Genomic DNA, 143294 nt, shown 5'->3' with positions numbered 1-143294 from the left:
GGCTCCCAGCCCCGACCCCATGGATTCACCCGCAGGCTCATGGTTTCAAGAGGGAAGCAGATGTTCAGGGCTGTTCCCAGTGTCGGCAGAGTCAGACCCTGGCTGGGCTGTGCTCACAAGGCGAGGCCATGCCAGGGCCCCAGGGGATGCACCCGAACTCGGGCAGCATAGCCTCTGCAGAGGTCTGACTCGCATGCACTTGACCTTTCAGGCGCATTTGAGCAGGAAGTAGTCCCAGCAGCAGTAGCATCCTTGAATGTGAGGAATGGCAGTCCCGGCTTTGCTGGCAGGGTTAAAGGGTGAGCTGCTCTGAAACTTAGCCTTTTAAGCTGTAACATTTTGAACAGTGTCTTGACCTCACAGAGCCATCATTGTGAAAAAAGCACAAATGTGAGCTCCCCCTTAGAGGCAAGAGCATCTAATTCAGATGCCAGTCGCAGAACCAGCTGCATCAAATAATCCGGCGAACTTGCTAAGAATACAGATTCCCACCTCCCACACTGAATCCGAACACGGCAGCTCTGGGTTGGGCCTTGGAGCCTGCATTTAAACAAGGTGCTGTACAGCCAGATCTGGGGACACTGGCCTGGTCTAACTCCCCACAGAGAATCATAGAAATCCCCTCCCACAATATTCTTGAGCCAAAGAGTCTTAACAGCGTTGCTTCTCTTACCGAACTAAAATCTGCCACAGAGGAATGTTCATCCATCTGCCCTGGTTTGTCCCTTGGCACAATACATCAAAGCCTTCTGTATTTGAGGGGTTGGGAGAATAGCCTAAGGCAGGGGAGTCGGTGGGTTGTGAACAGGCATGTGTCTGTGCGCAGGTGTGTGCATGGACACAGGAATGCATGTTTGCATGTGTTGGGGTCCTGGCTGGAGCAGACATGAGGCAGAAGGGAATCTGACATTTAGAGATCAGACTTGATCAGGCTTGGTACATCCAGGTCCTGCAGGCATGGAGATCGGGGAGCAAGGAGGGGACAGGTGGGGAGGGAGGAAGCAGCAGTGCCAGCACAAGACCAGCTTATTCGAGAGGCTCCATCAGCGATGTGGCTGGTGGGGGAGGAGCCTGAACCTCAGAAACAGGGCTGGAAGAGAGGGACAGACAGCCAGCATCAGGCAGCAGCTGAAGTTAAGGAAACAGGTACAGGAGACCTCAGGATACGCAGACCTGAGCAGAAGGAAGTCAGCCGCTCCTCCTCATAAGCAAAGAAAAGGAGCTGCTGGCTTACAGTGTCAGAGCAGTATCAGAATGGCTTCTAGCACAGAGCTGTACAAACTATTTCTCGATCCAATTAATTTGTGGGGCAAGGGCGGTCATCAGCATGGGCCCCGTCGTTCTAAGGGGCGAGGGACTATGCAGAGAGTTGGGTCTTATGTGGCGCTTCTGTGCAGCCAGGACCGGGCAGGCCCCAGATCATCAGGGCTCCAGCTGCTTCTCAGTTTTGTTTTGTTTTTTTAAATGGAGGTGCTGGGGATTGAACCCAGGACCTCGTGCATGCTAAGCACATGCTCTACCACTGAGCTATACCCTCCCTCTACATTCCTATAAGTTTTTTAAAAGAGTTTGGACAACATATAAATCTTTGTGCTGAAGTGGTATAGAGACCTCCCCCCACCTTGATGTTGAATAACTAATGTCCTTCAACCAGCTACAAAGTCACCTGCCTTTCTGCCGCACACGGCACTTTGGAATGACTCAATGGCAGCATTTATCAAAGTGTATCATAATTACTTCTTTACATAGCCGTCTCACTCACCAGGCTGAGCTTCGCCAAGGTGAGGACCACGTTTTATTCATTTTCCTGATTTCGGAGTCTTGCACAGCACAGGAGGTGAGGATGTATGTGGTGTGGACGACTCGTCTGGCCAGCGTTTCCCCAGCTTGTCTACAGAGATCAGTACACAGGAGACGCCTAAATCATCTTGCTGAAATGAAGACGCTCTTTTATTCTGAGTTTCAATCTATCAAGAAAACTAATAAGGTATGAGGTTAACTGGACACAAGTTAACGCCCTAGAATCATTCATTCTTCTCCTTAGTGTACGGGCAACATCAGCTTAATAACACGCCATCGGTTAATCTCACCTGGACAGATGTTAGTGTTCAAGGTCACACTGGTCTGTGGTTTTGGTATCTACTTTGTTCTTACCCCACTCCCATCCCAATATCCTTGCCTCTCACCTTTCCTGAGATTTCTCAAAGATTTCTAACGGTCTGTGTGCCTCCAGTGAGCCTCCCCCTGGCCTCCTGGAGGGTCCTCGCTTGGACCTGCCTGTCCGACTTGATGGACAGACTTCAGTGCCAACTGCCTACTTCCTTTCCTTCCTTGGACCACACGGCCCTACTCACCAGGACTAGACTCGGGTCTCTGTGGCCAGATCTGGAAGAGAGGGTGAGACTATTGCCCAGGGGGCTCGCACCATCTCTTGCCCAGCCTGGGGCAGGGCCAGGAGACAATGAGAGAGGCTTGCAGGGCACTTCTAAACACCCCTTTCCTAGGGACTCTTGAATAACCCTGCGGGAAGAAGCCTTCACGAAATCTTGGAGACTGGGTTTCCTGCTCAACCGGGAAAGGGGTAGGAGGACGCTGGAGGTGACTGAGAAACACTGAAGAGAGTGACTTGTCTCCCCTCCGAGCTCTGAGAGCTAATTTACACCATCACATAAGCCTTTCTTCCCTTCCGGTTTTAAGGTCATTTTCACTGAAAGCGCAGACGAAGGGAGAAAAGCAGGGCCGAGTATTTCTGTCTTCTCTAAGCTGTTGTCTGCCATCCAGCCACCTGCCAAGCACAGCCTCAAAGCTTCCAGGCTTTATGCCTCCTGAGCCTCGTCTCACGATTTGCAGTACTCTGTCCCGGGTGTCCATGCTTAACTGTATGCTTCCATCTTATATATTCCCTTAACAAAGAAAGATTTATCCAGTGCCTGCTGTGTACCCGGCGTGGGGCTAACCGGGGAGACAGCCCTGAACGAAATGGGGAAAAACAACCATAAACCTGATCGCACAGAGCTTACGCTCCACCAGGAGAGAGACAGTGAGCCAGGAAAACAAGTAAATAGTTGGGATGTTCAGGGGTGAAAGCTACTTGTCGGGAACCCAGGAAAGGGGCCTGGGGGCCGAAGTGCCAGGCCTGGGGGAGTGGAGACTGGAGCCAGCCCTGTCTGGGAAGGCCTCACAGATGGGGCTGGGGAGGCCGTGCAGATGCCTGGGGGGAACCCTGGGCCTGGGGTACAGCCCGCGTGCTGGTTCAAGGAGGCTGGGGTGACCGGAGCAGAGACTGAAACATGTCCCGTGGAAACTGGAGCTTCCCAGAGCCCCTGCTGGGGGCTCCTGGTCCGTGTGGGAGAGGCTGTCCTGGGCTCTGGTGCAGGGGTGCCTTCGGACCATGCGAGTAAGTGGCCAGAGCTCTTTGTCCTGCTCTGGGCGGCCCCAGACGGCTTTCTGGGTTCTTGACAGCACTTCGTTCGCTTATTTCACACTTAACTACTGAGCCCTCATACAGCCGTGAGCGAAACAGCCGACCCTGCCCTCATGTGCTTGAGGATGCCCAGGATACAGACCTCGTTCTGATAGAGGATGGGGGCAGGGGGCACACAGAGGTGGCTTCTGGTGGCAAATGAAGCCCAATTTCTGCTGGTGGTAAGCTGCCCAGTCTGTGGCTGGTTCTGCAAACAGGAGATGTACCAGAACAGAGCAGGCAGCCGGGACTGAGGGCCGGATGCACTTGCTAACCGGGAGTTTTAAATGCTGGTTTTGAAACCTCAATTCCTACTTCTGATTTTCGTGCTTCTCCTCCAGTTCTCGGGTGTGTCCGGTGTGGTCCATTTTGCTGAAGATGGGAGTTCTGGGTAAACGAGCTGTAATTGGGTCCCCAACAGATTGTCCTGATATTAGGGTACCAGGAGTCGGGGCCCCTGTGGCTCAGGTGCCCAGAGGGCGCCCTTCATGCCTTGGTCTGCGGGGACAGAGCCCCCAGGGGTGGGATGGCGGGACCCGCGCAGCCCGGTTGGGGCAGGGAGGGTCCCCACTCGGCAGGCAGAGCGCGGCCTTGGTCCGGCTGGAGGGAGGGGGCGGGCGTGGCGGAGGCGGCACTGGGCCCGGCCGGCTGCCCCGTGGCAGCGGCCGCCCCTCCCCCGCATGGTGCGTGACTGTGACCTTGCCCTCAGCTGGGCCGTGGCTCTGTCACTGCGTTGTTGGGCCGTGGCCAGGTTGCCGTGGGAACAAACCCCGGAGCCCGCGGAGCCACATCTGCAGGGCGGGACCCTGCGCTGTGCCTGCGGCGGGGACAGGCCCCCTCCCTCCCCGGCCGGCTCGGCGGGGGCTGGAGTGGAGCGGCTGTTGGGGGGGGGGGGGCAGCATCCCCGCCTGGGTCATCGCCGGGCCGGGCCGGGGTCCCGAACCCGAAAGCACACCCCTCCCCGCAGCCCGGGGTATGCGGTTCCCGGTGTCCTCCTGGCACTCGGTGAACACCGGGGCTCGGCGTCTCCCCGGAATGCCTCAGCCCTTGAGGTTCCGTCCAATCTCCCCCTTCTCAGTTCGTCTGTGACCCCGCGGCACAGCTCAGTCTGGCAAACACCCTTCATCCTGGTGGCCGGGTTCTTCGTGGCCCCTTTTCATGTGCCAAAATGGGAGATTAAAAAAAAAAAAGAAAGAAAAGTAAAGAAAGAAAGAAAAAACCGTTATCCATAATCCTTGTAGAAAAATTAGATAATACAGGTAGGCAACAACCAGAGATATGATTAAAATAATCCAAATCTTTCCACCCAGAGACAGGAATATTGATTCCTGACGTTGAATGTAAGTATGTATGTCCTTTTTAGACAAATGCCATTCATACTACACAGCTGTTTAAACTGCTTTTCCAACACATGCATGCCGAACATCCTTCCCAATAAGTAAAAGTGGAACTATAATCCGCAGTATCTTCATTGTTGTTGTTAATGGAGGTACCGGGGACTGAACCCAGGACGCACGCGCACCCTGGGCACGTGCTGAGCACACACTCCACCACTCAGCCCTGCCTACCTGCACAGTATTTTTTCTTTTAATGAGTGTATAGTCCTCTCTTACTACCACAGACAGATTAAATGTGTTTTACCAGTTGTTTAGGAGGTTTGGATTATTTTTGCTATCCTGGGCAACACAGCAGTGAACTATCCCAGGCATGTATCTTCATATGCCTGTTTGCTTATTTCCTAAGAACAGACGCCTGGAAAGAGTGTGCTGTCCTGCAAAGGCTTTTGATACACCTTGCTGGATTGTTGCTTAAATGTACAGGTTTACGGTCTCTCCAATCGGAGAACGTGGGTCATTTTCCTCACACCCAAGCCAACACTGGTTATTATTCTTTTAATTTATTTCCAAACCAATCTGTGAAAAATGCATTTTTGTAATGTTTTCCTCCATTTGTTTGATTACACATGATGTTCATCACTTTTGACACTGATCGGCCATTGGTAGTTCTTATTTCACTCAGTGCCTCTTCATGACTACCGTTGGCTGTTTTCCCGTCAGGATGTTACTCATTCTTTGTTGATCTGTGCAAGCTTTCTGTAATAAACTCTTACACACACTTCCACCCAGGGGATACTCTGCTTTGTGCGTGTGGGAAATTACAACATGAGTGCTCTGGTAGATGTGATGTCGAGGTTGGATTCCCTAAAAAAGAGCGGTTGGTCCTTGAATGCAGGAGGCGGGGTAGTGGGGGCTTCTTGTGTTTACTGTTGAAACTGGTGCTAACCCAGAGGGCAGAGCTTGGGGGAGCAGCAGACACAACGCTGGTCCTTAGCGGGACACTGGATCCAGGTGCTTTGCGGGGGTGGGGAGCTCGATGGTGCTGGACTGACTTGTGTCAGCTGCGCTGGAGGCCCGCGGACAGGCAGCATCAGCCCCCTCGGAAGCCTCGCTGGCCGTGCAGATGCGCAGGCCCTAGCCAGGGAGACACGGAAGCACTTACAAGATGTGGTAAAATATACAGACATAAAAACTGACCATCTTAACCATTTTTAAGTGCACAGTGCAATGGCATTAAGTACATTCACACTGTTGTGCAGTCATCAGCACCATCCATCCAGGGAACCCCTCACCTTCCCAAACTGAAATCCAGTCCCCAGTAAACACAAATTCCCCATTCTCCCTGCCCCTCAGCCCCTGGCCCCCACCATCCTACTTTCTGTTTCTATGAATTTGCCTACTCTGGTGCCTCATGTAAGTGGAATCATGTAATATTTGTTCTTTTGTGTCTGGCTTATTTAACTTAGCACAATGTCTTCAAGGTTCATCCGTGTTGTAGCTTGTATCAGAATCTCCTGCCTTTTCAAGGCTGAAAAATATTCCACTGTATGGATGGACCACATTTTCTCTCTCCATTCATCCGCTAATGGAGCGGACTGCATTTTGAAGAGTGACAGGCACAGGGTTCTCTGGGGACGGGGACAAATTTTAATCTGTATTTCTGGGATGAGCCTCTGCAGTAAGTTTCTGGACCACTTGCCCTATAAGCTGGGCCAATTTGTCATCCATAGTGTCCCATCACACTTGTAAAAATAACCCACTGCACCAAGGGCTGGTCTCCATGAGCGAGTCCCACAAATATATAATAGTGATCCAATAGAAAACCACAAATTCTCCATTCTGTTCTTTCCAGCCGGAAACCCACCACCACCAGCTGGCAGCGGGACTGAGTAGGTCTGAGAGCCTCTTGGCCGGGACCTGGCCGCCCCAGCTGGTCGAGTTCCCAGCCCCCTGCAGCTCTCTCATGCTCCGCTCCCCCACCCCCGCACTGTTATAAATTTTTGTCTGTTATAAATATTTGACTTCTCTCGTTTGGAGTGAGAATCCTGAGGCTAAAAGCCTGTATTCTATCTTCACTCATTCAGCAAATATTTATTGAGTGTTACTGTGTGCAAAGCACTGTTCTTTCTGGGTACAGAGGACACTGCCGAGAACAAAAGAGACAAAACCCCTCTGTTAGCAGCTTTCTTGCCGGTGGGGACGTGGGTCATAAACAGGATAAACGAGCACGATTTTGGCTAGAGATACACATTAAGCATGAAAAATAAAGGAGGGGAGAGAGACAGGAATTTGGGAGGTGATGCTGACCTTTTAGAGAGGGAGGCCAGGGCAGCCCTCACTTGGGAGGTGACCATGGGGTAGGGATGGGAGGGAAGAGAGAGAGCCAGCCACATGGGTGGGTATCTGAGAAGACTGTTCCAGGTAGAAAGAGCAGCAAGTGCAAAGGTCCTGAGGCAGGAGCCTGCTGAGTGCACTCAAGAATCATCAAGGAGAGTGGGGAGGGTATAGCTCAGTGGTAGAGTGTGTGCTTAGCATGCATGCAGAAGGTCCTGGGTTTAATCCCCAGTTCCTCCATTAAAAAAAAAACCCTAATAATAAGTAAATAAATAAACCTAATTATCTCCCCTCTAAAACAAACAAAAGAAACTTTAAAAAAATTAAATAAAATTCTAAAAATAGAAAAAGAAGCCTCAAGGAGGCCAGTGTGATGGGGACAGAATATGAGGCCAGAAAGGCAGCGGGGTCAGATCACGTGGGGCCCCGTAGAGCAGGGCTGTCCCCTAGAAATATGCCAGCCATGTGTGCTTTTCCATTTTCTAGTAGCCGTACTGAAAAAGCAAAAAGAAACAGGTGAAATGAACTTTAATATGTTTTATTTAACACAATATGTTTGAAATATTATCATTGCAACATGTGGTCAAATTAATGATGAGACATTGTGCTTTTTTTGGTGCTGTCTTTGAAACCCAGTGTGTGCTTTATGCCTGTGGTACCTATCCTGACCAGCCACATTTCAGGTGCCCAAGAGCCACAGGTAGCTGGTGGCTACCATCGTGGGCAGCAGAGTCTAGACCATGTGAAGACCTTGACTTTTCCTCTGAGAGTGTTTTAAAATGTAGATTTTATTATTATTCAGGCATGGCAAGGCCAGTGGATGGGAGAAACCTGGCACTGAGGGGTAGTTTGGGGCGGGGCACAGCTCAGGGGTAGCGCGGGGGTAGCGCGTGCTTAGCGTGCACCAGGTCCTGGGTTTAACTCCCAGTACCTCCATTAAAAAAAAAGTCTCAATAAAAACAGAAATAAAGTTAGTCGGTCATGCTGACAGTTAACAAGAGAAGGGGACACCCCGCTCAACAGAGGGCCACTCGGAGGTCAGTCAGGAGGCAGATGGGGAGGGGAAACGTGGCTGAGAGCCTTCACTGTGGTTTCTGAGGGAAGGGGCAGGGGAGGCCGGACAAGCCGGCTTAGGGTGGGCGAGCGTGCGTGAGGGGGTCTGGGGCACGGGGCTGCCCCTGGCTGTCGGGGACCTGGCTCTGTGTGTGATGAGGACAGGGGAGTGGGGGTCCTGAGCAGGGCAGCTCCACAGAAGGGGTGGGGGTGTTGATTGACATACGAAAGCACCCACAGGCCAGCGGCTCGCCATCTCTCTGAAATGGCCAGTCCTGGGAGGGGCCATGTCTCCAGGGTCAGCAAGTCCCCGAGATGTCAAAGCATCAGAAATACAAGGTTAATACAGAAGGAGAAGGGAGCACTGCAGGGGTGGGGCCAAGGATGGGCGTGGCTCCCCGGACTCTGGCTTCCAGTGCAGGAGAGATGCTCCGGGGAAGAGGGGGCAAGGGTGGACTGGGGGTAGGAGGCTGTTGCAACACTCCAGGGGAGGAGGCTTGGCAAGGATGGTGGCTCCTGGTCAGGGGAAGCGGCTGCATGCTAGGTAGAGACAGACAGACAGATCACCGAAATGATTCCTCCACTAAGCACCTGGATGCTGAGCGGAATGAAAACAGGCACACTGGGCTTTGGGGGAAGAGAGGCTAGCACATTTGTTGAAATACTTACGTATTCAGTCAAATTCCGGGGGAGTTTAGACAGTGAAGTAATCCTGAAAGAGACAGAGTTATTCTCCGTTGGCTACTCACCACCCTCGGCCAGGCCTGGGTGGGTCCTTACATCGCCAGGTGGGAGCTCCGGGTTAGAAGCAGGGTCTGTCCCCAGAGTGGGTTAGAGCCCGGAGAGGGCGCCCCAGCAGGGGGAGCCAGGCCCCTCTTACTCCAGTTGGGCTTTGTCTACACAGGCTGTCCCAGGCCTTTGCTGCAGGGAAGACGTTGTCAAAGGGGCCAGTTGTCGTTCAGTGCTCCCTGCTGCCTGGCCCAGGGTCCGAGTCTCAGGTGTCAGCGGGGCTCGTTCTGACCAACAGCTCCCCACCACACATCAGATTCATCCAGCCTCCAGGCGGGAGACCCCAGAATGACTTGTTCATATTTTCTTGATCATCTCAACAGAAGGCTTTTGTTTTTCCCAGGGTCTGTCCTCATTCATGCATTGTCGCTGTCCCAGCCCAGCTCAGGAAGCACAGCCAGCGGGGACGTCTCCCCTCTGCATCCAAAAACAAAGGTGGACGGGGGAGGGGAGAGCTCAGCGGTGGAGTGTGTGCCTAGCATGCACAGGGTCCTGGGTTCAGCCCCCAGTACTTCCACTAAAAATAAATAAACAACAGTCTAACTACTCCCCCACACCCCCCAGAATTAAAATAAAATAAACAAAACCTAATTGTCTTCCCCTCCAAAAAAAACCCAACAGCGAGGGTGAGTGCAGCCGTTCCGAGAGTTTAGAGCGGCGTAAACTGGGAGAGGAGTGTCAGGTCTTTCCTGGGGGGCAGGGGCACGGGCCGGAGACTCTTTCTTTACCACGTGTGCCTGTAAGCAACACGGCTGGCCTGTTAGCGCACGTGCCCCACATCACTGACTTCAAGGAGGCTCTGCTCAGAGAAGCTCCCTGAGAAGTTATACCTTAATCTGAAGTTTTCCCACCCGGAGCACACCTAGACGCCTTTCTCCTTGGCAGTGGCCTCAGAGTCCACTGAAGCCACATTGGAGACCTCATCTCATTTTTTAGAACAAAAGATCACGATGTTACCCATCTTGATCCTATATGTTATCCACCAGATTTGATTCTGGGTTATTTTTCTGGTACTTTCTGAGCCCATTTCAAAATAAAACAAAAGGCCCCTGGCCTGAAAGCGACGACAGTCAAAGGCTACCAACGCATGCAATTCGTTATTTCATCACTGAAGCAAGGAGATCATTCCAGTTGAACATGTATTTAATCTTTTCTTTAAAAATTGGTTTTAAAAGATTGTTCTGAATTTATATTTAGAAAAGTTTACAAGTCATACATGCACAGGGTGGTGAATTTTCAGGAACCCAACACTCAATGCAACCAGCACCCGGACGGACACACAGACATTCACAGCAGCCGGAAGGCTGGACGTGCTCCTTCTGCGGGAGCATCCTCCCAGGGGATGATGGCTCAGGGGAGGCAAGTTTTGCCCCTGGGATGCAAAACTCAGAAGTCTGCTTGTGAGCCTCCTTACATTTTGCCCAGGGCACCCTGCTTCCCTCGCCCCAGCACTGACCTTGATCTGGACTTGTAAGAGCACAGATGAGCCCTACCGGCTTTTGAGCTCCGTGGAAATGAAATCATCCACTACGTACCCTTTTGTGTCTGCCATCTTTTGCCCGACGTTATGCTGTGAGAGTCACCCAGAGTTCTGCATGGAGTTGTAGTCTGATCTCACTGCTGTTGAGCGGTGATTCTCAAACTTGAGCAGACACCTGGGGGCTTGTTAAAAACACAGATTTGCTGGGCCCTGTCCCAGAGTTTCAGAATCAGTAGGTCTGGGGCAGGACCTCAGGGTTTGCTTTTCTAAACAGTTTTCCCGTGATGCGATGCTTCTGGCCTGAGGACTGCGCCTGGAGAACCACCGCTGACCAGTGCTCCCTGTGGGGCTGTCCCACCTCCGATTTGTCCATTCTAACGCTGATGGGCGGCTGGGTGTCTGATTTTGGACTATTTGCAAATAGAGCTTCTCCAAGCAAACTTGTGCGTCTCCTTCAGAGAACTACATGTGCCTTTCTGTTGGGTGAACCCCTAGGAGTGAATCACCAAGTCTTAGGGTGTGCGTGGGGCCAGTTTTAGATAGATACAGGTTCCAGAGCGGCCACATCCGCGTCCAGTCTCAGCAGTACTTTACGAGGGTTCTTGTCGCTCCACATCCTCACCGACACTTGACGTCGGCCACCATTCTTCCTTCAGGCAGTCTGGTGGGTGAGCACTAGAACCTCGCTGTGGTCTTGTGCTTTGCCCTGATGATGAATAAAACAGAAGACCTTTTCCTTTTTATTGGCCATTTGGGTATCTTCTCTTATGAGGTATCTGTTCAGGTCTTTGACCCATGTTTCTGCTGGTTTTCTGTCTTTTCTGGTTGGTTAGCAGGCGTCCTCTATCAGTCCTTTGTCAGATGTGCACACCGCCAATGCCTCCTCCCACTCCGTGTGTGGCCTTTCCACCCCCTTAGTGTGTCTTAATGAACGGAAGTTCTTAATTTTAATATAGTCCCATCTGCCAGCTTTTTTTCTTTTTGGATAGCATGTTTGTGTTTTCTAGAGAGATCTTTGTCTGCTCCAAGTTTCCACGTGACTGTTCTGAAGTGGGCATCCAACACTCACTCAGAAATGAAAGTCTGAGCAGTCTCCCCAGCCTTTCGGATCCAGGGCTGTCAACCACGGCATGTGCGCTTTCGTCTTATCACGTGTGGTCCCAGGTTTTCCCATGTGTGCTCCCTCCACGTCGTCTGTGCTCCGCCCCCGCCCCGCCCCCCAGGAGTCTTGGTTCATTTCTGACACAGGGAGCATCACCCTCCGAAGGGGTAACAACGTGGGAGGTGAGGAGATGGCCTGAGTCTATGCCCATGACAGGTAATGCTAGATTCCCCATGTGCACCAGCAACCAAAGGTCTAACACAGAATATTCGAATTTATTTAGGTTTTTACTTTGGAAACCATTACATGAATTTTCTTCCCTCTGCAGATCTGCCTCTGTCCTGTGTTCCGCCAAGTCGAGCGCTGCACACCTCTGTAACAGGCCAGTGGGCAGGGCTGTGGGGAAAGGGGGGGACCCAGCTGGCGTGAGAGCAGGTGCTGCCACGGGGGCTCCATGAGGGACCTGCCCTCTTCCCAGGACACCTGGCAAGGGTTTCACCTGAGTCCGACGGCAGTCTGCCCTGCAAGCGGCCCCTCAGGAGGTAGGACACCCGTGTATAGAATAGATGCCCAGTGGTACCCAAATGTGTAACCTCCTCACTGGTGGGGAAGCTTGTTCCCAGGTGGTAGTTGTGTGAGTCAGCGAGGGCCACCGTAACAAATATCACATTCTCGTCTCACGGTTCTGGAGGCTGAAAGTCCAAAATCAAGGTGTCGGCAGGGTTGGCCTCTCCTGAGGCCTCTCTCCTTGTTGGCAGACCCTGTGTCCTCACTGGGCTTCCTGCTGTGCTCCACGTCCTGGCGTCTCTTTGTGAGTCCAGGTGTCCACTTGTTATAAAAACACCGCAGGTTGGATGAGGGACCCCCGAAGGCCTCATTGTAACTGAATCCCCTCTGTAAACGCCTCTCCCCAGTTACAGTCACGTTCTGAGGGCCTGGGGCGGGAGGGGCTTCAGCACGTGCAGGTGGGGGACACAATTCAGCCCACGACAGCGGCTCTCCTGTTTTCTTAGCGGAAACGAGCTCAGGTAAGCACGGGGGGCAAAGTCGGACTCAGGGAGTACGGCCTGGCGTTCTCTTAACATTGTGTGCATTTTTACCTCTGTCCACTAGAGGGCAAACTTTTAAAGTGCTTATTTTGAAACATGAACCTTAATTTTCAACCCTTTATTCCACAAATAGTTTCTCTTTAAATTTTAAAAAAAAAATTGTCAGAAACAGATAAGATCTGCACTGTTTATTAACCTCACTTATTAGCAGCTCAAATCTCAAAAGGCCTTTCTTCCTTTTCTGTAAAAGTTCAGGATCACAGCCTAAGATAATTTTCCACTCCCAGGTGAGAGTGCCTTGAGAATTCAAAAATCAATTCAAAAAAAGCAACTCTTTGCTCACATCACCTTTTATTAAACTTTGTATAATTTTAGTTCCATTATTTCATCTTCTAAAACCTTACCAGATAATGAAAGGGTTATCATGCAATAGTAAAAAGATGACGCATTTTGAAGTTAGTACTGAATTTATCTGTTGGTTTATTCAGTTGCTCACTCGGTCAACAAGCATTTGTTATCGTATGCAGGGCAATGAGCTGGGTTCCGGGTTCAAGTCCTAATTTTGCCATGTGGTGGCTTTTGGGACCACGGGCAAGCCAAACTTCCTGTATTCCCACTTTCTCATTTGTGGAAGGGGCATGATGGCTTCAAGGACTGTTTTAGGACTCCATGTGGTCAGGTACTTGAAAAGTCTGGAAAACTTCAGGATGCAAAGCCTTGTTCCACACTGGCCAAGTCTAATCTCCACCTCATAGAGCAGTCTTGGACCCCCTGCTTCTGTATCTCAAATTGCCCTTGGTGGCAGGTCCGCTGAGTTGGAAGAATGGAATTAGTGACACTGACATCAAACGGAGCCACCCAGCTCCTCTCTGGGTGCAGCTCCCTCTGCCCCAGCGTGGCGTCCAGTCCACACTGTCCACACGTCATTTCTGATCTACCTGTGAGCATGGCCACCCTTCATCAGATGACCATGTGCCAGGACTGCTCTGCAGAAATGAGCTCCATGAACACTCACAACCCCCTGGAGGGGCATTATTATGAGTCCTGGTTCATAAGTGAGGAGCCCGGGGTCACAGGTGAGGCCAGATCTGCCTCTGAACTCACTGCTTTCAGCATCTCTGCAGCCACTGGCAATTAATCACACCCGCCTTGTATCCCTCGCCTCACCCAAAGCGGACAGGAGACGTGCTCCTGGAACGTGCTCCTGCCTGCGGCCGTGGGCGTCTTCATCCGCCAGGAGCCCGGCCACAAGGGGCCCCCGGGGAGCTCTCTTATTGTTTAGTGGGCTAATGGAGGTCGGAACTGGCTGCAGGCCAGGATCGGCAGGCTGAAAAGTGAATAAACACAGCTCCAATGGGGGGACAGGGGTGAGGACGGATAACTGGGGAGTTCGGAATTTGCAGATACACACTATTATATACAAAACAGATAAACAACAAGGTCCTACTGTACAGCACAGGGAACTATATTCAATACCTTGTAATAACCTACAGTGAAAAAGAATCTGAAAAAGAATATATGTGTGTATAACTGAATCACTATGCTGTACACCAGAAACTCACACAACATTGTAAATCAACTATACTTCAATAAAAAAAATACATAAAAAGCAGAAATTATCCCCAAACTAAGACATTCAAAGGAACAGCAACAACAACAAATAGAGATTCAGACGGACAGAAGTGGAGGGTCTACCACCCGTGCCGCCTGTATGCGGAGCCTGCAGTGAACCCCATGGCGCTGCGCCCAGGAAGTGCGTCTGCAGCCGGTGCCAGGCCGGGGCCCCATGGGCTCCTGGAGAGGCTCCTGGAGAGGCTGGGGAGGAGGCGAGGAGATAGGCTGGGGAGGGGCTGGAATGATCCAGTGTGCACCGGTGACAGCAGCCCGCTGGGAACTGCGTGGGCAGACCCCATCCTCGCAGGGCCCGGGAGGATGGACCTGACTGGGAGGCTCCACCTGAGACGGGGTGCAGGGCCTCTGGAGGGACTCGAGAAGGAAGCCTGTGCTGAGTCTTCTGGGAGGACTCTGCGGAAGGAGGGCATCGCAATGGTGCAGAGGCAGGACTGGAGAGTTTCCCACAGACCCGCTGTGACTGCCGTTCTGCCTCCTGTCCCCCCCGTGTGGGGCCATTAGAGGGCCCTAGGGGCAGGGGTCTTTCCCACTCTTGCCCTTTTTTGGGCGAGGGGGATGGGCTGGGAGAAACCAACTGGGGCCAGAACTAACCCAGCTCCACCATCCACGTAGGCAGAGACCAGAACTGTCTCCAGCCTCTCTGGATCCCCGGGAGCCTTGGAGGTGGGGGCTTCTGCTGCGTCTTCAGACATAGTGTCACCTCTTCTGAAACAGCATCGCATTTGCCACGTGACACCACAGTCGTCTCTTTGCAGTCGGGTCCTGTCACATCCACACTGAGCTCGACTGAATTCCACCGCAGGTGCTAAAAGAAAACTCTCAATAAAAAATAATGTCAGTAACGTGTGGGGCTCCGCCAGCCAGCCCCACCATGAGCATATGCCCTGGGTATGAATCTGTGAACATTCGCATCCAGTTCTGATCCTCTCATGCTGGGAGCATCCCACATGCCCATGTTTAAAGCTACAATGCATATTTTTCATACAACATGACCTCAAAAGGCAAGCCAAGCCAAGTGCTTCCCCCGTGCTCAGCCTCGAAGCCGCCATCTGCTCAGCGCTGCGAGGACACCGTCAGTATTGTGTCCACTGCGAGGCGGGGTTTTGGAGCCAGCGCCCCTCTTCCTGGAGGGAGGCACTTCCCCACAGGAGTTTCGATAGCGCTTGACTTTCTCCTCGATGTCAAGAGTCTGTCTATCCGCTGCTTGAGATGTGGCTCCAGGCTGGCTCTCCTCCTGCTCAGCCGGGAGCTCCTGGAAGGTGGGCCATGTCTAATCCATGATTGTAGCCCCAGTGCACACCTGGCACAGGGGAGACCTGCTGCCATGAATGGGCGGGAGGCCAGAGGGTGGTTAAGGATGGCTTCCTGGATGGCCTTGTTCATCTCCCTGAGGGAGGGCTGGCTGAGGTCTTGGGACAACCTGGTTAATGCTTCAGACCTGGGGGAGAGCGCGCAGCTCTGTGTTCGCTGGATTCACCCACAGTGTCTTGTACTCTTTCCTTGGAGGGTCTGTCTTCTCCTGAACACAGACTTCACTGTAAGCTGCACCCCCTGCCAATGGACACAGGGCAGTGCTTTTGGCTCCTGGATTCCACTCTCTCATTTCTCACTTGCCTACTTTGCTGGACCCTCCTTCTCCTGACCTCCAGACACTGCGAGCCCTAGACTGTCTCCTCTTCCCATCCACATATGCATTGTAAGTCATTCTGCCCGGCCCCGCAGATTTCACTGCTGCCCAGCACCGAGCTGCGCAACATGGTAGCCGGCAGGAGCCTCCATTTCAGGGCTTTGTCTTTGGGGAGCAAAGCGATAATCCTTGCCAAGTGCCGGCACGTGCTAAACATCCCGCAGTGCTGGCAGGATGTGGCTGATCGTGTTAGTCAAACTGACAGATAAGGAACCAGGAGCCGTGTGACCGGACAGTGCAGGCTACGACCCAGGCTCATGACAGCCTGTACCAGCTCACCCAAAATAAGAGGCTCCGGGGAGGCGTTATCTGCAGGGAGACTGGGGAGGACATCACCGAGTATTTAAGAGAGAATCAAGCCCCACAGGGACCACAGGAGGTGGGTCAGCGCTTCTCACCCTCCGCTGTGTCAGCTCTGTCGCGTTGGAATCGCCACCACCTCCAGTCCTCCTCGCTTCCAACCCAGTGCGTTTGACCTTATGGTCCCAGCAAGTGACATGCTGATTTTAATGTGACATCTGTGGTCCTGGCAAGTTACAAGCATGTCGGGGAAATGAGGCTCTGAGATAGGCACACAGCACGGGGACTGCAGCCCCCGATCCGTGACGAGGTGGGAGGAAGCAGCCGCTGCTCTCAGTGAGGTGGGTCTCCAGGTGTGGAGGGGCCGCACCTGTGACGTTGATGGGTCCTCAGGTGTCGTCCCAGAGCCACCACCTCAGTCTTGGAGAAGCACACCACGGGAGGGTGAGAGGAGCATGGAGGGGCTGGACACAGATCCCGTCGTGGGAATTTCCAAAATGTGGGAACAAGAAGGAAACGTTGAACATGAGACCAAAGACCAAACAGTACGCGATCTTTGATGATCTGGAGGACACTGATCTAGAACCGTGCGTTGCTTCAGGGTCATTTCCCTAAAGGAAACTTCCCGTGTGCTGTAAACAGACAGATGCTCACGTAAACACGTTCACTGTCAACGGTGACAGCTTCCTGCGCAATGGGGTTGATTTGCCCGTAATCTCTTCCATTTACCGGCCCCCCCACCTCCGTGCCCAGAGTGATGCTAAGTGCTTTCCTTACACTTTCTTGCTTAATCCTTCCGGCCACCCTGAGAGGTGCGTGAGAGGAGGAAATGGAAGCTTGGAGACGACGTTGCTCGTACCCAGCCAATCAGGTAAAATGACAATAGCTGAGACTCCGACACAAATGCCTCTAATTTAAAGGCAGATACAAAGTACTACATACAGGATAGAGAAACAACAGGGTCCTACTGTAGAGCACAGGGAACCACATTCAGTACCTTGTAATAACCGACAATGAAAAAGACCATGAAAAAGAGTGTGTGTGTGCATAGCTGAATCACTATGCTGCACACCAGAAACTAACCCGACATTGCAAATCAGCCCTACTAAATAAAAGCAATTGCTCTTAACCGCTACTCTGTGCCGCCTAGAAGAACCCAGATGGTTTTGATGAGCGGAGAGGCTGCAGAGAAGTGGACGAAGGGGCAGAAATAAGCCCTGGCGAGGAGAGCAGGCCCGCGAGGCTCCTGTAAAATGCCCCCTCGCTTCCCGCGTGCTCGAAAACAGCGATACTCACACGGGGCGAACGCCGTTCTGCACAGACGGCGTCAGCTGCTTTCCACCCAGGGCTCAGGCTCACATCAGGTGAGGCGGACTTGACTGGATAGAGAGGAATCTAGAAACCCACCCTGTTTCTGTTGTTCTTACGGTTTCCCATCCACCCTGCTGAGACCAACCTCTGAGACCAAGACGGGATCTCTATTCTGTTCACAAACACAACCCCCAACCTTGCCCCGGTCTACTTGGAATGACTTTTTGTCAGTCGTGGGCCCTGGCAAGAAGCAAATGGGACCTGCAAACTGGATAATTGAGGAGAGTTTGATGAAGGGGGCCGTTCACAAAGACTGGGGCAGGGATGAGGGAAACCACCAAGGTTCTGGTGAAGGTGTGAAGGCTCCTTAGCTCACCTGCCCTAGAAGGATGGTGGGGGGCAGGGAACCAACTCCAGGCTGGAGAGGGTGCTGCAGGCAAGGCTGGCCAACCTGAACCCCTCCTGGTCAGCCCAGGGGGAGGGAGGGGAGGCCTGGGTGGGGGGCATATTCTAACTTCCTTCCTCCCCTGAACCCTGCCAGGTTCACCAGGCGAGAGAGCCAGTCCTGGCTCCCAGGACCCAGGGTGCGGTGGAGAAAGATGGATATAAATGGATTTGGGTGGGGTTAATAGAAAACACTCAACACCATCCTCTCCTTCCAAAGAGTAAAAATGAAATTAAAATAATTAAAACCAGAGCAAAAAGACAAACAGGATACATTTTTAAAAAATCGAAACAAAAACCACAGATTAAGAGGTTACAAACAGACCTCTGAGCAGAAAACATCCCCAAGACTGTTTGATTGGGCCTGGCACATGCCTTCCACACATTTTATCTCATTGCCAATGATTAAACATTGGGAGATTTGACACAGAAACCTGGATTTCCTGTTTTTCTTGAACAATCCCCAAATCCTACGCAATGGCCCCACGGCGGGAGCTGAGGCGCTGCTGCCCCTTGGAGGTGAGACGGAGACGTGCCACGTCTGGTTCCGAGGTCCCCACCCTCCACCTGCGGCGCGCAGGTGGGCAACTTGGACTCGCATCAGTGAAGACAGACTGATGGAACTGAGTGGAAAGACGAGTCCAAGCTTTCTGACCATCAAGGCCGAGAGGGAAACTGTTCAGGCTTGGTAAGTGTACCAAAAACAGGAGAGTTTTTTCTTGTTCCATTTTCCGAGAAAAGGCATGCTAACTCCTTTTTCTCCTAACTCTTCATGCTCACAAGAAGCTCAACCCAACGAGGCAAGGAAGTCGGGGAGCAAGGACAGAGGAAATGGCAGTGCAACTCACCCTGCAGACTCTCCTGCTAGCAGGGCCTTGGAGCAGCTCAAAACCCTTCCTGGGCTCCCTGTTGCCCCCGGAACAAAGGTTCTCAACAGGGGGTCATCCTGCCGCCCACCCCCAGCCAGGGGGCGCATTTGGCAACATCTGGAGACACTTTTGATGGTCATGACTGGGGAGATGCTGCTGAGGATCCTGTGGGTGTGAACATCCCACCGTGTACAGGACAGCCTCCTGCCCTGCCCCACGACAAAGGCTTATCCAGACCCAATGTCAGGCACTGCCAAAGCCGAGAAGCCCTGCTTGGGAGTAAAATCCAGATTCTTCTGTCACACCTTCAGGATCTCCAGTGCCTGCCCTGCCCGTATCAGCCACCTCCGCCCTCACCCCTGCCTCCCCCGACTCACACTCCGTGCTTTTTGCTCACTCCTTCCATGATCTCATCTGCATTTGGGCCTATGCAACAGCCTTGCACAGAGGCCATTCCCTTTGCCTGGAGCACAGACACACTGGCCTTCAGCTGCCCAGGGACAGTCTACAACCGCAGGTGTCCCCTTAGAGATCCCATTACTATGTGACGTGGCATCCCCCATCTTCATCTTCATCGCTGGACTAAATCTAACCTATCGTATCCGCAGTACCTGTGCCCCATGGCCACACCCTAATCTCTGGTCGTCTTAAAGAAGTCAAGTTCAAGTCTGTGCGGTGCAAGTTTTGTCTCCAACATAACGAATAGGAAAAAAGCGGCTCTTAGGAGAAAGTGAATGAGTTTGGGACATTCACTAGCTCACTTCCGTAAAGAGTGGGGCTCCGGCAAGCCCTTGAAATTCCCCCTCTCATGAGAAAACATTTGGTTTGTAAGTTATTCTGACTTGGCTTTGAAAACCCAAGAACACACGCAAGTTAATTACCATTCCTTGTTACTCAGCGTGGATTCGCAGAAGTCCTCACTTTACATATTTATTAAGAAATCCATCGACCTGCATTTTTCTAGACAGGGCAATTTCAGACACTTCCTGTCTCCAAGAAGTCATGGCTAATATCGAATTCCAATGGTATGTGAGACTGTGGCTGGCAGCCAGTAAAAGACGCTTAAACCCCAGTCCTCCCTGGACAGCCCAGCCATTTGTGAGCAACGGAACAGGCAGTGGATTCACTGAGCTCTGAAGACTAAGCCTTCTTCTTCAGGGAACAAGAGCTGAGTGTGGATAGACAGCCCCAGAGGAGCCACTTTTGGAATTGAAGGTGCATATGTTCATTCTCCCTGTGTTCACAGTGGATTATTATTTTTCCAGAAGGACCTGAAAATGTACCTGAAGTGACCATGGGAACTGCTCAAAGGCACTTGCTTTCTCCAGCTGAGGTCATTCTAGACCTGAGCCCCGCAGGGCTGGCAGGGCAGGTGGCAGCCCCCTTGAGCCCTGCCTGGTGCTGGACCATAGATCCTCAGAGATGAGAGAGCCCGTCTGCTCGACCAGGGCGGTCTCGCTGTCATGTGGGCCCCTTGTACTTCCTCTCTGCTGGGATTTACTGTGATGTCTGTTTAATACAACTAGAATCTCAAAAGCAGGGAGCCTTGGGGGAGGAAGCGCCTCAAGCTGGAAATAGCAGCAGAATGCAGTCACATCTCTTGTCGATGGGCAGTCCCTGAGGAAGGCACTCTCCCAGGAGGAGCCCCTCGACAGTCCTTTAGCACCTCTGACACAGGGCAGGGCCGTCCACGAAGAGCTGTGCAAATGACTGCTTTGTCACTGCAGTGCGATGGACTGGGGCTCACTGTCAGGGGCAGGAAGAGCTGCGGCGATCTGAGCTGCAGGGCTGTGCAGTGTCCCTAGATTTGAGTCCATCGTGCAGTCAACAGCTGCATTCACAGAATCGCAGGCAGGACCAGGTCCAGCTCCAAAGCAGCTTTGGCCACAAAATCCAGCGCCCTTCGCCATGTGTTTCATAGGTGAGCATCCCAAACCCCAAGGGTCCAGGTGATTTTTGCACGACCACCCAGGCTGTTAGACGCAGAGAAGGGGCTAGTCCAGCCTGTGACCCTCCATAGCACACCACCTCCCAGCACTGCCCTGAGGACACAGCCCTGCACCCCTGGGGCTTAGGCAGCAAGCACTGGTTTTAAGTGTCTGTCTTAGTCTATCTGGGCTGCTATAACAAAAAAAACCATTCACTGGGTGGCTGAAACCACAGACATTTATTTCCCGGAGTCTGGAGTCTGGGGAGACTGAGATCAACGCGCCAGCAGATCCGGTGTCTGGTGAGTGCCTGCTTCCTGGTTCACAGATAGGTGGCCGCCTCCTCCCTGCATCCCCGCCTCTCTGGGGTCCCTTTTGCAAGGACATCAATCCCATTCACCCGGACTCTCTCCCCACGACCTAATCACCTCCAAAGGCCCCACCTCCTAATAACCACCACCATCTAGTGTCATCACCCTGGGAGTTAGGATTCAGGAGAACAGCTTTGCAGGGACAGAACGACCAGGCTCAGCACAGGTGCGGGAAGAGCCTCAGCCACATGGTGGCTTCCAGGGCTGGCTCCGCCTCCTCCCTGCTTCCTGCCAGTCCTTCTTTTCTCCTGAATCAAAGGCAAAAAAGCAAAGGGCAGGCAGGCTTCCCACATGGAGACCACGCTGAAATGGGTCTGTAAGTCACCAGGCCGACCGCAGTTTTCTGGTGCCTGCGGGTTCCGCGTCCAGCCCTCCCCGCCCGCCTCTTTAAGACAGTGACCCCGGCTGACGGGGGCTCAGCCATTTCCTCTTGTCAAAATAGATGCCTGGGAGGGGGCCCGTGTCAAGGGGCCGAGGAGGGTTTTCTGTGGGGGGAGGGGGGTCAGACACCCCTAGATGAAGAGGCAGACTGGGCAGGAAGAACAGAGCCAGTGGGTTTCCATTCCTAGACACACAAACTGCATGACAGCTGGTCCTCAGCCTCCACGTCCCTTCTTATTTCCACGGCTGGTTAGTGAAGGGTCCCTGGTATTGGGGCCGGGGCGGGCGGGGGTGAGCTTTCCCACAGCCTAGTTTTTCTACCATGTGCTTGGGGACGAGGCGGGAGGGAATGAGCGCCCACTCCTCAGCCTCGTGGCAGATCTGGGAGGAGTGCTCCGAGCAGGGGAAGGGTGATGCGGTCCCAGGTCCTGTACCTGGAGGCAAAACTCCAGCACCCACAGCCATCGATTACCCTGACGCTCATTAAAACGGGCTTTCGGTAATAAAGAGGGGGAAGGCGAAACAGGGAGACGGGCCCCCAGGATTATCACTCCACCTGCTCTGCAACTTGACGTGAAATACAGATGTGGACCTCAGATCGTCCGCGTTCATCCTCACTCCACCTACTAGCCAGACAGCCTCCTCCAACTGGGAGCCCAAACGCGTGGTCCTCACACTCGCCGAGTTCTGCCTCATCGTTCGCCTCCCTAAGAATATTTGCTTTAAAAAATTTTTTTTGAAAATAATAATGGCTATTTTAGGGTGTAGTTAGAAATGGATAACTTGATTTTCTCGCGAAGCAGTTTAGTCTGTTTGGTCCCTGGTAAAAAAACTCAGTCTCTTCCTCAATCCAGTGTGTGAGTAAGTCTGCCTCAGAGAATTTGCCAAAGTAAATCATCCTAAATCCTGGAAAACCTACATTCACGGCTCTGCTTATTATTGCAGTATTTATTAGCATGAAGGAACAGTAAGCACTTTAAATACATAATGATAGGGTCGTGGTTATGTAAACCCTGTAAATCCCCCATAAGGAATATTATTCAGCCATTGCAAATGATGAGAAGATGCTAAATTCATGAGGGAATAATTAGGAAATAAAGTTAAAATAGCATTCATGAACTTGATGGAGACATGGAAAAAACCCACCACCCAATTTGCTGAAACAGTAACAGCAGTGGCATTAGAGTGGCAAGATCATGGGTGGCCTCTTTCTTTTCTAAATTTTCAGTTACGTAATGACTTCAAGGTGGAGTGCTACTTGGAAATTGATTCCCTGTAAACAACTTTCTGACTTGTGTTATCATATGGCTCATCCTCAGGCTTCCCTGGGCCAGCTCATCAGAACATCAGTTACATTTTTTAGGAGTACATGAAATTAAAGGATTTCTTTTCGAGTAAAATAGTTTCTCATATGCACCATAGTTTGGGAAATCTTGTCAGCAAATGGTGAACACATGCCTTTCCAAATGACTTTTCTGGTATGTGAATGTAACTCTCACAAAAGGCATAAAAATCAGTTCACAAGTTGACACCCAGGGTTCACCGTGGTGCTGTGCATTCTGTGGGTCTGGACACGTGTGTAATGGCACGTACTCATCACTATGGTATCGTGCAGAACATGTCCACTGCCCTAACGACCCCCGTGTTCTGCCTGGCCATCTCTCTCCTCCCCCAGCTTCTAGCAACCACGGACCTTTTTGCTTCTGCATAGTTTTCCATTTTTCCAGAATGTCATGTACTTGGAATCATTATTAATATTTAAAAAATAATTTTTATTCCTTACTATCATCTTGGCAGGGTTTGGAAGAAAAAGAAGATTAACAGTTGGTGTTTAATCTGTCACGTTTAAATGGAAGGTAAGTGAGCCCTATTTTTCTACTAACTTTTAATGTTGAAGATGGATTCCCTAGGATGAAAAAAATCTGTAGGTTGAATTCAAAACCTGTGGGAGCGGGTTCGACGTGGACAGACCAGGGCCTCTGACGCTGTCAGCGCTGGGGGCCCTGGCAGTGGCCCAGGAGGCGTGCGGGGTCCACCCTCAGGGCGCTGCTGGCGCAGGGCACCTGATCACAGCCTCCAGTGGGTGCAGGTCAGGCCACGGTATCACACACCCCCACCCACGTTCTTACCAAAGACCCCGTTATGGGTTGAATTGCATCCCCTGAAAAAGAGACGTTGAAGTCCTAACCCCTCAGTACCTCAGAACGTGACCTTGTTCGGAGACAAGGCCTTGACGGAGGTGATCGAGTTAAAAGGAGGCCATGAGGGTGGCCGCTAATCCAACCTGTCTGCATCCTCCTGAAAACGGGAAATCTGGACACAGACACACACAGAGGGAACGAGGTGAAGACACGTTGAGGGGACGGGCACCCAGCAGCCAAGGAGCCCGAGACAGCCAGGAGCCCGGGGGGCGGCCGGGACAGACCGGCCACGCAGGCTTTGGCGGCGTGGGGCCTGGCTGGCACCTGGGCTTTAGGCTTCGAGCCTCCAGAATGTGAGTCGGCACATTTCTGTTGTTCTGAGTCACCCAGTTGGTGGCACTTCCTTACGTCAGCCCTGGGAATCTCAAGAAACCCCTGCGGTTAGAAATTCCACACGATGAATTTCCTAAAATGAAGTTTGTTCGTTTCTGTTTTGATGACCCGATTAAGGAGGTTTTTGTTTTGTTTTGTTTAAATGACATTGGATTTTCTTTAAATTGAAGTCTAGCTGATTTACTATATTGTGTTAGTTCCAAGTGTACAGCAAAGTGATTCAGTCACACAGATACCTATTCTTTTTCAGATTCTTTTCCCTTATAAATTATCACAAGACATGGACTATAGTTTCTGGGCTGTACAGTAGGACTTTATTGTTTGATGGCACCAAATAAAATAGAAACATTGAACTGGACACCAGCGCCCCCACCGGTCTGGAGGACTCCTCACCATTTTGGCTAAAGCAGGGTGTCTTCCTTCTTTGGGAAAAGAGGGGGAAAGAAATGACAGTCAGTTAGACACCAAGGCGCACTTTCTCCTGGGCTTTGAGCATGAAGACAAGCAGCCTAACTGGCTCTGGCCTGTCCTGGGGGGGATTTGACATTCTTTAAAAAAAAATAGGTAGCAAGGAAAAGCGTCTCGTATTGAAATGCGTCTCCCTCAGCCTCTAGTTTTCACGGTGCTGTCACAGGCCCCCCGCTTCCTGAGGGTCCCCTGGCCCACCCATCCCCTCTCCAGGGCCAGCTGGAGCCTGGGCTTGGCTTCCCCTCTGCTCCTCTCTGCCAGAGTCTCCTCCATTTCCTCATCATTTTTAGGATTTTCCCCTTTCACGATCTCTCGGCCTCCTGAGGAAGTTTGGAGGGGGAAAATGCACCAGCCCGTCTTAGCCACGCTGTCCCTAAGCCCTCTCTCAGTCTCCGCCGCTGTGGCTGGAGGGAACCGGGCGCTCTTCCGCCCCCATATCCTCCCAGCAGTGGGCAAATCTCATCTGTGAGGCTCGCTCCCAGCACTCCACTTTGATGCGGGAACGGCCGCAGCCCAGCATGGTCCACATCATCAGCATCCCGTCGCCCCCGCTTCGCAATTCCAGGCATTTATTCCAAACCGTCTCCGGGGCTTTAGTGGAGCATGACCCTGAAATACGAGGAGGAGGGGAATATTCTGAAACTTCAGTAGCTGTTGGCATCTTCTCTATTAAAAACTCTAGGCCATAAAATTGCCTCATTTGGGTAGTTTTTAAATGCCAAGTTCTTCTGTGCCCTGATAGATTTCAGGCCACTGCTCTGCATACACAATTGAATTGTCCTCTGATGAAACATAGGAATGATTTTATGACCAGATTTATTGATAACAAAAGCCCACCAAAGACATCTCCCTTTTGCCTCAGCTTAATTTCCGAAGCTTCTGATGAGAGGGTCTGCCTGCTGTGCTGAGGCCTTTGACCCAAAAGGCGAGACTGAGGGCCTGGGGGTAAATTTAAAATTCTTCTTTGGTTCTTTCAATGGAGGTGCTAATACTTCAAAACTTGGCATCCTTTGTAGAGATTTGGGTTAAAGAGAAAGGTGATACATAAGGAAGAGTTAGAGTAACACTACTGTCATCATGAAGTACAGACCTCTTTGGAACTGTGTTTGATGTGAAATTATGGTCTGTCTCCAGCTTCCTTTTTGCAGCTGTGTTGTTTACTACTTAACTATGCAACCTCACATTACAGAGAAGATGGGGGAAATCCCTGTCCGGGGCATAGTCTACACACATCTTTGCAAATATCTTGAATTGAACATAACATCATATTCCTACCAGTTATTACACAGGTTGATTCTAACCACTATCCTGGCTTGGATAGTTCCAAAAGTGGTACATTCATATATAAGAAAAACCTGGAAACTGGAAAAACTTGAAAGCTGAAATAAAATGGCAGTGATCTGGAAACTGAAATCAAGGTTTTAACCTCAAAAAAAAAAAATCAACATCATTGTTAATCTCCCTTCAGACTTTTCCCAGGATCTGGCAAAGGAAAGTGGCAGCCAGTTCAGCCAGATTGCAGCTGAACAGAAAATCTTATTTAGACTATATTATCGCAACCAACTAGCACTATTTGGAAATCAGACATAAGGAATGCCAAGGCGTCAGGGAGGAGGGAAGGCCCTGGCGATCTCACATTGCCGCCCCGGACCCTGGCTGCTGGGGTGCCCGGGGGCAGAGCTGATGTGGTGGTGGTGGAGGTCTAGTGCCACTTCTGTCACCCACCAGGACCTCTGGAAAAGCATCTTAATTTTGGAAGCTTCAGTTCCCTCATCTGTAAAGAGGGTTCAAAGAGACGATCTCTAAGATTCCTTCCAGTTCAAAACATAGTTCTGATTCTAGGCCACTTTCTGAATCATTAGCCTGGTAGGAAGTCTTCAAGGAAGAAATGGAATTTGAGCAGCGTAATGAACATTTCCTTCAAGAGTTCTGGGCTAGGCGAGGAGGGTAGAGCGCAGTGATAGAGCACGTAGTTAGCACGCACGAGGCTCTGGGTTCAATCCCCAGTACTGCCGTTAAATAAATATATAAACAAACAAACCTAATCACCTCCCCCCACCAAAAAAAAAAAAAGGTGTGGTGACAACAGGCATCTTTGTTACTGGGTCAACTTTGCAGCCACATCACACATGTCGCATCATCGTGAAGAAGCCTGGGTGGCTGATCACAGCCAGTTCAGAGATGGAGAAACCAAAGCTCGGAAAGCTTCAGTGATTTTTCCCAATCTCGTGACAATAAACTCAGGGTTTGAGTATTCAGTCTGTAACTCCAAATTCTATGTTCTTTACAACACCAAGTTTTCTTCCTAAAATCATCCCCCAGACCCCTTAATATGAGGAAAGAGGGCCGGCCTTTTCCCCCTGCTGAGTGGTGTGCTCGGCCAGCCAAGGGCGCGGTTTTCCAACTAAAGTCAAACGTCTCCCAGTCTTCGGTTTACACTTTGGTATTTGGCAAGTTCAAAGTTGCCTGGAAACAGGCAGCAGAAGAAATGAAAAACCAATATCATGTCTTTTTTTTTTTAAATCCGAACATGTAATTGAATTTGTGACTCAGATGGGAATTCTGATTTTCAAAGTCCATTTTTGTATGGCCTTGGGAAAGGTGGCTTCCCTCTCCTTTAATAAAACTTGTTTGAAATGACGTTGTAGGTTCACAGGCACCTCCGAACCCTCACTCGTGGCAGTGAAGCCGGCTAGTAACCAGACAAGGCCAGGTCACTGGGGGAGGGGTGTATCGTCATCACACATCCCTGGAAGCACGAGGGAAAGGGCGGGGCAGGGGAGGCCGGCCCTTGGAACTCCGGCCCGGCCAGGTGTTCGGGAGCATCCCTGTGGGCTGCCCCTGCCGGCCGGCGCCTGAGGCTCAGCGTCTCCCGCCCAGCCCTGCCTTCCGGAGCCACCTTCCAGAGTCAGAATCGGCTGGGCTATGACTTCTTGCCTTCCACCTCCTTAATCCTTGGCCAGCGATGGCTCACTCCAAGCTACCACCCGCTTTGGACCTTGGCCCCTGGATTACACTGTTTTCCAGCCACTGGGATCAATCTGGGGTGACCTTGGGATGACGGCGGGAATGGCTCTGGGGTAAATCAGGGAGAGGCCTTTGCTGTTTCCTGTGCGTGGTTTTGAGCCCTGATCACCGCCCCCACAGCTCTGCATGCGGCCTTTCAGTTTCCTGTTAACTAGGGGAGGGATCACTTACCCTCCCTGTGAACAGCAGCAAGGCCTCCTTTGCCCTTGTCTGCACTCAGGCAGCACCAGATAGGACGTGAAATGGGAAGGCGGTGGAGACCCCCACCTGGGGCTGTTAACTTCCACAAACACCCCGAGTCTCCAGACAAATTCCGGGCGTCACCAGAGAATTTCTCAATGAAGAGATGGAATCCTGGATTTATTAGGAAGTGTCCTCCTCCTCACGGGGTGGAAGGCACCTTCTTCTTGACACAAAATATGCCACTTCAGAAGAAAGCCAATGCTTTTTTCTGTGATGACATTTGTCAGGAACAGGTAAGCCTCAGAAGAGGCGCCCCTTCCCTGCCAGAGTTAGGGTGATTTCTGTCTTTTCTGTCTACGGTAAATCGATTCAAATCTCTCACACATTTTGAGAGCAGCAGTGGAGGACAATTCTTCTGAAGAGAGATTTTTCAAATGGCATTTTAAACCCTCAAGGCCGACTTCCAAGGCTAACTGGACCCTACCTTGGGTTACGGCCGGGACGGCATTCTTTTGGAAGAATGCGTTAAAATAAATAAAATAAAGCATGATTATTCTCCATCCTGACCCCTTGAAGCTTATGAGACAGGCCCATTTATAGAGCCATATGGCAAAGAGAAATTTGAGTAAACACATTTGTATTTCAATAAGATTTAACAGCCTCATAAGATGCAGCGATGAGCATGTCGATGGCTGTAGGTGGCTTGTTTAGCACTGGCTTTGTAGTTGAGCAGCCGCTAGCTGCAGGTGACTTGCGTTCCACCAGCAGAGGTTTTTAGGCAGGCAATCTTTTCAATAGTCTCTTCTGTCTGTTTTCCTTTTTGGCAACATTTCTCTTTTTTTTTTTCAGTTGAAGTGCAGTCAGTTTACACTGTTGTGCCAGTTTCTGGTGTACAGCATCATGTCAGACATCCGTATACACACACATATATGTGTTTCCATATTCTTGGCAATATGTCTGATTCGTTGTCACCCCCTCAGATCGGCTTTATTTTGCAGAATTTCTTTGGCATGAATCTAGCCATTCAGCGTATTGAAGGACTTCTTGTTGTTTTTAAAATACTTTCTTGTTTATTTATGCAAGTCTCTTGTCCAGGCGTGAAGGAAGAAACAAGAGTGCTTTCCCCACTTAATTCCCATCTCTGCTGGGAATGGCAGATGCTGAGAGCGGCTTTGCTGTGTGGAAGGCGTTCATCCAGGGCGGTTAGAGTTAAGTTAAAGCAACAGGAGCTGTTTTTCAGCTGCAGGGATGAACCAGGGGAGGGAGAAGTAGGCAGATTTTCCTCTTCTCCATGCACCCCATCCCCTATCTGCTCTTTCTGCCTCATTTCTCAGCCTGTCCTCTCTCCCCTGGACCAAAACTTTGGGGTCGGAAGTGGGAGGAAAGGGTTGGGAAAGGATGAAGACAGGAGGCGAGGTTCCCGAGCGAATTCTCTCCTGCCTGGACCAGAGGTGCTGAAACATGGGGACCACTTGGGAGTAAAGGGACACCTCGCTCAGAGCCTCCCTCAGTCATGTGACCATCATCTTCACTCTGGCCCCACCCCCAGCAGCCCGCAGCCTCCCTAGCAGTCCTTTTCTCAAAGTAGTTCTCCCCGGAGGGGGATGGCAGATCTAGGTTCCAATTAAGGTCGCCTCTGATTGCAGCAGACAAGCCCCTGCTGTGTAGAAAACAGGCTGAGAAATCCCAGATTAAGGCGGTCGTGGAGGGAAGCGCAGATCAGGACAGGGCTTACAGAAGCCCTCTTCCTGCGGGAATATAGGAGACGGGAGCTCCAGAGGTCATCAAATAAGAATTCAATGACACCACCCCTTCCTAACCAGGAGTTAAGATACAGCACAGGGCAAATGGTGGCTTCCAAATGTCAGCTTTATCTGACAAATGCTCGATATTGAACGACTGGGGGCCGTGGAGATGAGGGTGGGGGTCCCCTTAAACCAGCCCTGTTAAATGGTTCTACCATGCAAGGGACAAAGGAAAACGAGGCCAGTGTTCCTCCGGCTGAGGAGGGAGGGCTGGGGTTTCCTTTCCCATCTGTGGCACAGGCAGCGTCTGGAACAATCTGAGGGCTTCCCCCAGGGGCCACGCTGCCGGCCCGAGTTAGGGCATGGCACTCGCAGTTTGAGTAAGAACTTTACGCGTGACAGTATTCTGGCTAATGTAAGGGAGGCAAGCCGGGCTGGCGACCAGAGAAGTCATCCAGTAACTGCTGGATTAAATGAATGAATGTGTGAATGAATGAATGCCGTATTGCCAGCAGCCAGGTCCCTGTGCCACTGGGGCTTAACATCCAACAGAGGAGCCAGGACAAACATACAGAAAACACAACACTCACAACTGCCTCCCAACCCCAGTCCACCTGTGGGGAGGGTGCCAGCTTCTACACCGGGTCACCGAGGGCTTGGCCACATGTAGGGGCTTCCTTCTCGTTGGTGGAAACCCAGAAGCCCAGCAAGGCTGACTGGCTTCTCGGGGCCACAGCCATCCATGAATAAACACTGTGTTGTTGTAACTGTGCATTTACAGGGATAAATATGTCCATATTAGGTTTTACTTTTAGTAACTTTTAATTTGAAATCATGCAATTTCAGATATACAGGAAAGTTGCAAGGATGAGAACAGTGCACAGAGTGCCTGTCATCTCCCAGGTTCCCTCTTGGGAATATGTGGCTCCATTTGCTTTGTGATTTGCACATTATCTAGTACACGTATATATTACATTACATTGTATCATATATATTATGGGAACAAGAGATCATCTTTTCTGAAGTATTTGAGAGTCAGTTACACATATTTGGCCCCTCGATGTCTAAATACTTCAGCATCTATTTGCCATGAACAAGGCCAGATTCAGCCTCTCCGCATGGCCTCTCCTCTGGGTGGCTGATTTGGGCTCCCACACGGCATGGCCGACTCCGGGAAGTGGTGCTACTGTCGTGGCTTTTAAGAGGGAGACCTTCACACAGCAGAGGCAGAAGGTGCAGAGCTCCTGAGGGCCGGCTCAGAAGTCACGTGGTTTCCCTGCCACTCATTCTATTGGTCCAGACAAGTCACAGGGCCTGATAGATTCAAGGGCAGGAGAACGCAACACCCACTTTCTCTGTCCAACAAAACTCTCATCACTGGATTTCTCTGTCATTTGGTGCCTGCACTTTTGAGTAAAAATCGTGCCTTGAATGGTCAGTTGGCTTTTCTGGGCCATAATGTATGCATAAAATAAACTGGAAACATAGCTTTCTCTATATCTGCTGACAGAGTAAGGATGTCAGATTGAAAATGACACGGGAGAGACGTGGAGAGCAGAAGAATGTGTGGTTTTGGAAGGAGCAGTGGACATGGCTGAAAGGATGCTCCGTCCACTTCATCATCCCAGCTCCCCCAGCCCTGGTCCACTTTGACTGTGCTTAGGAGTCCATACAATGATCTTGGCCAACAAATAGGCCAGAGGTTAGCAAGTACTCAGGGTCCCTAATGCAGCTCTGTTCAGAGTTAACAAGAAGGATCAATATTTCATTTAAACTAAAGCACAGAGGGTTCAACATTTTTCCCTCAGGTACCAGCACGACCCCCACCCCTGTGGGAACCACAACCAAACCAGAACCAGTGCTGGTAGCTTCTGTCTCTTGGGCCAATGTGTTCAACTTCAATTTTGGCCCTCAAGATTTTTGTTTTGATGTTTTAAAAATTGCCTTGCCAGTCTATAGGCTCTGATTTTTGCGATGGTTCTGAATGAATTCTGACAAATTAGTGTATCCCTCTGGATCTTTATAGAGACAGAAGAAGATACAGTGCATCTGTCTCCCATGAGAGTCACAAATTCAGCAGAACTGTCAGGCTGGGAAGGCAGGAAGCGAGGCATTCCTGCCAGCAGCTCTGTGGAACAGCCAGCACGTGCTGAAAGACGCAGGCTCTTCAACCAGGCAGACAGAACACGGCTGAAAGGCATGCGTGAACCTCCCCCTTGGACCCCTGGACAGCTATTCACATCTATAGCAGACTCGCCATCACCTTGGTTGAAAAGCAACGTCTCACTCATCTGGTGGGCACTGAGGTGGCCATCTCGATATCTGCAGGGTGAATGGCTGGGCAGAAGAGACCTCATCTCATTTGGCTTCCTGAGAAACTGGAGCTGCTGGTACTGTTGGAGGCTCAAAGGAGAGAAACAAGTTCTATGAAAAACATATTCAGGAGCACAGCTTCATCCCATAAAATGTGAGCAATATAGATGACACGGTGTCACCAGAGCGAAATGACAGCTTCCCATTAGTTCCAGAGGACTTCTGTCAGATTCCAGATGTAAATTCTGTTACTCTTTGCCTTGACTATTGTGCTGTAACAGACCTGCCTCTCCCCCCAGCCACCCCTGCCCACCACGCACGTACATACCTCGCGGATCTTCTGCCAAGAATGCCTCTCCCCACTTCACTCTGGTAACTCTTATGCACCTCATAAGACTTTGCCCGGATTCCATCTCCTCTAGGAATTCATCTCCCTTGACTGATTCAGACCAGATCAAACACTCCTTCTATATGCTGGGTTTACACCCCGCGAGTATGGCGATCTTATCATTTACCACGGGACGTCACAGTTACCCATTCCTGTCTCTTCCATTTTGAAAAACCATTATCCTTGGTGCCTGGCACAACGCCTGGTGAATAAGTCACATAACGCAGGAGAGCTGTTACCATTTTAAATGCAACAGCAGTGAACCATGGGAAGGGGGGTTGGATATTACACGAGTCAGTATGAGTTACTTATAAACAAGATTTTTCCTCTTCAGTTTCACTTCTGCTGCTGCTGCTTTGTTTCTAACACAACCTGTTTTCAAACTGCTGATCTCAAAGACAGGTGAGAAAGTATAGGAGAAAGAGAAGAGAATAAAAGTTAAAGAGAGCAAGGGAAGACATACTTAGACACACACACTTGGAGTATAAGGGCTTTACATGCTTACAGAGCCACATTCCATCACTAATTCCCTTAGTGCTTTGAAGTGTACAGAGACCTGAGTCTCTAAAAGTAGGGACACAAAGCACACCTCTTTCAACAAGGGGCTGAATGCATTAACTAATGCTCACAGAGTGCTTGAAGGATGAAAATTCACACGCAAATCCTGATCAGCATTAGATATGCTCTGTATAATAAGCCTTAGATGTGAAATGTGTGCAACAAATTGAGTTGCATGGCTCAAAAGTAGAAGAGCACGTGCAGACGACATGTTCTGCATCCACATTGATCATATAATCAAAGCCTCCGAGACCCTTGTTCCACACTGAGCTGCCGATAATCTGAACTTAATTCTCCGTGTGCATTCTGATGTGATTGTTGGCACAGGGCTATGTGGTGTATCTTTTAAATTACTTCTATAAAGGTTCCTCTTTTTGTGTTAAAAAGACCCCATTCTGCTGTTTTTTCCAGTGAAAGAAAAAGTTGACAGCACTCAGAAAATTCACATATTTTCATGTTATGAGATTTGAAATGCTGGGGTTTGCCATTATGCACCTATAGTGGAGGTAACAACTGGGCTATTATCATGATAATGACTTCTGTCACTTTTTTTTTCAGTTTGGATGAAGGTCCTTTATAAGAAAGAGCTACTTTTCACTTCTCTGAAACAGAGAGCTACTTACAGATGATAACACTGCTACTTTATGGTAATTTCTTATTTAATATCTGTCTTTTACCTCAGATGGTGACTTCATGAAGCCAGGAGGTGTGCCTGCCTTTTCACATGGTGCTTGGCACACAGCAGGTGCTCAGCAAACATCCCACACAGAGTGGAGGAGGCAGGTGGGGAGAAAGAACAGATATTAGTGATATTAACACTATCTATGAGAGAGGGAGAGACTGATGGAGAGCACACAGTCCGGAAGGCTACAGAAGAGGTTTTAAACAGAAGGTCCCAGTCTGCTAAGGTTATAAATCTAGGTTCAGACCACTCAGTGATGTACATATGTGTTTGCTAATACTTAAACCTATGGCCTGAGAGAGAAAAGAAGATAGTGTGGCTATCGTTGAAACTCCTTGCCCTAAAGGATGAGTGTATGACTTGGAGTAATTCAGGTAGTTCTGGGCTCTCAGGAACCCAGCCTCACTCATTTTGGGGCGCCGGCCACACCTCGGATGGTGTCTTGCACTTGCTTGTTCCTCAGTGTGGTGTGTGGGTCGCACTGATTTGGGCCCAGGTAATTGTTTATGGAGGCCTTCTGCTTTGTCAGGTTGAACTCAGCATTTCACATGCTTCACCTCTGATCCTCACTGCTATGCGTGGAAGGCATCCTTGTACCCACTTTACAGAATGAGGAAACCGAGGCCCAATTCCACACAGCTGTGGAGGCAGAATGTGGACTTAAACCCACTTACTCTAAGTGATCCTTTCCCTACGTGATGCTATGTCAGGGGAGAGATGCTTTTTTTGGATTTAAACATGTGACTTGAACATGTCATTTAACTTTTATGAGCATCCGCGTCCTCATCTGTACAGTGGAGGTGTGAAAATAGTTAATCCTTCAGGTTTATTTCCCTCTAAAATTTTCCAGTGGAAGAATGGAGGCGGGGAAGGCACTCCCTGCTGCGACGGAGCTGTCCATGGTCCTGACAGGACTGGTACCAATAAAGCAATAATCAGCTTATCAAAGGAAGAAGCACAAGAAGCCAGAAACGCCTCCATTAATAAAGATCTTGCTGTTATTGTCTGGGTCTCTTAAGTAATTAAGCATGCCTGCTCCTACTGCTGGGTGCCTGGATATGCCAGGAACCAAGCCTCTGCAAATTAAAGAGGCAGGTAGATGTGCACATGCTCCCTTCCCCCAACACCTGAAACAGCCCGTGTGTTCCAGCCAAGTGAGCGATAGTACATTTTGTCTCCATTTTTCATTCTTTTGCCTTGAATTACAGATTCTTTTTCTTGGAAAAAACATTCTTGAGCCTGATTTTCCAAGCTTAGCTACCCTAAGAACCAAGTGAGATTAATTTAATGAGTTCTCTAAGAAATCAATTAAGTTCCTTTGTTTCAGTATATTTTCATCCTTTCTTCCATTTATGCACATAGATATGTTTGTATCAAGGGGCATATATTTACTGTATACACAGTAGTATCAATGTCATTTCAAAAAAAGATGTAGTGGATACAGCAATGTTGAAAACATAAGATGAACACCCACCCACACGTTTCTCTGTAAGTCATGGCTAGCTATGGAACTTTGTCCCATCATTTCTTATCATTTACCTTATACATAGCCCTGATGTATAATTTAACTTGTAAAACAGCATTAATAATAAGCCTCTGGTATTTTGAAATCTTTTTACTCCATGACGACATTTGCAAGTTTTTTTTTAAATAGCAATATTTGAAGGCCTAAGGAGATCTTTCCAAACATATTGAGAATTAATTATAAGTTAGGACTACATTAATAAGGATGTACTGGACTGCAGTAAAAGTAAAATTCCAAAAACAACAAGTGGTAAGATTATGAGCTAGACACTGCTCTCAGTGGTTGCCTGAGTCCCTATGTAAATTTGTGTGTTCACTCTCATATCTGCATATGTATATAAATATGATTTTACACTCTCAAATACGCACATATATATTTTCCTATTTGCATGTATAAGTAAACAGAGATGACTGAATCTAAGCTATTTGCATACGGGGGCAGGGAGGATTCATTTTTTTTCCCCAAATTATCTTCCTGAAAGATTTGCAAGGGAAAGAGAATCTTTAAAGGGAAAATTTTGAAGGTCTTTGGAGTAAACAGTGAATGAGGTGAATTCCCAAATCAAGCCAAGGAAAAGAAGCAGAGAGCCTGGTATCTGATGCTCATCCCAGCCCTAAGGTCTAAGATGGACCTTAGGAAGAGGAGTATTTTCCCCAGTTCATGCACAAAAAGACAGGCCCTGGGGCTGGGGGCTCTGAAGGGAACAGTAGGCTACTTAGGGCCCCAGAGAGTTTACAGGGAAGCCCTCTAGGAATGCTGGGAGCAGCCCTCCAGGAAGGGCCAGCATCACCACACAAGATTGTGGCAGCAACAACTACCAGAATTGGAGGTGCCCAGCGTTCAGGGTGCCGTCCACAGGCCTGGGCAGGCAGCAGCAAGGAGCAGCTTGTGCAGTCGGAATAAATTCCTCAGAAGCCAGCAAGGACCTAGGGACGGCATTATTTTAGCTGTGTTGGGGGAAGCAATGTCAATCTCTAAATCAGCTACGATACTTTTTTGCCACATTATGGTTTATACTTATGTAAATTTTAATTGGTAGGTATGTTAGTAGTACATGGATATATGCTTCTCTAGAAAACATTCAACAGTTAGAGAAAGACTAAAATCCCATTTGCCATCAACCCCAGACCTGTTTCCCTCTTCCTTTCTCCAGAAATAACCACAATTTATTCCTGCCATATTAAGTTACATTTTTCCAGAAGAAAAATTATTGATTGAAAGTTAGTGAGAATGCAAGTTTTAATATTGCCTTTTTAATGAACTTATTTACAAAAGAGAGACAGACTCACAGACATAAAAAAACAAACTTATGGTTACTAAGGGGGAAACGTGAGGAGAAGGGATAAATTAGGAGTTTGGGATTAGCAGATACAAACTACTATATGTAAAATAGGTAAACAACAATGTCCTACTGTACAGCACAGGGAACTATATTCAATGTCTTGTAATAGCCTATACTGAAAAGGAATATATATAATGTATAACTGAATCACTATGCTGTACACCAGAAATTAACACAACATGGTAAATCAACTATATGTCAATAAAAAAATCTTGCCTTAAAAAGAAAAGAAACACTTGAAGCATCTAGCGTATAGGCAATACAAGATGGTAAAAAAGGCAATACGATATGGTAAGTCCAGCCTCATAAATGCAACATGTCTCAACAGAAGGGAAATGGAGTGAAAGCTCTGGGCCTCAATGACTAATTGATGTACGCTCCGAAGTGTTTCCCTGAAGAAGGAAAGAAAGAAAAATCACAGCCCTGAGGCAGTATCTCCACAAGGAAGCCTCTGCCGATGTTGAATACCTTTCTCCCCAAGGCTGTTGAAGTCTTCTATACTGATGATTCAAGGTAGGCTGGAGGCAAACAGCTGGTGCCAATCATGGGCGACCTGTTAACAGTTCACCAGGAGAATGGTATGTGAAGACGTTCATAAAATATGATAAACTCCCCTGGTCTGAAGTGTTTCAGAAAGCAGACGTGATTCCTCGGACACAATGAACGGCCCCCGTGGGCTGGGTAATTCCTTCTTCACACGTTTTAGTGGAGCCTCTGGGTTATTGTTCTGTAATTCAGTGAGTCAGGTGCTCTGACTGTTCCGAAACAGGAATCTGGTCAACGGAAGCTTCATGGCCTCACAGAGTTCCTGCAGCTTCCCTCTGGCTACTGTTCAGGGCAGAGTCCTCGGCACTGGGCGTTTCGTTCTTTCGACCAGATCGACAAGGTGCATGGCTGGGATGGGCTGACTAGGCAGTTCTCCCAAGAGTCAGGAGGAGAGGGGGATTCCTTCCCGACCGAGGGAGTAAGTTAGGGATGAACGAGCTGATAAACCCCTCGGGCACGATTCCCCTGCTCTTACAGCCAGCACCCTGGTGCCCCTGGCAGGACTCGTGGACAAACCAACCACCACGCGTCCTGGGCTTTTCTTCCTCAGGAAAACATGCTCGGAGGAGAGAGAGCACCCTGGCTTTCTCTCTCGGTCACCGATGCTCAGGCAATTGGCTCATGACAACTTTGAGCAGAATGTTTCTTAGAAGTTATTTGGCAGCCAGATTGTTTTTGGACTGATACGGTTTTCAAAGGATTTATGAAAAGAAACAATCAGTTGGGGATTATGATGACTGCACACCTGGTAGGGAGTGGGGGACAGGTCCCTGACCAGCTGCCCTGAGCCTAATTCTGGACTGCCCCGTCGTGTTTGTGCGTCACGAAGGATTTGGGGAGAAGGAGAACCATCACCCCCACCCTGGGTAAACTTACGAAGCCGCGGAGAGGGCCCCTCGGTAAGTAAACCTCCTAACTCTTAGCCTCCAGGCTGAGAATCAGGTCTGTCGATGCAACAACCGAGGGACTGTGTAAAGTGAGGCCTACTAACAGAGCACAGCCAGTCCCTGCCCTCGAGGGAGCGGCAGTTATGTACTAAACACACGGGACGGCTGTTCATCTCGCTGTCATGTGCACCACCAGGCCTGGCCCACGGCAGGTGCTCAACACATACATGTTACTTCAAGTTGTGAGTACGGGAGGGGCCGCAGTGCCCGGAGGGTAAGTCAGGGAACGTGCCTGCAGGGGGCGGGCAGGTGTCTTCACAACAAGGTGAGTCTCTGCGTGCGAGGCTTTGCTGGCTGCAGAGTGCGGTGGCGCGCACAGGGAGCCGGCCCGGGGTGGGGGTAGGGGGGCTTGCAGCGGGCTGTCGTTTCGCTGCGCTCCTCTGCTCACTCTGCGTCTCCCACCTGCTCTCAAGATCTCTGAAGATGCAGTTTCTACTCCCAAGTTTTCTGTAATCTTCTGAGGTGAATAAAGAAGATGTGGGGAATACAAATACTGATCTTAGGGCAAAAAACCAAAACCAAAAACCTCTCCAAAACAGGAGTTCACCACATGCCAGCTCTTTGATCCTGGAGGAGTTACCGAACCTCGGTTTCTCCATCTGCACAATAAGGGTAGTGGTTCCTACCTCACAAGGGCTGCTGTGAGGTCGCAGGAGAGAAGCTGCCCAGCGCGCGGAGGCACCCAGGACTTGGGAACTGAACCCACTGCCGTGGCTCCTGAGCTTGACAGTGACGGGGACACAGAGCCTACCGCCACCCAGCGAGGATGCGGAGACGGGAGCGCTAGACAGAAAAGCAGTAACCACAGCACATCACCCCCTTCTGCCTCTTAAAAAAGAGAACAAAAACAAAGATAAAAACAAGCGTTCTTTCAGGGCTTGCTCTGTGCAAAATCCCAAAATAGGTAAAATTTATTTTTGACTTTCACTACCTTTACCTTTTCTGTTGTTCTAGTTTTATTTATTTTTGATTGAAGCAGAGTTGATTTACAGTGTTGTATGAGTTTCTGGGGTACAGCTAGTGATTCAGAATATATATATTCTTTTTCATATTGTTTTCATATAGGTTATTACAAGATATTGACTATAGTTCCCTGTGCTGTACAGGAGGACCTGGTTGTTTATCTGTCTTATGTATAGTAGTTTGTATCTGCTAACTCCATACCCCCAATTTTTCCTTCCTCCCTCCTTTCCTTTTTGGTAACCATAAGTTTGTTTTCTACGTCTGTGAGTCTCTTTCTGTTTTGTAAATAACTTCACTTGTATCATTTTTTAGATTCTGCACATAAGTGGTACTATATGATACTTGTCTTTGTCTGACTTCATTGCGTATAATCACCTCTAGGCCATCCATGTTACTGCAAATGGCATTATTTCACTACCCTTTTCAAAAAAATTGTGATAAAATACCCATAACATAAAACTTACCTTCTTAGCCATTTTCAAGTGTACAGTTCAGTGGTGTTAAGTACTTCACATTGTAGTGGACCCAGTCTCCAGAAGTTTCCCCATCTTGCAGAAATGAAACTCCATATCCACTAAACACTGACTCCCCATAAGCCCTACCCAGCCCCTGGCAATTCTGCGTCTCTACGAATTTGACTCCTCTCAGTACCTCATGTAAGTGGAATCAAACAGTATTTGTCTTTTGTGATTGGCTTATTTAGCACAGTATCGTGTCCTCAAGGTTCATCCATGTTGTAGCAGGTGTCAGGATTTCCTTCCTTTTTGGGACTGAATAATATTCCACTGAATGGATGGGCCACATTTTGTTTACCATGCATCTGTTGGTGGAAGCTTGGGTTGCTTCCACCTTTTGGCTGCTGTGAATTACATTGCTCTGAACATAGGCTTACAGATAACTCTCTTCTCTCTCTCCCCCCCACCTTCTTTCTGATTTGTAATCCAAGTTTCTGGTGATTTCACCTTTTACTCAACATTCTGTCATCAGGAAAGGGGAAATCATTAACACCTGGGTGCAAATGTGTTGAATGTGTCATCCCTAAATGAGGGAGTCTGAATTTTTAAAAGAGGATTAAAGGGAAAGCAACACAAGGCAGTGAACATCGCACTGTTGCGTTTTGGGCTGAGGGCCCTGGGCGGGGGCGCTGTGTGGGCCTGTGTTCTGGGGAGAACATCTCTGAGCGTCCCCGCCAGTGAAAGCACGACTCCGTTCCCATCAGGCCAGAACTTCCTTGTCTTAGTGCCAATTCCACCCAAACCGACTCCACCACTGAACTCACACAGGAAATCTGAAAGTTAAGCATACACTCATCTTAAACTGTAATCATTTCGTTTTATACCGGGAGGGAAAACCCTTATGACTTGCTGGAGGAAGCTCATTCCACTCAAGTCATGGCTCAAGTCAAACCCCAGAACCTTCCGTCCCCCTGAGCTTGGCCTCGCTCCGGCCCGTCGGGAGCCGGCCCTCCTGCGCGGTTCTGGCCCTCCCCACCGCGGGTTCACTGATCTGTAGTCTTTTCCTTACGACGGGCCGCAGCTCTGCGCCTCCACACCCGACAGGCCGCTCCGCTCCCGTGGTGAAGCGCCGCGATCCCGCTGCAGCCAAACACGTGCAGCCTGGGAGGTGCTTTCCCTCCTCCAGACTCCACACTCTGTGTTCTCAGAAAACGGTAATGAGCTGCAGGAGTTCACGGTTGCTCAGTGAAATCTCGCTCTTCGCTCTTCAGTTGTAGCCTGTCACGTTCAGGCACCTGCCAAGACCTGCGCGGTTCCTTTTGCGATGCCTTTCAGATCCTTCGCTGGCAGCCGCTCCCTGGTCTGGGGGTGGGGGTGGGGGCTCGCTGGGAAACAGCAATGAGCATCCAGTCAACCCTGGAAGCACCGCCGAGGCTAACCCCGAGGGCTGGGGGGCTGGCCAACTGAGCGTCGGGGGAGTAAGTAGGGGTGAAGGTGGCAGGCGGTGAGGGTGGGTGCCGGACTCGGGAACTAAAGCAGCATCTAGAGCAGGAACCAGAGACCGAGGGAGGAAATGGAGTGATAAGTTTAATCCAGGAAATAGCGTTCTGTTGACTGACTGCTTTTATTTATTTAAATTTAAAGATTAAAAAATTTTTTTTAATTAAAATTTTTTACTTACTTATTTTTTTGATTTACAACGCTGTATTCGTTTCTGGTGTATGGCACAGTGACTCAGTTAGACGTACTGCCGACTGCTTTTAAAAGAATGAGTAGACCAGTCGGCTGCGTTTTGGGGCTATGTCCTGTCTTTAGGACTCCTTATTCCCAGTTAAAACTCTCAATGGTATTTAAAAAGTATCTTTCTCAGACATGACAGTCTCTAAGGTATGTCTCCCGGGCATTCTATGAAAACCAGCAACTTCCCAGGAGATTTCAGAGAAGCCAGAATCAACCCCTACTTGAGCCCCTCCCTCTAGACATCCGTCCTCCAGACCACCTCTGGGCAAGCCTTTCAATGTCTGGTGCCTAAGAACCCATCCCTGACTCTCCATTTACTTCTGAGTTGACGGGGTCCTGGCCCAGCCCACCTCCACCTTAGTGCCTGCGGCTTCCTGCCCTCCTCTCATAGCCCGTCTTGCTGTTTTTCCTGCAATGTTCTTAGACGTCGTTGGGCGGCACCTGCTTCACTCCTGCAGTGCAGAGGAGGGTCCGGCCGTACAGGTGCAGGTGTGGAAAGGACAGCCCACCTGGCAGGCAGAGCAGTATCTGAGGCCCTGGGAGCGAACACAGTGAAGCCAGAGCAGGGGTTAGAGGGGAGCTGTAAGGGGGTGTGGGTGGACATGTTTGGGTTCCAACAGACAGGAAGACCACCGACCAGAGTGGGCTCCCAGCCATGGATCCGCTGTCCTCCAGCCCTAGAAGGAGTCCATAGCAAGCCTAGCTGGACAGCGAGAACAAGGTTCAATGTGCGGCTTGGCTCCAGTGCAGCTCCACCCCAGTGTTTCATTATAAGTGCTTGGAAGTCTGCCCTCCACACCCCTTCTCCATGCAGCAGCCTCTGCCCAGGGAGGAGAGCTGCCGCCCTGGCCCTGTGATGGGCAGGACTGGCACAGTCCTTGGCTGCAGACCTGGGAGGCCTGGAACCCCAAAGGCCGGGCAGGAAGGCCGGGCCACCTTTGGTGGGGCTCAGCCTCCTCCTCCCAGCAGGCGACCTCTCTTCCAGGGGCTGGCTTGCCTCCTGCTTTTCTGCATGCCCCTCCTCACTTTTTGGATCCCTTGGCCGATCCGGTTCTGCATCCCCCACCTCTGGCCACTCTGCTCTTCTGCAGTCTCGTCGGGGAGCCAGGCCCTGACACGACAGCTCTGAGCTCCTACACCAGCTCTAAGTGGGGTTGGGTTTGCCGCCCCTGCTGCCCCGTCTGGACTAGGTTCATAATCGTGAGCCCCTTTCCAAGGCCATCACCGCTCCTCCCACTTCAGCCTGTGTTTGGTCAGCTCCAGGACCTTCTGCCCGGCTCAGACCCCAAGTGACCCCTCCCCCACCTGTGTGTGCACCTAACTCCCTATCAGGAGACCACATTGGAGGGAATGAGTTAAAAGCAGGCTGTAGGTAGATGCGTACTAATGCAGACGGCTGTATGTGCTGAAGCTAAGCGGTGAGAGCCGATGGCAGGGTACTTGTGTGCGCTCAGCCCAGGTGTGCAGCGTATGCACGGAAATGGTCTTGAAGGAAACTCGGCCCTGTGTTAAGAGTGGCTGTCTCTGGGGTAAGGATTATGGAATCTTTTAATTTTCTTCTTTTTATTTATCTCTATCATCTAATCATTCTACAGCAAATAAGTATTGTGTTTTTAATAAGGAAAACAATAAAAAATACACTATTTTTTATTAATTAAAAATGTAAGGCAACTCCAGGGGTCCTGGTTCTCAGAAACAAGGCAAACGGTCCCAGGGTAAGAACCCTGGCCCCAAAGCAGAATCAAATAAAGAACTAGAGGTTGCAGCCAAGTCCCAAAGAAGTGTGGGGCCCAAGCTCCCTAGGGCAGGGTAAGGGGTGCTTAAGATGATAATTTTTAGCAGTTTGCCTGGGTTTGAATCCAGCCTATCATCTGATAGCTGTGCAGCCCTGGGCAAGCTGCTAAACCTCTCTGTATCTCATTTTTCTGCTAAGAAAAGTGAAATAAGACTATGTTATGGATAATTTCATAGGAATACTTTGAGGATTAAACGGATCACATTATGTGACAAGGACTTCAAATGGTGTCTGGTACACAATTAACGCTGGCTTTTAGGGGAAGGCAGGCAAGACTGGGTTGAGAGCCCCCCGGACCCCCTAACACCCTTTGAATTCCTTCTTTTTATATCCCTGAAGTCCCACCTAACCTTTCAACTCCATCTCCATGCCACATCCTTTACTCAAGACTTTCTCTCTTGAGCCTCCATCCAGGGGTGGCCTCACTGTCCCCTGCATCTGTCTGTCACTCTGCAGCAAGTACCCTGAACGGAGCTGCCTTCCGCCAGTTTACTGTGTACCTGTTTTATGCCTCTTTGGACCTAACACCAGGACAGCCTGTCACGCCTTCCACGCCACAGCCCACATGAAGTATTGGAGTTGAACTGCATGTTTTGAAGACCATCAATTTGCCCTACAAAAAATGCTAACTGGCATCGCCCACCTGTGATGGGGTGAGATTTACTGCTTCAAGGCGACTGTACTTCATTTGTGGCTTCACACACGTAAGGAAAATTAATTGCACGTTTAAAATATGATCCTTGGTCAAATGTAAAGGCTAAATGTTTCAAAGAGTTCCACCATGAACATCTTTACTATTTGCAAAGTCAGTAATAAATAAGATTTCAGGCGGTCTGAGTAAACCAGTATCTGGCCACAAACTTGCAAACATCTTTGCTGGCTTCTCAGTGCTGAGCAGTGACGGCATCTCCCCAGCCCATTTTAGCAAGAGGAAGTGTGCTTTTGGTGAAGGCTGTGCTGTTGGCCTACAGTCAGCAGCATTATATTTGGAGAAGGAAAATGCTAAGCTTGCTAGAGTTTTGTTTTATACTTACCTCCTACACGTCTTGGCAAACAAACTATAAATCGTTTATTTTCCATCTAGACCATCCTTCCTCCTCAAATGTTTTTGTATTACATTGGCCAGGGAGCTGAAGAGTCTTAATTGTAGGACTTCATCAAAACCCGTCAGGGAGAAGGGGCTGGAGAGGAGGGCAGCTGTTTGCGCGAGGCTGTGTGTTAGCCACACCCACCGACGTGAGGACGAGCTCGGTGCCACACACCGGTCCCTTTCTGTCCGGGTTAACGGGCGCCCCACACCACCGCCTGCTCAGAGCCCACTGGACACTGATCAGCGCGGGCTGCTGCTGCCCTGCGCAGAGAACAGGTGCTCCACAAACGCTTCTTGTTCGGTCCCCTCGAGACATTTATTTAATGTCACTTCTCGGAAGGTGTGGAATGGAGCGTACAGACATGGTGTCTGCGTATGAGGGACTACAGGTTAATGAGACAAAGACTTTCTGAATTTGGCTAGAGAGCTGGGAGCCTGTAAAGGCGATAAAGAAAATGACAACGTGAAGTGAGGGCAGCCCAGGGCTTCGGGACACCATGGCCTGTGGGCTCCTGTGCTGAGAGCTGAGTCCCGCTTCTCGGAGTCACGCCTGGGCAGCAGGGCACTGGGGCGATGTGGAGGTGGCAGGAAGGTGTCTGCCTCGGCTTTGGTCCAGGGCTCTGTCTTTCTGGAAGCATTCCTGCCTTTTCCTTGGCTGTGGGAGCTCCTCTGTGTGTGTGCAGGGGAGTTAAGCATGGATGGATGGATGGATGGAGATCTGCTTAGTTTGAAAACAAACCTGGGAAACTGGGGAAATACACGGGTCAAATGGCAAAGTTGTTGGGAATGAAGATGTATTATTTATTGATTCAGAAAGCCTTCAGCCTCCAGTTATAATTTCAAAAATACAATAGGGACCATTAAAAGAGACAGTGACTGTTCTGAGTCATGTGAGGAGGGTTCTCTCTCTTAAAAAAAAAACTGGAATTATGGAAGGATTGTGGGCACTGTTGGTTTCCCCAGCCTGGCCGAGCTTGACCCCCTCTCCTGGTTCCACTGGCAATCGAGTGGGAAACGGCTTCGACAGGGCTCCGCCGCAATAATCTATAAGTCATTAACTGTGGCTATATTTAAACCCGCCAGAATCAGTCTCTAAGAGACCAGCAACTGTTATTGACATAAAGGCCAGATCCGCAACAAATCCTTAAAAAACGATTCTTGGTCAGGGGGTGGGGATTTGCATGGCCCCCACCCTCCAATTCTGACTCGTCCCCTGGGCTGGGGCACACCCCACCCCCACCACACCCTTCTTACGACATCTGTCGCTGGAGGGTCTTACAAGCAGGACTGGGATGCATTTTTCATCTGTATTGGGGCGGATACAAGATTGGAAACGACTGTACAAATGTAGTAGAAGTTGAAGCCAGTGTTTTCTGGTTAGACTTTATTAATGACACTGTTACGTGCTGAACTGTGTCCCCTGCCCCAGTTTCATGTGTTGAAGTCCCAAACCCCAGGACCTCAAAATGTATTTATATTGGGAGATGCGGACTTTAAAGAGGTGGGCGATTAAGTCAAAATGAGCTCGTTAGGCTGGTGGCCACACAGGGACGGAGCTGGTGGGGGAGAAGTAGGCTGTCCCCTCTCTCCTCTTGCCCCCTTCACTTGGGCTGGTCACTCCAGCGTCGGGCTGTGTGATGAGCAGGACCGGCCGCGTGGAGGCCAGAGAGACTCGGGACATCGTGAAGTGCCCTGCCCTGTGTGCTCGCTGCTGGTTTTCCTTCTTCCTCTGCCATTTCAGTAGAGAAGCTAGAGCTTCTCTGTATCTTGAGACGATTTTAGGGGACATCATGGCTTTGACTTCTGGGATTTTCATTGTCCTTTTAAAGTACTTTCTATATTCCTTCTTTTCCTCTAATTTTCAGAATGCTTAGATTTATTTCCTTTAAAATTGTTTTCCCTTCTATTACTTTTCAATTTTGTTTTTACTTGTGATTTGTTAGTCTCTGTAATTCCTTCTAGCTTTATATTTTTAACTCTGAGCACAGTCATTTTTCCCTTTCATATCCTTATTCTGAATCTTACCCTTTCTACTTGTGTGTTTTAATTTTTTTACTCTTCTAGATTTTTATCTCTTTTATCCTAAATTATATTTATCCTCTATTTGTTTATTTAAACATGTCTTTTTTTTTTTAGTTTTTTGGAGGGGTTGTGGAGGTAATTAGGTTTATTTATTTGATTTTTTTTAATGGAGGTACAGGGGATTGAACCCAGGACCTCGTACATGCCAAGCATGTGCTCACCCACTGAGCTACACCCTCCCTCTGCTGTGTATTTTACTTTCAATCTTGATGTGGTTGAATATATTCTTACTTAAAGTGCATATGTACTGTCTCAAAATGCCATGAATTAATCTTAACTTACTAGATTTGTTTCCTCTTGAATGACTGCCTTCCCTGTTGTCCTTTCTTTTCTCTGGTATTTTAGTTACTTTGTGGCTTCATTTTAGGGCTCACACATAGTTTAGGATTTTATTCAGGGATCTCAAGGACCAAGTAGGAAACACAAATGTGTGATTTGGGCCAGATGTAAGGCCGGTGGCACGGGCGCCTAGAGGTGGCACGTCCTGCTGGGAAGACCCAGATAAAGAAAAAGCCACCGGAGCAAATGTCTAGGATAAAAGGCGGGTGTGAATAGTGCTAATTTCTGACCAGGATTGTAGTTGGGGTTTTTTTTCTATATTTTATATAGAAAATACATTTCTATATTTTAAAATCTTACAAATATATTGCTTTTGTAACATCAGTTGAAGAGCCAAACCAAAAGTATCAGACAACAATAATGAAAACAGGACGCCAGCCGGACAGGACAGCTCTGCTGGCTGCGTGTGGCCCGCAGGCTCCGGTGTGCGGCCTTGGTTTATCCTCGTGATGGCAGGAGACAGGCCCATGTGGCGAAGACGGGGCACTGGAGGCCTCGCGCCTGCCGGCAGCCCCCTCTCAGCCTCCCACCAGGCTTCATGCCTTTCAAGGACGGCTCTCCCCAAACGTTTACTTGTCTGGTCTCCGTGCTCCTATCAGCTCAGAACCAAATCAGTGATCCACCTTTAACAAAGATTCGTGATTTCAGCATCATCTGACAAATGTCCAGCCCTCAGATGTTTGTTCTTTGATTTCCTCATTCGTCTTCTTTAATTGATTGTATAGTTGATTGACAATGTGTCGATTTCTCGTGTATAGCATAGTGATTCATTTGTACATATATATGTTCCTTTTCATAGCCTTTTTCATTATAGGCCTTTACAAGATATTGAATACAGTTCTCTGTGCCCCACAGTAGGACCTTGTCATTCACCTATTTTATGTATATAGCAGTGTGTATCTGCAAATCACGATCTCCCAGTTTTACCCCTCCCCTCCCTCTTCCCCCACTGGTAACCATAAGTTTGTTTTCTGTATCTGTCCGTCTGTCTCTGTTCTTGTAAATAAGCTCACTTGTGTCCTTTTTTTTTCAGATTCCACATGTAAGCGATGTGGCGTGGTGTTTCTTCTCTTTCTGGCTTACTTCACTTGGTATGATGCTCTCCAGGTCCCTCCTCATTAGTTTTTAATCCTGTTTTGTTAAATACGTGATATGAGACACCTTCAGTCTTCTTTGTAATAATATAACGTGGAAGCAAATCAATTGACTAAATGAATATGACCTGCCTCAGTTTGCCTCCTGTCTCATTTCTGTGTAACCTGTTCCACACCTCTCTCCTACTCTTACCAACACTGTACACACACACACACACACACACACACACACACACACACACACGCGCATAGAGTTTCCTGGGCCGGTCCAGAGTGAACAGTGATATTTACCTGAATTCACCACACATCCTCATGCCTTTGCGTTTAGTACAACTTTGGCCTAGAAGTGGCTCTTTGCTTGAACTTAACGGACTCCCCCTCCTTGGGGATTTGAGAAGCCTTCTTCAGCGAGATTCCCTGTCTCGGCCTTTCTGCTTGCGATGCTTCTCCCTGCCCTCACAGAACCCTCTAGAAGAGTGTGCCTCATAAGTGCAATAGTCTGTTTGCTTCTCTTGATCTTCTCCACTAAACTGTGAATTCCTCGGCCATCTGAGACTTTTAATTTTTTGAGCATCTCTGTTAAGTGCAAGTGAAATGCTCTCCGGACTCTCGCCCACATTGAAATGAGTGACAAAACGTCAAACAGAAAACCAGCGGGAATGCCTGTAGAATGCAGCCCTCTGAGTGAATTATTACAGTCCATGTGGAGTTAATGTAGTCATTTACTCACGTGTCAGTGCCAACCAGTGACGTTACCTAAAATTGTTTGATTTCCCCCAGAAAGCAAGGTTTCACTCTATTAATAGCTGTAAGGATAGGTCATTTGCTTTGATACATATTGACCTCATATTCAGTTTTGCAGAGAGATGGTTCAGGTTTCCAGAGTCTAATAAGTCAACATCTGTACTGATTTATTTTTGACTGTCTCTTTCGATCTTTTCATTTATGCAGGGCCCAGTGACTTTCCTTAGCATTCACTGTAAATCTCCAGATGTGTTCCTTCAAGCTTGCCCTTTCTCCAGCCTCCCCTGTCTATAGTAACATCTTCCTGCTCCTCCCCAGAAGCTTGAAACCTTCACCTGCACTCTGACATTTTAATGTCCTCCTCTTCTTTCAAGTCCAGAGCCACGTGGACAGGGGGTGTCCCCCTACCCCATGCCCCACACCTGCCTTTCCTGTGTTATTTCTGCTGCTTTCCTGGTTTGGGTCCTTGCTACCTGTCACTAACTGTGAGAATGTAATAACCCATCTCCTCGCCGCCGATCCCTCCTCTCCACTTCTTCTCCACCCTCACCCCCAGGACGGAAGTCCTTCCAAAGCACGAGTGCCCTCCTCTGAACTCCTCCGCAGCGCTGGGCGCAGCCTGCATGCTCACACACGTGATTGGATGGATGACCTGCCGCAGGGGTCCTCACAGTGTATGCAACAATGTCTGAATTTCCTAGCAAGATGTTCATGACCCTACAGAGTTGAGACCTAATCTCTTCCTCCAGCTTCTTCACAACTTTCTCCAGTCTCTCCCCAACTCTGCCATTTCACACACCTGGGTGCCCTTCTCCGGTGTGTCGCTGGTCAGGATGACATCTACCCTGTAAGTTCAACCAAAACGCTCCCTCTCCCACGCTTCCACTCGGCTGGATCTACGTCACCTTCTGTGATGTTCCAGGGGAATTTAATTTAAATTTACATCTCTCCTAGAACCTATGACCTTTCTTTCTTGACTTACAATTTTTGCATTTGATAACATGCGTGGGTTTCCCCTTCCAGGCAGGAGGGAGTCTCCTTGGTGGCAGGGAGAAATGTCATACTCTGCTTGGCATCCTCCTTGCAACCTGCATCTCCTTACAGAAATGTTTATTGAACATAATTAGTGCTTTGTAGTAACTAAGAAAACTTGATTATCCCTTATGGGCAGTGAGGGCCAGTGAATGGGACATGGGAATCACAGAGAGGAATAAAACAGCCCTTTCCACCAAGAATGACCCAGACTGGGAGCTAAGACAATTGGGAAATCTTCTGGGATTTGTTAAAATGAGTGCTTTGCGAGGGGGAGGGTATAGCTTAGTTGTCGAGCTTGTGCTTGGCATGCAGGAGGTTCTGGGTTCAATCGCCAGTACCTTCATTAAACAAACAAACCTAATTACCTCCCCCACCAAAATAAAGTAAGTTTAAAAAGAAAGTTGCCCTGAGACCCTGGGTGAGTTATTGACCTTCCTTGTGTTTAGATGCCTCATCTGTCAAGTAGCCTATCTTTAAGGGTTTTTCTAAGGAAACATACATTCTTTTAAAACACCCAAATCTGTTAAGGTCTTTAAATTTTATGGGAAAAGCCATTGCATACTAACCCACATATGCATAGGTTGGAATGGTTAACCGGCAAAGCCCCCAGGCCTGATGGTCAGGGGGAATGTCCGATCCTGAAGGCATGTTTCTCAGGGAGCATCAGAATCTGGGAGCCGTTTCCTTCCCATCAAAGCCCGGCTGGCTTATGTAATTAGACCTCACCAAGCACAGACATGAAAGCCGTCTCGGTGGCTGCTGCAGGTCATTCCGCAGTCTGCACCAACAGAGAGGTGTGTATCTGTTTCAGGAGCAAATTAGGAACAGTAAAAACCTAAGCAGTACAGTGAAGACTCCGTAGTTTAATAACTGAATTTAGAGCAAGTGCACTTCAGTTTTGGTGATACAAGGAAATAAGGTACATGTGGATCCCAAATCAGTGTGGGTCCCAGACAGAGATGACCTTTCCCTGGGGGGGTCTATATAGGGCCAGCAGGGGTCATTGTCCTCAGCAACATCAGGTTAGTGTTTGATTTTTTAAAAAAATTTCTTATTGCAATAACTAGACCCATCTTATACCCTACTTACTGTGTGTTTAACTAAGTACAGCGAACTTGGGTCTGTTTCATAGCTTTGCGTCAGTCATTTCCAGGTAACCCTTCTGCAGTGTTTGTAAACTACTGACTTAAAACAGGTCTCCTTCAGGTGGAGAAGGGAATAGATCTGATAAATCAAAGAGGGCAGTCTGGACCAGGAGAGGGTGGAGAAGGGGAATGATAAACGTTCCCTGAACACCGGACCACCGTTAAGCTCCTTTTATATGAGCCAAATGGGGCTCAGAGGCACTAAGTTACTCTCCTAGGTAAACGGGGTGGGTGTGGTATGTAAATCCGGAGTGGTTAATTCAAGAGCTCATGCTCTTCCCAGCCCATCCCCCGGCCTCCCCAGGTCCTGGGGTCCAGAGTGTGTGGACGACAGATGGCGTGGAATCGTGGTCTGTGCTGACCTTGTAGCGCAATTGGCAGCCAGGTAACTTCTGACCCAGGTGCTTTCCCGCCCCTCTCCCCGCAGCGAGGTCAGACCACGGGGCTATTGGGTGAGGGTCAGGAGAGGCCGGCCAGCGTCGTGGGGCTGGGGCAGTGGGGCAGCGGGCAGCCCACATCGGCCACACGCTGCGGGGCAAAGCCACCTGCACACCTGCCGCACCTGCCCTCCTCCTGACGCTGCTGCCATCAGCGTCATGGCCTCAGGGGGATGGAAGCCTGTCTCCCACATGCTCACAGTGGAAATGTCTCAGCTGATGCCTCGGAGCCCTCTACCTTTAAGTGCTAATGATACAGGAAAATGTGGGGCAAGAGGGTGGCCGTGCATGTCCCAGGTCTCAGCTGAGTCTCTGGGACATGCCCTGCCAAGTGTGAGTGTTTGGCTTCACGCAGGAAAGAATTCAAGAGAAGCCACAGTTGAGTAAAAGTAGATTTATTCAGAGAGATGCAGACTCCATGGACAGAGTGCAGCCTGTCTCAGAAGCCAAGAGGAAGGCCACGAGGTGCAGGGTTGGGAGCTTAGTTTCAGGTAAAAGTCGACACATGCTCCACAGAGTGTGGGCCGTCTCTCAGAAGGGAGAGCAGCCCTTCAGGACCCAGAACCCGGTTCACGCTGAGCACAGGCTCGGCCACTGAGCCAGGGAGGCAGGTGTGGGGTGTTAGCTTTTATGGCCTCGGCTATTTCATATGCTCTCAAGTGGGAGGACTATTCCAACTACTTTGGGGAAGGGCGGGGATTCCCAGGTATTTGGACCACGCCCACTTTTGACCTTTTAAGGTCCGCCTCCGAACTGTCGTGATGCCTGTGGGGGTGCCATTTACCATGTTAGTATATTAACTATGAGCATATAATGAAGCTCAAGGCCTCCTGGGAGTTGAGTCTCCTGCCATCTTGGTGTAAATTGCTGTGTCATTCCTCGAATGGCTGTTCTCTGCCCCCTTTCCTCCTGTCTCACTATTTGGATTGCTTGGATATTAATTATTCCTATGATGTCATGAAATCCATTCAACAAATATTAGCTGCCATGTCTAGCATGTGGTAGGGGCTGGGGAGTCAAGAGGATAAGAAACAGCCGCTGCCCTCTCGGGACGCCTTGTCTGGTGGGCGCAGTGAAATCTCCGTGGTGGGAAAGGCAGTGAAGGGCTACAAGGTGAGCACAGAGGTGGGTGTGAGTAACTGCAGGCAGGCTCCAGACAGCGTGACATCTGAGCTGCCTTGTGAAGGGTGAGCGTCCCAGGTGCAGAAGGGAAGGGCCTGGAGGCACGTGGGGAGCCTGCTAGTGGTGCAGGATGTTTTAAGAAAACTGTTTAGAGCCGGATCATGATTAAGGGCTGTACGTGACTTATCTTGTAGATGGTAGGAGCCTCTGAAGGTTTTTCAGCAGCAGAGAGATGCGATCAGATCAATACGAGTTTTAAAAAATCACCCATAAAATAGTGTGAAGACAGACGGAAGGGGGATGAAGCCAAGGGACCCGTGTTAGAAATACTGTCACAGCATAGCAAGGGGTGGCAGCGACCTCAGCTTGGGTAGGCGGGCCGGGCACAGAGAGGTACTGGTGTCAGAGTGCATGTACACATCACTCCGCTGCCTCCTTGGCCACCTTCATGCCCGTCCCGGCTCATTGGAAAAACAGCTTTGCCACCAAAATATCCCCGACGCTTGAGTGCCCTGGGTAAATAGCATAATTTCTCTGTGCCCTGCCTGTGAAGTGTGCACCACGTATCCAATAGATGCTACGAACGTTAAGTATAACAAGCACGTCAGGCTGCAAATTCGAGCTGTCAGCACGGGCTGTTTTCACCTTCCCTTAATTGTCCTCCCTTGAGAACAAGGTTAACACCAGTACCCTGCCCTGCTCTCGGGGGAGCATCGGGCTAATATTCCAGTTGAAGACAAAGCCCCTCGTCTGGCTGGGGTAGGTTGTATTCTTGGGAGATGTGGGTGTGGAGATGTGCGCATTTATTTCACTCTAGTGTCAAGACAAAAATAGATACTCCCCTTCAAAAGCGAGCTGGAGTAAGTGAAGCGTGTTTATAAAGATTTATGTATGGAGCTAAATTAATTCTTGAGAACTGAGGTATTTGTAGTCATTACCTCACTCCATTCTGAGAACAAGTACAAATGAACATGTCAAAAATGCTGACAATTATTATGCTTTTATAATTTGATTTCTTACTTATTCTAATTATGTTCTTTTAATTAGTAACCACTTGTTCTCTTGCTTCCCCAAAGTGAGACTGAACTCACTTCCTGATGCAAAACAGTTTGTAATTTTCATGTAAGATGACATGCTATTAAGTAAAAAAGAATGACAATTGTTTTTTCCACTAAAGACTTAGTGATGATAAAAGAGAACTTAAGCAAATCACTGAGCAGAGATCTAATTTATAAAGCGTCTCGCAAAAGTCTCTGTGTCATCACTCTCAGATTCATTGGATTCAAAGTAAAGAAGACGCTAAAACTGCCTACACTTTAGCTTTGGGAATTTATCCAAGCTTTTGACCAGGCAAGGGTAAAGAGAGGCAAAGATGGCACATTCCAAAAGGTTTTTAAAAATACAGTTGTGAGGATCTCATGAGAAATATGCCTGAGAGCTTGCTCGGTTGTCATAATAGTACCGAACAGCGTGCCTTCAGCTCACCGGCGGGTCCAGGACCCGCTGCACACACATCACTTTCCGGAACACAAATGATTGATCACCTCACATTACCAGATTCTCATTAGTTATGATGCCCTATCGTCACCTCCCTTGCTCCCAAATTTAATTTTACTGCTTCAGCATGACACCAGTTCATGGGGATATGACCACTATATATCAGGTTGGACAAATGTTCACAGAATAAAAAAAGGGAGTGATGAAGTCTTGAGTGGCTGGAGGTACCTGGTCTCCTGATCCCATTTTGAGGCTCTGCTAGTGTCTCACACACCGGAACAATCAGGACAGCTTTGCCCTTGAAGACACATGTCGAAGTATTTAGAGTAGGGTGTCTTGGTGTCTACAATTTGCCTCCAGGGGTTGAGTGAAAAAAAGTCCTGTGCACAGAGACAGAGAGACAGAGAGAGAGAGAGAGAGATTAATGAAGAGTGAAGAAGAAAATGTGGCTGTATAGACAGTTAGTGAATCTTTCACCCAGAACTAAAACTTCAAAAAAGTATATGTGATGAAGAACTTTGTTAGATTTAGCAATACTTGAAGAGCAATAGAATGAGTCTGTGAATGCATTAAAGGTCCATAAATAAAGCAAAGGTGACTCTTCCAAAGCAATTTTTTCTTCTTTATTATGGTGATTTCACTATGTAGATATCATTATATTAACTACAGTTCCTATTTTTTTAAACGAATAGACTTTATTTTTAGTACAGTTTTAGACTGACAGAATTGAGCAGACAGTACACAGAGTTCCGTACACCTCCCACACCCTGGACAGTTAACATCTTGTATCAGTGTGTGGTTACAACGAATGAACCAAAATGGAAACATTTTTATTAATTACAGTCCAGAGTTTACATGACGTTCGCTTTTGTGTTGTACAGTTTGCGGATTTTGACACACATATCATGATGTGCCAACCACTATGATATCAAAGAGAGCAGTTCCACTGCCCTAAAAATCCTGCGTGTTCTGCCTACTCATTCCTCCTGCCCTTTAACCCCTGGCAACCACTGGCCTTCTCTACTGTCTCCACAGTTTTGTCTTTTCCAGAATGCCAAATAGTTGGAGTCACACAGTCTGTAGCCTTTTTGGACCGGTTTCTCTCATTTAGCAATACCCGTTTCAGGTTTCTCTCTGTCTTTTCGTGGCTTGATAGCTCATTTCTTTTTGTCACTGGATAACATCCCATTGCCTGGATGTACCAGTTTGTTTATTCATTCACCTACTGAAGAACATCTTGGTTGCTTCCAGCGTTTGGGTGATTATAAATAAACACTTGGGTGCAGGTTTTGTGTGGACCTAAGCTGTCAACTCATTGGGGTAAATACGAAGGAGCGCGAGTGCTAGATTGAATGGGAAGACTATGCTTAGCTTTGTGAAAACCGCCCTGCTGTCTTCCAGAGCGGCTGTACCCTTTTGCACCCCCACCTGCGGTGAATGCGCGTTCCTGTTGCTCCACATCCTCGCCAGCATCTGGTGTTATTAGTTTCTTGGACCTTAGCCACTCTAAAAGGTACGCTGTGGCGTTTCACTGTTGCTTTAATTTGCAGTTCTCTCACATAGCACACTTATCTGCCCCCTGAACATCGCCATCTCTCTTCTGGTGAGGTGTCTCTTCAGATCTTTAGCTCATTATAAAACTGGGTTGTTTGTTTTCTTACTGAGATTTAAATGGCTTTTTTCTTTTTAAGTGTGCCATCTCATTAATAAATAGAATGAGGGACTAGAGAGTATGTGATTTACTCGGCTGCTAGTGCATTCCCCTTCTCCCTTCCTGACAGAACCCACTGGCACAGACAAGGTCCCCGGTTTAAATTACTCGGTGTTTCAGAATCTTGGTTTTAGGGGTGGTCAGTGTGACACGGGCCTGGCCAAGAAGAAGCAAGCAGAAGGTGCAGATTGTTAAGGGGAAGACTCAGTTGGCAGGCATCTCTTTGCTCTTTTGTCCTTGACCCATCCCCCACCATTCTCCAGATTGTGATACAATGCCCAGAAGGGGAGCAGCCATCTTGTGAGAGGGAGACAAAGTCACGTGTCAAGGACAGCCAAGCCCATGGGCAGAAGGAGCCTGAGATGCACCGACACCCTGGAGATACTGCAGAAGCTCTGGGCTGTCTGCAGACTTCCAGTCATGTGGTAAGAAGCACCCAGTTTGGTATGCACTTTACTCAAGTTTCTGTTACACGCAACCAATTCATTCCCTGATTTGGCAACATTTTTCAAGCTCTATTAAGGAAGAGGCACTAGCTCCTTTATGAAACTACTCTGAGCAATTTTATTTTAAAGGACTGGATCACAGAAGGACCATAAGTGAAGAAAATTCCCTGTATTACGGACACAGTACTGAGGGTAGGGCTATATTTACCACACGTTCAGCTGGAAATTACAGAGGGAGGAAACAGGAGTATAAAATAAGTTCCTTACCCTCATGGAACTTACCATCTAATTAGAGATAAGACCGACCTATATGAAACAATTCTGAACACTTCAGGACAGTGTGATTAAGGGCTCATAAAGGGTGTAAACTAACTGTAGCAGCAGTTCGTTTAAGGTGGAGGTCACTGAAGACAGGAGGAGCAAGGGAAATGTGATTGGCATGCCTGAAAACACACTCCGGCTATCCCATCTCTTTATATTTTTGCATTCTACAGCAATGACCTAAATATAGACATGGAAGGTATTCCCCTGGGTAAGTGAAGACAAAATTAAGGAAAGCTATTTTAATTTGAATGCCAATTCAGCTTTGAATTCAGCAGAAAGTAATCACTCTAGCATCAACATTTCAAATACAGAGCAATGTAATAAAACCATGAAAATCCTGTTTACCTTAATAATTACCAGTATGTTTCATGTGTACGTGATACGGAAACTAAGAGTATGTCATCTTAAAACAGACTTTGAAAAACTCTTCCATTGGAAGTAATGTAGGTTAATAGATTACACACGAAGAGGAGTACATGGTTTTTCTTCTGCACTGCTGGTGCTGCAAACTTTGCTAAAACTGTTATCAATGGCCATTCATTTTTTCTGAGCATTTAGTTGCTGTTACTCGCTGGAGCAGATGTGGGTAGTTGTCACAGGTCTGTAAAGACAACCTGAATTCATTTTTTTCTAGCTCTCTTTATTGGGTTTTGAACTTATTTCCTAAACGTTTTTCAACTTAGTGATCTTATTGGTAAGTCAAAAAGAATAAAGGCATGCAAGTAAAATATAGATAACATTTCTATTTGATGTTTATGAACATCCCCTTTCCTCCAGGACCTAGAAAACACTTGGCTCCCCCCCCCCCCCTTCTCTTCCATTCCCTCCTTTTCCTCTTCCCTTCATTTCCCCCCTGAAGTTTACATCTGAGTCTAGTTCCATTGCCAAGGGGCCTGGCTTGGTAGTTTCAGAGATGCCCCGTGTTTAACAGGTATTGTGGATATTCTCACATCTGAGTGGAGGGAGACTGGAATTGGGGGGAATAAGGAAAGAATCTGTGCAGGGAGGTGAGACGATTCTGCAGGCAGGATGGTAACAGATTCGAGAAGGGCGTCCAATGAACCGAGGTCACGGCTATAACCTCTCCGGGTTGGTAACCTTCCACCCTGCAGCATACAGGTAGCTGGTTCTCTGTCTCCAGGAGCCCTCAAACCCAGGTAAGGTTAGGGTATGGGGGGAACTCAAAGGGCTGCAGTGGGTATATCGTAAGCAGAGGCGACCCAGGGCCCCTAGGATAAACCTGGCCCAAAGTGTCCCTACCTGTCCACTTGGGAAGGGACTCCGGCCAAAGCCTCATCCTGAGGCGGGGGCGGGGGACCAAGACTGAGAGCCGCCTCCTCCGCAATCCCCCGCCCCGCGGCCCCGACGTTTCGCGCCCCTGCCGTCCCCCATTGGCCGAGGCGCTCGCCAATCCTGGAGCAGCGGCCGGCGAGCGGGCCCTGGTTGGTGGAGCCGGCGCTGGGCCCCCCTCTCGCTCCGGCCAGGCCCCCAGCCGGGAGGGGGCGTGGCCGCGGCCGTGGCCGGGCCGGAGGCGGCGTCGCTGGCGCCGCTGCGTGCGGGGCGGTGCGGGGCGGGGGTGCCGGGCGGCCGCGGCGCGGTGGGACCATGGAGCTCGGAGCGCGGCGCCGGCGCCGGCGGCGGAACCGCGGACCGGTGAGTGCGGGCTGCGGCCGGCCGGCTCCCTGGCCTTGACCCCTGCCCTGCTTGGCTCCGGGCCGGGCGGCTGCCCCGCGGGAGAGGCGGGCGCGGACCGGGCCCCGCAGCCCCGCGGCCAAGTGAACTTGCTGCATCGCCCTGGCGCTCGGGCGTGCGGCGGGCCCACTGCGGCCGCGCCGCCGCCCGCGCCTGCCCTGCAGCCCGGCGCATCCTCTCTGCCGGCTCCCGCGCGGGCCGGGGCTTCTCGCCGTCTCCGCGCGGCCCGGCGCCGTTCTCGCCCGCGCCTGCCCCCCAGCCCTCGGCCCCGGCGCTGCCCGGTGCGCGCCGCCCGGCTGCGGGACAGGCGCCCGCTCTCCGGGCCGCAGGTGGCGCCCCGGCCTCGGCCCGCGCCCCATGCACAAGCCCGGGGCTGCCCGGCGTCTGGGACCCTCGCGTCCCTCCGGGCTGCGCGCGCCCTCGCCGCATCTGGCCCAGTCCCCGCGTGCCCGCTGCCCGGGTCCGGCCCTCTCTCCTTGGCTTCGCCCTCTCCGGCGCCCGGTGCCCCCTCCCTCGGGGCTGCGGGCGCGCGTAGTCTGGGCCTCGGCAGCCCGAGTGCTGGGAAAGGGTCGGTAGCCCGCGAGTGGCGCGCTGCGGGGACGGGGCGCACGCCGGGGCCACCTCGCGGGGATGCATCCTCCCCCGGAGGCTTTCCCCGCGCGGCCGGCGGGGCCGCGGGGCCCGGCTCTCGCTCCTCCTCCGCGCCGGAGCCTGGGCGAGCGGAAAGCCTTTGCCTCTCCGTGTGGTGCTTACAGGCAATGGCGATTTCTCCTTGGTTCAGCCTCTCTGCCGGGATAGTTCCCTGGAGGAGAGCAGAGTTCTTAATTATTAAGAAACGAAGCCCCGGGTTTAGGGATGAATGGAGCATCTCAGTTCTCAGCTGCTATTGGGCGGATTAGGAATTCCTTCTCATTTGGGGATTAATTTAAAATTTGCAGTTACGACCAGCAATAATTTTTGAGTTGTTAAAACCTGAAAATTAGAAAGGCCCGTTTTCGCTTTGAAGCTGTTCAAATCAAATGCATCATGGGGCAGGAAATAGTAACTCGAGAATTGGAATCCACATTTTTTAAGGGAAGGAGCTAGCCATTAGACATTCTTTGCATCTTAAAAATTAGGTTTGCCTAAAACTTAAAATGTCTGCTTCTCTATCAAAACTAGGTTCAAAGTATTACCATTGACTATTCTGTCGCCTCTAGGGCGAATTCTGTTGAACGCCGGATACTTCTTTTTGTATATGCTTTACCTAACTTTGCTTTTCTAGCAGTGAAACAATGTGATGATTCTTTAAAGCTGGTTCTTTTATCTGCTTGAGAGGTTAAACAAAAGAAAGCTGGATTTGGCTTTTCCCATAGGCAGCCCTCATTGTGTGTCTGGTCTCCTTTATAAGAGCGTCCACATAGTCCTCATTTTTCTTCATTTTTAAAGACCTTCTTAGTTTATATTCATGAGAGTTGTGCCTTTTCAGATGTTTCAAGCTCATTAGGTTGGAAAGTTCAGTTAGCTTTATAAATTTACTGTCTGACCTGTCATCACTGTGTTCTTAAAACAGTGGAAAGAAGCTTGTTCTAGAACTATCTACATATAAAAATTATCCTTCCACTTCTGGTTACTGACATGAAGTTGCTTTATAGCACTGCTTTATCTGTTTGCCTAAAATTTGTGGCCTAGCAGTCAGTGATCCGCTACAGCATTTTTACAGAGCCTGACCGTAAGTGTGCAGCAACGCACTTGTCTGAGTGGTCCTGCCAACGTCGTGACCTCCCGTCTCTTCTTAGTGTGTCCTTCTAGGTAGACCTGCTCTACCCTTCCTGTAGAAACCTTTCGGTTATTGGAACGTTTCCGTTAAAACAATTGCCTGTTCTGAGTATTCAGAGAATTGTCTAAGCCGGTGAGCCAGTGCTAGTGGTCTTTGAGAGTTGCTAGAACTTTCTCTGAGGAATACGTGAGGTTGTGTTTTCCGCCCATAACGCTGTCACCACGTGTTCTCGGGAGCGCGTCCGGGGCGCTGACCTCACATGCTCACTTGTGTCTTCAGTCCTTTTCTCTCAGGGGCCGGTTTTCCTCTTCAAGGTCGGGTCTTCGTGGGACCTGCTCTTGCCGTTGGACACATGCACCCCGCTTCAGGGCTGGTTCCTTTCCCTGACTTGATGTAGGCTGGTAATCCAGGACGATTGTATACCAGCAATGCACGAGTAGTGTGCACTGTGAAATAAAGGGTCGCTCTAGAGACAGGCGGGTAAGGCGTCTCGGTTCCCCCTTCCTCGCCCGTGGCCGCCCTAGTCCCGTTTCTTTCTCCAGAGGCGACCGCACTTCATACTGTGGGGTGTGTGTAGCCTCCCAGATTTTTTCTAATATATTTTTTAAAATTTAAAAACCATTTAGTGAATGCCTGTGAAGCCTCAGGCACTGTTTTAATACCGGGGTTGCAGAAATAAGAGGTGAGAGCTTTCAGGATGTTCATGGTGTTGCGATGCAGTTTCCGTGTGGTGTGGTCAGCGAGGGGACAGGGTCAGCAGTGAGGGACATGGGAGCATCACACAAGTGGCCGGATTGACTCCTTCACGGGCTTTGCTCATTCAGTGTACCCCAGAGTTTATAATGCTTTCTGGGGACACAAGGGTCACAAGGCAGACACCTCTGTTCAGCGCAGTCTCAGCTGCTGTTAGCCGTCGGTTATAAGTGCAGCATGCGGTGAGTGCCCGGAACCAGCCGCTCCAGGAGCTCGTAGGATGATGACCAACCCGAGCTTAGGGGCTGTTCAGGGAGATGAGAAAATCCTCCCCAAGAAGTCCAAAAGGGGACTTAGAGACTGGGCTGAGAAGAGAGAGTATAGAGAGAGGCTGGTCGGGGAGATGGTGCATTGGAGCAACTAATTCGCATCCTGGTTAGAATGTTGGTGTGGCGGAGGGCAGGGCAGTGGGAGAAAGAGATAGGAGGGGTGACTGGGGCCACGGAAAGGCTTGTGAGTCCCGTTATGTGGAGTTTGGCCTCCTCTGTGAGTTCTGGGAAGCAGTGGAAGAATTCTGAGCCAAAGATGGACACAATCAGATGTGCCCTTGGAGGACGGATGGATGGGCAAGGCTGGAAGGAGGGGGACTTGGAGAGGTAGGATGTGGTTTTTGGTTGGGGGGAGGCATTGGGAGAGGGTGGGGTGGGGGACAGGGCCAGTCCTGGCTGGGCGGTTGGTGGGTGGCGGTGCTGACTTTGGGCAGCAGTCATCCCAGGGGGAAGATGGTGGCACTGTCAAGTTCATGGTGCCAGTGGGATGTGGTACTGAGTGGGCAGCATTGGGATCTGCATATCGGGAGGTGCCTGGACTGGAGACACATGCGTGAGACTTCTTAGCACCAGCTGCCAAACTCCCTGCCACATGAACTTGCAGGGAGACTGTGGCATATTGACTTGTGGCAGGAGACGCAGAAGCCAGTAACACCTGTCAACCTTGTGGGAACCACCTGCTCGGAGTGGTCACCAGTTTCTGCAGTTGTTTGCACCAGGTTCCTTTTGATGACATCATCTTTGCAAGGCTGGGTTTGCACTGGTTGCTGTTCCTTGTGCGAATCAGTGTGGAATAGGAGTGAAGGAGGTTGTATCCAGTCTGACTCCAAGATTTGAGAAACTGTAAGGTGCTCCACACGTGCACCCAGGCCATCAGTGGTTTATTTAAGAGTGAAGTAAATATACCATCTTCTGTCCGTTGAAGTGTGCTTTTTCAAACGGGTGCTAAGTTGCTGGGAGATAAACGCTTGTTATTTGACCACGTCTGAGGATTCTGCTACTCAGGAGGCACCTCTCATATTCAGCGGTGCAGTGAGCAGAGCGTTCCGGAACCTCGACTTCTGCCTGCGTTTGCTGGTGGAGGCTGTGGAGTAGGTTGGGTTATTCAGGAAGCATGTGTTTGAGTGAGAAAAGGGGTCAGGTAGGATGGGTTCTGAGCGATTTGTGTTTAAAAGGTAAGCGCCCGTGCTGAGACTGAAAGGATGGGGCCGGGGGCATGAATGGTGTCTGGGAAGCCACGGTCCAGGCAAACCTCAGCAAAGAGGGATGATAACATAGGTGACAGCAGTGGTGACTCAGTGATGGGGACAGGAGCGAGGCGGCCAGTTTGTAAGAGGTTTTCCTTGTGCACAGGGGCCAGGAAGTGGGGGGAGTGTGGTGGTGAAAGGGGACGGAGGGGTTTGAGCACGTTAAAGGCCCGAGAGAGACAGTGCTCGAGAGAGACCCATTAGGTGGTGGCTTCAAAGTCTCCACTGGGATTAGCCCTGGGACGCAGGGGCTGATTCTGACAGGAGGCGTCTCGGGGAAGCCTTACCGCTGGGGGAGAAAGGGTGACGGCGCTGCAGGGGGAGCCAGCCGAGGGAGGCTGGGTTTGGCGGGCCTGGTGCGGGGCAACTTTATTTTCTCTTATTGAGACAATTCTAAGGTGCTGTTTTCCTTTAAGGCATGCGTTTCCCAAGGGTGTGTTTGCCTTCACACGGCCTTGTCCTTTTCTAGGTTCTGGTGTCCTGGAGGGCACGCGGGCGGTGACTGTCCTCTCTGGGGCCGTCCTGTCCTGGCAGGACTTTCTCTGCTCCTCACCTGAAGGCCCGTCTTGTTTGTTTTGTGTTGGAGCCTGTCTCCCTGACTTAATAGATGTCCCTAGATAAGAATATTTTTCTACACTCAGAAGTCGCTCCTCGTCTTTGGAGCCAGCCTGTTCCATTTCTCCTTCTCCGGACCTGGGCCTCTTCTCTTTGACGTTAGCTCTTGGCTTCTCTTGACTTTTGACTCTTTTTTTTTTTTTTAATTTGGAACATCCTGAACATCCCAGGGTATTTTCTCATCTTTCGGGTCTCCTTCAGAACTCTGGGCCTTGACTCAAGAGCTCAGCATCCGGGATGATTCCTCAGCTTTTTAACAGTGAGAGTTTCCCTTGCATCTGTTCTTAAGTGCCCTCTGACCTCCTGGAGCAGTGGCCTTGAAATTAATCTAGAGGTGTCTTCTGTCGCGTTATATATTCTGGAACTTTTTCAGTGTTTGTTTATTTATTTTCTTTTAGTTTTTGCTTTCTGTTTCTTTCCGAGCGGCCCACAAACGTTTGGTTGCCTGCTTTGTACCATTTTGATTACTAGTGGCAACACTGTTGATGTCGCCAAGAGTCTGTCCTCAAAGAGCTAGGGAGGCCAGAGAGGGTCGATTGTCTTGTTAGCTGTAAACTCCTAGTGGGCAGGAGCCAGACCGCGCGGTGCCTGTCTTGGTAGGCATGTTCTAGCTTTGGGAAATAACCTCCTATAAAGACCGCGTTAGGTCACAGCCTTTGCTCAGAGTGATAACACTGGCTGCCTTCCCCTAGGTATTGTGACCTCTGGTCTTTAAGTGCTTCTGGTTTCTGAAACCCGTATTGGACTTGTAAAAGTTGTGCTCTGGTGCAAGCCGAAGATTTCAGTATCTGCTGCGGCGTTTCCATCTTGGTTCGCCTCCCAGCCTCCTCTCAAGCAGGGCTGGTACCCACTTTGCGCACACGAACAGTGCAGTCCTGTTGCAGCATAAAAGTGTGGACGTGACTGAATGTGAACTGGAGTCCACGTGGCCGTATATTATCAGCTAAATGGATGAAACAGTGTATTCTTTGCACATGGAAGAGCTTCGTCAAATACCTTTTCACTGACTGAATATGTTCCAAATTTGGTTCATGGCTGTAAGCAGAACTCTGTCCCTACTGTGTAATTTTAATAACTTGCTCTGAGTCATTTTGTGCTACTAGTACCACACTTATTGTTTCAGTTCCTTTGTGCACAGTCGTTTTTGGTGTTTGCCTGTTTGGTGATGTAGTCCTGGGCTGGGGGGATTACTAGGCAGAGTTCAGCTTTGAATTGACTTTGTAACTCTTTGCCGCCCAGTATTCTTTCCTCAGTTTAGAATTAACGCTTTCGGAGAGGCTCAGGGATTTAAAGTTGCTCCCTGTGGTGCATGGAAGGAGTAGTGTCTGAACACTTAGGGAGCAAGGTATCTAGTCCTGGGGGAGGAATGACATTAACCAGAGAGGTTGCAAGGAGAGAGGGAGCAGCTCATGTTGGTCTCATCCTGGGAGAGGCTGTCCACAGCCTAGAAAGAGGAGGAACAGACTCGCTTTCCGTCTCTACAAAGTAAGATCTTAATTTGAGGGGAATGATTGCAATTTTTCAATATAGTACATCCATCTATTTCAATGGCAATAGGAAAACAAATGTCTTATAACCATCCTTTTAGATTTAAAACATATCTTGGTTCTTGGTTTTCCATAGTATTTTTGTATTTGCATTTTGTACATCTTTTCATTACCCTGATTATTGATTTAAAGACCAGCAATACACAGAAAGCCCCAAATTCCCCCGTCACCCGCCTTCGTATTTTAACTACACACTGCAGTCAACTTGGATTCCAAAGGCCCTACTGAAGCAGGACTTGCTCTGTGAGATATTCCAGGGAGGAAGACTGTTGAAATGTTACTCCTTTTTAAAGGTTGGCGTGGTGATTTTGAATGGTCACAAGGTTTATCAGCGATGCTGAAGGCCCATCCCCTGCCTGAGCTGTAATTAAAAACGGATAGCTTCTGCACTGGGTGTCCATTGCATCACACAGGCTGACAGAAACCTCTTCCATTTCTCATATGTCCGGTTCCTTGCAGGCCGTCCCTCCAAAAAGAAAATTACAGACACAACAAAATCTCAGGGCGTCATTTAAAAGAATTGTGTACGGATGAGGCATTAAAGGGTTTAGAACAGAATTTTTCTTTTAAGCTGTATTTATGGCTACTTTTTCCTGCTATGCAGTTTAGAAGTTTGTGGTTTTATTTCTGAGGCTGTTTAGTTTCTTAAGATTGGCAGATTTCATCTGAGACAAACAATATTGCCCTGCATTTTAATGTTTATTCAGCATTTTTCTCTTTGTGGACACTGATATAACTTAGATCAACTGTGTAAGTGGAAGTTCCAAGTTTTGTTTAAATGGAATGTGTCCTATATCCAAAATAGTGGGGATTTGTCTCTCTTGGCCTCCATTAAATAAAGATGTGAATTAACTTACAGGAAATCCTCATAATAATAAAGCTGTAAGCTGTGTATAAATAATGAGAATCAAAACTCCGTGAGGATCAGGAATTAAAACAACAAAACCCGTGCTTTCAGTGACAGTCAAGCCTCCCAAGTCAGTGTCGTAGACGTGGCGGCTTTAATAATGCAAGCCGTCAGTGACTCAGCACAGGAAGCATCTCTAGGCTGGCAGTGGTGTGTGGTGGAAGCTCTGTTGAATTCAGTTTATTCCTCTACTTACAGGTAATTTGAAGGCTATTGTATTCTGCCGCCTCTTGATGCTTGAAAGTGTGGGTCATGTGGATTTTTTGCTTTCCTTATAGATGTTTTGGAGGGAGGTTGTACGGAGAGATTTGAAATCACATGGACAAAATCCTCTAAGCCTGGAAGTCCTGCTAGGCCAGCTAATCTTAATATCTAATATTGTCAAAGATGTTGCAAGAAAAAAGAATTACAAGACAGTCTCATTCATGAACATACCTGCAAAAAATCCTTAAAAATAACAGTTAGATCTGTCAGTGTAAAAGGGTAATATATCATGAGCGATTTGTGTTTATTCTAGAATGTGGTGTTGGTTTAACATTCAAAATCCAATGTATCCCACCATATTAATGAAGGAGAAAAAACTATGCAGTCATCATTAGATGCAGAAAACACTAAAATTTAATATGTATTCACGATGAAAAACTTTTAAGCAAACTAGGAAGAGTATCAGAAAACTTATAGCAAATATCTTATTAATGATTGAAATAATGAAAAGTTATCCTCTGAAATCGGGAATGAGATAAGGATGCTTTTATTACCACATTTAGTGAACATCATGCTGTAGGTTCTAGCCAGTGCAGTAGATTAAGAAAGAGAAATAAAAGATACAAGAGTTAGAAGAGAAGAAAAAAAAAACAATATATGCAGGCAATACTATGTGTATGTAGAAACATGCAGAAGAAGTAGTAAGTTATTAGACTTAAGATGTATGTTTAGAATAGTTGCTGGATTCTCATAAGCAATTAGAAAGTGAAGTAAATAAAGCTACTATTTATGATAGCATTAAAAATCCAAATATATAGGAGTAGAGCTAGCAAGAAATTTAACAATAACTTTACATCAGAAACTGTAAAGTATTTAGAGAATTTAAGGAAGAGGTAAGTAAAGGAGGAGTACACCATGTTCATGGATTGAAGAACTAAATACAGAGATGTCAGTTCTCTCTACATTGATCCGTAGATCGTGTTCAGCCCGAGTCCATAGCCTGAAAAATTTGGGGTGGTGGTGGAAATTGACTATTTTTAAAATTTATTTGAATGTAGAGGGCCAAGAATTTTAAGATGCTCTTGAAGAATAACAGGTGGCAGGACTTGTCAGATATCAAGAGTTTATAAAGTCATAATATTTAGGAAGTGTGGTATTGGCATAATTATAGGCAAACAGATTGATGAAACTGAATAGAAAGCCCTGAAACAGACCCACACATGTAGACATTTAATTGTTAAGTGCAAAATAGTTTGGAAAGGACAGTCTTTTTGATAATTGGCGCGTGATCCTGAGATGGATGTCTGTAAGTGACATTTGACCCCTACCTTATACCATGCATAAAAATCAATGCCAGAGAGACTATAAAGGTGAAAGATAAGAAAAGAAAATAATATAGGATAGCTTCATGACCTGGAGTAGGGGAAAATGTCATAAACAGGAAGCCCTGACCATGAGTAAATGCTAAATTCAACTAAATTAAGAACTTCTGTTTGTTAAAATATACCATTAAGACTAAAATGTAATCCATAGGCTGGAAGAGAATATTTGAATCACAGGTAAACTGACATGTCTCCTACCTTGAAAATTGAAAGAACGGCAGAAATCAATAAGAAAACCAGCTAATCCAACAGAAAAAAATGGGTAAGAGATTGGAGTAAGCCCTTTACGGTTATGCAAATATAGACATACACATGGCCAGTGAACATGTGAAAAGAAGCTTAAACTCATTAGGATTTGGGAAGTACAGATTGAAATAATCCTGACCATAGAGTCATCAGATTGGCTAAAATTGGAATGAGCAGCAGTCTGTCGTGTGGACAACACGGAGCACCTGGTGCTTGTATACCTGATTGATGGGTGTGTAAATTGGTACAAACATGCTGGAAAATTGTTGAGCGTGGTTTACTAAAGTTGACAATTCACATACCTTATGAACCAGAATCTCTTCTGGGTATACAAACCCCCACCAGAAATGTGTGACTACCAGGATACATGTGTGGTGCTATTTGTAGCATCATTGTTTGTAATAACTCCATTTGGAAACAACCCAGATGTTCATCAGCAGTAGAATGATTAAGTTGTGGTGTATTCATACACTATTCGGTGACAGAAATGAAGAAAAATTAAGCTACATGCAACAACAATGATAATCTCACAGATTTAATTTTGAGCAAAAGATGCTAGATGTAACAGAATCCATAACTGTGAGATTTTATTTAAATAAAATTAAGAAGAGATGTTAGGAGGAAAGTGGTTACCTTTGGGACAGAGAAAAGATTAATACCTGAGCGGGGCATGGTGGGCACTTCTGAGGGCGTTCACAATGCCCTATTTCATGATCTCAATGGTGGTCACCTGGGTTTGCCCACTGTGTGACAGTTCTCTAGACTGTACATTTTTGAGGCCATGAACTTTTCTGTGTATGTGTAATACTTCCAAGAAAAAAGTTTTAAAGGTTTAAGTAGAAAAAGAAAAGGAGATATTTGAGTATTCTAATTTTTTTTAATGTAATTGAAAAAAAAACAACTCTGTTTTCACCTTGGCAATCTGGAATTTCTTTAATAGCTGGATTTATTTTATAGATTACGTTTATACTCATGTTTGGATATAGCTCTCCTTTTCAGTTCATGTCAAGTTTTAATTTGACTAATTTTTAAGTGATAATCTTGTCAGTGATAATCAGCTTGGTTTTTGAGCCAGCTCCTCCCCTCTTCCCGTCTCTTGGGAACTTTACTGCTACATACTTTGGAATGATGGTACATCATATGGTTATGTAACGTCTGTTCTTGCTGTCTTGAGAAAGATATAAGACAGTGGTTCCCAAATTTGCACAAAAGAATCACCTGAGGATCTTAATTTCATTTTTGATTGTTGCCCTTCTGTAGAAAAACACTTAATTTTTTTAAAAATAACTTTTTATCTTGAGACAGTTGTAGACTCAGGAAGTTGCAAGAGTGGTGCAGAGAGGTCATACGTACCCTTCACCCAGATTCCCCCAGTGGTAACGTCTTGTATAACTATGGCACATTATCAAGACCAGAAAATTGACATTGGTGCAATCCATAGACCCTATTCACTAGTTTGTACTGGTGAATTTTACTAATCTGTACATGCACTCATTTGTGGTCCTATGCACCTTAATCTCATGTAGGGTCATGTAACCACCATTGAGTTGTGGACTGTCATTCCCACAAAGGAACCCCTTCATGCTTCCTCTTTGTGGTCACTGTGGTTGATTGCTGTGTATTGATCTGTATCTTGTGACCTTGTAGAACCTGTCTTTTAGTTCTAGTAGTGTCATCGTGGATTCCCTGGGACTTTCTGCATGTAGGATCATGACATGCAGTAGTCATGAAACTGACTAGCAAGGCAGTTTTAATTCTTTTCTGATCTGGATGGTCTCCTTTTCTTTTCTTTTACTGCACTGGGTGGAAGCTCCGTTACAACACTGAATAGAAGTGGTGAGAATGGAGATTCTTGCCTTGTTCCTGATTTTAAGGGGAAGGCATCAGCCATTCACCACGAAGTATGATGTCAGTTGTAGTTTTCATAGATGACCTTTATCAGGTTGAGGAAGATTTTTTTCAATTCTTAGTTTGCTAGGAGTTTTTAATCACAAATGGGTGTTGGATTTTGTGAAATGCTTTTTCTGTGTCTATTGAGATCGTCCTATGACTTTGTCCTTTATTAATAGGACATACTGTACAAATTGATTTTTTGGAGGTTAAACCAACTTTGCATTCCTGGGATGAATCCCATTTGTTTGTGGTATCTAATTCTTTTTATATGTTTCTAGATTTGGTTTGTTACTATTTTGTTGAGGATTTTTGCAACTAATTCATGAGGGATATCAGTTTGTAGTTTTCTTGTGATGTTTTGGTCTGGCTTTGGCCAAGGGGTAAAACTGGTTTCATAGAATAGTTAGGAAGTATTTCTTCTTCTAGATGAATTTGTGAAGGATTGGTATTTCTTTTTTAGATACTCATCTGTGAAGCCATTTGGGCCTGAGCTTTTCTCTGTGGGAAGATTTTAAATTACTATTTTAGTCTCTTAACTTGCTATATGTTTATTCAGCTTTTCTCTTTCTTTTTTTAGTCAGTTTTATTAATTTATATGTTTCCAGGAATTTCCTTTTTCATCTAAGTTGTCTAGTTTGCTTGCATAAACTTCTTCAGAGTGTTCCCTTAGAGTCCTTGTGAACATTTTTATGGCTGGTAGTGATCAATGTTTTTTCTTTCGTTCCTGATTTTGCCAACTTGTGACTTCTCTTTTTTCACGGCCAGTCTAAAGGTTTGTCAGTTTTGTTGATCTCCTACCATTTAGGTAGGATTTAACCTCAAAATTGTTAAAAATGATTTGTGACTGTTTTGATTATAGAATTTTAGAATGATGATTGTCTGGGACTGTCTGGGACTGTCTTTCTAATGTGAAACTGCAAAACAAGAAGAGAGAAACCAAATTAAAGTACAAAAGTAAGTAAAATATATAAGCTAGAGAAAGGGAAGGATGTGATGATTCATTATAAGCAAATTATTTAAATATAATCATTATTATTTTTTGCTTACCTTTTATTGAGTAATTTTGGATGATAGACATATAAAACTCAAATATTTCAGTGTTCCATAGATTATATAGGTGAGTAGTCTGGTTCCAGACAAAGGTTAAATTGAAATGCCAAGAACAGGAAATAAAGTTGAAAATAATTAAAAAAAAATTGAAAATAATTCTTCCTCTTTACTGAGGAGACATTTGTATTTTGGTTTGTTTTGCAGATGCGCCAAAATCTTATATACGTTATCACTTTGTCTATTTTATCTTTTTTTTTTTTTTTTTTTTTTTTGTCTCTTTGAACTCCTTTGGCGGGGGGAATGAAAAAAAGACAGAAAAACACGAGTCTTTGCACCCTGCTCCCCCGTGCCCCCACCTCATGGTGGATCTTCAGGCATGATGCATAATGCCTTGTGATGCCCCCTTCCCACCCAGAGACGACACTGCGGACGGTTCGTGTGCTCACTGTGCGTGTAGTCTTCAGAAATGAATGAACGAGCCCAGAAAAAATGAAACAGAATTGTGCCAAAAACACATGATTTCTAGACTGACTGCGTTTCTGAAACCTTAGATGTCGAAAATGAGAGATGCCTGCATTTGTAGTCGTTTCTTACTGTGTATTTTTGGCTTTCTAGTATGTAAGATTGCACTTAAAAATAACCGCTTAGGTTTTTCCCTTGAGAAGAGTATTAGGATGGATTCTTATTAATATGAATGTGTCCCAAAGTTGGCTTTCATGTTTGGTTTTTTCCCCTCTGAAGTGCTGTAGCATAATGCAGCTTAAAAATATGTGCAGTTTCTATTTCTATCAGGAATGTCTGAAAGAGCCTCAGTGAATGGTATTCCACTCTCAGTGGGCTTTGTATAAACGCGGCCAAGCATTAGACTCATATGCTTTTGAAGGTCCAGTTAGCATTCAGATATTATTCTGAAGTGTTGGGTTTCATGTAATACATTTTGGAGCTTGTTGACCCCCCCCCCCCCCCGCCAACTCTACTGTCAGCCTCAAATTGTTTCTGGTAATTTTGGAATTTCTCTTCTCTCTCTTTTTTTAAGGTTATGTTTGTTTTGCAGGCAGTGGTTGTTGGTGAAATGGGGGGACACTTCCTTGTCCAGATGGAGAGAATGTGATTTCTGTTCCTAAATTGAGTAGAATTTTATTTATCCCGGTCTTCTCATTGAAGTACTAAAATAAATCAGAAGATTCCACAAATTTCACTTAAATTTAAGTTTCTAGAACGTCTGAAGTGTTAGGGATAAAACAATACTGAGTTAAACCGCATTTGAGGAAAGTTGAATGAATACAAACCAGAGCGGTGTGGGTCGGCCGGAGCTCTTCGGTCTGTTTTGTGCCCCCGCCCCCAGATGCAGAGATGGTAAAGACTGTATCCTAAGGTTATATTCTGATGCTGTCTTGTTGTTCAATCTAGGAGTTTCATAACTTTTTTGTCCCTAATATCTTCTTGCGACCTTATGTAAGTTGTCCAGTTAGCGTCAGTTTTCTCACTTCGCCGAGATTTCCTGTATGCATGTGTATGAATGTAAGTATTTCATGGGCTTCTTACCTTGAGTTTTACTTTTGCTAATAATTGCTCCTTCTGGAAGGAAAATAAGGGCTGAACTTCACAAATGCATATTGTGGTGGGAGGAAGCCGCAGTGGCTGGGTCAGCCAGAGAAGCTGGAGATGGACTAGGAATTGCCACATTTCTGAGAAATTAGGATGGAGAAATCAGTTGGAAGCTTTCACTCTGGTTCCAACCAGCGTCACTCATGACCGGCTGCTGGGCGTTCTGATGAAAATTTTATTTAAAAACAAGGTTACAAAACCACTGCTCTGTGGGCAAGGGCTCCCAAGTTGTGTTATCAGGGAAGACAGTCAAAGCTTCTTGGCTTTTAATTTTTAATTCTCACTCACCAGAGATTCTTTCCTGGACAGCTGTTTGCCGGACTCCATGCCTGCGAGGCTCTGGGATCAGAGCAGAGGGGCTGTATGGAGCACTAAAGAGAGAGGACTGTGCAGAGGTGATCGTTCAGCCTCTGCTCTGGGACAGGACATTAGCAGGTGTGGACTCAAACGTGTTGGCTGCAATTGCCCTTGGGTCTTAGAAGCAGGAGTAAAGGCACCCTCTCTGATTGGTAGGTAGACGCGTGGCTCCTGGAGCCTGAGTTCTGTGATACATCCGATTCCCCTTGCCAAGTTCTCGAACCAGATTTGTGGCTCCCCTGAAGCAGACGTGTAGGGCTTGAGGGATGGCGTCTGTGGGTCCCCTTTCTACCCGTTTAGTGCTTCTCTCCTTATTGTTCTTTTCTCTTTTTCGCCTGCCTCTGACAGATGCTGTCTTGCCTGTTGGAGCACCGTGGGGTGTGCGTAAATGCCGTCCTGTGTGGATGGTTTCAGGCTCAGGGCTGGGTGACTGCTTGCCTCTCAGACCTGATGAGATAGAATTGCAACCCAGTCAAGAGCAGGGAGGAGTTTGCGGCCAGACTGATCTGGGGCCAAATCTTGGCTTTGCCATTTATTAGTCATGTAGTTTTGAGGCCATTTCTTTACTTCTGAAACCCTGGATTTCCTCATCTGAAAAAGCAATGCCTACCCCACAGAGTTGGTGTAAGAGTAAAGGAGGGCACGTGAATAATGAATGAAGGGTTGAGTTCTGTGCTGAGGACGGAAAACCGCCCAGTGATGTGCAGAATAAAGCACAACAGCAACAGCAAGGAAACTTCTCAGAAACCTTCAGACCTGGGTGTGCATCTTGGGGCCACACTTGGAAGAGAGGCGCAGGGCAGTCTCCATGTCCTTTAGCTCTTAACATGTCTCCTAAGAGGATAGGTAACTTGAGGGCATAATTAGTTATTGAGAAAAATGTTGACAGGCACCTTTCTGGATATTTAAAAGTGGGGCAGAAAGAAATTAATACTAAGTTAGTAATTTGCAGCCTGAGGTCTCAGTGCAAAGAGGGCAACAGCCATGGTCCCGCGGTTCTCATGATCTATGGTGTTAGGTGTCTTAGTTACATGATCAAATTTGATGTTTACAGCAGCCCTCTTTCTTTTCTTTTCATTTTTGGAGGGGGTGGTTAATTAGGTTTCTTTCTTTCTTTCTTTATGTCGAATGGAGGTGCTGGGGGTTGAACCCAGATCCTTGTGCATGCTAAGCACGCACTCCACCACTGAGCTATACCCTCCCTTCTTACAGCAACCCTCTAAGGTTGCGTTTTACTCAGATGATCCTGGTTTGCATGAAGGTAAGTTCCAGAGGCAGCGGAGAGAAGCAAGGATCAGAAAAAGCAGGATTCTTAACTACTCAGCCATAAAAAAAAGATAAAATAATGCCATTTGCAGCAACATGGATGGACCTGGAGATCGTCATTCTAAGTGAAGTAAGTCAGAAAGAGAAAGAAAAATACCATATGACATCACTCATATGTGGAATCTAAAAAAAGAAAGACACAAATGAACTTATTTACAAAACAGAAACAGACTCACAGACATATAGAGAACCAACTTATGGTTACCAGGGGGCAAGGGGGTGGGGAGGGATAAATTGGGAGTTTGAGATTTGCAGATATACACTATTATATATAAAATAGGTAAACAGCAAGGTCATACTGTACAGCGCAGGGAACTGTATTCAATATCTTATAGTAATTTATGGCGAAAAGAATACGAAAAGGAAGATATGTGTGTATATGGATGACTGAAGCACCATGCTGTACACCAGAAACTGACACAACATTGGAAACTGACTATACCTCAATTAAAAAAAAAAATACAAACCTGGTTAAGAAAAGAAGAACTAGGATTCTTTTCCGTAATGGGTGACACACAGAAAGGGTCGCCTGGGTTGCAGGTGGCAGGTGAATGCATAAAGCTGGGCGGGGACTCCTGATGGAGCAAGGGCCTTTTTCCCTCCAGCGTGTGCTATTATTTTGTCTGTATATTTCTTATTTTTGTTGTTCCTTGAGCAGTTTTTCCCAACAGTGGCCCTGAACACACTGCACAGTGGGTTTGGGGTTGTCTCTAGAGTCCCCTCCTGTGTTACGGTTACAGAAGGTCCCTGTCCCCCTTCTTAAAGCCTCGACAGTCGTTTGAAGCCACTTTTGCTTTCTCGTTGTTGGTCGGGAGGCTGTGGAGGACCATCTTCATCCCACCCCCCCACCCCCTGCCACAGCATGTGGTGACAGGCGTCGGAGGTGTGGCGTGGTTGCCCCTCGGGAGCCCTGGAGGGCGTGGCGCGCAGAGGCCAAGGGCTCCCCAGAGAAGTGATCTGCCCAGAGGCCCTGAGAGCTCAGTGCTGCCAAGTACATTTTGGGCTCAGTGCACTGAATCTCTGCCCTCCTGGAAGATCCTGCATTTTTGCCTAATGTTTACTGAAACCTCTGAAGTTTAAGTGGTACCCCTGGGGCTCTGCCTACCCACCCCTCCAAGAAAAAGAACAAAAAGACACTTGGTTTTGCCGGATTGTGGAGAGCCAGCTAGCATTACCACAGGGGCACTTCAGCGTTGGTTAGTCACAGGGGACCAGTAAATTAAGAGTGCGGGGCCTTTTCCTATTCCTCTCTTTAAGGGCTGATCGTTTCTGCTGGAATACAAATGAAACGTCTCAGGATTTTAAAGATCTTTGCTATGAAAATCCCTGACTGTGGCAAATGAGAATGTCTTATTATAATTCATGGGAAATAGTTGCCAAGAGTACTTCCCTAGGGCGCTTATTTTTAGAGTTAAAGTGTGCCTTCAATTTCCAGTACTAGGCGGCGAACATCATTTTTCTGAAACAGTAGTCATAGAATCTGGAATTAAGACTCTTTGGCCTCTGTGAACCGAATCTATATTTGGTATCTTCGGTGTAGTATGTTGAGAGTTCTGGTTGTTAACCAAAGAATTATTTATTGCAGAAATTATTAAGGACAGCTTATTGGAATTGACTCATAATTTCATCCATTTCTTCACAATTACCAGGTAAAAGGATGATTTATCTTGAGTTCAGTCATTTCCTTAATTTAAAATAAGGAACTTATCAAATATGTTTCAGTTTTATGTTCAGTTATCTAGGGACATTCGTAGGCAGTGAAGAAACACGCGAGATAATTATTCAGGAATTTTACTTGCTAGTATTTGTGTGTTGAAGGTACATACGGGATAGGAGGCTTTGGAATCTCTTGCAAGGCCAGTGTTGCCCTGTGGACGACCTTCCAGAAAGTTGTAACTGTTTCAGAGCCTTTGTGAATAGAAAAATGGGAACAGACCCTCCTTTGACGGTTGAGATAGTCTGTGCTGTTTGGCTGGGGGGCCGGGGGAGGACCTGCATTCCATCCTCCGGGAAAAGGCGGTGTAGGGGGCAGAGTCCCTCTGAATCCAAGCTCCCGTCATCACATGCGTGCTGTTCTCCCAGGTGACAAAAAGGAAGAAAAACTGAAAACACTGACAGAAGTGAGTGAATATGTACTTGTAACAAGTAATATTTTCATGTTAAAGAGAAAGAATGAATTGGTAACACTTGGAGAAATACCAGACAGGGATAAAGGGGGAAGAGTCCATAGACGTCAGAATTACACGGTTTCGGGACCAAGACGATACTGAATAATGACCTGAGTTTAAATAGCAGCCTTCGCAGGACCCCGCTCGGCTGGTGGACTGCTGCAGTGGTGCCTCCAGGTTGGGGCTGAGTCACTCAAGTGTGGCCTTAAACTAACTTTAAAAAAATCGCGTGGTTAGTTATGACGCGCTTACAGCGGTATGGTAGGTAGGTGTGGTTTTGCTTTGTTGGTCACGTGGGGAGATATGAGGATGAAAACGTGACACGTGTCGCTCATGTTGACAAGGACATCCTTTCCTTACGGTTTGCTTGACTAATAAGTTAGATTGTACGCTTCTGGAAGGCAGAAGACTGGCTCTTCTTCCTCTTAGGGTTTGGCGTACAGCTTGCGTACAGCAGGTGCCTAATAGTCTCTGTGGACGTTACCAGTGAGGTCAGCATTCACGGCTGAGTCTGCGTCGTGACTGTTGGGCCATGTATCGTACGGAATTTGGAGGAGTGCTGGGCTCGGTTGGCAAGAACCTGGTTTGAGTGCTGCTTGGAATTGTGATGCCCTGATGGGTCTTCATTTAATGCATAGTTTTGGTTGTTTATAGAATTTTCAGGAACAAAGTAATTTTTTCTTCAAGTAGTTTGACATTTGGATTCTTTTATTCAATCATGCTTGGAAAGACCTCCATTGCAAGATTATTTTAAAAACTCCTCTGTGTTTCTTCTAGTCCTTTGTTGGCTCCATTTAGGCCTTTGGTGGCAGGGGTAGGGAAGGACTCAGTTTGAGCCCCCCACCCCAACCCCGTAGTGGGTACTCAAATTGTTACCCGTTTATTGAGTGGGTACCTAATTAATGAGTAATCTTCGCTCCAGTGATTGGAAATGCCACATCCGTCTCATTCTGCGTTCCTAGATGTGTATTAGTCATTTTCTGCATTTTCTAACCTGTTCTGTTAGAGGTTTATTTACTCAGAAGTCAGCACCACACTGTTTTAATTTTCATAGATTTCTAGAGTCTAGGTGTCTGCAAGGGACGCAGTCTACTCTTTTGTCTCCTTTTTCAGAATTGTCTCTCTTTGCTTGTTTTCCCATAAGAACTTTAAACTCGGCTTGTGTAGTTCCTAAGAGGATTGTTGGGGATCCTCAGAGGCAGTCGTCCATGTGATGAATGACACTGTGGTTCTTGGGGCCCCATCTGTACCGTTAAGTCTAGAGACTTGGTTTTAGACCTCGTTCTGGTATTAACTGGCTCTGTCATAAAAAATCATATTCATGTTTGACTATTTCGCAGGTGTTTGCAAGTGCTTTTAAAGAATCACTGTGTACTCACCGTTTTCCTTTACCTTCTCAACCTCTGGACGTAACTATTGTTAAGAATTCTTAAAAATTTTTTTAGCATCACAGAGGGGTCCTCGTCATTGCAAAAGTTGGAAGCAACTGAATTAGAATTCTCTAAGCTCTTTTTTGTGCTCAAATTCAGTTCTAAGTAAATGAAAGGTGGTGTATCACCAACCCAATCAAGGACGGAATTTAAATCTTTGTAGCCACTGAAAGGGCTACTCTACCCAGAGATACTGGAGAACTGGTTCTTGGCAAGATCATTTGTCTGTTTCTTTCTTTTGCTCTGTAAGCAGTTGGTGTTTTGAAAGGAAGCATATTGTCTAGATTTTCAAAGTTCTCTAAAAACAGGATGGGGGAGTGCGTTATTTTCGAAGCATGTAAACATGATTGCATCTTCAGCAGAATTAAGTGCTTTGAAAGCTTGCATTCTTTGTGTTGTCATTGTTGGCTACTGTGATTGAAGTAAGTATGTATATATCTTCTTCTCTTTTCTGAGTGTTCATTGTTAGGTTGGGCGAGAGCCCCTGGACAGAATGACTGTGGGAGAAGACAGTCAAGGCTGTGATGATTCTCAGGAGTCAAGCTTTACATTTTGAAGGGAAAATCACATCTGTAGTCTGTATGATTCTGTAACAGATTGGAAAATAACGGAACGAATGATGAGAGGAAATTGGCCTTCATCTGTTGGTGCATGTCAGTCAGCATTAAGTCAAAGTGAGTTTTTAAAATGAGGAGATGACAATTTTTTTTTTTACCCCCTTTGGAAAATTACTTTCAGGATTCATTGATTTTAAAATTGTTATAGGACTTAAAAAAAAACAAAACCCTGAAGCAATCTAGCAGACATCCTATAACCCTATCAGAGTAGTGTTCTGAAGCAGAGGGTGAGGTCTGGGATTTGCTGAGTCTGGTTACACCAGACTCAGTCTGTATGAGACGGAAGTCGTGTCTTCAGCAGGAGCAGATATGATAACCAGATAAACTGAAATTGCCGCTGTGAAATTAGAAAGATTAGAGAAGGGAGTTTAGGAAAGACAAGAATATAAGCAGAAACTAATCCTCCAGTATACGTCTGAAAAATTCGAAGTGGAAGTCAGTTTACTGAATCCAGACGCGGTTCGTGTGCTGAATAGGAGTCGAATGTGCCCGGAACGCGGGGCTTCTTTAGGTGAAGCTCTCCATGTGGGTTTCGTTTCCTTCGTTCAGGAGCTTGTGCAGTGAGAGTCAGCCAGAGTCAGAGTCTCAGATCCCATCCCTGGGAGGGAAGCTGACCGGCTCGTTATGGGTCGTGTCCGCCCCGTCCCATCAGCTGTGGCCAGGGAGTCAGGGGAGGGGGCGGTGTCACAAAGTCCAGGGCTTAGGGAGTCCCCTGCGTGTTTCCACTGAACAGCACCCCGAACTTGCCTTCTGTTCCGGTATGCGATCACAGATTACATACACTTGGGGAAATACGTACTTTCCCCCTTAGAGTCTAATTAGATCTTGGGCACCCTTTGCAATCTGAAACAGCTTGATTTATCGCTTATACTTGCAACAGGGAAGTGTAAGAGTGCCTGTGTACCCCTGTCCCGGCCAGCACTGGGGTTTTCCACGTGGTTTGCTCTTTGCTAATATAAGTGAAAATGGTCTTGAAAGTCACGTGAGGGTGAGCATTTCTTCACGCCTGCTTTCCTGTTAATCCCCGGGTGGATCGTGACCTGGTTCCCATCTGTTTTTGTTCAGCCGAATTGCCGGGCAGCAGGGAGCCTTCTGTTTTGTGAAAAGATGCGTTTGGGAAAAGTTTCAACTTGTTCCATCAGACATCAAATATAGCACGAAAAACGGTTCATCTTGGGGTGGCTGGGGCGGCGCAGAGCAGGCAGGTGGCCACAGAGCACAGAGGGAAGTGATGGCAGAGCCAGGAGCCGTCGTGGTCGGGGCTGGCAAGCTGTGGCTGCAGACCGAGCTCCGCGGGCATCCATGACTGTACAGCTGGGACGATCACTGCACTCGGCTAGTGGCAAAGACCCAGGAAGGCTGGGGATTCCAGGCTGGTACGGCGTTGGCCGTAGATGCTTCTGTCCAAGGGGTCTGGCTGGTTTCCCCTGAGCTGAATGCTCAGAGGGAAACCGGTACCATGATACTACTTTGGGAATGATTTTGCACACGTCTGGTATTTAAATCTCCCCTTCCATTATGTTGTTTCTCCAAAGCACCACAGAGCTGGGCTGGGTTATACCTGTGCCTCTCTCAAAATTAAACTAAAAGCAGTCATGTTGGTGGAGGCTGGGGTGCAGGGAGCCTTCCTCCGCAGAGCACGTGCTGGACCTCCTGCTTTGGATTGTCTTGAACACAAGCGAAACCACACAGCTGGGCTGGATGTTTCCTTGGATCAGAACGTCCGTGCGCATTGCCGTCATGCTTCACACGCTGAATTGCGGCGAGGCGGTGCTGGGAAGGCATCGCCCTGTTCCCTGGGCACCCTTTCCTCGACTGGCCACCCTCCTGTCCTGGGTTTCCGCCAGTGCAGGCAAAGGTGACCTCATTAGCTCAGGTTACAGGAGTGGATGGAACACGTAAACATGCCTTTGTTCTTGTGTGTGTAACTTTCCCTCCCCCTGTGAATGAAGCCAGTTCCTTGGAGAAAATGGACACCGAGGCCCATGTCTGAATAGCACAACAGCAGTTTCTCATTAATATGCTCTGTCTGTCCTCAGCTTGCAAGACGCTGTCAGTATGTTCTGTTTTTAGTTGTTTCTGTGCTAATAAGATTGCTATCTCTTGCTCTCTTTATAAAAATGTAACATGGTATTTACTTTTGCTTCAGTAATTTTTAAAAATTTTGACCTTTTTTATTTAAGAAGAAACTAAAGAGAGGCATAAGGTGGAAAACTGATGATCCTTGTAAAATGTCTTTGTTCCTACAGATGTCATCTCCAAATGCATCTCTTAAGCCATAGATATCCCCTAAAAATCTACTCATAGAAAGTGATCTGGCTAAGATTTAAGGACAAGGCGGATCTAGATGAGATCCCTAGATGAGATCACCAAAGAAAAGTTCCAAGTAAATATATCAAAAATCTGGTGGTCTCATAATTCTCTAGTTACTTCTGCATAAAAAGTAGGAATGAAATGCCACACCAACTTTTGGCCAAAGCTGTTGACTGCGTGTTATGTGCTGTGTACTATTCTGGGCACTGGGGATACATCAGATAGCAAAAAATTTAAAATTCCTTGTCCCGCCCTCACAGCTGCCACCTTAATGGGAGAAACAGTAAATACGGAGATAACTTAGCTAATCACACGCGTGCACACGGGGCGTGTGGGACGATGATAGGTGACGTGGAGGAAGGGGAGTCGCTGAAGGGTAAGGAGAGGGCCAGAGGCAGAGGGGAGTGAGAGAGAGGCGAGGGCGGACTGGTGGAGGGAGGGAGGGAGGGAGACAGGTACGTCTCTTAGGTCATCGTAAGGGTTTGGCTTTTCCCCGAGTGAGGCGAACAGCTGTTGGAGAGTTTCGAATGGAGGGGAGACATGACCAGACTTCCCCCTTGACAGAATTGCTCTGGCTTCTGAGCGGAGAGCAGGCTGTTGGGAGCCAAGGTGGAGACAGGAGAGGATAAGCTTTGCTGTATTATGGTTTTAATGAAGTTTATGATGTCACCTACCTCTGCAAAGCGCTCATATTTAGCCAATCTCTAATAGTATAATATCCTTCTGAAAGTTGACTTTTTAAAAAGCAAGTAATTAACATGCATTTAAATTATATTTACTTGTCAGGAAGTATTCCGGAATCCTTGGAAATACTTTTGTGCTTGTTTTTGCAGAGTGACTCCCAGGAGTTCTCCTCATGGAGTTATATGGTATTTTTACTTTACCATGTCTTCTCCGTCTCTAATATGAGGACTTCCCTGTCATTTATCTGTTGAAGAGTAATTTTCTGAAAGAGAAAGGTCATTCGATTGCGTGTGTGTGTTGAGTACAGGTTATTATCAAAGAGTGTTGCTTAGCTTGTGTTTGGAAGGACCTCTTGCCTTGGGGCATTTCCTGCCTTTCGAGGTACTCAGGAGTTCGTTCGGCCGCCGCCGCCGGGCACAGGCTCCGGGAGGCCTGTTGCTTTGTGTGCTTCCTGAGTTACCTTTGAGGGTAAGAAAGGTGAGAGCTTGTGAATGCTCTGCTTCCTGAAGATGCCGGAGGGTAAACCACAAAGGGCCAGACCCTTTCCTTTTATTTTAATCACTTTATTTTTCTTGACCATTTATGGAGCCACCTGGAACTTGCTTTTAGTTTTTATTTTGCATTATTTTTTACTATTAATCTTGTGGCTTAGTTATGGTAAGTCAATTTCATATTTTTAAATAGTTGATAATATCCTTATGTCACCTGTTATGTTTGCTTTATAAGCATTTATTTCCTCTGAGGTTCTCTTGCAGATTGATTTATTTACCCTTTCTGGGGCACTTACCAGTAAAATCCATGCTCCCCCAAAACAAGGAATTATTTCTTTTACTTTATTTTGTCCCCAGTACCTCGTATATACAACAGTACGTAGTAGGAATTCAACAAGTAATTCTAAAGAAATACCGTAGGTACTATTTTGTATACTTTCCCGCATAGTCTCACGTTGTGAGACTTTTATCGTGATTTAAAAAGTCTTCCAAAATGCAACATAGATGGTTGTTTGACAGTGTATTTTATAGATCTGGCATAATTTGCTTTAAATTAATTCTTTTGTTTGGCATATTTTGTTTCTTCTGAGCTTCAGTGTTATAAATAACACCAAAGGGAACATCTTTATGTATAGATCTTTGCACACATTTGTGTTTATTCCTTTGGGATGTATTACTAAAAGAATTATTCGCTGAAATAATGTAAGTCTCTTATCCTATACTGACAACAAAAGTGTAACAGTTTCTATTCCCACCGACATTCTAAGAGAGACCTCCTTCCTGGAATCTGGCCTCCAGCGCTGTTTCCTTCTCGTCTTGTCTTAATTCCCTTTGGCCTCCCACCTACTGTTCGTCTCTTCCCTTCCCGCAGTCAGGCCAGTGCTGACAGTTGGTGGACGTGTCCCCCCAGGCTCCCCTCTGTATTCACTAGGGATCTGGAGGTTCCCCTGCGCCTCAGCTTCACCATCTCCAAGGGTGTGATTATTACCTTCCCATCCAAGTCTGCTCCCTGCTGCTCTGTTCTCTGTTGAGATGAATGAAGGTTGAAGGTGTAGGTTCTCAGTTCTTCCCTCGTCCTCTGTATTCAAAGGTAATGAGTTACTTTCTAGGCGACTGAGATTTTGCCTTGTCTCTGGGGGGTAGTAATTTCCCGTTTCCGTCTCCTCTCGTGGGCGGTGTCCTTCTCTGCTCGCTCCTGGTGCTGTGCACTCAGCTCCGTCGGGGTGTGACTGGAGGCTGAATTGAATGTAGACGCATCGTAAAAGGTGACAGCCACGTTTATCAGTCTCGTTTGAGCACACGGGTCCCCTGCGGGGGAAGTTTATGGGCCCATTTGTTACAGTGGCGGCTGCTATACTGGATCCTTGGGGAGAAAACTAACTGAAGTTACTTGTTGAATTGCACCTGAAATCTCTGTGTCAGGTTTAGTATCATATAGAAAGCTTTGAGCTAGATTTTGATCCTGGACTATGTAAAAATTGTCATGGTAATTGGGAAAAAAGAAAAAACCCTCTGCAGTGCAGCATTTACATCTGCTGTTTCCATCTGATAATGTGCAGATTTCCTCAGTATTTTTGTGCATTTATGTAATAGGGTTTTTTTGGTCCAAATTCAAGATTCAGCATATTTAATGAAACTAAATGGTAATAATCCTGATTTGGTTGTGATCTCTTTGGTGTCTGACAGTGGCTTGCTGACTGTGTGGTGTTTTAGGAGGCTGTTGCAGTGTTTAGTCTAAGTTTGAAGAGTAAGGATGTTGGGTCATGGGGAGGTAAGAGTAGGTGCCACTGGTACCCAGGGGCACTCGTCCTCTTGGAGGAGCTGCGGGAATGCGGAACTCCAGGTGGGAGCTGGAGATAAAAAAGATGCAGCATCCCTTTTCAGTGGGTTGTGGACGCTCTGCAGGTCCCTGTGAAGGGCCAGCCTTGGCTGACGTGCTGTGGGTGAGTTAGAGAGTCAGGGTTGAGAGGACCAAGCAGGGCTGGAAGTTAAAGGTGTGGGTCCTGGCATGAACAGAAGCCAGGTGGACGTGGGAATCAAGGCAGGTCACATCAGGGAGCTGGAAACCATCCGGATGCCCAGGAGGTCAGGTGCGCAGGTGCCTAGGAACCGGCACACAGTCAGAAACCAGGGACCGTTTCTGGATGTGAGGGGGCAGCCAAGACTCAAGCCAGCTGAAGATGTGAAGCTGCTCAGTCAGCGCAGAGAGCACCTGTTTCATAGTTATTTACTGGCCTGGGACAGACTTCCAGGATTCTCTAACCAAGTTGTAGCTCAGAGTCAGGCCGTGGTTGGGATGCTGAAGTTAGACTTTGGTCTCCTTGGTGATCCTCTGATCGGTGGCATCATAACAATAAGCCAGCGTAGCCCTGTGATGTGCATGGTGTTCTAGACAGTACAGAGTGTGAGCTTCCATTTTTACCCTCAAGGGCTTCTCATTGTGTTGGGAAGACCGAACATGTGCATCGGAAGAGAAACCATAATGGAAAGGAAAGGTGTGGGTCACACCTGGGTTGCACTCACCATGAGTTCTCTGGGAGTTGGAGGAAGGGGTGGTCTGGCCGGGTGGAGGCCGTCCAGGAAGCGTGTGAGTCACAGGAGGGGCTGAGGTTGGAATACAAGGTGGGAGCTCAGGTGAGGAGGGCGTAGGTGCGTGCCTCTGCACCTGTACGTGCTGTTTCAGTCTTGCAGCTGTCTCCTGATTTGTCAGGTAGTGAGAGTAACATCTGCCTTGTTTGTGTCACGGCTGTTGTAGAGGTTAAACGAGATGATTTATGTGGAAGCCCTTTGTAAATGGCACCATATTCAGATGTAAGGTGTTATTAATAATTTGCTGTTTGCAGTGGGAGCCTGTTGGATGACAGCTCTGTTTTAATTCATTCATCGTATGTAAATGAGATTGTATTCTTGCAATCAAAGGTGTTTAATGAAGGTCGTGATTAGGTGTCGAGGGAGAGTCAAGAGACTGCTTTTAGGTAAGGTTCATATATATGTGTCTGCGATTTTACTTGTAAACTTATAAATACAGAATTATTTAGTGAAAGTTAATGTGTGATGTGTATCTGAAGTGTTCTACATTTTTGGCTAATAAAAAGGAGGCACATTTGACGAGTACGTTACTGAGCTGTGAGGAAACAGGAGTCCATTTAGTAGCAAAATTACATGACGCTTCTCGTCCCACATTCTGGAACAGACTATTTTTAGCCTCTCTTTGAATCAGTGACGAATTCCAGTTACAGGATTCAGTAATTAAAGCAGAGAAACATATAGCATCATTCAGGCAGGAAGATGTTTTTACTTGAGTTGGATCGGGCTCAGGGTTTAGACTGTTACCCTCTGGGTCTCCGGAATCACTGGTTTGTCGTCTCTGTGGGTCACAAGCAACAGGAATAGTGCCAGGACTTCGGCCAAGGACACAGTGTCCCCTTTTTAAGGAGGGAAGTCTAGAAAACTCTGGGATTTCTTAACCGGTGAGCTTGTGGTAACTGTGTCAGCAGCAGGATTCTGGAACAAGCGTTCAGGGACCCCTGGGCCTGCCCCGGTCTCCTGTCCTGGAGTCTCTGCCTTGGCCAGCCTTCCCCATCAGGGCCTCCGTCCCTCTGTCCCCCGCATCTGTCCTCCGTCTCCTCCGTTCTCAGGCTGCCTCTGAACATTGTGAAAGAAAACGACGTGAGGCTGCCAGTTGGTCCCACTCCACATTCGTATTTAATGGTTGGGGATTGTTCCATAATGTTGCTCAACAGCTTTTGGAGAACTTGCTCCCAGTCAGCAGTCTCCTCAGGCTGGAAGCTTTATTTTATCTCGTGCGAGTTATGGTTATTCTCTTTGTGCCCGTTCCGCAAAAGCTCATTAACTGTTTGGTGGACCTGCAGCGAGCGTTCTGAGGACCCCACTCTCCTGCCCTTCCCCTGGGGGAGCCCAGCCCTTGGAGCGGTGACCCCGGGGCCGACCCCAGGTCCTGGGACATCTGTTTGAAGTGGGTCAGGAAGACGCATCATGATTTTTTTTTAACCCAGGCACTTGAGAAAATTCACCTGTTTGACAAATTTCTTTTGAGTGTCGCTTGTGTGCTAGGCATTGAGCCAAGTGCTAGGAATTAGAAAAAAGAAAATGAAGAAGCTCTTTGACAGTGAGGAGTGCAGTTTTAGGACTCAGGTGGCTGCCTAGGGCCAGACCTCTGCCATGAGCATTAGAAATGTTATGTATTTAAAAAAAAAAACAAAACAGCTTAACAGTCATGGGTAGGCAGAAGCAACACATAGCGAGATAATCCGTTTTCCCTCCGTCTGCTGTGAGTTTCTGAACTTTTTCAACTTCGGTTCTTTGCGCTCTTAGCAGCCTAGTACTGTGTGTTGCTGTCGTGAACTACTAGGCAGATGTAAGACTGGAGCTCAGTCTGGGCTGCTTGCATCATCTTGGTGTGAGGCCCTGTGTGCTCGTTTACTGATTTGCTGTTTCATTCTGGACACAGCACTGTTCGGGAGGTTTCGTTGGGCTCCTTTCTGTGTGACGCCCTGGGGATACGGGGTCACAGGTGACCCTCTCCCAGCCCAGGGGGATGTCACAGTGCCCAGGGGACGGGCAGGAACGGTGCTGGGGGAGCAGGAGTAGCAATGACGGATGCTCTCAAGGGCTTGTTCATCATGTGCGAGGCCAGACTTGTCCTGGGGACCAGCTCCTTTGATTCTCCTACTCTCACTTTTGTAGTTGGGTGAAGTTAAGCTTAAATAAACTGCCTCAGAGTCTGTACGTGGGGCAGCCAGTTAGAGCTCAAGTGTGGCTCAAGAGCCCACTGCACTGTGGCATCCTGTGCTGCCCGGCTGCTTCGTGGGCACAGAGAAGGGAGTAGACTCTGTCTGCAGCCAAGCGGGGCTTTGCAGTGGAAGTGAACCCTTGCTGGTCAGAAGGGGGACATGGAGGCCCAGAGGCGGGAGGGCAGGTGTGGAGGGCGTGGGCACGATGGCAGCGTGGGGAGAAGTGGCGGGAGTGAAGCCTGGGGACGCTGCTCTGGAATTGGCCTTGGCCGCCCAATGGGACAGGGGAGACGTCTTTCTAACAGGACTGCACCCAGTGGGGACCCCACGGTAAAGCCGTTGGGACAGGCAGACTGGCTGCATTAACAGAAAGGATGTGGCTTCCCCAGCCATTCCTGACACACCTGCATCTGCGAAGGGCAAACTGGAGCACCTGGGACAGGACGGAGGGACCAGACCCCTAACCCTACTGCAGATCCTTGGAGGTTGCAGGGTTAATGGGTTTGGTAGATTCGGTTTGGTTTCAGAGGGCAGGACAGAGCATCGGTTGGAAGTTGTAAAGATGCAGGCTCTCACCAAACATGGAGCTGGCCGTCTTAGTGGGTGGCTACAAATTCCCGTCCCTGCACAGTGTTCATGCAGAAGTGTCCTGGCTGGCGGCGGGGAGCCTGAGCCCTGCCAGCTCCTGCCTGTGCGTTTGCTGTAGCTCCAGACGCAGGGGGGCCGGCAGACTCTTATTTCATGAGACGCTTGGACGGGGGGGTTTTTTGACCTCTCAGGAGCTCTTCCTGTCTGGGTGGTGACACAACTCTTGTCTTCACGTGCACCTTGCATCCTCTGTGCATCCCAGAGGACAGGGGTCAGTCTCTCGGGGTCATTTGTTCAGCACACACATTTTCAGTCTTTTCTTGGTTATTGCAGCCTCTTCCCCAAACGTCCCGCACAGATCGCTCCTGCCACCTGCACCTCCGAGCCTTGACGTGCCGTCTTTCTGTGTATCACCTCTGCCTGACTTGTGGTTGTGTCTCATGTGTGGTAAGAGGATGCTCAGAGTTTGGATCATGAGGGGTTCACGTGGCCCCGATCTCGGTCTGGGTTACTGTTATCTGGCTGAGGACTGTTAGCCCAGAGGTGTGGGCTGGCCACGGTTCTCTGCACAGTCATATCGTATCAGGAATTGATCGTTTTTGTCTTCCTATTTTGTGAGATGGTTATTGTTCATTAAATAAAGGGGAAGGAACTGTTGTTTTATGATCCTAAAATTTAGGTCTGTGATAAATACTTTTTAAATGAACAGATTACTCAAAACTGGGAGACTTTTCCTTCATCAGCACTCTCATAGAATAATTAATGTGGTTTTATTAATTATTAAACGAAGTGTCCCTAGCTGGGAGTGGGGTGCACGTAGGCATTCAGGGAATGTCAGCTCACGTTATTTTTGTGTTATTTATAGCAGCGTCTCTCCTGCTGCTTGCTTTACACACACGCACACACACACACACACACACACACACACTCCCTCACACTCACACTCGTCCTCACCAGATGGAGCTTCCTGGGCTCCGAGTCTTGCCTCGTTCCTCATTCACCCTCTACGTAAGTGCTCACTTACAAACTGGGTTGAACGGTGGGGCCAGCTAAGTGTGTTCCTGACGGCCCTGATTTAAGCGACGTGGGACTTCTGTAGCGGGAATTGAAGTTCAGGTAACCAGCCAACCTGGGAGGCCAGGGATGGATGGACAGAGATGCTGCTTTATCGTGTTGCTAGACACGTGCTTCCAGGTAAAAACATCCCTAGGAGACGTTCTGACGAGTTGTGTTTCTCTGAAGATAATAGAGTCTGCACGTTCTCAGGTGTCAGGTAACAGTCTTGTGGGCAGAGCTTTCTGTGTGCATCGTTAAGAATGCAGGCGACATGGACTCCTGGACGCAGAGGAACGAGGCGCTGAGTCTGGTTCCGAAGGTGGCACCGGGGCCACGTGCAGAAGCCGCCGCCCGGGACCGCGTGTGAGCGTCGCGCTGTACGCCTGCGGCGCCTCGTTTCTGGAAAGCTGGGATTCAGAAGCTTAGGAGAGCTGGTGGGGACCGAAATAGCAAACCAACCCTAATAAATCAGATTAGGGTGGTACTGGCGGATTACCAGCCTTTCTCAGGGTAGGTGTTTTCGGGTCAGTCTCTTACTTCGGTTTGACTTCGAGGTCGTGGGTAACTAGGAAGAGGAGGCACATTACTGGGGAGGACTTTGTTATCACTGACCTTCCAGGACGCTCTGTGGAACAGAGTTAGGCATTCCGTGAGACGGGTTCAGCCCTTCCTCTCACCAGAGTGCCCAGGAGTGTGGGCTGACTGCGGCCTGAGCTGCTCGGAGCTGAATGGCCTGTCACGTGTGTGGCGTGACCTGGGCTTGTCCTGAAGCTGTCCTCCCCCCCCCCTTCTTTCTTTGTTTAAGAAGAAGACATATTTTTACTAGACAGCTATCTATCCTGGCTTGATTATCTTGGGCTGTGAATATCTCCCAAATTATGACTTGCTGTGGTTTCAAAATACAGTTTTTTTCCTTTTTCCCCTTTATCCCCACCCCCCAATTTTTTTTTTTTTTTTTTTTTGCACTGCGTAGCATAAAGAATTTCAAGTCAGTAGTAGTATTTTAAGGGTTAGGCTGAGGTCTGGAGACTGCATGAGTGCATTTTGATGCCTTGAGGGCAGATTCAAAACCCCAACAGCAAGGATGGACACCTCTTGAGGGGCTTTTAAAGGGAGGAGCCCTTAAAGGTCACCCAGTTTGCTCCTCCGTCCGTTGACTTGTTTGTCTATCTGTTCAGCAGATTTTCGCGTGTTCACACACCTTCCTCCTGGTGTCCCTTTTCCAGGTGTGGTGACAACCCTCAGCCCAGCGTCTCGAGCCCATGGCATTGAGAGCTGCACTGTTCAGTCTGGGGCCACTAGCCACACCCCGCTGTTCGAATTAGCACTAATTAAAGAGAAAGAACATGGGAAGCTCAGATCCTCAGTCACACCCACCACATGTCGGGGTCCGTCCAGTGCCCTCTGTGGCTGGAGCGGCCTCGTGGGCTGGTGTCCCCCTGTGGGCCAGTCCATCAGTGCAGGAAGGTGAGCCAGGTGGGGCTGCCTGTGTCCTTGGGATCCATCCTGAGACATCTCAGCACCCACACAGCCCATCACCCGGCGCCTACCTCTCCCAGGTTCGTCCCCATGAAGACATTCTCCCCTGTCTTATTTTAGGTCTCTGTCATCTGAATTAAGCCTGCAGCGTTACCAGGACCGTGAAGCCTTCCCTGCCCGCCCCCCATCCCCATGGCAGCCGCCCCCTCCCGTGTCCTCTCGCAGTACCACGTGCACACCGTCATCACACTGAAGCTAATTCCTTGTTGATATGACTTTTCTTCTGGGGACCGAGAGGTGGTTGGAGTGCAGGGCTGGGCTTTGACTGTCAGAGTAGGGGCACACACAAAGCCTGACACATCACCCCAGGAAATGAGCATTTACTGAGCAGAGGGAGGAAGCAGGGGGTGAAGGAGGCTGCACCGGGTTGCACTGTGAGGACCGGAGCCACTCTGGATGCATGGAAGCTGGAAGAGAGGAGGCGTTTGTGGCCCAGGGAGCATCACGGATGCGAGCCTGTCGGTGGAAAGTCACAGGACAGCTGTGCTCCTAAGATAGCCACAGAGGAGTGTGCTCAGCACCATTCAGGGCTTAACCGAGGGACATAGACAATTTGAATTACGGTGTCGCATGTGAATGTGTTTCTCTGTGCAAATATGACATCTCTTACTAGAGGTGCTGAACTCCACACTTAATAACCTTCACTTGGAACTTCAAAGGTGTTATAGGGACCCTTTCCCTGTCACATCAGGTGGCACAGTCTCAAAGCCTAGTTAATTCTTCAAGACCGTTGTGGCTCCTGATGTCCCTCAATAGGAAAGAAAGATGCGTGTGTGCACGTGCAGAGGAGGCTGTGTGATGCGGACAGTGAGAACGGTGACTTAGCCAGGCAGCCCTGCCCTGACCTGCCTCTTCCAGGCCGTGTCGTCCTGAGCAGGTGGCCGTCTGAGCCTCAGTTTCCTCATTTTTTAATGGAGGTACTACCGTGTTGACTGAAGAAAATCACACAACCTAAAAGTTATGTCACATTTTGTTCGGGGACCTTACTGAAGACTGCAGCTCGGGAGACAGCCTCTCAGAGAGCTCTGAGGAGCTGCTCCACAGAGGCGAGGGAGGGGCCAGGATATATAGGAGCTTTTGCTGAAAAAAATAACAAAATCATAGAGCCAGACATCAGAAGATTACTACTGATCACAAAAAGCAGACATCTCAAGTTAATGATTTTAAGGAGGGTGTAGGTCAGTGGTAGAGTGCATGCTTATTAGCAAGCACGAGGTTCTGGGTTCAATCCCCAGTACCTCCTCTAAAAATAAATTCCCCTCCTCTGCCAAAAAAAAGGGGCATTCTCAAGTTAACGATTTTAGTGCTTTTCTAGGTATAGGAAGACGCAGGGGTCTGGCTCATTGAGATTATTCCTTAGATCTGCACCTTAACTGCCTAGGGCCGGTATCCTGTTTTTGTCCATCCTGAAATCCCCTCTGGGCGCACCATCCGGGCGGCCGCAGTGGCCAATGGCTTCGTGGCCGGCAACATAGGTTGTTTGCTGGAATGGCCAGCAACGTCCTTTGTTTACTGAAAAGGCATTTTTCTGTCCTCAAGTGATAACTGGTAACACAGTCCTAGCCCCATGGCCTTTCACACAGATGGGAAAATTCACAACTGTGTTTCCCACGGGAAGAGTTAACCATGATTGTGAGCACGAACGGTCGTCCGGGAAACACACTCGGACACCTGCCTTGCCCTGTGTGCTCAGTCAGCTGGATGTCACCGTGTCTGACTGGTTACATTCAAAACCATGCAGATAAGGTGATGTGGTTCAGGCGGAGCTGGGCCTGGATGATCTGAAATCCAGGGGTACTTGCCTGCGTCTGGAAACAGGGTGATCACGTATGCAAGTTACTTAAAAAGTCCCTTTTTTTCTTGCACAATCAAGAGCTGTACAGATGCTTCTGAGGAAGAGGATGAAAATCACGTGCTGCTTTCAATTTTGAGGGAGCTAGAAACCAGGAGGAGGTGTGTAAGTTAGCGTGTCATTGAATGATCTGTTTTTTTTTTTCACACTTTGGAAAGGACGGTGACAGCCTTAGCCACGGTGTTCTCATCATCCACTGGCCCGCGTACGATTCACGCACGGCCAGACCGCCTCTTTGAGACTTCAGGTTGCTTTCCTTCCGCACGGAGACCGCACCCTCTCTTTCCTGGGGCTTCGTGCCTTCCTCTGGCCTCCCCCCTCCTCTCCCTCCCTTGACTTCCCTCCCCAGAAGCTCTGTGATGTTCCCCAGCCTACTTCCCGGCTCCCTTACTCTTTCATGCCTCACCTATCAGATTATGATTATCCACATGCATCCGTCACTCTCACGAGACTGAGTTCTTTCACCAGCAGGCATTTTCTTAGACAATTTTGTGTCTGCGGTGTTTAAAGAGGGGCTGACTTACGCAGGATGCTTGGGAAAGTTTTACTGAGTGAATGGATGTTTGTTCACTACGTGTTTCTTAAATGCAGCCTCCCAGGTGAGCCATGACTCTGGGTAGGAAAACTCTACTATATTTTTGGTACCTCTTAGCTTCAGCACGGTGGTAAACAGTATTTATCTTCATATTGCTCTGTGGGCTTGCTGTTCTATCAGCTATCCTGGAAACACTTTCTCGGGTCAGTTCAGCAGGTGTTCAGTCTTCGTTACTATTTTACCCCCATATGTACTATTAAAATATTTATGAAGTGGTCACCAAGATTTTTATTGACTTGAAATAGAGCTCTTGTGTGAATGATCCAAACTCAGGTCATTGTGGATGGTCACAGACCTTCAGTGTATGTGTTGCTGGTGAGTAAGTTCACTGAGTGGAGCAGATCAGTCGACCAGACCTGTGATGTACTTGGCATTTTGTTTTTCCCTTTGGCTGTTATTTACTAGATTCCTTGAAGTTAATTTCAGAGCTGCTTCCAGGATAGGAGGTGGCGAGTGGGACTGTACTGGAATTCTCATTAGCTCCCTGCTTAAACTAATTAAAAAAGAACTAGTTCTGGGACTGGAGCTCCCTCGATGAAATTACGGAAATGTGAAGTATGAATTTAAGACTTCTTGGAGACCTGAATGCTTTTTGCTTGCCGGTATTTAATTTTGTTTTTTTCTGTCTTTCTTTTTAGTTTTAATTTTGATTGCCGTTACCACCGATACCTGAGCCAAAGTGGTGATGCCACCTGAGAGACGTTTCTGCAGCCCATAAGTCAGCAGCCACGCGGTAAGAGTGTGCCTTTTACCCTTAACGCCATTCAGTTTCAGTAACATCACGGTTTAGAATTTTAATTTGAAATAGAATAGGATAAAATATTTTATTAAGTATCAATATATAAATATCAATATATTTTAGTATATAAATATCAACTGCAGATAATATTTGAGAGCTTTAGGTCCTAGTCAACAGTGAGAATTTGAAAAACTATGATTTGTTACATTCATTTCCTGTCCATTTTTATGTGAAGAGCCAATAGAGCTGTGTGGTTTTTTGACTCATTAAACTGGAGTCTCATTTTCTTCGCAATATATTTTGCCCATTTGCTTTCCATTTCCTGGGCTTTATTTTCTGAATCTTGTTAATAACACGTGGGTATGAGATGTCAAGATGATGAAGTTCCACCCACTCGGGTGCCACTGTAAGTCACTCTGAACGGGAGTGGTGATCCCAGCAGTGCTCAGGTGAGGTCTGAGTTATTTGTGGTTTAAATGGTCTGTATGGCTCTATCTTCGAGGAATGTCTCCAGAGTAACACGAATGGCAGACCAGTCAGGCAAGCTCCTCCTCTGAACTTCACTTTCCTTCTGTACAGAAGGCTGTCGTCCGTCTTGCCTGTTTTGCAGAGTTGTGAAAATCACTTGGCGCATGTAGAATTGTCCTTTCTTTCTTTTGAGGGGAGGGGAGGGTAGAGAGAGAAGAACAGATCTTTTGGTTTTGTGAATGTGTTGAGAGAGAACACACTGCTTCTTCATATCTTGAGGGAGGGGATGCTGGAAGGCTCGGTCCCTAAACCTGCCTCACCTTGGCCTTGGGCGTATCGTTACAGTAACTTACTGTCGAAAAGTGGAATCTGATTCCCGTTGTCTCACATTACAAGCAATTTTTCAGGAATACGTCTATATTCTTTGACCACAGTAGAATTAAGCTAGAAGTCAGTATCAGACATCTGGGAGATCTCCAAATACTTTGAAATTAAGTAGCACCCTCTAAAGATCCCATGGGTCCAAGGGGAAGTCACGGGGGAAATCAGAAAACATTTTTAATTGAATGAAAATACAACATATCAGAATTTATGGAATGTTGCTAAAGCTGTACTTGAAGGGGAAATTACAGTGTTAAGGCTCATATTAGAAAAGTTGTGAAACAATAATGTAAACTTTCACTTTAAGAAATTAGAAGGCAAAGAGCAAATTAAACCCAGAACAAGCAGAGGAAGAAAAGAAAGATAAGGCCAGAAATCAATAAAATAAAAAACAAAAAAGAGGAAAAAAAATCAGTGAAACCAAAAACTGATACTTTGATGAGATCAATAAAATTGATAAATCTGTAGTCATACTAATCGGGGGGAAAAAAGAGAGCAAGAAGGCAAATTTCTAATATCAGAAAAGAGAGACCGTCAACCTAGATCCTACAGATATTAGAAGGAAGACAAGGGAATATTATGAGCCACTTAATACACTTGGTAACTTAGATAAATGGACAAATTCCACCAAACCTCACTTGAGATGGAATGGGTAACTTGTATAGCTGTTCATTAAAGAAATTGAATTTGTATTTAAAACTGTCCCAGAACGAAAGCTCAAGTCCACATGGTCTCATTGTCGAATTCTACCAACCTATTAAGAAAGAAATAATACCAATTACACACAAGCTCTTCAGAAAACAGAAGGAAGGGAACACTATTTTATGAGGTCAGTATTACTCTGACACAAAAAATAGACAGATACTTCTCAACAAAATATTTGCAAATTGAATACAGTTTCCATAAAGAAGATAATATGTCATGCCAAAGGGCCACTTGTTCCAGGATTGGTCCATCATTTGAAAGTTAATAAATATAATTCACAGTATCAACAAATTAAACAGCAGAATTTTTAAAACCCCTGTGATCATCTCAATAGATGTAGTAGCAGCATTTACCAGTGTGCATCATCCGGTCATGATAAAAACTCAGAAAGAGAAGAACAGAGGGAAACTCTCAGCAAAGCTGGCGCAGGAGGGAGCTTCCTCAGCTTGATAAAAGGCATCTATAAAACACCTGCAGCTAAAATGGCAGTTCCTGGTGAAAGGCTGAACGCTTTTGCCTAACCGTAGGATCAGGGCAAGGGCGGTCACTCCACATGCCTGTTGACAACTGTCTAGGCCATGCAATAGAGCAAGAAAAAGAAATAAAAGGCATATGGATAGGGAAAGAGCGAAAGCAGACTCAGAACTCCATATATATATATATATATATATGTATAGCACAGGGCCTGAGAAATGTAGATTTTAGCCCGCTGGCCTCTGTGATTCAGGGGAGAGGACAGAGGAGGTGGGGGGAGATGCTGAGGGCAGTACATAATATCTGGTATGTTTGGGTTTCTGTGGTTATGACCTGAAAATCATAAAAGCAAGGCAACATTTATATCACTTTTGGTTTCAAGTTGCTGTTTTCTTTAAAGTTGCAAGTCGGCGAACTCTGTTGGGAGAGTCTTATTTGAGCACTGTCGTCTTTCTGTTAGGATGATGGGGAAGCCGTGTGTAGTACTTAAAAGTTAAGCGTTGATTTAAACCTCACTGAATAGCTTTTATTTTTTAATTTAAAGAAAAAGGCTATCTGAAACAATGTGAAGATGTCCTCTTAAATTCTGTGAGGATGAACAAAATTGTTCATTAAATCTGTTGTTAACTCTCATTTAACTTTGGAGGCGTTAACAATTGTTTTGTATGCTTGCTGCCATGTCTTAGAATGTATTGACATGTTTTGCGTAATACTATAGGACACATGTTTTGCCTACTGACTTCTGCTATGTAATTTCCAAGTACTTGCTTATTTTTACGGTGGCTGGCAGCATGGAGTGGAGGAAACCTGGAGTCCTGGTCCCAGTTGCCTGGGACCCTTGTGTAACAGGACAGCGTCTCTGGGTGGTTTCCCTGGAATCGTTTCTAAGACTCTTGCAATGAAGCAGTTTTTCAGCCTAAGTAGACTAGTTACAAATTTAAACAAATATATAAGTATTAAATTAGTGTGTGTGTTTCATTGCGTATTGCTGGCCCTGTCCGTTGGTGCCGGGTTTAGGGTGGCAAAGTGGTCTAGTAGACGGAATGTAAGTTTAGAAGTTACAGAAAATCTTGGGTTCAGATGTTAAAAACATACTTAATTTGAGGCTTAATTTAAGCTTTTGAGCAAAGTCCACTTAAATCCTTGAGCCTTCATTCCCCTCCTCAGTAAAAGGCGGATAATAATCTGGACGAGCTGCTGAAAACATGAGAGCATCTGGGAGCCCGTGGGCACTCAGCTGGTCACTCTCTTAAAGGGTCTTGGTCGCGGTGACACGGTGAAGACTTCAGCATCCGACAGATCTGGTTTGAACTTAAGTCCTTATACTTACTGGTCAGGACACTTTGGATGAGTTACTTTTTGAGCCCTGATTTCTTAATCTGCTAAGTGAGGCAGTGCCAGCCTATGAAGCTGTAGCGGGGTGTAAATGACATAGTGCACACGAAATGCTTGTATGTATAAAACGCTCCCATTTATCACCTTTAACCAGCTCACCACTGTTAGCTCTATGATTTTGTGGCTTTGGTCGAGTTTCTGTAAAGTTACCTAGAAACCCCGCCTGGTCCTTCTCGGTGGTGATCGCAGTTCACTTGGTGGACTCTGTTCAGGAGAACGGAGCAGGGAGGGTGCCAGACTTGGTGTTGGGAGACCAAGTGCATAGGTTGCAAATTTCGGCTGTTTCACTATCCAGTGTTCCTCTTCCTGCTTTCGCAGTGCAGACAGTTGGGAATAGTTAACTAAATAACTGCTCCATTTATACTAACTTTCTTTCATGAGCACAGCTTCCAGTTGCCAAAAATACTGACCTCGGGGTGCCCTTTGTTTCTGAAAACACAGAGACTCAAGGTCAGTCACGTGTAGGCTAGGGAGCAGTCGGTGGGGCCCACAGCGTTACTGCTATTTTGACCTTACTTTATGCTGTCAGTTCATGTGAATTGCCCGTATTGGGCTGTTTTTGAGCCGCGAAAGTGGTCGTTTCCGACGGCTCAGGTTGGTATTTCAGGGTGTGCCAGTAGTGTTTTCTTTGCATACTTGGCAGATGATCTAATTTTGTATTTTTTCATTTGTTGTTTCCTCTAGGAACTTAAATTTATTTTTAATGCATTTTGGATTTCCTTTGTTAATTTGTGTGGTCAATGTCATGCTCAAATAATTTGATGCCAAAGACTAAGGTAGAGAAAAATAAGTGATAACGTCTTTCTGAATAAAAAATGGAGATGCTGAGCAATCTTTGAGAAGACTTTCCATGTGTGGTTAAGTAATTAGAGACAAAAGCCAGCGCCTTTAGAGAATTAAACCTTGAGGTCATTGGTCATAACAGGCAGAGCCTGAGTGCCTGGAAATTCTTTGAGATGGGTGCTTTTTGGAAAGTCCTATCTCCCTGGCAGGTTGGAAAACACTCTTGACGGTTTTAGCTTCTGAGGGTTTATTCCTGTGTTTTATGTTATAAAACAACGCAGTGTGCACTCAGTTTAATGTTGTGTTTGTAAAGTGTCCATAGGTTGGATGTTTATTGGACTTTGAATAAGAAGCTAACAATTTCAGTTTTGTTTAAAAGGGCATTGGGGAGGGCCATGGTAGAGCACGTGCTTAGCATGCACGAGGTCCTGGCCATTAAAAATCTCCAGTGCTGCCATTCAAAATGAGTAAGTAAATAGGCGTTAATTTAACAGATACTCAGTGTGGATCATAAATAACAATAGTAATATTGTGGTAGTCGGCTTATGAGCTTTTCGCTTTCATCGCAGTGTGATCACAGCCTGATTGCAGTGCTGATAAATGGCCTCTTCCTCTTCCTGTCCAACTAAGGGAAAAGGGAGGCAGGCATGGTGTCAGGTGAGCACTGATTCCCTAACAGCAATCCCGTCTGGTGTATGTGGCCCAGTTTATGGTGTCTGTAGGCTCCTGGCTGCACCACCTCGTCGACAGCCCTGGGGGGGTCGTCAGGACTTGAGTTTAGTGGGATTCAGCTCCTGGAGAACTTGGGAGGCTGCTCGCTGCTCCAGGGCGGGCTGTCCCAGTGCCCGGCCCCTGCAGAACAGAAGCGGCTGTTCAAATCTTTTGCTCATAGTTTTAATTGGGTGGTTTTATTATTGAATTTTGAGAGTTTATATGTTTTGCATATAAGACCCTCATTAGATAAGTGATTTGCACTTTCATCCATTTTGTTAACAATCTTTCCCATTTTACTCCAGAATGAAGCTTTAGGAGTGATGTGGGGGTTATTTTACAGTCTAGATCTCCCGCGTTCTGTTTATCTAAAAAAAGTTAATTTTATTTAAATGGCTGGTTTTGCCTGCTGGTCAAAACAGAGGAGGAAAATCGTTCCTGGTAAAAGTGTCTCTGAGGTTCCTGGATTATAAACTTGCATCAAAATAAATGTTTATACACAACGAAGAATTACAAAACAGGTGGAGACTCGAGTATACAATAGATCCTGTGGTCCCAGGTGTCCCGAGTGTCTAGTCATCTGGGCACCAGGACCCAAATCCAGTTCTGAGGTGCCTGAAAGCCGGCTGGGTCTCTCGCAAAGGGGGGGAGACAGCAGCTCAGGGCTGGAGGGCCCTGTGAGAGCGAATCTGTTTTTCAGAAGAGGAAGCCGAAGCCCACCTTGGTTAGGAATGTGCCCAGGGTCATGGGGTGTTAGTGGCAGGACTGGGCCTGGAACCCAGGTCGTCCGGTTCCTCAGCCGGTGTTGTTTCTCTGGGCCCTTCTGCCCATCGTCGTGCGGGAACTTACAGACTGTGCTCTGACAGCCACACTGGAACGTTTATCCCGGGGAAGCACCGTCACGGAATCTTACAGTCCCGCCACCCCCGCCCCCACCTCATCACGACTTCATCTGAAGCTTCCCTGGAAGAGGTGAGGCCGTGTAGCTCTGGAGGGTGACAGCACAGGCTCTCCCCCGCCCGTGGGAAGGTGACATCTGTGTGGCGTCTCCTGGGTGGTGTTGGCAGGCGAGCAGGATGCCACCAAGTGGGGGAGGCAGACACGGCGCTGGGTCTTCACAGTGAAAGGGGCTCCGTGGGAGGAATGGGGGCAGCACTCAGAGGACTGGCTCTGGGGGGCGGGGCGGGAGCAGGGCCCCTCTTCTGCATCACTTTTATTCTGAGGACAGAACTCGTACGTACAAGTCCACGTGATTAGAAAGCCAGACAAGTGCAGTGCACGTCCGTGGCGCTTAGCGTGTGCGTATCTCTGATGATCAGTTTTCAGTGTTTTTCTTTCCTACACTTTATGCTTTTATTAAGTTTGTTAATGACTTTCCTTGTTTTCTTTATGAGGGTTTCTAATTTATTGTGGTTAGTTACCAACCTCTTGTTCCAACAGATTTTCCTGAAAAGAAATGACAACTCACAGTAAATCCTATTTTTTAGTGTATCTAGAACTTCCATGTTTTAACTTCTTCCTTGGGTGCGTACCCCTTCTTTGACATAATTTTTATGTGCATATTGTTATCTGTTTTCTGTGGCTTAGCCTTATCTTCAACCAGTCAACTGTTCCTTCTTTATTGTTATAAGCAGAGTAATAACTAACATAACAGCATATAAGATACAATAAAGTTAATCGGTCACATTTTAGAGGGAGGTGGTTAGGTTTATTTATTTATTTTGACAGAGGTACTGGGGATTGAACCGGGGACCTTGTGCATGCTAGGCACGCGCTCTACCCCTGAGCTGTAAACCCTCCCCCGGGCCGCTCTGTGAGTGTCTGTGTGCTGGCCCTGTGCTGAGTGACCTGTAGGTGTGATAACACAGTAAGTCCTCCCCTGAGGGAGGTACCTTGTTACCCTGCCTCACAGGGAGGGAGGGAAGGCGCGGGGCAGCGGGGAAGTGGTGAACCGGAGTCGGCACACCTTGGTCGGGATGGAATACTATTCAAGTGTGAAGACACGGTCACTGTGTTCTGCCCCGCCCTCCTGGACGTAAGGCGGAAATAGTCAATAAAAACACAGACGTTGAGCAGCACGTGCCCTCTTCAGCTGTCGCCCGCTTTGGCGCTCCTGCATCCGGCCCGTTCCCTCTCCCAGAGCCCTTGTGCCATCGCTCTCATCCACCTTCTGGCCAGATCAGTGTCACGGCCACAGGGAGGCTGCCCCGGGCTGCTCAGAGGTCCGCACCCGCCCCTCCCCAGGGTTTCATAACCCGAGTCCCCTGACCCGTGTGCTTGGACCAATGTCTTACTTCCCTGGGGGGAGGGACCTCATCTGTTTCCAGCCACCTCGGGACCCCAGTGCCAGGTCAGTGCTCAGGTGGTATTTACTGGGTGGGTGAACAGCGGGACTGAAGAGAGCAGGGAAAGGAAAGAATTCCTCTGGGCCTCACACGTCCCGGCCCTTCAGGGGAGTACAGCATTCAGTGACTGTGCCAGGAGTAAGTTTAACCGCAAGTGACTGAAACCCACCGACGTGGCGTGAACACACAGGATACTGCGGGCTTCACACTGCAGGAGTTCCAGATTGGCACTGCAGGGCTGGTTCGCCTGCTCCGGTGTCACCGAGGTCCTAGCTTTTCTGTTTTTACTCCTGATCATGCATGACAGTGCATCCCAGTCATCGGGTTTCCTGCCATCATGAGCAGGAGGCTTGTTGCATCAGTAGTAGGTTTGCAATTCTGTGTACCTCCTGAAACAAGAAGTTGAGATTTTGCTTGCTTTATGGTGTCCTTTTTGAGGTGAGAGGTGGACTGCTTTCCCAGGATAACGGGGAAAGCTTCCCTGGGTATCTGGCGACCTCCACTACCTTTCCTTACTGAAGTCTGTGGCATTGAAAGCTGATTGGAAGCTGCGTGTCCGGAGAGGTGATTGGCAGGTGTCCCTGCTGGTGGCCTGGCTGGCTGTTTTAATAGGGAGAAGCCTTGTCACAATGCCAGTGTTTGTAGACCTTCTCTCTCCAAACGTTCCTCGGGGAGGCATGTTCCAGTCTTCTTGGGTGGTGTCCTGGGAGCCCCGTGGAGAAGGGAGCTGGGCTGCATGGGGCAGGTCTGCCTCACCACTCAGCATAGGTTGGTTGGATGCTCCTGGTTTCAGTGATTCCCCAGCCCCCTCGCTCTACCTAGTGTTTCCAGTCCAGATCATCGAATTTACCTTTTCCAGAGAGTAAAACACGCTGGGCCAGGGGAGGAGGGGCAGCCCAGGAAGGGAGGAGAAGTTCGTAAATGGATCTTAAGAGCCCTCATGCCTCCATCTCCCCGTTTTAGGTGCCCGGCCCCCCCTGCCCGAGCCTTCGTGGACAGGCAGGCAAGGATCGGTGGTCCAGGTGGGTGGGCACCGTCTTGCACCCTCCTCCGCGTCCAGGGCGGCCTCTCCCATGTTCTGGTCCCTTAGCTCTGCCCACAGCTCGCGGCTGCTGCTTCGCCCCCTCTGGTCGCGTCGCGGTAAGACGCGTGCATTCAGACCCCAGCTTGACTGGGAGTCTCGCACGTGCTGCTTTCCTGTAAGAGCAGGATTGTGCTGTAATCTGCCTTTGGAATCTGTAGTTCCTTCAAGTACTTCAGCCTCTGTTGCGTATTTAGCCGATTCTCTCGCGTAGAAACGATAGGATAATGCAGATTCCCGGGAAAGAGTCCATGTTCCAGGGAGTTAAAACTCTGGGCTTGTTAAAATGCGAATGCAAACTTTGAAGAGACGTCTTGTTAACTTTCAGACCGCGAGCCATGCCTCTGGTGAAGAGGAACATCGAGCCCCGGCACCTGTGCCGTGGAGCCCTGCCCGAAGGCATCACCAGTGAACTTGAGTGTGTCACCAACAGCACCCTGGCCGCCATCATCCGCCAGCTGAGCAGCCTGAGTGAGTCCTGCTTTCTGATTACCAATGACGTATTTATTAATTTGAACACATTTAGCAAATCCAGTTCTGTTGTTACACAGTTGTCCAAAGGAGAGACTGCCGCTTGAGGGAGAGAGCTCCCCCTCTCCCTCCCTCTTGAATTTCCCAGCATGAAGTTAACTGTTGCATCCTCAGTAGTCCGGTGATACCAACTCTGTGAAGTTAGAACGGACCAGTCCACAAATTACTAGACAAGACCAAACGTGTAGATTTAAAGTAGTGTTATTTTTTTTTAAAGCTTGTTAAAAAAAGAGGATAAAGTAACTGGTAGGAAATTTTTTTCAAACGTGGGTTATTTATTAAACTTGGACAAAACTAATTTTTTTTAACGTACCACATTGAAAATAGGTCACACCTGTATTATCCTTGGCTGCTCAATAAATGTTTGTTGATTGACCAACATCCCAAATAAATCAAAGAACAAAGTCCCAGACTAGTAAGATTTGCTGATTTTATCCTACTGAAGGTTAAAATGCAGGTACTGACTTCCACCCTGAGGTCAGCAGGTGAGCTGATGGCCGCACGTGTGCAGTACCCTGTGTGTGTTACACACACGGGTTACACAAACGCGAGTACAACCATCAGGAAGAGAAGGCCTCCTGGTTTTCCTGATGTTGGACATTAATATGAAATACCCAGGAATATTCCGATTCTTACGACTCAGATGTGCACGAAAATGCTCTTCCTTCAAAGCATTCTGAATTGCTGTGTTCCTCCCCGGCTTCCTCGTTTCCGTCAGGATTTTACTTTCTCACTTCTCCCCACTCCTTTCAGTTTAGATGGTTCACACTGCCTCTTGGGTGACAGGTGTTCACAGTGAAGATTTTCAGAACCTCTGCTAATAACTAGAAAATCCTGCATGGAATTTCACATCTTGCTAGCCTCAAACACGGGAGAATGGTTTTTAAAAACTCTAGTACTTTTGTTTATTTTGAAGAAGAAACACTATGATTGAGTATTTTTTTCCTTAAAAGAATCGCACTGCATCATTATTGATATATTTTGATGTATCGACAACCATTGGCTAAGGCAAAAGTAACTTGGAAAATACTTAAAATGGGTTTTAAATTTAGATTTCTCTTGAAATGTGAACTAATTATAGTTGATTGTTGGTAGTGGTTGTTGATAAAATGTACAAACTCATATAAACATGGGGGATCCTTTGTAAATTACTGAAGGGTAGAAATGCTTCTGTTTGCATTCATATACTTTTGTAAGAATGCTTTAGTCTCTTGTTTTTCTGGCTCTTGGCATAGAGTCCAAGTGATGAAAACCAGCATGACTTGTTCAAGTTTTAATGATCACACCTTGCCTTGTGCTGTAATATTCAGTCCAGTGTTACGCCGGTCTTGTCCGTGGTGCCTGCCTGGCCACAGACCCTTGTAAGTGAAACTACCCACATGGTATGTTTTATTCCACGAAGTCCACACGTAGGCAGGATGGTGACAGCCCCTCAGAGGATGTCTGTGTCCTGATCCATGGATCTGGGATGTGCTGTGTGACAGGGCAAGGGCGTGTTGAGGCTGCTAGTCAGCTACCCTCCGAGGAGGTTACCCATGTGGGCCCAGTGTCGTCACGGGGGCCCTTTACCTGTGGAGGAAGGAGTGTCGGAGTGATCTGACGTGAGAAAGATGGAGCAGCCTTTCCTGGCTTTGAAGATGGGAGAAGAGGTCACCGGCCAAGGACGCGGGCGACCTCTGGAAGCAGCAGAAGGAAGGAAATGGACTTTCCCTGGAGCCTCCCTGAGGAGGGCAGCTCTGCCAGCCCCTCAGCTTTAGCCCAGTGATGCCCCTTTCAGGCTTCTCATCTCCAGGGCTGTGAGAAGGTGATTCTGTGTTGTTTTACTCCACTACGTTTGTGGGAAATTGGTACAGCAGCAGTGGAAGCAGGGCAGCACTGGAGCCTGGTCACGTTTTGTACGCACACCCGCTCCAGCCTCGTGAGTGGACCCGGGTGGGTTCCCGCCTCACGGACGGTCAGCTCCGTCCGGCTGCTCAGCGGATCGCACCCTGTCTCTGTTGCAATCACCTGGGAGCTTTAAGAAGAAGATGCTGAGAGTCGCTGCAGAGGTGCTGTGGGAGTGTGCACCGGAGATGGGGCCTGCGGGTCAGACACCAGGGGCTGGAGTGAGAAGACCGGCCGGTCAGTCATGTCTTTCGGGAAGTTTGACCTAAGACACAGAGCATGTGCTTGTTTATTATGGGATGTGCTGCTGAAATGTCATTCAGGACTGGAGAGGTCAGGGTGGCAAAGTGGATGGACCTAGAGAATATTACACTCAATGAATTAAGTCAGTCAAAGAAAGATAAGTGCTGTATGATATCGCTTGTGTGTGGAATCTAAAAGGTGAATGAATGTGTATACAAACCAGAAGCAGACTCACAGATACAGAAAACAAGCTAGTGGCTACCAGTAGGGAGAGAGGAGGGGCAAGAAAGGGGTATGGGATTTAAGAGAACAAGCTATTATGAATAAAACAGACAAGCAACAAGAGTATATTGTGCAGCACAGGGAATTGTAGCCATTATCTTATAATAATTTTAATGGAGTATAATCTGTAAAAATACTGAATCACTGCACTGTACACCTGAAACTAAAATAATATTGTACATCAACTCTCCTTTTTTTTTTTAACCTTTTTTTAAAAAATTGAAGTATCATCTGTTACAATGTGTCAATTTCTGGTGTACAGTACAATGTCCCAGTCATGCATATACATACATATATTCATTTTCACATTGTTTTAAATTAAAGGTTATTGTAAGATAGTGAATATAGTTCCCTGTGCTATACAGAAGAAATTTATTTTTTTTAATCTATTCAGTTCTACTTTAATTTAAAAAAATAGCATGTTACTTGCTTTACCAGCAATGGGGTGTGGATTTTTTTTGTTCAAATAATGACAGTTTAGTGCAGCAGTTAACATTACATCAGGAGTGCTTTTTCATCATTTCCCCTCATTAATTATCTGCCTGCTCTCGCTCCTATCAGCTAGTTGCTCAATTAAAATTACACTATCTTGCAATCAAATTCCTACTGATATTATAATGTAATCTTAACGTAATTTGCTTTAAAAAGGAAATAGGGCATTTGTGCCAAGGATGACGCACATCCTTTCCAGTACCTCACAGGCTGGCGTCCACTTCTTTCTCTTTGTTCTTGTGGTGACAGCTGTCTTCCTTTTTCTTTCTTAAGAAGGCCCCCCCAAGATGTCATAAGGAAAGGAGTGAGACCTTTGGTGAACCCTTTGCCCCAAGGTTTTTGGTTGTATCTGATGGCACTAATGAGATAGAGAATTTAGCATGGGACAATGCAAAAGGGAAAAAAATTACAACATTTCTATTAATCAGAGGAAATCACTGATAATGCTTAGTATATACATCTTTATAAAAATGGTGTCTCCTAATATGGTTTGATAGCCTATATGCACTTGATATATAACAAATATCTTTGTTAATTCTTCTAAGACACATTTTTTTAATAGCTAGAGATTACTGTATTATATTGATAAACCACTGTTAACCATTATCTCGCTGTTGGACACATGTATATTTCTTTGTTGTGGGGGCACCGTCATAAATTCACGTATAAAATTGGTACTTACATATCTGGTCCTTTTTGGCTTTTTTTTTTTTTTTTAATTTCTTATGTCTTGCAAGTCGTCAAACCTCACAAAAAGCTAAGATCATTTTTACAAATGGTATACATTTCTGGGACTCCATTAATTTTAAAAATGAGTCTCTTTTAAAAAAATTATTACAAAATTTATTTTCCATTAATCTCTATATTTTGAGCACTTGTATAAATGAGAAAGTCTGTTTTCCTCTCAGATTTTAATGAGTGATTAATATTTTATTAATATTATGTCTCCTTATGGTACATATTATGTCTCGTATGAAACCAAATTCCAAATCGACAGAGCAATTCTTCCCAGAGGGCTTGCAGTGCAGCCCTTTGCTTTATGCAGTTGGATCTGAAATGAGGAGTTGTGTTCATCGATTATGCCGAGTGCGGTTCTACTCAGAATAGAGATTTAAATATTTTGAAGACATGCACTGGAAAGATTTCTTGGATATTTTTAGCCAAATGGGATCTTAGGGGGAAAAGATGATTTAAATGCAATAAATACGAGAAAAATAGATCACAAGTTCATTTCCGTGCAGGCTAACGCTGGGTTAAGGGGAATTTAAGAGAAAATGTATTAGAGTTGACTGGAAGAAACAGCATGAATTTTTAGAAATTTACTGCTTCAAACTGAGATAAGTATTTGTATTTCTTGTGGATAAAAATAGAAAGCCACGAAAGGAGGTGAGAAGTCACGTGCACTTGTGAAAGCATAGGGTGAGAGTTCTGTCAGCCGTAGAGTCAGAGGCAGGCATGTAATAAGAACTCCTTCCCCACGAAGGCAGGGTTACTGGGGATTCAGACACTTCCTCGACTCCCGTCATTGGGCCTGGAGCGTCAGGTACCCTTCCTTCCGGGCATCACAGGAGTCATGACGAGAAATGCTGCTTGTTTCTCCTGGCCCTGGACGGCCTGCAACAGAGCAGGACTTAAATGCTGAGTAGGTCCCGAGAGCAAGGTTGGAGAGTCAGCGCGTCTGAATGTGCGCTCAGGCCGCCAGACCTCTCTGGTTTCATCGTCTGTGTCCTTCCCTTACGTGAGTTTGTGGGCTCGAGGTAATACGTCTGAAGTGATTTGTAAGTGCGTTTCTGATTGTTTTGACTTAGACTGAATTGTCATCTAAAAACTTTGAGGGAAGATTTTAAAGGTTTTTAATCCCTTTTTCTAAACTTGTGCTCACTGCGATCACTGTCATTATCAGGTACATGACTGTGATTATCCGCAGCCCAGACTTAGCAGCATTCTTTCTGGAACTGTGGCCTTTTATAGGCGTGAGCATTGCCTGCTCCAGTCCCCGCTGTTCTTTCACACACATTGTCCAAACAATAAACATAAGGCACATGGAGGAGAAGAGTGTGACCTACAGTCAAGAGGAAAACAAGTCAGTAGAAACAGGACCCACAGATGACCTCAGTGTTGGAGCTAGCTAACAGGTACTTTAAAATAGCTATGGAAAATGTACTGAAGGGACTTCAGTTTCCAGCTTGGCATCTAAGGAACTTTGAAGTCACTCCCGTCTTTCGAACAAAGAAAAGCTCAATAAACTGAAAACAACAACTTCTTTTAGATCCATCAGAGAACTGAGGTTGCAGGACAAAGTGCAGCCCCGAAATTTGGAGAGACAGACAGACAGACAGACCCCGAGAATCACAGCTCACCTGGCTGGAGCCCTGAGGGGGTTTGGGAACCAGCTCCTGGGCTGGATTGCAGGGGGTTCCATGAGAACAGATTTGAGGGTTCCCGCCCTGGAGGGCCTGGTGTTAGCGGGCGCCCTACTGTTGGGAGCCCCAGTGGAGTCTCACAGCGAGGATCACAGAAAAATCCCCTGTGCTTCCATCCGAGGGAGGGGAAAGGAGCCATTTGCAAAAACAACCAGAGCATTCTGTTTTTCTCAGCGTATAGCTGCCATCCAACGAAGCTGTTGAACCACAGCCTAAGGGGGCTGGGTTTTACCAGAGCCTAACAGACCTGGGGGAGGGAAGCACCCCTCCTGTCTCACCTGGGATGAGGGGAGACCAAATCACAGGACTGCTGTTGACAGATGAATGGATGAAGAAGACGTGGTACAAATACAGTGGGATGTTATTCAGAAGCAGAAAAGAAGGAAGTCCTGCCATTTGTGATGTGGGTGAACCTAGGAGATGCTGTGCTCAGTGGAATAAACCAGACAGAGAAAGGCAAGTGCTGTGTGGCCGGAGTTGTATGTGGGAGCTAAAATACAGTCAGACTCATAGAGACAAAGAGCAGATGGTTGTAACTGGGTGACGGGCCAGAGGGAGGCGGATGGGGAGACGCTGGTCAGAGGGTCCAAGCCTCAAGTGTAAGAGGAAGAAGCCCCAAGGCTCTGATGTGCAGTGTGGTGGCTACAGTTAAACAGTGTGTATCGTACACTTGAAATTTGCTATGAGAGTAGATCTGAAGTATTCTTACCAAAACCCCCAAACTATGTGAGGTTAATTAACCAAGTTAATCCGATCATGATAATCATTTCACAGAGTGTGTGTTTATCAATCATCACGTTATACACTTTATGTACAGTTTTATTTGTCAGTTACCCGTCAGGAGAGCCGTCCCCTCACCTTACTGACACATCACAAAAGGCCTGGGCACCCCAGGTCCCATTATCCCTATGTCGTATTTGACTTTCAGCAACTACAGAAAACATTTAAAAGACAAAAAACACAATTTGAGGAGACAGAGCGAGCACTGGAACCAGGTTCAGATGTGGCAGGGATGTTGGACTTCTCAGACCAGGAATTTAAAGTGACTGTGATTGATATGCTGAGGGCTCTAATGGAAAAAGGAGACAGTGTTCAAGAACACACGGGTAGTGTGAGCGTAGACACGGAAATTCTAAGAAAGAATAAAAAAGTATATGGACAGAGTGAAAAAGGTGGCCAACATGTGTGAAGAAATAGGGGATTTCTTCACAGGGAAATGGAAACTATTAAGAAAGAAACAAAAACAAAAGAAATACTAGACCTGCAAACTGCAGCATCCGAAGTGAAGTCATCGGTGGCCCTAAGAACAGACCCAAGCAGAAGTCATTGGTGAATTTGGAAACAAAGGCAATAGAAATTATCCAGGCTGACTCACAGGAGAAAATGAATAAGGAAAAAAATAAAACATTAAGAGAGCATGCAAAATAGGGGACAATAACAAACGGTCTAAAATGTGTAACTGGAGTCCCGGAAGAAGAGAGAGCGAAAATAAGGCAGAAGAAGTAACAGATGAGCATTTTTGAATATTCATGATCAATATTCAACCAGTGGATTCAAGGAGCTCAGCAAATTTCAGGAAGAAATTTTTTTAAATTAAAATTAAAAAATTAAAACAAGAAAAGCACACCTAGTCACACAGTGATACTGCTAACAGGACAAAGATACAAAGAAAGTCTTAGAAGAAGCAAGAGGAGAAAGCACGTGACATACTAGGATGGAGACAGCGTTAAAGAAGACAGCTGACTCCTCACCAGAAACAGCAGGGACTGGAAACCCGGAAGTAAGAAGTGAAACGACATTTTATCCACACAGAGTCTGAGGCAGCCTTCAGCCGACCTGCACTGCAGGAAGCGCTGTGAACATTCTCTAGGCTGACGGAGATGGTGCTGGATGCTAGCTCTGACCCACAGAAGGTACTGAAGATCACCAGATAGAGCAAACACGGGCGTACATGTAAAAGGCCACCTAAAGTACGCATTTCTGTCTATTTGTTTAAAAGACTGTTTAAAGTCTATTGTGGGGTTCATAACCTATGTGACATGAAAATATGTGACAGTAGGCGCTAAGGGAAGAAGGGGAAGCAGAATTATCCTGCAGGCTTCACGTTGTGTATGAAATGCTCCATTAGAAGGGACGGTAAGCTGAGTTAAGGATGCACATTTTCATTGCCGGTCACCTCTAAGGATAACACATAGAGAAGATAAAATGGATCCTAAGGTAATTATTTGATTACCCCAGAAGAAGGCAGGAAAGGAGCAAGGGAACAAGGAACAGGAAGGACAAATGGAAGACCAGTGCCCAGATACAGAATTAAACCGGCCGTGTCGGCAATCACGTGAAAAGGAAACATCGCACACACTGCACTTAAACGGCAGAGCTTATCAGGCTGAATAAAAAAATCAAGGCTAAAATACTTGTATTTTTTTAAGGATGGAGACGTAGATTTAAGGAAAATAATGGGAAAATTATACCATGTAGACACAATACATAAGAAAGCTGACGTGGCTATATTAGCACCAAATGAAGGAGACCACAGAACAGATCAAGGACATTTCATAGTGATAAAAGGGTCCATTTATCAAGAACACACAAGCTTGAATGATTATATACCTAAAAAGAGAGCTACAGAGTACATGGAATAAAGACAGAATCAAAGGGAGAAATAGACAAACCCAGAGTCATAGAGATTTTAACAAAAACCTCTAGATAATTGATAAAAACAAATAGATTAAAAAATCTACATGGATATAGAAGGTTTGAACAACACCCCCAGCCGATCTGATGTAATTCTCCTTTACTGAACACTGAACTCCCACCTGTAGGGTACACGTTCTTTTAATGTTCAGTTCGCATGGAATGTCCCTGAAGATGGGACATGTGCTTGGCCATAAGATGATACTTTTGGAAAGATTGATACCAAAGAGTATGGTGCTAATGGAAAAAATATTATAATAATCTTTTTAGCTAATTCGCACATATTGGAAATCAAGCAATATCTTCTAAAATAATCCTTGGGTCAGAGAAGAAATCAAAAAGGAAATTGCGAACGGTTTCTAACTGTGTGGGTAATGAACACACAAAATTACCGATGTGTGTGTGGGATTTACGTAAAGAGGTGCTTAGAGGGAGGTTGGAAGCTTTAGGGGCTTGTGTTAGAAGGGAGGCATGAAGCATGATGCTGCTCTGCTCGGCAGCCCTGCTGGAATCCCTTTGCTAATTAGTTCCGCCCGGAGAGTGCCTGCTTCCTCTCTGCTCTTTCCACCTCAGACTCTGAGCTCATGACTTGCTTCCTAGTTCACTGAGAAAGTAGAAGCCGTGGGGGGAGAACCAGACACCCCGCTTCTGCAAGACCTGCCCTCGGAGGTGCCCCCGCACCAGCCTGTCCCGTGCACCCCGCCCTGCGGTGGGGATTGTTTGTGCTTCTGTCGGGAGCACCGGACCCCACGCCTGATGTGCCCTCCGGGACCAGGTTTACCCCCTCTCTTCCCTGCATCATCTGCCCCCACCCCCCATAGCATCAGCCCTGATGCCAGATATTAACACACCGAGAAGCCTCCCAACTTAGATCCCCCTCCCGTCACCCTCTGCCTGTCTCCCCCTTTCCTGCTCCCTTCACAGCAAGGTTCCTTAAAAGAACCATTCAGGTCTCCGCTGCCTTTACGTCCCTCGTCGTCTCTTGTCCCCACTGAAGTCTTGTCCCATTTTCCTTGGAACTGTGCTTGTCAGCACCACCAGTGATGCTCTCGTTGCTGACGCCCGTGCTCAGCCTCGGGCGCGCGGCCTGATCCCTGAGCACCAGCTGGCTGTAGCCGATGACCGCCTCCTTCTGGAGGGGCCTTCCCACCGGCTCGGGCCGCACATGGTGTTTCTCCTGCCTCGGGCGCTCTCCTGTATTCTCTCCTCTGATGATCTTCCCAGCCTCCCCCGTTGGAGGGCTCCAGAGTATGGCCACAAAACTCTCTTCTACCTGTTCCCGTTCACCTGGCGACCTCATCTGTCCTGTGGCTGGAAATGCACCTGAAGTCCACACTGATGACCTCCACATGTGTCGCTTCGGTTCTGACCTCCCTAGACCTCCAACTTATGTACACAGCTGCCTGCTAGAATCAGTCATTTTTTCAAGGAGCCCGGTTCCTTGCAGTAGAGAATGAGAATGAAAAGCCAGAATCTTGACAAAGCAAAATCTAGGTGCCCGGTGTATGTGTTAAAATTTCTAAAGGCCCTCCTTATGACCAATTTCTTGTTCCACAGAAAGGACTCTTATCGGACACACTGTTTACAGTAAATCTTTGCTTTTAAATACCGTTGAAAACCCACCTATAATTTTGACGCTTTGGCAGGTTGGAGGCGTACTCCTCAACCTGACATACTTGGACGCAGGTTCATAGTGGTGCTAATTAACCCGTAAATAGATTCTTCGTCAGTAAAGAATGAATAACTTGTACTTACCTCGATATGGTCTTCAGTTCAATTCAGAATTATTTTAGTTTAGCTATTAATGGACTTCCCATTGGAAGAGTGAGTAAAATTAAGTTTTTCAAATAAGACGCAGTTTGCAAAACTGTAATTGCAGCACTTTATTCTTGCTCATCAGAAAATAGAGTTCCTTCCACTTTCTTCTCTTTAGTCACTTGTCAGCTTTCAGCAGCTGGCAAAAGATTAAGTATGCAAGTCTTTAATTTGTTTCTTTTTATAAATCGAGTACTTGGTCCAATGGGGGTATAGTATCAGTTGAATTTTTTTTTTTAAGTAAGGTTAAGAATTAAAGGTAAAGGGCCAGCACAAGGGAAGGGCAGAGATGAGGGGCACAGGGCTTGGGTTTTGCCTTGAGGTGATGGAGGCAGTGACGAATCGGAGCAGCGGGCACGCAGACAGGTCATTCCTTTGCAAACATCACTTGGCAGCAGCACGATGAGCAGGTTGGAGGGTGGGAGGTGAGTGGGAGGGCAGAAGAACAGCACTGTTGGTGTAGTTCGGGAGAGGAGCAGGGGCCGGAGCGAGGGCTGGGGGCAGAAAGGGATGGGGCTGGTGTCCATCCGCCTTCGAGGGAGGGTGCAGCCGGGATGGCTCCATTTCTTGCTTGGGCTTCGTTTGGGATGGTTGACGCCTTTCCGCGTGGAGACGCGGGTTTGCGTTAGTGTGAAACGAGTTCGTGTTAGAACCTGTACAGGATTTGCGATTCTTACAGGACATCAGTGTGGGTATGTTTTTTAGGTAGTTAGACTCACAAGTCAGTTGCTCAAGAAAGAGTTTATAAGGCAGCAAACAAACATTAATTCTAGATACATCTGGTTACAGTGTTTAAGAACGTATGTAATTTGGGTGAAGTTTTGTCTGTTTGTTTGTTTACTTTGCCTTTTGGAACCATTCTGTCTGTTGTGGGAGTGGGAGCTGTTGGCAGTTTTAAGCCACTCCAGAGAAGCATCCTGCAGATCCACGGCTTTAAGAGAAACAGTTTACTTCTCGGCTGAAATAAGTAGTCTGCCCCACCCCACTTCTGGCAAGGGTGTATGTGTGTTTATTGATTTCTTTATTACTCTTTTTTTCTAAGACAAAGTCTCCTTTGTTAAAACAATTGCACTGTTAAGATTTATGGAATTATACTAATTTTAAATTCAAAAGAAATACTTACCCAGTATCTGAGATTAATCATTGAAGCAACAAGATATTTTAGTCTGTTTCATTAAGTAAATAGGAAGTTACCATGTGTCTCATGGCCTGAAATAATTCATGGAAGTTGCTGATTTCTAGCCAAGAAAGTTGAGGGATGTATGTGATAAGGCAGAATCAGAAGTTAGGAGACCAAGGTTTTGCTTCATCTGTTTCTCCCACTTACTCACCACGAGATTTGGACAGACCAGCTTTCTGGTGCCCAGCTTAGTCATCTGGAAAGTGGAAGCAGTGACTCCCTGTTTATCTCCCAAGCGGACTCACTCCTGCACAGATGATGCCTGGAGGCACTGTCCCAGGTGGGGGTGGCCGCCCTGAACCGGCCCAGGTGGCTTTTACTCTCATGGGGGTTATAGTGTCATAGTTACAGTGAGAGCACATATAAACTGTAAAGCACCGTGGAAACATTACGGCCGTTCTTGCTCCAGCCAAGTTTTCTTCCTGCAAGGTCAGGTTCTCTTTCCATCTGAGCGATACCTTGACAAAACACGCAAATAAAAAGAAGTTGTGGGTCTACACGTCTTACACCCGTCACAGAAGTCAAGTCAAAATGATCGTGGACCTAGATGCAAAGCCGTAAAGCGCCTAGGAGATAGCACAGGAGAGGTGCCCTGGGTGGGGCGATGGCTTTTTACTCTTTTCTTTTTGGGGGTGGTTATAGGGGGAGATCATTAGGTTTGCTCATTTCTTTATTTTTAGAGGAGGTACCGGGGACTGAACCCAGGACCTCGCGCGTGCTGAACATGCACTCTGCCACTTGAGCTACACCCTCCCCAAACGTACTGTTCTTTTTTTTTTTTTTTTAATTTTTCATTTGGGCGAGGGGAACGATTTTTCGGATACTGAACTAAAGGCATGACAGTGAGAGACGTAATTGATAAGCTGGACTTCATTCAAATTAAAAACGTGGGCTCTGCAAAAGTTACTGTCAGCAGTAAGAAGACCAGCCACAGACTGGGAGGAGATGTTTTCAAAAGACATAGTCTGATAAGGGACTGTTATCCAAGGAACTCTTAAAACTCAATATAAAAAAAAACCTGATTAAAAAATGGGCAGAAGGCCTGAACAGACCCTTCACCAGAGAAGATACACAGGTGGCAAATAAGCACACAAAAAGATGGTCCCTGTCATATGTCACCAGGGTAATGCAAACTAAAACAAGATGCCACCACCACGCACCTATTAGAGTGGCTAAAATACAAAACACTGACAACACCGAATGCTGACGGGGATGTGGAGCAACAGGAACTCTCGTTCATTGCTGGCGGCAACGGAAAATGGTGCAGCCACTTAGGAAGACAGTTTAGATGTTTCTTAAAGTACTAAACGTATTCTTAACACAGAATCTAGCAGTCACAGCCCTTGGTATTCACCCAAATGAGTTGAAAATTTAGGTCCACACAAAAAGCTGCCCCCAAATACTTACTCAGAATCACGAAACCCTGGAAGCAACCAGGATGTCCTTCAGCAGGTGAATGGATCAGTAAAACTGTTGCATTTAGATAAAGGGATGTTATTCAGTGACAAAAAGAAACGAGTTGTCGGGCCATGAAAAGACACGGAGGCACCTTAAATGCACATTACTAAGTGGCAGGAGCCAATCTGAAAGGGCTACATACTATGTGATTCCAGTCATAGGACATTCTGGACAAGGCAAAACTATGGAGACAGGAAAAAAAGATTAGTGGTTGCCAAGGTTGGGTGAGGGGGCGGTGAATAGGCGGAGCACAGAAGATTTTTCGGGCAGTGAAACTGCTCTGTGTGGTACTGTAGTGGTGGATACATGTCACCACATATATGTCAGAATGTACAACACCTAGAGTGGCCTTAATGTGGACATGGACTTGGGGTGATGATGACATGTCAGCGTGGGTTCATCATTTAAACAAAGGTCCTCCTATGGTGCAGGACGTGGATAGTCGGGGAGGCGATGTGTCTGGGGAGGGTGGGGGGTGAGGTGTACGGGAACTCTCTGCTTTTCTGCCCAGTTTTTCAGTGAACCTAAAACTGCTCTGAAAAAATGAACTAGTTAAAAAAAAAAAGTGGTATCTCTATCCGGGAAGATACAATGCAGGTGTACCTCAGTCAGTAGGCAGTTATTAAATGTTTGTTGAGTGAATAAAGGAATGGTGTTATTATTTGGAAATTCGACGTAAGCAGATACTGATTACTATCTTGCTTGTTAAATTTTCAGGAATGTTGCTAATTACATTTTAAGATTGAAGAGATGATCTGTGCAGAAAAATTTAACTCAGAATTCAACAGACCGATTTTTAGGGAGTGCCAGAGTCAGCGCCATATACTTAGATTTCAGAATATGAATTAGAAGAATTTAATGCCAGGGGGCAGTTTTGGGCACCACGTAAGATATCTAACATTTCCAGCTGTGAATGAGGTAAAATCCTAAATTTAGAAACCAACATGATTTGTTCACTTACCTTGGGAAGTAAAAGGAAAGTTTAGGTCCTGAGATGTTTACACATAAAGCGTGCAAAATAAGAGTAATTTTTTCTTCCAAAGAAGTTTAATTGAATGGGAAGCTACTTGTGTGGTAGCTCGTGTGATACTTAAGTAAAAATTCTATACTGCCTGGGGCGTTTAAAAACCCTACAGCTTTGGGTCAATTTCAGATATGTATGAATATCCCTAATAATTTTCAAAAATTCTAAAGGCCTTTGACTGGGATTCTTTATTTTTGTGGTCATTCGCCCAACATCCCACGTGTTGTCGGTAATCGGCGTTGGTGAGGATGCGAGTTCTCACCAGACGGCCTCCCCCGGTCGCTCCTTCTCCAGGCAAACATGCGGAAGACATATTCGGCGAGCTGTTTAATGAGGCCAACAACTTCTACATCAGAGCAAATTCTCTGCAAGACAGGATCGATCGCCTTGCCGTCAAAGTCACCCAGCTGGATTCAACAGTGGAAGAGGGTACGTAATTGCCTGAGAGCAGCGAGCTCTCAGTGATGTGGGCAAGAGGCTAGTGATTAATCGCAGGGCAATTACTGTGCTTCCTGGGGTCGAGTGCGCAGACTTCATCTTGCCTTCTCCTAGAAGAATAGCGAGGGGGAAGCCCACAGCATTGCGTTAATCAGTGATTAAAAGAGTCACATCTTGTCTGCCTTATGTGCCACAATCTCTTTTTAAATGAACTACAGTACAAGTGTTTTAAAGGACACTTGGAGTGCGTTCAGCATTGGAAATCCTAATGTAGGCTATGGGTGGTTGTTTTAAAGATGCTTTCTTACCTGAAGATCACAGCTTCGCTCCAGAGGTACCGTCCAGCTAGGCGGGGGGGGGGGGGTGCTGTGACAGGTGGTGCAGCCCAGCGGGGCCCTCCACCCGCTGCTGTTCTCGGGCGGGTGCTTGTAGGTAATCCTGGGGATCCGCTGATTAAAGTTCCCAGAAGCAGCCTTTACTGAAGGCCCCTAGGCCTCGGGGTTATAAAACAAAGTTAGTGTGACAGACACTGTGTAGTTAACTGACGGTCATTAGGAAGGTACACTCTGGAGTTGGGGTGGTTTCAACAAAATGAAAATTCGGCAAGTCCTTTTTAAAAATTTCATTTGCCATATCTTTTGAATGGAAGACTGAGATTAGACTGGAAAAAAATCTACAAAAAAAAAAAAGGTCAAGATGTGCCATTTTATATTTACTTTGAGAAAAATGTTCAGATTAAAAATTACTTTTACCTTTATTTTACAGTTTCTCTTGTTACGTTAAAACAATCCCAGCATCTCATTTTTCTACTAGACCTGTAATAATAGTATTAATTTTTAAATGAAGGCTTTATTTTTTAGTATAGTTACTTATGGAATTTGTCCCTGATCATTTAAAACAGATATGTTTGTTTTCTCTTGTTGAAGTCTTTTTCAAAAGTCAAAATTTTAGTGAACTAAAAATTTAACAGAAAGGTAGAACATTGGTATTTTAACATCCATTATAGACATTCTTTTCCAACAATAAGTAGGAAGCTAAATTTATTTTTCATTTGAAAAAATAAAAATTTGAATAGCTACTTGATCTATTCAGAAAGGGAACTTTTAACATTTAAATCCATCATTCACTTTTCAAATTGGTATCACGAATGCTTTTTTAAAATACTTACTCATCTTCAGTTTTTTGTTGGCTCTTGCAATTGTAAATCTTGTGATAAACCTTAAAAAGGTTAATCCGTAGGTTAAATCTCATCAGATTCTACAGTGTATCTCATATCCTTAACATCCCCTTCCAGTCAGCATTCTACCTCATTGCTCTTCTTAGCATGAATGTTATTGTTGAAAAATCACTTGACCAAGTTGGGAAATCTGCCCTCTGCTTTGGCCGCCACTGTTTTTGCTGGGTGACCTTGGGAAGGTCATTTAAGACCCCTTCCTGTCAGCTTCATTGGTCCAGCTTGCCCGCCTCAAAAAGTCTGTGTCAAGGTCCAGTGAGTTGACACCTGAGATGTAAAGTGTGTGCAGACACAGGAAATGAGTGTGACTAGCCTGGTTCGCTCGCTTCTCAGCATAGACTTGTGCCATGCTACTTACTTTCCGGAACGACAGGTGTATTGGAAAGCTTTGCCTCTTTCCTTAATGTTAGTGACGGAGAAATTTAGTGCACTTTTTACATTTGTGTAATTTTTGCTGAAGTGTTTCCCACATGTATTGTAATTAAACTGGTATTAACTGAGCAGTTTTTCCCCCAGGGTACCCGCATCTTTGTATTTACATGCCTTGTACACTCATGCCTGTATTCCTGTGTGGTTTCTGAGAAGTGCTGTTTAAGTGAAGAATGATGCTCTAACACTAGGTTCAGTGAAATAATTATGTCATTACAAAAGAAGACAAGGCATAATTTGATTTCATTTTGCAGAGATAACTGCTGTTCATCAGAGGGAGGGAGTGCACGTGCTATTTAAGCATGGTTTTAAATGAGCCATAAAAGACATTCGGTTGGTCTAGGAGATGTGTGCGATTGTCAGTCCACTTATGCTTGTTTCTAAACAGTAAAAATATCCCCATGTAACCCACCTTGGGGGACTTCTCTCTAAATAGTGTCACTACAGGACATCAACATGAAAAAAGCTTTCAAAAGTTCCACAGTCCAAGACCAGCAGGTGGTTTCAAAGAACAGCATTCCAAACCCTGTTGCCGACATTTACAACCAGAGCGATAAACCTCCTCCTCTGAATATCCTGACACCTTACAGGTACGGTTCGGTTCGTGTGTCCGCAGAGCCTTTAGTGTGAGGAAGTCGAGAGAGGTGGGCGGGGCGGTGGAAGTACTTTTTTCAAACTTTGAAAATAACAATTGCGGTGTTACACACAGTGAAATTACTTATTGGTACGGAATTGCTGAAGTTCAAGTATTTCAAAATATAGATAAACTTTACCAAGGGAAGTGTGAGCTCTGATGTTAGCTTTTAAATGCAGATGCCTGGAGGGGGAGGGCGTAGCTCAGGGGTAGAGGGAGCGCCTAATCCACAAGGTCCTGGGGTCAACACTCAGTACGTCTATTAAAAAATCAATCTAATTACCTCCCCCCCAAAAACATTTTTTTAAAGAAAATAAATAAATGCAGGCAGCTTAAGTAGAAGCGGACACGTTACATAATAATCCTGTGCGGTTCTGCTGTTCCTCGTATGCAAAGTCCAGTTTAAAGGAGCTGCTTGACTCATTTATAACGCAGCAAAATACCTGCCTCAGCGTCTCAGCGCAGCAGAGACGTTTGCTGCTTAATTCAGGAAAATTCGTTCTGCAGCGCTGGGGCTCTCCAAGATGTGTGTGTAGTCAAGAAACTAACCTTCTGTTGTGGTGAAGGTGGGGGGACACAGCATTAGGACCAAACTCCCAAGAAAAAGAAGGGAAAATAAGTCACGCAAAAGGTCAATATTAAGAAACTAACTAAACATGCTCTTTGAAACGGCTCTTCTCTCTCCTGCCGCTTCAGGGGGCTCTTTCCCAGTTTCACACACCTTCTCATGTCCCTCGTTCCTTCCCACCTTTTCACCCCCCCGCGAACTCACTCCTTCAGCCCCTGATGGTCTCAGGCTGGTGGGAGGTGGTCCCCACCGCCCCCTGGACTGGCTCTGCTGGGCGGTGCTCCTGAATTCAGCAAGTCCTTCAGCTCCACCTCTACCCTCCTGGGCCGGCCGGCCCTCCTCGGGGAGTGAGCAGAGCTTTTCCTGGTCTGAGGGCCTGTCCTTTCTCAGGGTCCAGCAGGAGATGCCCGGGCCTGCCCTTTATTGCAGCCCTGCCGGTAGAGCAATGGTCCAGACTGCACCCTCTTCTTTCAGTGTGGACAGAAAGGTTCTCAAAAAATGTAAGAGATTCCAGGGAAACCGTGGTGGGAGAGGGCCAGGACGCCACTTTTTTCTATGAAACATGTATACTTTTCCGGTGGTTTTAGCACACTTCCGTAAAAATTAGTGACGTTATGAATAGTAGTAGTGTAGGCCTAATGTTTTAACTTGTGATTTTGCTTTTGTTCAGCCCTCGTTGGAATAAAACAAACATACCTTGCAATAACTGAGGTATTAAACAGCACTGTTTCTGAGCTGTCTTGTGATTTGGGGTTAGCACTTTTCTATACCTAAATCTAAATTTGCAAGAGTGGTTTTCACTTAATTATTCTAGAAAAAGTTGCTGTTCTTGCATGTTTCCTCATTTTTTCAAGTAAGGAAAATTCAGAGACTTAACAATGTATAGGACGGTTAAAATGCCCATAAATGTAAGTTAGTATTAATCCCGTGTGAAAATGTCTGACAGCCTTTTCTCCCCACCCCCGACTTGTCACGTGCTGATTTACAGAGATGATAAAAAGGACGGACTGAAGTTCTATACTGACCCTTCCTATTTCTTTGACCTCTGGAAAGAAAAAATGCTACAGGACACAGAAGATAAAAGGAAAGAGAAAAGACGTCAGAAAGTGAGTGATTCTAGTGTGGGAAATGGGCGTATACACGCGTCAGTGGGATTCTCGTGTACAAATTAGAAATTTAAAATCAGTAAATTCTTTCTTTAAATGGTTGAGATGTTGGGTTTAGTGCTGAAGGGCTTTTAGAGGTTGCGTTTTTCCCATGAGGGCAGGGACCATTCCGCCTAACACAGTAAAGCTATTTTCAATAAACACTCTGACTTGTTCTCTAATACTTGCTTTGCTTTAATGAAAGTAGTGGCTAAAATTTCAGTTTTGTTTGTAACTGTGTTTTATGACTTCTCTTCTGCTCTTACAAATTTTGTAAAGCAGTCGACATTCCTTATCAGATAGAATTACCTGCTTTGGTCTTTTTAACAGTATTAATTGCTGGGTTGCCACCTAACTGTAATTAAGACCTTGAGATGTTCATGTTGGATTGAGGAGCACGTGTGATCTGCACGTTTAGAGGATAGTATTTACTGAACGTGAGGTTCCCGGGGATGTTCGTAGGCAAGACTGGCAAGTCTGAAGGGAGAAGCATCTGCACTGCAAACACTCTTGGAAGGACCGAGTCCACTCTCAGACAAAGGGACTTCTGTTTTGAAAATGGTGTCTTTGGGGCCCAGAAATTAGACTTACACCACTGGAAGTTAGAGTTAATTCTCCAAAGGCAAATATTTGCTAAGACTTTCCTGTGTGACCTATTTGAAAAATGACCACCTGGTTTGTTTGACAAATAGGAAGATGTATTCATTAAGAGAAAAGCTTAGCATTGTGTGGCTTGGCTGCCTTAAGGTCTTGGGGAGTTTGGGTCTATTGGCCCAGTAGGAGGGATGGCTTGAGGTGGAAGAAAATCCGAGATGTGAAAACAGGAATTAGGAAAGGGGACATGGAAACAGTTTGCAGGCTGCAAATGTGAGATGTCACCACGAGTTCTAAGACAGATTCCGCAGACCGGCTACCCGCGCGCCTTCCCAGGCTGGTGGGCTGGGGAGATTGTTAGTGGGAGATCTTGGAAGAGCTGCTCAGAATTCAGGTGGAGAAATATTCAAGTGAAGAAGCTACAAAGCATTAGGTGAAGAAAAACAAGGCACTAATCTCTTGAAAAGAAAAGGAACAGATTTTCAAAGGCCTGTTGGTCTTAATCCCCGAATGTTTTTCTGGCAACAGGGCAAAAGCCCAGGGCGCTTCAGGGCGCTCTGCCCTGACACTTGCCTCCTTTAATCCTCAGTCCTCTCAGGACTGTCCCAGAAGAGCCAGCGATACTTTATGGAAAAATAAATAAATAAAACAGAATAAATAAGTAAATAAACCTAAGAACCTCCCCCCAAAAAACATTAAAAAATATGTAACTTTTTAACTACTGTTCCTCAGGGAAAAACAGTCTTAATCTACTATGTGTGATTAGTGTGTCTTCAGGATTTTCTGTCATTTCCTTGGCAGTTTCGTCTCATTCCATATTTCTCAAACACACAAAATTCTGATGAGAACGTATCCATTCACTTATATAATGGTTCTTTTTTTCGAATGCCTTCTGAATGCTGTGATGAAAAAGAAAGCATTACCGCCCTCAAGGAGATTACAATATAGCAGGAGAAACAAGCGTTAAATAATCCCGCAGTCCTCGGAAAATCACAGAGGGAAAGAAATGTGAAAATCTCAATGCAAGTCTGCGTTCCATAGGAACGGAAAACGAGGCAAGAGGCCCTTCGTGCCCCAGGGTTTTGGAAACCCGAGAGTCTCTATCAGTTCGGGACTGACAAGTCCATCTGAAGGAAAAATTAATTCAGAAAAATTTGGGGATAAGAAATCCCATGTTCCTGAACTTTGAATTTCCCTAGTTTGATAGTTTAAAAACATTTTTTAACGGTTACGCAAATAGTGATGTCGTTTTAAGGCTGCAGGTGCAGTGCTGGGGGGAGAAGTAGGGGGTGGCAGCAGGGGGGTGACAGTGATGAAGCGAGGGAGGTGGGTGCTGGTGGGCAGACGGGGGCTTCTAAGGATGTAACGTAGGCCAGTCAGACGCACGACAGTTAACGTTGTGTCGTGGTTGGTTCGTGTGTGTGTTGGTTGCCTGTTGCTGGGTAGACTGGAGGGTAAATCATTGTAAAGACAGTGGCAGGTTTCCAAACACTCACCCCTAACTGTGTCAGCACACATCTCTTAAAGGTCATAATTATTCATCAGTTTAATACGGAGACTCTTAATCGGATTGTACACTGGAATCCATTGAAACCTCCCGCTTTTCTTTTCTTTTGGTTTTAAAAGTATACAGACAATACAGGCCAGCTGTAAAATGCCCAGCCTACGCTGAAGGAAAAACCTGGGTTTAGAAAATTTGGGGTTGAGTTTCTCCCGTTCCCAGGCGTAGCTACCCTCTGGGAACAGATGGGTGTGCGTACTTTTTGACTTTTTAAGCCTTTGTAAATATATGTGTGCGCACATATATGTGCAGCTCACGAAGTATGTTTTATTCCTAGCACTGTGCTGCATATGACCCCCCCCCCACACGTATGTGTAGTGACATCGTGAAGATGCACTTCGTCCTTTCCAGCAGCTGTGTCATGTTCCAGGGTTTGAATGCCTCAGAAGCTGTTCACTCATGACCGTGTTAATGAGTATTTAGGTGGCTTCTGAATTGCTGCAGTTACAGCACTGGGTGGGGGGGCACCTGTACACGTGAGCGGATATTTCTTCAGGGTAAATTCCCAGAAGTACAGTGTGGATTTAAATTTTTGGAAGATACCATCCTGTTGCCCCTGACCCTTAAAAGACTGAACCAGTTAATACTCCTAACTGGCCTCCTCCAGTCCTGATGGTGATGGTGCTTGGCCTTATCCTCATGTATTTAAAAAAGTTTTATACGCTCCTCTTCCACCCCTGCATTGCCCCCGCCCCTGGTGACCACTGGTTTGTTCTCTACATCTGTGAGTCTGCTTATTTTTTGTTATATATTCACTAGTTAGCTGTCTTTTTTAGATTCCACATATACGTGATGTCATACAACGGACGTCTTTCTCTGTCTGACTGACTTCACTTAGCATAATGCCCTCCACGTCCATCCATGTTGCTGCAAATGGCAAAACTTCGTTCTCTTTATGGCTGAGTAATCGGAATACACGCACCGTGTCTTCTTTATCCATCCGTCTGTTGATGGACTATTCCTGTTTTTTTTTTGATGAGCTCCCCAACCCCTCAGAAAATCTAATATGCATCCACATCTTTCCACATCTCATTATTATTTTATTTATTAGCCGTTTGTATGTGTTCTGTGAATGTTACATTCACATCCTTTGCCAAGGCATCACCTGAGCCTCCTGGACACCTGTGTGAACAGTCAGTTCTCCTTACCCCGCCACGAGCCACCTCCCATCCTGTCACCTGGACAGCTGAGCAGCTTGCCAATGGCGTCCCCGCCTTCCCCGTTGAACGGGTTCTCCACGACACGACACTTTCCCTGGGCTCCTCAGTGCACCAGCCCCTCCCCTCAGTCATCATGGTTTCCTGTTGCTCTTGGGATAAAGAACATTTCTACACAGCCTTCAAGGTCTTGCGCACCGTCCAGACCCTAGGAGCCGTTTGCCCTAATTCACATTCACCTTCTGTCATTTCTCCTAATGTCCCAATGTCTGTCCCTCCTCCTCACTGCCTTGCACATTCTGTCCATTGCATGTGCACCTGGCTGGTGCTCCTCTGCAGAACTCACACCTGCTCACCTTGCAGGGTTTTATAATCACACATGTATCTGTGAGACTGTGGGCTTCCCCTACGCGACTGCAGGCTCCGTAAGGGGAGGTGTGGTCATTCAGTCGGCATATCCTGAGCGTGTCCGCTCTTACAGCCACAGAGTGGAGGTACTACTGGAAGAGGGGGCATGGGACTTAAAGGCACATAGTTCAGCAAATCTCACGTGGGAACCAGGAAGAACATACAAACTCACATAGAAGTAACTGTCCTCACCTTTAAAGCACCCACATAGGACCCAAGTGTTTACTGAGCACATTTTTGCTGGCAAAGTAGGGCTGCAGCAAGAACGCTTCTTTGTGTAGGAAGGTAAGTTTTTATCTCGTTTTTGTTTTATGTTGCAGGGTTAGCTTAAATATTATGTGGTAACCTTCTAGAGACTGAAATGAACCATTTAAAATAATTTATTGAAAGATGATTGCATGTTAACCAGCCAGAATTGTGCAGTGATGGGAAATGATTTCTGTGTCTGGTGTGGTCAGTTACCTCATCTGTGTAACAAAGACCTAAAAGGTGGAATACATTTAAAATAAGCTACATTCTAGCGAGGGGGGAATTCTTTACCAAAAATGATGGTCAGCCCCTCTTGAAGTCGCAGCGCAGTGGCTCTTCCTCATTTGTGTCCAGTCGCTGGGTGTGTGTTATTTTCGTTGGGTCTGCGTCAGTAAGAGGAGCACGCGCGGAGTGGGGATGCTGTCGGCCCGAGAGCAATGGGAGTGGGGCTGTCTTGTCTGCACACCAGGCTGGCCCCTGCTTGCCGACTGCACTAACCTGCTGTTTTCCTTCCTTCTGTCTCGGACGCTTGCCTCCTTTCCTGGACGTCAGGAGCAAAAGCGTATAGATGGCACCACCCGAGAGGTGAAAAAGGTTAGAAAAGCCAGAAACAGGCGCCAGGAGTGGAATATGATGGCGTATGACAAAGAGCTTAGACCCGACACCAGGTTGTCCCAGAGCACACACCACGGAGCGTCTTCCGAGGGATCCTTGTCCCCAGACACTAGGTGTGTGCATGTGCGTGTGTGTGTGCATGTGCGTGCGTGTGCGCGGTGCCCTGGCCTCCAAGCTGGGCTGGGCTTCTCTGTAAATGGAAATGCACCAGTAAGCTGTGTTTATGTGGCCCACAGTGTGTTTCCAAACTTTCCTTAAAAATCCACGATCTATGTTTTTTGACTTTGAAATAATGCTTTAAAGCAGTTTTACTGTATGTGGGCTTACTTTGTGTGATTTTCCATCTTTCTGACTTAACTCGATCATTCAGTTCATCTAGATATAGTTTTGTTAACATCGATTCTGAATTTGAGCTTAGTAACTGCCAATGACTGACGTTTTAATCTTCATAATCATTTAATTCTTTCTCTGCCTCTTTTGCTTAGAATGTTGCATTTCCTTTGCCACTTGGTGTTTACAACGATTGGGAGGTGGTAATTGATGTGATTAAGGGATAACTTCTTTTTGCTAACCTTTTTCAAAAAGTGATGAATGAAAGAGTTTTTTTTTCCAGTTCACTAATCTTATGTATTTTAATTGCAGGAGGAGAATTCTGTTGGCGTTTGCTTTAAAAATGTGTTAGCAATTAAGTAAAAATATTTCTTGCAGATATGAGAGATGTGGTCACTAAGCAGCGTTTATCACAAAAGGGCTTCATTGAAATGACAGAAAGTGACCGATTTTAACTTCAGGTTAATTTCCTATTTCTGTTTCTGTAAAGTTGGAGTCTTCTGTCGGCATTTAAGCATGTGAATAGAGAATTCTTACATGATTCAAGGATGCTTCAAAAACAGCAACAACTTGGACTTTGCGTTATATCAAAAACACTTTGTGTTTTTTTTACCTTGAGTGTTCAGCACAGACTGAGTACCTGGTGGCTGCAGTTCCGTCAGCACTCCTGCCCCACAAGGGCTGTCGGTCACTGACTCTGAGGCGAGTTCTAGGTAACTTTCTGTGTCATCAGTTAACTCTTAAGAGAATTATTGGCACTTTACCTGAACCCCTGCCTCAAGTTTGAATCTTTATGCCGGTTTATTTCTATAGAAGGTAAGAATGATGACACACTTCTGTTCATAGTTCTTCAGGTGGGGGAAGCACTTGAACTTGGTAGCTCCCAGGATGTCAGTTTGCTTTTTGGTTTTCTCCAACTAATTCAGTTGTGATTATTAACTCATGCAAAACATATGCTTTATAATACTCCACATATATTCTTTTTTTTCAGTAGATACAGCTGGAAAGTTGACTTTTTAAAATCTCAGTTGAATGACTGATATTCATTCCAGCATCTGAGATTAGATTGTTCCATGTTGAGTATGAAACTGATGAATTATGTCCTTTACAGTATTTTGGAAATTCTTATTTTTTTATTCTACTAAAGTGTGTCACTTTTTCCTTATTATGAAACAAGATAAACTTTTCTATTTGGAAATTATAGGAAAAAATAAAAGTATTATTCACAGTCTGATTATCCAGAGAACCCACCGCTAGAATTTTAGTGGACGTCTTCCTCTGGTCTTTTTTGTATACGTGTGTGTGTTTTTCTTTTACAGAATTGAAATCACGCTCTCTCTTTTCTGTCTTTTGATTATTTTTTATTTCTCATATTCACGTTTTGAATATTATTTAGAAACATAGTTTTTAATGGACGTATTCAGCATAATTTGAGTATCACGTTCTATGGCATGTGTGTCAGCTGTCCGTGTAAGTGACCCGTCTTGACCCGGCCCCATAAACTAATCAGGAGTTTTGCTCTCTTCCTAGAGCGTCGGGAACGGTTTGATTCTAAGCGTAAATTGAGGCCGAGGCTTGTTGAGATGCTTGCCCACTGCCCTCTCCCCACTGGTCAGGAAGCACAAGGCCTCCATGCCCTTGACCTTGTGCCTTTTCTCATCCTGCTCTGGGTGTGACCGCCGCCCGGCTCTGCCCACCTGCGCACCGCACAGCCCTGAGGGAGTCACTGCTTCTCCCGCCGCGCCTCCTCTGCTGTGCGTCCTTCTTCCTGTTTCCACACCATATTCACTCCACCAGTTCTCTTTCCTGTGACAGATAATTACTGATGAGCACAGAGCTTCAGGACCGCCCGCCTGTGCGCACACTGTACCCTGGCTGACCTCTGCTGTCCTGTGGGGGTCCTTGTCTCTCAGCGGTCACCGTCCTCCTCACCCCCCTCCAGCCCACTGGTGTCCCCCTCCCGCCCACCCTCCATCAGAGCCCTGCCCTCCAAGCTCTGCTGCCGTCACTCTGGAGTCAGACGTTCACTGCTGTTCCCTTACTCCCTCCTCCGTCCGGCTGTGCTCTTCTTATTGGCTCCTTCTGGCTGTGTATCACAGAGCCACCTTGTAGGGTAGCACTCTCAGTCGCGCCAGGACAGTCACCGTTTCTGGCTCCTCATCTCCTCCGAAGCACTCCATGGTTTGTTAGATGAGCTTGTTCCCTTTAGGAGGTTGCTCCCCACCTGGGACATAGCGCCCCCCCCACCCCCCGTCATGCAGTCATCAGGGGCTCCAGAGATTTCGGTATTTGTTTTTAAAATATGCCAGATCCAAACACAGGTCAGATTCTTTCCCCCTTAAAAGTATTTTTAACTCTTTTGCTAGCAGTTGGCATAGTTCAAAAGACAGATGTGCACTGTAATCTAGAATTTATACTGCAATTACAGGAGAAGAAATGAGTTATGAGTTATTATTATATTGCAATTAGGGAAGAAAAAAAAGGCAGTCTTTGTCATCTAGAGAGCTCTCTGCGGTGTGATGCTTCGGTTCAGGGACGCGACTGTCTGAATCCCAAAGACCCAATGTGTGTTTGCCTGTTTCCTTCAGAGAGAGAGACACAAGCTGAACCCTAACAGAGCCCAGCAAGTCAATGTGAGGAAAGTGAGAACCAGGAGAGAAGAGTGGGAGCGGAGGAAGATGGGCATTGAGTTTATCAGTGACGCAAAGACTCCGCCGCAGGCAGGGAGCGCGGGCCAGGACGGGACGCCCAGAGGGTTTGTGGCTCCGCTTTCCTGGACTGCAGCCCAGCGGCCCCTGCTTCGGCTGCCGGGGGCGGGGTGCCCGCCGTAACCCAGTTACTAACGCCGGCAGCCTCGCCGCCCCGCAGTGCTGCCCCCCCCCCCGCGGGCCCCCCACCTGGGCTGACTAACACGAGGCCCCGTTCCTTTCAGAGCCCCGCGCGCACCTGTGCTCTCAGACAAGGATGCCCTCCTGCGCCCCGCATTCCTTGTCTCTTTCTTTGGCTAAATACATTTCTTCCGTTCAAGAAAACTGCAACTCACCGTACTGCACTCCTGGCTCCTATTTCTGTCCATACTGTTGATATTTATCTGGTTCGTCTGTCACCTTAGAGTGTCTAATGACATGCTGTCTGTTTCGTCGCCGCTGAAAACTTCTGTCCTTGACGCTGTTTTTAAACTAAGCGCAGCTTGTCCCGCAGCTTCCCTCTTGGAGGAGAGGCCGCTGCCACGCTGGTGTGTAAGCGGGCTCTGCCGTCCGATGCTTGGCCGTCTGACGCGGTCGCTTCAAGCTGTGGCTCTGAATCCCTGTAACACCGTTCTTGCCGCTAAAGCCGAAACGGTGCTGTTGCTTGGAGGTTCTTGTGGGCCTAGACCTTGCTGATGGCCGGGGGGCTGAGTGTGTGACGTCTGTGCCTTGAGTACGTGGTAATTCAAATGTATGCTTGTGCGTGCGAGGGGAAGTCGTCCTAACTTAATTTCACTTCCCCCCACCCCGTGTTCCCACTGCCAGATCCCACGCCTCGGATGTCACCGATTACTCGTATCCGGCGACCCCCAACCATTCTCTGCACCCGCAGCCCGTGACCCCTTCCTACGGAGCTGGTGATGCGCCAGCACACGGGCCAGCAAACCAGGCCGCCGAGCACGAGTACCGGCCACCGTCGGCCTCGGCCAGGCACGTGGCCCTGAACAGGCCCCAGCAGCCGCCGCCGCCCCCGCCGCAGGCCGCCGAGGGCTCGCAGGCCTCCGCGCCCCTGGCTCCCGCGGACTACGGGTAAGCCGCGCCTGGCCCCTGCGCGGGGGCCTCGCTGTGTGTGGCGGAAGAATTTGAACTGACTAATCATAGTTTGGGGGCCCGAATGCAGCCAAGAATGACTGGTTACGAATGTTGTCCGTTGTGAAGAATTCTGTGTTAAAAATGTAGCGTCAGCTGCCCCCTCTTTTGTAATTACAGATGAACCTCAGGTTTGTGTCTGTTCACGAATACACGTTCCCTTTGTGTCTGAGTGAATGACCGAGCCAAGGTGTTGGCAAAGGACGAGATGCCGGTGTGGGGAACCTGTCCCAAATCCTCCGGGTCTCGGTATCTCCTGGGCAAGCCGCAGAGAACTCATATCCCAAGGAAAAAGCTGTACAGCACAGCACCACGGGCACGTCTCACACCTGCGCGTGTAACCCTGACCTCTCGGTGCCCAAACGCTGTTCTGCCAGCAGATCCTCTTTTCTGCCATTTGGGAGAAATTCAAATGCCTCCTAAAAAAGACCCTGGCGTTCAAGTGTTTATTCATTTCAGCACCCACCTGTATTTTGACAGGCTGTCTTTTTGGTTTCACCTTAGTCTTTAAAGAGCTAGCCCCCTTCAGGTCAGTGCCCAAGAAAGTTCAAAGTGTGTTCCCACTGACAGTGTTTTCACTCCAGAGCAGCGTGTGTCACTTGCTAACTGTACGTCCCTCCGTCTCCAGAGGGTTTTCTCCCCGACCACACGGTCACGTTTTCCTCTGGCTGGTTCTGAGTCAGGATCCCCAGAGTGTGTTCTGAGGCTCCTAGCAAGTATCAGGCAGAGAGAGGGTTTGTGGTCCAGTTGTTTGGGAAACCCTTGGCTAAATAGAGTACAGCAGATTTCTCGGCTGTAGGGGTTTTCAAAGCTTTGGAGATTCTGATAGTTGGTGTGGGCTTGGGGAATTTCCGTCGGGGAGTTGAGAGAGAAAATACAGCATTTTCCAATCTGACTGGCCACAGAAGCCTTGTAAGATGGGTTTTTGAGCCACCACTTCTGAGATGCCAGTAAAGGATGCACTTGTGAGGCCTTCTTACCTCTGTGGTCAGCTGTTCGGAAGGTTACTTTCTGAGGGGTTATCTTTTTGATGCATGTCAGTAGACGCTCTTGAATTCCATCACAGTGAGTGATGCTGACCTGCGATCCAGAGTGTGCAGGATGCATCCTGCAGTGTCTTAGACTCATGTGGCCGTGTGTGTTGTGCTTGGGGAGGCCTCTCTTTGAGCCCTGTGCAAACCTCGGAGATGTGACCCTCTGTTACTGCTTTAGTGACTCTGTGTTTCGTGTCTTTGCCAGGATGCTCCCGGCACAGATCATTGAGTATTACAACCCCTCCGGACCGCCGCCGCCGCCGCCCCCACCCATGATCCCTTCCGCACAGACTGCTTTCGTCAGTCCCCTCCAGGTCCCCATGCAGCCCCCCTTCCCAGCATCCGCGGGCTCCTCCTATGCAGGTCCTCCTCACCCTCCCTCTGGCGGGCTCGTTGTCACAGCCCCGCCGCCCCCGGGCCCCCCGCCGCCCCCGCCGGGCCCTCCGGGTGCAGGCTCTTCGCTCTCCTCCTCCCCCATGCACGGCCCCCCGGGAGCCGAGGCCAAGAGACAGGACGCTGCACAGCCGCCCATCAGCGACGCCCGGAGCGACCTTCTTGCTGCTATTCGGATGGGTGAGTGAAGCCCCAGTGCACCCTGTCCCATCAGCGGGTCCACGGTCCCGGCCACCACCCCAGCTGCTCCAGACGACTCCTCCCTCCACCTGTAGACTGTCCTGTAGAATGCGGATAAAGTGACCTCGTTTGGTTTTGTTTTTTTAGGAGTAAATGTACTTTTGCCAGTAACTGTATGTGTTTGCAGAGCAAACACATAATGATAAAGCATTGAGAATTCAGGAAAGCTTTTCTTGACTAGAAATAGATAATAAAAATTGATAAATTTTTAAAACAATATTGGGGTTGGATAAACCCCATTTTATTTTATTTTTTAATTGAAGCATAGTCAGTTTACAATGTTGTATCAATTTCTGGTGTACAGCATAATACTTCAGTCATATGGAAACATACACATACTCATTTTCATATTCTTTTTTATTATCGGTTACTACAAGATATTGAATATAGTTCCCTGTGCTATACAGTATAAACTTGTTTATCTACTTTATATATAGTAGTTAGTATCTGCAAATCTCGAACTCCCCATTTATCCCTCCCTCCCCCCCTCCCCCCTTGGTAACCATAAGTTTGTTTTCTATGTCTGTGAGACTCTCTCTGTTTTGTATATAAGTTCATTTGTGTGTGTGTGTGTGATGTGTTTAAGATTCCACATATAAGTGATATCATATGGTATTTTTCTTTCTCTTTTTGACTTACTTCACTTAGAATGATGATCTCCAGGTCCATCTATGTTGCAGCAAATGGCATTATTTTATTCTTTTTCATGTTTGAGTAGTATTCCATTGTATATACATACCACCGCTTCTTTAAAAAATGATCATTTTGGACCATTAATTGGATCTTGTCTCTGCATTCCACTCTAAGGGTAAAAGTATAAATGAAAGCAAATGGGCTAATATCAAATGATAGTTTTTAAGAAAATCTAGGATGTGTCTTAGACTTTTCATATTTTTGGTTTGATGGGCTAAGCCAGTAGTTTTCTTAACATTTATTTAAGCAGCAAAACACTTGTCAAATGAAAGTCCACCAAACCTCAGAATGTGAAACAAGAAGTAGAGCATCTCTGGTCAGATCAGGGTGGAGGAGCCTGGCCCCTCCCCACCTGCCCCTCCCCCTGAGAAGCCCACGTTAGGCATCTGTTCCACATCATTTATTCCTAACCCTCGGTCCCGGTGCATGTTGGCTGAGGGTCACCGACAGGGCGTGGAAATACTCCGAGGGCTTCCCATATGGCAGGGAGCTGCACGTCTGCTGGTCACAGCTTAGCTGTCTCAGTCCGGGGGTGGCCAAGGAGAGAGCTGGCTGCAGTGTCCCTGACGTCATCCTAGGACTGTCCCTGCTTCTTGCCTGACCAGCCACCAGCCAGGCCCTCCTGCAGGTCCTGGGGTTCTTGTCTATGTTGACTGTCATTGTCATACAATGGTTTTGTTCAGAAAAAAAGTCCCAGAGTTGCAGTACCTGACTGATAACGAGTTTGGGGTCCTGTTAGGACAATGTTTTTTGCTTTTTGACACCTGTGAGCTTTGCCCCGTGAGAGTGAGGTATTACCTGGATCTGAGCACGGGGAGACCTCTGATGAGCCCAGATCAAGCGGCATCCTATGAAAACATGGAGGTCATAAAACACAGAGACTGAAGAAGTGCCCGGGTTAAGGGACGCTAGTAAAACACGACACCTAATGTGACGGGTGATCCTGTGTTGGACCCCAAACCTGGTGGAAAACTTCCATCTGTTGTATTAGGTCTCTTTGCAAAATTTAAATAAAATTTCTAGAATAGATGGTACTGTTGTGTCTCTGCAAATAGTCTGATTTTGGTCCTTGTTTTTTTAGGAGAGACACATGAAGCATTTTAGGGGCAAAGGGACATTATATGCCACTCACTCTCAAATGGTCCAGGAAAAGTGTGTGTAAATCAGAGTGAAGGAGAGGTCACGACGTGGTCACATGTTACCAGCTGGGGAATCTGAGTAGGTTACATGGGAAATTTTTTCTACTAGTCTTACAGCTATTTTATAAACCTGGAATTATTTTGAGAGAAAAAGTTAAAGAAATAACACATTAAAGAGTCAGGTATCCTGTTTTGTTACTTACTAAAAGCAAGAGCATGGATGGTTGTATTTCATACCCATTTTCAACAATAACTATTGAAACAGAGCTTTCTCAGTTACCATCCCAGCCTGGCCAGGCGCTCTCAGCTGTTTTCCAGGCCTTTGGGTTCCAGCGCAGTCCAGGTAATGACAGGAGTGTTCACGTTTGCCCAGTCCAGGATGGGACCGCCGGCCAGCATACATCCACCTTGAAACAGCCTCACACGGCCGGTGGCTCCGTGCTTTCATGTTCTTTCATGTGCCCTGAAATGGTAACTGACTCTCTTACGTTTTAACACGTTGCTGTAAAGAATGTTATGACTTGGAGTACACTTTTTTTTTTTTAATTTTGGTCATGAAACATCTATTTCCCAAGCTTCTTCCCTCAGATTTCTAAAACTTCTTTTAAATTTTATTTTTAATTTAATTTAATTTTTTAATTGAAGTACAGTCAGTTATAATGTGTCAGTTTCTGGTGTACAGCACAGTGTCCCAGTCATTCATATACATACTATATTTGTTTTCATGTTCTTTTTCATTAAAGGTTATCTGATTACAAGATACTGAATATAGTTCCTTGTGCTATACAGAAGAAACTTTTTTTTTTTTAGTTATTTTTATATATAGTGGCTACCATTTGCAAATCTCAAACTCCCAAATGTATCCCTTCCCACCTGCTTCCCCCCGGTAACCATAGGATTGTTCACTATGTCTGCGAGTCTGTTTCTGTTTTGTAGATGAGTTCATGGTGTCCTTTCTTTCCTTTATATTTAGATTCCACATATGAGTGATATCATACGGTGTTTTTCTAGATTTCTAAAACTTTCGATTCTAGTGTCAGTAGGAAAAGAGAAAGTCACTAAGCTGCCTCTCTAATTTGGAGCAAGCAGAGCGAGGGCTGTCATTCTCAGCTGCGCGTTTGTGTCTCTAGGAATTCAGCTGAAGAAGGTGCAGGAGCAGCGGGAGCAGGAGGCCAAGCGCGAGCCGGTGGGCAACGACGTGGCCACCATCCTGTCCAGGCGCATCGCTGTCGAGTACAGCGACTCGGACGACGACTCGGAGTTTGACGACAACGACTGGTCCGACTGAGGGGGCCGGGCCGGGCGCGGGCGGCGTGTTGAGGATGCAGGTGGTCGCAGCACCTGCGTCGTGGTGTTAAAATCCTGTAGCTTAGCGGCTTTTGTACCGATGATGTGATATTGCTTTTGCACATCCGAGAATTCTGGGTTTTTTCAGTATTTACTGTGTAATACTTAAGTGCCACTAAACATAGCAAATCGTGCTGCACATGAGGAAACACGCTGTAACTGTTGCATTGTCCTGACAACAGCCTTTGCATCCTTTCTCTTGGCCGTGAAAGTGTTTCGTGCGGGTTGGGTTCACTCCCCTCGGTCACCCTAATTCTGCAGGCTTGCTGTGTGTCCTTGAAGCTGCCTGGTGTCAGGTCTCTGCAAGATTAATGGCTGCGTCAGAGTGATGTCTTCCGGTCAGTGAGGTTGTTTCAACTTTTTTTTTTTAAGTGTATTTCAGAAGGAGAGTTTGGTTCTAGAGAGAAAGTTTTGACAAGCAGGAGAGTCCTATCTTTCTGCTTCCGTTTCTTGGCCTGGTAAGCTCTGTGAATTTGAGCCTTCTGTTGAAGAATTGCACTCCCTTTGCTCGCTCTTGAGAACCGTGGGCTCGGAAGGGCGCTCTCCAGGCAGGAGCCCCTGCGGGCGCTCAGGCGGTCAGTGCTCGTTGACCATTTCTGTACGAGGTTTCAGCCGCACAGCAGTCACGAAGTGGGGAGCTGTCCTTTATCCTCCAGGGGCCGTTGGGGTGACCCTCAGGACACTCGGCAGCCGGGGGTCCAGCCTGCACAGGCCCGGGTGGTCTGGAGCTGGGTGCAGAGACCCGCACAACCTCTTTCGCGGAGCCGCATCCCGGGGAAGCCAGCGGAGGCCTTGGTGCCGCAGAGATGGCTTCCGATGGCACCTCGCTCCACTCGGCCTAAATCCCGAAAGCTTCTGTTGAGGTGGGAATGGATTTGGACAGCTTTTCGCCTTTCCTGGTGCTGTGGCCAACTAGGGCCCCAGCCTTCACTCTGTCCTAGAAGCACACAGGGTGGTGGGCACATGAGACTCGACCGGGTCCCTCAGGTCAGAGGAGACCCTTAGGTGTAGTGCCACCTCCCTCCCCTTTTCCCCGATGTGCTCACCCGGGACCCTGGGCGGGTTTCTGGCCAAGGCTGACCCCTGGCAAACTCAGGAGTCAGAGCTTAGATTCTGTCATTCTGGAGGAAAGGTAACTGCTTCTTTGGAAGAAGTAAATGCCACAGGCTTTGATGTTAGATCTGGCTTCACAGATGCTCGAGGGCACCTGACTCCCTGAGGACGTCTCTGGGCCACATGTCAGACGGACCGCGCCTCTTGGTGACTGTCAGTTGTGGGCAGAAATCTGAAGCCAAAACAGAGCAGTTTGGGAGGATGGTTGGGATGGAAATGGAGCCTGATGGATGGGTTTTGTCAATGAGTTCTCCCATGGGGGTCGCTGGCCCCCGGTCACGTCTGTGTCCCCGAGGGACGTTTATGGCCTGTAGGAGGTGTGGTCCTTGTACAGAGCCTTCAGAACAGGCTTCTCGTCACTGGGTTTGGATCTCTGAAAAGCCTCAGGTCCTGCGCCCTTTCCAAGTGCTCACGCCAAGGTATCTGAGTCTTTTCAGCTCAAACCTGCTGTTCTGGCACACGCTTCTTGAGTTTCTGTTTCTTGGAGCTAGGCGCCGTAATTTTATTGACTGTACGTAGTAGTTATCAATGACTTTTTAGTTTCTTTAATTTCTCTCTCCCTTTTTTTTTCAACGTGAAGGCCAACTGTGTTGGCATTTTTCTTGGGACTTTTACCAGTTTGAGGCATATTTTGTCTTACAGTATTTTGTCTTTAGTGTCTCTTTCGGATTAAGAATTACCCGTATAATTCTAGAACTTATATTTGATAATGCTGCTTTGGTTTTTTTTTTGGTTTTTTTTTTTTTTTTTTGGCCCTTCTGTTCTCAGGTTGGAGAGACCACGTAAAGCTATTATCCATGTCAGGATTTCTTCTACTTATATCTTACTACAATAAAATAGTGGCACTTTACTCATAAATATTCATGAGCCTGTTAATTACTAGTTGTCTTCCTGTAGTTTAATCAACAAGTTGTTTTCAACTTGGTTTTCTGACTAGTGAGAAAGCTTTTGCCCTGATGTATTAGGCAGCCTTTAAAAGAATGGAAAAGGACTAAAATCCAGCTTAGACTATTTTTTGCAGTATTTTTCTCAACACATTTGATTTATTCTAAAAATGAAATCCAGACTTTTTCTAATATGATATTACAGGAAAAGGAAAAAGTGACTATTTTGAATTGCCAGTTTTCATTTTCAGAAAGTATTTACAAACCAAATGGAGATAGACGTTTAAATGCATACTTCATGACTATGAATTTTACATTTTAAAGTAGTTACATGTTGTAAAGTCATTTTAAATTGTCCCAGTCCCCCGCCCCCATCCCGTGCGTATTTAGTTTTAATTTCTGACAAGCTTTTTCTTCATGTCATAGGTCAGGCAGAGGGGCTGAGGTTCCTCAGGACCGCACATTAACCGCACACACACGACGTGGTTGATTTCCCGTTGTTAGCGCCAAACTGTAAGATTTGGTCACTTAGGTTTTTCTTCGGTAAAAGTACACTGTTGGAGAATTAGCGTCTTCATTTCAGTAAATTTTTAGAGTATCAAAAGCTTTTCTGAGCACCAAGTGGCTAGGTTGTGAACGTTTTGTAATAATTTGCAGCTGAAATACACAATCCATTTTAATTCATTGAAGACTCGTGGGAATGTATCATCCAGGTAGCAAGTAATTTTTGTTTTCCAAAGCGGAGTCTCGTCTGTCATCCTGCAGTATTACCAATGCTGTTGTAAATTGAATTTAAAGTGGTATTAAAACAAAAACCTCCTGGTAAACAATTTTTATCTGTTTGTATATCTTACTATAGATTATGTACAAGTAACATCTAAATAAAATTACACTTTTAACCCTAAGCACTTTGGCTTACTTGTAACAGTGTTGTCAGTTTAACCGTCTTTAGGGGGGAGAGGTTGGGGATGGGACAGGGTTTTTAATTAACATTTCCATTATTAGATAACAAAGATGCCTCTCTGATTTCCGTTGAAATTTCTACACAGTTGTTGAGTGACCACGAGTTCAGGTTGGAGTCTGTAAGTGACTTGGGAAAGCACTGGTGTTGTTAGAAAGAAAAAAAGCCATTCCCGGAGCGGAAGGCAGCGCCTCCAAGACAGGTGTCTTGACCACATCTAGTCTCAATCGTAGTGACTAATACTCTAGCACAGATGACTCCTGAGACGCTTCCGCTTGCTCCGTGAGAGGGTCCTTTAGAAGGGCCATTCTCTGTCCTGTATGTGAGGGGCCAAGAGTGGAGCAGAGTCACCAACTCAGGAAAGGGCCTGGGGGGACATGAACCACACGTGGGGACAGCGGTGCGGGGGGGGGGGTGACGGAGGGGGGATTGGGGAGGGGAGGGTGGCCGCCTGCGGGAAAGCAGGCCGGCGGCTCCCAGAGACAAAAAAGCTATTAAAAAACAGGAAAGGCACCAAACTCTTTTCCTTCCAGGCATCAGCTTTCTGTAGCATCTTTCTGTTTCTGATTTGTCTCCACTGCCTTCAGTAGTCATGAGGTATATTTTGTCCAGTTTATAATTGTTTTCTGTAAAGAATTGGTCTGGAAAGAGTTAGTCCTCCGTTCCCAGGACTCATTCTATAAATACTTGATGCAATGTTTATGTTTTTGTTTTTTTATTTTAAAATGTAATTTGTAAAACCACAGACTGTTGTTGAATACCAAATTACAACAGAAGACCAATGTTTCGATTTTTCTGCCAGGCGAAATTGTTTTTGCCAGGACCCTGCAATAAAACTTGTGATATCTTTATTTAGTAAGTGGTGTAGAACGGTTGCATGCATGCTGTGCTCTGAAGTACTTGCTGTTTGCCTCTCCTTGTGTCTGTGAATCAGGATATTCTCTCAACGGTGCGAGCAACAGTAGGTAAATAATGTGGCGATTGAGACTAGCAAATCGCCAGTCTTAACCCCAGTCTCAAATTTTCATGTTCACCCAATAACATTAATGTTTTCACTGAGTGTTAGAAATGTAAATTCTACTATTGGGGGTTCATTTGAAAAAATGGTTTCACTACCTCAAAGTTTGAAAACCACCACTTCACATTACTATCTGATTTTCTTTTAAAAAAATTTTTTTGAAGTGTAGTTGATTTACAATGTTAGTTTCAGGTGTACAGCACAGTGATTCAGTTACACATACACATACATACATATTTTTTCCTTTCAGATTCTTTTCCATTATGTCATAAGAAATTGAATATCGTTCCCTGTGCTCTACAGTAGGTCCTCGTTGTTTATCTATTTTATGTATAGTAATGTGTGTCTGTTAATCCCCAACCCCTAAGATAAGATTTTCTTATATTTTTAAAAATTTTCTTTAAACCAAGAAGTATTCACACTGTCATGGCACATTGTACTGTGCTCTGATTTCGTATTCTGCAAGGGCAGTGCAGGTGCAGAGGTGTCAGAACACGAGGAGACTTACATATTGAATTTGGAGGTGTGAGCAACTTGCAGAAGTATCTTGACAGGGGCTTAGATGATACAAGTGACTTGCTTTCCAAGTACAGTTTCTCCCCAGCGCTGACACCTGCTGGACATTTGCCAAAACACAATAGCTCTGTTGGGAATATTTGCATATGGCTTCTTTCTAAATCCCCCACCGCATTCATCCTGCTCACTGCTCACGTGTGACTTGAGTAATTAGCTTTGAATACAGCACCATGATTAGTCTGAGGTGGGGATTTGGTAGATAATTTACCGTGAAGAAAAAAATGAAGAAAATATGCCCTTTGAGAGTAATTTAAAACGTACCAAGTGGTACTTACCATGAAGTGACGTTTCAAGGCATTTGATGTTCTAGGACGTGTGTCGCCTGTTTTGGCCTAAAATCAGTTGAAATAGAAGTCAGGCGATTTGCGGGCGTGTAGTGCAACTTGGTGTCTATGTGGACGAGAGGTTGCCTTTTGTGAGTGCGTGACCGTGGCTCCAAATGTCCCCTCTTGAAATCGACTTTACCATCTTGATAATTAAGTTAGGGTGTTAACTTTCAGCTCCTTCAAAATGTCTTTTAATATTTCCAAGACCTAGGCATTCGTTTGATTTGCAAATTAGAGATTTTCAAGGGCGTGTGCACTGAGGCAGATCTGCACAGTGAGTCACTACGGGGAATCCATGTCGAGACCCCCTGGATCCCCCCTGCCCAGCCCTGAGGACATCCCCACACCCCACCCACCCCTCCAGCTGCCAGGAGTGCCTCCTTCTTCTCCTCCCCCACTGCATCCATTCCTTGCCCAGCCAGCCCATGCCACACTGGGTTTTGCAACACCACTGGGGGCACAGAAGCCCAAAGAAGTTAACAGAGGGGTTAGGACAGTGCATCTGAGCTGAGATGCCCCTGGACGCTGGGGGAGGAGCCAGGCCAGTGTCCCCTTCACTGCCTTACCAGGTGAGTCTAAGTTTTCTCCAGGGGCAGGTCCACACCACCCATAGCAGTGTTACCTGAGATGCGTGTTAAAACAGATTTCTGGGCCCTGTTGCAAACCTGCTGAATCAAACCTTGAGCATGAGACCCTGGAGTCCACAGTTTATCCTGTCGCAAGGAGTGATTCTCAGGAACACTGAAGTTCAAGAAACGTCAGCTCAGCACCTGCCCTTACATGGTCGGTCCACTGGAACCCAGAGATGCCACCTGCAGTGATCCAGGCTGTCGGTCAGCCGACAGGCACCAAAAGGACTCAACGCTGGGTCCCAGTCCCCAGCTACAGGCTGGAGCTGTCTGTCACTCTGGTGCCTAGTAGGGGCAAATGTGCACCCTTGGTGCCTGCAGGCATGAGCTGAGTCACCACCCGGCAGTCTTCATCTTTGGACCTCAGGTACAGGAGTGCAGACTCACCACCCTTAATCTCACACCTGGTGGCCCCCTTCCATGTTCCTTTCAGAGCGGGCTGTCCCTTCATTTCCAGACCTGCCTGCTGATGGGCCCCGCCCCCCGCTGCTTGCTTGCTTGTATCCTTGGGCCTTGGCTGCACAAAGCACCTGCAGCAGGCTGTTTAGGAGCCCCTTTCAGCTCTTGTCCTCAGTCCCTGGGGAGGAGGAACGCCGGGGCCTGAGCCTTGCAGGTGGGCTGTCCCCGTTGATGTCACTCACTGGACAGGCCCTCATGCTTCCATGGCTTGGGAGGTGTTTGTCTGATTTTCTGCTGTTTCTGCCACCATTGGTCCTTGGAGGGGGAACAGGTGTGATGCACGTGGTGTGTGAATCAGCCCCGATCCCCAGGACCTCTCCTGGAGGTGTGAGCCCCAGGCTCTTACAAGTTCCCTTGTCTTCCTTCGTGGCCCCGGTCTCCTTCCCCTGTCCCTCCCCTGGTCTGTTTGCTCACTGTGTCCCTCACCCCCCCTGCTCCTGGCTGCACCAGCATCGGGGCAGGTGGGGCACTGAATGATGCTCAGGGCTCTGCCCCTTGGCCCTGCTGGGACAGGCAGCATCCAAAGTGGCATCAAGGAAAGCGAAGTCCTTCCGTGATTTTCTCTGGGCCATGCGTCTTACAAAGATGCTCGTGTGGGGCTGGCAGTTGTCTATCAGGGGGGAAGGAGCCTGCCTCTCCCCACGTGCAGTCAGTCTGCTGAGCTGACCTGAGCAGGCGGGTCCTAACCGGTCCTGGTGTAGGGGGGCAACCTAGGGTGTCCTTTCCCATTTAGTAACTGACTTTAAATAGGAAACAGAGTAAACACTGGGTCGGCCTCATACCTAGTAACACAGTTATCTGCCCTCTGCTAAGATAAGTGGCCAAGAGAATGATTTCTACTCTGGTAGGCCCTCGACCTCGCCATGAAAAAGGCCGGCATGCATTCAGCCTGGGGGCCCCGGGAGCCTGCCCTGCCCTCTGCACCCGTTCCCAGCCTCGCGCCAAAGGAGGGAGCAGCACTGCTCTGAGGCCTGGCGAGAAAGCAGTCTTGAAAGTAGGTTAGCACAAGTGCCTGCCTGCAGAGCTGGGGAGGGCGGGGGCGGGGCGCCCGGTTCCAGGTCCCCAGCAGTGTTAGCGAGGGACCGGCAGGAGGCCAGCCAGGGCGAGGAAAGGAGGACAGTCCCTCCCCTCTGTGGCCTGGGGCCACCAACACAGGGGCCAGGGCCAGTGCAGCATCCCACTTAGTCCAGCAGAAAGCGGCACAGAGGTGGGTCCTGGTGGAGAGGGCGCTTGGGGCCTGACACTCAGGCTGCTCCCCTCGGCACTGGCAATGCGTGAGAAGCAGTGGCTGTGTCCCCGAGGGCCAGGACGTGTCAGCTGAAAAAAAACAAGCATGGCTCGTGACCCTGGCGGCATTAGTGCTGTCTCAGACCGACCCATCTCTGCTGGGAGTGTGGCCCAAACGCCTGCGTTTCCCGTGGACTCTGGCACGTGCTTGTCCCCTGTGCCGGGCCCCAGACTCACACTGCTGCATGAACTGTCTGATGTAACACAGTGGTCCTGGGCAGCGGGAACTCTGACCCACTTCATAGGTGAGAACACTGAGGCCACATGACCTGCCCAGGGTCCTAGGACTGAGGCTCAAACCCGGCCTCCCACCTCGGCACACCCCTCCCAGGTGCTTGGAGGAATCTGCAGGAGGACCCAGTGGGCAGCTCGTGGGCCTTCCCCATGGCTGTGCCTCGGAGCTGAGGCAGGACTGCGAGGTGGGAAGTGAGGAGTTAGGGCCCAAACGGACCCCAGAAGTGGATGAGTCCCTGCAAGCGACAACATGGCTTCTTAATAGTAGGTGGCAGGGCTCAGCCCAAGAGGCCTGCTGGTCCCCTAACTGGGACTAAAAGCAAATTGATAAACATTCAGAGACGTTGTGTTGCTTCCTGGAACTGTCCCTGACTCCAGCAGTCCCCGAGCTCCACCCTGGATCTCCGTGGTTGAGGTGAACATCCATCCAGATGGGATAGGGGTCCATGCACCCACCTCACTCGATTTTCTGGAAAGTTTCCACGCAGTGGAACCATCCTGACATCAAAGCTGCATTGTCAAAACGTCATGCTTTGGGCCCGGCCAAAGTTTGAAAAGCAGCATCTGGGGAGGCAGGGAACTAGGGGGGTACCTGCCCGGGGAGGGATGCTGGACACTCAGCCTGACCCACCCGCCCGCGCATGGGGTTCCACCTGGGTGCGACGCCTGCCGCGCACGGATGGTGCTCCAGGCCAGGCGCAGCGGACGCGCAGGAAGACGGGAGGTGGGGGTTCTGGGGGCCAGCACGGTGGGAGAACAGTGGGTGGGGATGTCAGCGAACTGGCATCCGTGCGAAGGATGACCTAAGAGCGGGCCTGCATCATAGGATGTGAGGTTCTGCAAACATCCTTGCCGAGGGATGGATGCAGAGTGGGTGCCGCTGCCCCCGGGATGCCACGCCCGGAGCCCGACAGCCCCGTGGGGGCGCACTGTCCCGGGGGCGCTGGAGGTGACGGAAGACTCTGCACGCGGGAGGGCGGGGCCCCGCGCCGCTGCCCCTGGAATCACCTGGGCGGGAACCTGCGCGGGGTTCGGCATCCGCTCTCTCGACCTCTGTCCCTCCGGGCATCGCCCGTTCTCCGGCGCTGAGTAAGCCCCGGCATTTGGGGGCTTGACACTGAGACCGTTTGAGAATCTGCCTTTGAAGGAACCGCATCAAGCCCCCGAGGCCCCTGAAGAGGACAGGCCGGTTCTGAGTTCCGGGCCTGTGGTTCTGGGCGGACTCTCCACGGAGAGCCGACTCCCCCTGTACTGAAGAGCCGGAGAAACGAGAGCTGCGGTCCGGCCTCCCCCCTCCCACCCACCAAGGCAGCCACGTGCGGCGTGACCCGCAGCGCTGGACGGGCTGCAGGGAGCGTCCGGCCTCCCTCTGCGAAAGCGAGCGTCCCGGCGCTGAGCGGCCTCCCGCGGCGCCGCCCTGCTCTGCGCTGGGGAAGCGCCGCCCCCCAGTGGCCAGATGGCTGAGCGCTTCCCGGGAGACCAGCTTCACTCCTGCTACTCATCGGCTCATCCATCCGCTCCCCGTTCTTCAATCTGTCTCATTCCTTCATCAAACAAATACGTGTTTCTCGTGCACCGCTGTAGAGAGCGAATTGGGCCACATTCTCCGAAGGGCAATTAGCAAACATCTATCAAAATTAAAACTGTACATTTAATGAGCAAATCCAAATTGAGACTGGATTTTCCAGAAGTCGAAGGACAGTGTTTCTGGGCCCACATTCTCCTCCAGACCTTTGCCCCCTCAGTGTTCACAGGTGGATTCTCTTTCCCTCCCCTTGGAGCTGGGTGGGATCTGGGGGCTGCCTTGCTGCAGGCCTGACTTTCAAGGCGAGATCTCAAGGGCCTGGCTCTCTCTCAGAATAGCCACCATGTTTTACCCAGGCCACCTCAGGGGCCACATGCAAAGTCTGGTCCCAGCCACAATCTCAGCCAGCGGCCAGCATCACCTGACAGCCCCATGAGTGGGCGAGACTTCTTCCAAGGACTCGAGTCCCCCAGTGAACTGCTACAGCTGGTGCCCGCCGGAGCAGGGACGTCCCTCCGCACTAGCGCTGCTTGCCAAAACAGCAGACTTGTGAGCAAAAATAAACGTCATCATCGGTTTAGGTTCCTCAGATTCGCGGTCATTTGTTAAACACCTTTAGTAACCGAGACAGATTCTCGTAACGGGGACAGAGAAGTATTTCAGACTTACTCGCACATGTGCCAAATGACATATTCACCACAGCGTGGTTTGAAATAACAAGATTGGAGACAACCTACTGTTCTGTCAACAGAACACTGACTCAGTCATAGTATATCCGCAATGGAATACCTGCAACTGTACAAAGGACAAAGATGTTTCAAATGAATTCATATGGTTTTCAAGACACATCATTAAATTCAAGAAACAAAGAGCAGGAAAATGTGCCTATGTGCTATCCATTAGCTAAAAAGAAGAGAAAATAATATATGTCTTTATTTATATGTGCCTGAAATATTTCTGACAGAAGCCAAAGGAAGGTGACAGCAGTATCTCGGAGGGCACCCGAGTATCTCGGGGCAGCGGGGAGGGGGACCGCCTGCTGTATACTCTTTCAGTATCTGTACAGTTTGTAACCAAGTGACTGCTCCCTGCCTACAAAATTGACCAATTATTTTTAAAAGTATAAAGGCCTTTTGATGTGCCAGACATTGTGATAGAGAGACGAAAGACAGCTCCTGCTCACCGTCATAAAAGTCACCTTATTGTTCCACTGTCAAGGCCAATGGTAAAAAATGAGGGTCAAGCGTAAGGGTCTAGATTCAGGCTGCTGGGGTTCAAATCCTGCCTCTGCCCCGTGACCTTGGGCAAGACACTCAAATGACCAATTCTTTAGTATCCCCCTCCGTGCAGTGGGGAGGGATAGTGCCTTCAGTTCAAACTATTTGCCAGTTTGTATGTGTGAATTATTTAGAAAGGCTCGTTTCCAGACATATGAGGACTTTCTGGGTTTTTTGGTTTGTTTTTGATCTCTAGCTCTACTGCTTGGAGTTCTAGAACATGTTTTTCATGATTTTATGCATGCTTTGTATGCAATTTGATGAGATTTACTTTAGGACCCAGGATATGGCAAATTTTGGAAACTAACGTGTATATGAGGTTATTGGTGGCAATGTTTTACCTTTGCTCATTGATTCAAGGTTTTTCTATGGTCAAGTCTTCCATATTGTTATTGATTTTTTTAAATCACTAAGAGGATGTGCTAAAAATACCCCACTAAGAATTTGGACTAGTGTCTGTTCATTTTTGTAGTTCTATTAAACTTTCCTTCACATGTTTTGATGCGCGTTACTAGGGTTTGTAATTTTATGCCTATTTATATAATGCCTCCTCTGCACACACATGCCAGGCGTTGTTCTGGGTGCTTTAAATATATGCCAGTTCCGTTATCCTTTCAACGTGAGGTAGGTACTCTTAGTATCCCATTTACATGTGGAAGCTGAAAAATACAGAAACTACGTAATTTGCTGAAGATTATGTATCCAGGGAGGAGCCAAGCTGAGATTCGAGCAGGCCGCCTCTGCAGGCCGTTCGTGGAGCCACACTTTCACATCACTGTAGTGAATAAGCTGCTTTCATGGCACGAGCTTCCTGCTGGGACTTCCTTTTGCCTTATATCTATTTGTCTAATATGAATAATACTCCACTGGCTTTCTTTTTATTAACATCTTCTTGGTGTATCTTTTTCTGTCCTTTTATTTTCAACCTTCTGTATTCTTATGTCTTAGATATGCCTTTTGTTAGCAAACATATTTGGATTTTTTCCCCTCATTCTGACAGTTTATGTGTTTTAATTGGAAAAAACGTTGATGGGCCATTACACTAAGAATCACAATAGGAGACCTTAACTTATCAAAGTCTAAAGTTAATCCATAGTCTCCCCT

General features: G+C 47.4%; 1 protein-coding gene across 4 annotated transcripts; it reads left to right on the top strand.

Moving 5' to 3' along the window:
- The first annotated feature begins 57352 nt into the window (after positions 1 to 57352).
- On the top strand, positions 57353 to 134803 carry WASF3 (WASP family member 3). 4 transcript variants are annotated; one of them, XM_032496415.1, is made up of 10 exons: positions 57353 to 57460; positions 91388 to 91482; positions 100160 to 100302; positions 114152 to 114286; positions 116395 to 116548; positions 118149 to 118266; positions 125808 to 125974; positions 126732 to 126995; positions 128295 to 128662; positions 131685 to 134803. In XM_032496415.1, the coding sequence occupies exons 3-10, from the start codon at positions 100170 to 100172 to the stop codon at positions 131840 to 131842; spliced, it is 1497 nt and encodes a 498-aa protein (XP_032352306.1). In that variant the 5' UTR covers positions 57353 to 57460; positions 91388 to 91482; positions 100160 to 100169; the 3' UTR covers positions 131843 to 134803. The 4 variants fall into 4 exon arrangements, with proteins under 4 accessions (XP_032352306.1, XP_032352303.1, XP_032352305.1 ...); XM_032496412.1 differs by lacking the exon at positions 125808 to 125974 and adding an exon at positions 122827 to 123002; XM_032496414.1 differs by lacking the exon at positions 125808 to 125974 and adding an exon at positions 122827 to 123002 and having other exon boundaries at positions 91388 to 91488.
- Positions 134804 to 143294: the final 8491 nt, after the last annotated feature.

Source organism: Camelus ferus, chromosome 14 (genome assembly GCF_009834535.1).
Source record: "Camelus ferus isolate YT-003-E chromosome 14, BCGSAC_Cfer_1.0, whole genome shotgun sequence".
In the NCBI taxonomy this organism is placed as follows: Eukaryota; Metazoa; Chordata; class Mammalia; order Artiodactyla; family Camelidae; genus Camelus; species Camelus ferus.
Note: the sequence above shows the minus strand (reverse complement) of the source record. Positions and strands in the feature narration are given on the sequence as shown.

What these genes read in the sequence shown, in the direction of transcription:
- WASF3 (XM_032496412.1), top strand. Translation starts at nt 100,170, where the DNA reads ATGCCTCTGGTGAAGAGGAACATCGAGCCCCGGCACCTGTGCCGTGGA. An exon ending in AATATCCTGACACCTTACAG is followed by an intron (nt 116,549 to 118,148) that starts GTACGGTTCGGT and finishes GCTGATTTACAG; the next exon opens with AGATGATAAAAAGGACGGAC. An exon ending in TCCTTGTCCCCAGACACTAG is followed by an intron (nt 123,003 to 126,731) that starts GTGTGTGCATGT and finishes TCCCACTGCCAG; the next exon opens with ATCCCACGCCTCGGATGTCA.